Below are 144,179 nucleotides of genomic sequence, written 5' to 3'. Positions count from 1 at the left end.
GCTCCAAATGGGATGGCTTGGCAGCAGGTTTTTATTGGCGAAGCATTACAAAGACGCTTTTCCTTGTGATGTCTTTGAAGCAGCTTTATTCCTTCACCACAGAGAGAAAGACTTTTTGCTTTGGAGTGATCCAGGGTCTAAACAAAAGAGCTTGGGAGACAAAAGGCAGTTACGGTGCTGGAGGAGGCTGGTGGAGTGCACTAATGACGAGAAGGTCTGTTTCCTGTCAGGGGAGTCGCCATTAGGTCAATACAGTTACACATGTATATGGTAACTCTACCATTATGGCATCATGTGGGCCGACAGTTTGCATACCAGTTGTTTACCCTGCTAGTTGTAATGAACAGTGCAGAATGCTGCTGCCCTTGGTTGCCTTGCACGCAAATAGAGGAAACCTAGAGGAGAGCAGGGCACCTTAAGCTATATCAGAATTTGCAGACTTTGTTTTTGTGGGTTCCCTCCTGCAGCTTTCACATGCAAAAGAGCCCTGAGAGCATGCCATGATGTGAGCGACCATTGGCTCCGTAGCACCGTGGAGGAGCTTATTCTCACGCTATGGGGAAAAAAACCTTCATAAAGTTATGCTTTTGTTTATCTCACTTGTTTAACTCGTTGTAATATGGCCCAGCTCACAGGCTTGCAAAAATAACACAAAGCCGATTAGAGGGAGGACATGGAAGGATTCTAACAGCATATTTTGTTACCTTCCTCAGTGGATCGTGTTTTTCTATCCTCTGCTTTGTGTGCTAGGAGTCATGACATGATGGATGTTCAATGCAGCAAGAGGTCCACTCACTGAGACAAGGGTACAAATATCAGTATACAAGACTGCTAAACCCACCGGCAAAGTCATGGAGGGAATCACAATGTGGCCGATGGGTGGGTGACTGTGTGTGTGTGTGTGTGTGTGTGTGTGAGTGTGTGTGTGTGTGTGTGTGTGTGTCTGTGTGTGTGTGTGTGTGTGTGTGTGTGGCCATGCATGTTTGGCTGTGAGGTTGTCTCTCCTCAGAACTTTCTTCTGTGAGGAGGATTGGATGCTTTATCACCTCCACAACCCTTGTTGGTTCCTCTCCATTCTTCTGCCAAGTGTCTTGGGGATCCTCTATCGTGACTCCTGTGGCCCAAATTGTATCCATTGAAATGCGTTCTGTCAACCGAAACGGGTCACACTCCAAGATATATCGACCAGGAGGGCCAGTTTTCCCCTGTAGACATCATCTTTTTTATTACATTTGTCCCAAATGGGAGTCTGGCTTAAAGCTGTTGTGTACAGTCCCTGTCTCACAATCCAATATGGCCATGTGGTTGTATGAGGTAATTGCTCTGGAGGCCTCTGGGAGACTGCATGGAGACAGGCTTGGAGAACTGGAATCATTTTTCTTCATCTTTTTTTCACAAAACCCTTTCCCTTGACATGGGGGCAGGTTTCTCTTCTCTATTTCTTCATTCTTTTGTGTGAGGGGTGGGGAATTGGAGGGGGTAAGCGTATTAACAGTGTACAAGTGTTTCCGTTGGGTTTTTTTCTCCTGAGGTACCATCACATATTCCAAAACCGTAATGGCATGGATTCACAATTTCACACAAGCGCAACCTGGGTCCATCAACAGTTATGGGCATTGGGCAGAGGAAAAGAGTTTTTGCCCTCTGATGATTCCCTTAATGTTTGACGTTTGATATCCACAAGGGCTCTCTGTGATATTCAGTGACCTTATCTTTTTGTATTTTTTTTTTAATGAATAGGCCTAACCTTCTGTAAAAGGAGAAGGAGAGGAGGCAGAACACTTTTGATGAATACATTTAATATCTATGTCATCTAAGCCAAATATATGGTACAGCAAAAAGGAATATTCAATATGCATATTCAAACAAACATGTTATGCCACGTGCAATGCCAATACCATGTTAGCACCTAAATTGAGGTAGCTACAAGTTGCGGTAACATACTGGGTACAGCCATGTACAGATTGGGTACAACCTTGTACGTTACAGTCTTTGCCTAAAACGATGTCTTGACAGCGTCTGAGTAGAATAAAAATAGTTTGCCATGCGCAAGGAACACAGGTTACAAAGGAACAAAGGCAAGCAATGGTTAGCCCCCAAACCCCTGCAAGGTCACTCCGCTCGTCCACCTCGGCTGCCCGCCTGGCACCGCCGCCTCTATGTGGATGCAGTGGCCGTGCTACTCGGTCACGGCTTTTCACTGTCCTGGCGCCCTGCTGGTGGAATGAGCTTCCCACTACTGTCAGGACTGTAGAGTCACTTCCGATCTTCCGTCGTAGATTGAAAACCCATCTCTTCAGGCTACATCTTAACAGTCCCTCCTAGAGACCGCTTCACCCTCACTACCCCCCCTATACTAACCCTAACCCCAACCCTAGAGACCTCTTCACCCCCGCTACACCCCCTGTACAAGTTCTCTCCTGCTAATAAAAAAAAAATAGCCTACTGGCATTACGACTGCCTATGGCCCCTGGTGTGAGCATTGATTACTTTGTCTTATGATGACTGTTGGATAGATGATTCACTTACTTAAACAAATGTATTGTTGTAAGTCGCTTTGGATAAAGGCGTCTGCTAAATGCCATAAATGTAAATGTAAATGTGTGAAATTATTTGCTTTTGTTGAACAAATTAACTCTAAAAGCAATAAAAAGAGCAGGATATTTTGTTTCATTTGAAAACAGCCTAACATTTTATAAAAGAAGAATATTCTGTGATCTGTGTGTGTTAGTTTTTCCCCCGAAATTAGTTCCTTTGGCAAAAACATGTTGCAGAGACTATACTCCATCTCTGTCAGCATGCTCATTAAGCCTTGATTTTATAGGTTTAATTTATTTCAGAAAATATCCTTTTGACAAGTCGTTCATGGTACGCAACTGAAGGTGGATGCAATTAATCCACTACCTGGGTAATAAAATAGTATTACACACATAGTGAACGTCCTGCCACTGCTAAACCTGTGCTTAGTGGAGCCATTGTTGCAGTTACATTTTAGAGCAATGCAATGGAGACTCGAGAGTTGAGGGCTGAGAGCACCCGGGGGGTAGGGGCGGGGGTGGGAATTTTGTATATGCGGTGGGGTCACTCAAAGTTCAGAGACAATTTTCAAGTGGAAATAATATGTCTGTGTGTGTGTGTGTCAACGTGAGCGACTGTCTGGCAATCAGTGGTGACCTCGATCCCTCCTCTTTTTCAACATGACTTTGGAGACACGTGGTAGTTTAAGGCAACAATTGCCCCAAAGGACTCCCTACATTATTAACAGTGGAGAAAGAGTTGGAAAATTAAAAAGTTACTTGCAGAACATTGTCAGCAGCTAAAAATAGCCTCTGCAAGATGAGAAGTTACCAAGAGATGATAATAATTATCATATCAAATGTGAAAATAGTGAATCAAATTGCTGTTGAGTCTTTAGACATTTGATTTACTTAAAAGGCACCATATAAAGTATTGTGCCCTCTTTTGACTGCAGTAGGAATTGCAATGACAATTCAGAATAGTGTCTCCGCTTCCCTTCCTCTCGTTGCTCAATTCAAACTACTAACTGAAACAATGAATCTATCAATAATGTTCATGTTTTTGTCCAGCGAATGTCTTAGTTACATGACCTTGAAACTAGCAAAGGAGTGAAAGTGGTTGAAATGCCGGCAGTAAATGTTTGACATGAACACAGAAATTAGCATTCCCCAAACAAAACTCAGACAAGGCTGTAACGTAAAACAGGATGTTTACTAGGAAAAACCATCAGAATACAAACTTATTTGAACATTCGGCTTCCGTTGCTTAGGTCGGCTTCCAGCACTGAGAAATGCTTGCGGCTTCTAGGGAGTAGGTAGCCTATGAGCCTATGAGTTGCAGGTTACACGCCCACAGCAAGTGGTAGACGCCCAGAAATGTCACAAACTGCCAATGAATCATAAGTAATGATTCAGCATGGTTATTTCATGACATTTTCTTGGGGAAAAAGCTACATATTGCACCTTTTGACTTACTTTGAGTGAGACCTAACATTAGCAAGCACTATGGATGTTGTAAGAATTCATCTTTTAAACATATTACTTCCTGGTCCGATACAAGGCCATTTTCTTGCTTATAAGCCCAAATTCAGTTTATTTTAGACAACAAAGACCACTAATAACTTGCTGTTGTTGTGGTGAAACCAGTGACATTTTCCTTTAACCGCTCAAAGTTAATGCCTGATATTGCCAAACCAACATGTAAATTGTTGCTAACGCATTGGTTTGTGGAAACTTGAAGATTTCACACAGAGGTCACACGTAAACATCTTTATGGATTTTGGGACATTTCTTTATATACAGTATGGTGCAAATGATAATGAGATCACATTAACAGGGTAATGACTGTTGTATTTAGGCAGAGGACTCAAATGCACGACTCTGAGACAAAAACTTAAATCCAATAGAATAGTCTTTACTTTCAAAAAGGTTCGGGACACAGGTAGGCAGTCAGTGCGTAGGCAGATAATCCAGGAAGGGAGTAGGCAAAACAGGGTTTGGTACACAGGTAGGCAGTACAAAAAGGCAGGCAGAAAATCTGATAAGAGGTAGGCAAAAAGGCAAAGTCAGAAACACGCTTGGAGATCAAAAACCAGGAATACGTATCACTAGGAAATGCTGGGACAAAGGTACAAAGACGAACAGGGAAACACACAGACTAAATACACAGGGAAGGATGATGAGGAACAGGTGAAGCCAATCAGGGCGGGGTAGACAATCACACAGGCGGGAAACACACAAGGGCAGGCAAGTGTCTGAAACGAGAGACAAGGTGAGGAACACAAAAATAAACCGGAACAATAAATGAATAACATGAAACAAAGACAAACATAAACTAAGAAACAGGATGAGACGTTGCAAACAGCTATTTTCTAAAAATGCTCATCACAAAGTGAAAGACAGCAGCTAGAGAGGCCTTAAACACACTGTGGCCTTCATCTGTAAGCCCTGTGCAAGGTCACATCCACAGTATCTTGCCTTTTGACTCTGTGTCTTGTCCTGCACACAGAGAGAACTGTACACTGTAGAGTGTACCTGCCCCACAGTGCCTGCCTGCCTGAGCATCGCCCCAGGCCTCCCCAGCCCAGCGATCCTGCATTATGCATAGTCTACATTGCATCAATAATTCAACAGGTACATCCAGATTTGCTCAGGCCCACGGAACCGCAGAGCCCTGTTCCTTTAGTTGAGTGAACATCCAGGGCAGAGCCTTGATCACACCTTTCTGGTGTGTGTGTGTGTGTCTGTGTGTGTGTGTGTGTGTGGGTCGAGGGAAGGGGGGGGGGGGGGGTGACGGGTGACTACACTTGTGTGTTTACAGTAACGGTATCGGGTGGGGGCTGGTGTTACTTTGTACAGTTGGAGGTGTGTGTGTGTGTGTGTGTGTGAGTGTGTTTGTTGGTGGTGGTTTCTGCAGTTGAAGATGTGTTATTGTGTGGTATTGTGTGCAAGGTATAATAATGAAACGGTTGTTATTAACAGTTTCATTCAGGATTCCAGGTCCGTCCTGTAAAGAAAACAAATATAATTCTAAATCAAAGTGAGTTTATGAGCGAGTGAACAGAATGTGTGTTCATACATACATGTGTGAGTGCTTGTGTTCTGTTTGCTTGAATTTGTGTTTATGTTTGTGTGTATGCTGGAGTGTGTGATCATGCATGCATGTCTGTCTGTACGTAAAAAATAGTGTGTGTGTGTTTGTGTGTGTGTGCGCGTGTGCGTGCGTGCGTATGTATGTATGTGTGTTTGGTGTGGCGGGGCCTTTTTGAAATGCATTACCACAGGTGAGAGGGGAGCCTGACATGAGTGCGCCCAGCCATGTAGGAAGGATTAGCGATGCAGGGAAAGACGCAGCAGGCCCTGTACTGTTTGACCGCTGGCCAGCCGATGAGACCTGATTACCAATGAGTGCAAAAGAAGCCCCCCCATCACCACCTCTCTCCTCCAATACCCCCATCCACCTCTCTCTCTCACTGCCCCCATTTGGTGCCCTCTCCGGAGAGCAACGCTCTGTGTCCATGCTTGTTAGAGCAGAGCGAAGGATGGAAAGACAGGAGAAAGGAAAAGAAGAGAAGGACGGTGTCCGGTGGGGAGGAGAGGGAGGGAGGAGATAGAGAGTACACAAGGAGGGGGTCTCAATCACTGTCAATGTTCCCCAGAGGAGCGAGGGCCAACATGGACCAGTCACTCCACATGATGCCCCCAAACGACAGCCCCCCCTCCCAGGTGAACTCTAATTGACAGGTTAATGGGGAGGAAAGAGAGGTGCACATGGGGGCAAGCGCATCATTAGGACTTCTGCCTTGTAATTGTGCACTGCGGCGATGCTTGACAGTTGACACCTCTGTGTTATTCTTTCAATACACAGTGCCACAGGCAAGATTTATGGATTATCAGAGCTTGTTGTATACTCGGGTAGAGAAGTCAAGCCAACACACACTACACTACACACACCAGACACAACTCTGCAAAGTAATGCAAGTAAAGAAGTGTACTGAAGTACCCGCAGTTGTATAGAAAGTTTGTACTCAAAGTCTTTGTTTTAACATAACAGCCATGCAGAAAATAATTAAAAACCATTAAACTAATTTGTTAAGGGTTTGCACAGTTAAAAGAAGGATCAAGAGGCTGAGAGGTAGAGAGAGCGAGAGAGGGACATCTCCACAGACCCTCTCTCTTCTTTCCCCATCAGCCCTACCTCTCCGTCTTCAGAGAGGGTGATGCAGCGGAAAAAGATAGTCGATTGAACGTGCACCGGGTGTGAAGACATGAAAAGAAGGGAGAAAAGGAGAGATCCAGTGCCTTCCCATAATGACACAGCCCACTGCCTCCTCTCTATAGGATCAATGTCTGTCCGGGGGAAGCTTCCTATCCCTGTGCACTTGGACGAGACCTCCGCATTATGGAGACTAAGGACTAAGGCTGAGGAGTAGGACAGAAATGTGTGTGTGTGTGTGTGTGTGTGTGTGGGGGGGGGGGGGGTCAACAACAGTCACTAAGGTGTTTCCATACCTCATCTAGCTGTTGGTGGAGATTAATGAAGCCTTAGCCTCAGTGTATTTTCATACAGCACAATGTCACCTAACTGTATGAGTTTGTTATCTTGATGCCAACACGAGATCCAACAAGTGGTTAAAATTTGGTGAGATGGATTGACTTGTTTAGTTGCCATTGTTAGTGTATCATTAGGGAGATGGGACACCGATGACTTAGCTTGAAGAACAATCTTTACTAAGACAGTACCGGATATCTTACACAGAGCATTATGGGTAATGTAGTCAGTGGTGTTTTTAACCCCAACATGTTGGTGGGGCCACTGTCAAAAAATGCTCAGACGCATGCCAGTGGAATTGGCATCATTGTCTTTCTCTGGCTGCAGCAGCTTTTTGAACCACTAGGGACCGTGGGGCCCGGTGGAGCTCGGCCCCTTGAGCTTGCCTTTGACTTGACGGAGAGGCATACTTTGAGCATGCGCACAACCATTTTCCCCACTCATAGCGTTTTATTGACAGAGAGGGGCCGAACAGGACTGGCCCGACTACTCCTAGAAAACTACTACACTACAACTACTACACTACTAGAAAACAGTAGCACTGAGCCAGCTAGCCAGTGCTACTGTGACGCCATCTGCTGGTGGGGCCAGGCCCTGAATGATGAAACGCCACTGAATGTAGTATATAACGCATCACGTGAGGAATTCTTTACTTGTTTTTTGTCTTGTAGTTCCATCCCCCATCACCAAGAGGATGACATAGCACCCTCTCAAACCATGTGTTGATACACAAGTTACAGACCCATTAAACTCACAATACTTTAACCAGAATGCATATCAACCTCTCTTTTAACAATGTCCATAGGAGAATTCCAATCATATAAGCAAATTTAAATAATAAAGTGTGAGACTGTTGCTTACTGTCTAGAGTGGAAAGGCATGTGCAGTGCCGCCTTGTGGATCAAACTTGAATTACATGTTGATAATGTGACCGGTCAGGTGGTCAAGAGTCAAGCCCTTAGCCATTGTTGATAGGTTGCATGTGCTGGGAGATCATTAAAAACACTGAGACCTGGGACCCGTCTCAAACACACAGTGCCCACGGGAGTCCATAGCACTCAACAGGTAGTTACCGCTGCACTGTGGGGTCTCCGGTTCTCCAGAACGCCTATGGATAGGATGAATATTTATATTGTGCTTGGTGCTAGGCTTCTCCTGGGCATGCTAAGTAAGCATCCAAGCCAATAGGGAAAGGCAGTACACTTTCAAATCATTCACAGCTCCATAAGCACGCATCATCTGATCCCTTCTCTCTCCCGCTGTGTGCCTCCCATATACTGTAGGTCCCATCACAACACAATCTCTCCTTTCGGTTCTGTTTGTTAGGGCTCAGATTTCACTGTTGAATCTCTCACTCAAGACAGATACTTTTTCTTTACCCCTGCTACTCCCACAGGTGAAAAAAGCTAAGAATTTAGCAATCATTTCTTCGAAGATTTCAGAGTTAATTGATCACTTCAATCAATGAAAGGCTAAGATTAACAAAAAGGTTGCTTGTGAGTACTTAAAAGGTTTAAAGCAGGTGAGAGCACAGCAAAATAATTAGTAAATAAAGTCATTGTCTTATCATGCTCTTCAAATCAACATTAGGACTGTTAGTTGATAAAAAAAAAGTCTATCAATTTGTTCCTATTAGTTGATTAATCTATCGATAAATCGAATGTGGAAATGTGATATTTTGGGTGCTAATAGCTTGAACCGAGCATCCTTGGTACAACACTCTTGTTTACTTGGCTACATATCACTAATTTTAGCTTTAACTTCTTGTGCTTGGTCTGATATATAGAAATCCGATTAATTTTGTTCATAAATGTGTTTTCAGCTAAATCATTAGTTGATTAATTGGTCTGATTAATTTAACATACTTTCCAGCCAAAAGAGCTAAAAGTCAAAAGAGGCCCTTATCTTTAAAAATAGTTTGTGCTTTTATCAAACAACATCCGAAAGTAAAGGGAATCCAATCAGAGCAGATATAAAAGTGTAAACTCCCTCCCTCAGGCATGATCCCAAATCTCTCATCTACGGACCTTTTAAATTGTGGATAAAACTCTGTTAAGGAAAACCACCTGGGTTGAGCAAAACAACCCCCAATTGTTTGGTCTCACTTCCGCAAACTCTCAAGGAAAGGTCTGACTCAAAGAAAATACATACAAGCCTAATAGAGGCTTCCTTGTTTTTTAGCTGTGAATGTGTACAGGAGATCTGGGAGACAGAGCTTGTGACCTGAGCTTAGATGGATGCTTGATTGACAGCAGGAAGCAACTCTGAGCAAGAGGGCCAGGCAGCTGCCCGTCAGAGACTAAACAAATTCAAGAAGAGGAGGAGGAGGAGGCCCAAGCAGAGGAGAACTCACACATTCCTCTGTCTTTTTTAATAGGATTTCACCCCTGTGCCTCAGGATCTCATATTCACCCCAGTGTGAGTCAATCCGTTATTCACTTGCACATACGGCTACAGTCATATTTGGAGGGAACCATAAAATATGGGTTCCCATAAAATAGAGAAAACATCAGGATAAACACTTTTCACATTGTAAGTATGTACAGTGCCCTGTGTAAGTATTGGGACAGTGAAGCATTTTTTCTTCTTTTGGCTCTACACTCCAAAAGTTTGGTTTCGAAATCAAACAATTACTATGACGTTAAAGTAGAGATTCTCAGCTTTTATTTGATGGTTCACATATTGGTTTCACCATTCAGAAATTATAACACTTTTTATGCATAGTCCCCCTATTTCAGGGTACCCAAAAGTAATGGGACAATTGGTCGGTGGGGTGTGTGCGCTTCTTTGTAAATTTGCTAATGGGATTTCTGGCCAAGTGCATTGCTGATAATAGCACACCTCAGAAACATTTCTGATGGATGGAGTTTTGGGAGATGAATTGAAATGAGCTGAAGAATACGGACTGTAAGTGCAGATTTTTTGTGTGACAGTTATCGTTGGAGTGAACATGGCTAACCCCCAAGTGCTCTCCGACAGTACCTACCTTACCACTAATGTCCCCTGTATAATTCCAAGGAGGTTATTATGTTGGGGTCAAACACAGGGTTTACTGCACAACATCAGTAAAATTCATCACCGTTACAGCAAATAAAGTTGTTCATGCAGAGGTGGGATGAGTTTACAATCAAGGTGACATGGACACTGCAAGAAAGTAGCAACCAGTGTCATTATACCTTACTGAACAACTGCACATTAGACAAAAACGTTGCCACATGGTAACCTCCACCCACAGAATTTTACAGTAGGTCAGATAGCACACTAAATTACCAAAGAAAAATGATTAGAAGGTGAGTTTTACTGATTAGGACACATAAATTGACTGCTGACCAATCATTGTGCAAGTATTTATTCATAATTATTCAATGTACAGTTTCAATTGTTGTACACAATTGTAAGCATCAAACTATAACAATGTTATAAAATGTTCACATGAATCACATGTGTTAATTTCATGTGACAAAACAATAATCTCAGTCAATTTAATGTTAAACAGGTCCGTTAATTTAATTGACTTATCTGAGTATTGAATATTTTCAATAGGTTCTAGAGTTCCATTAGTATGAAATATACATTATTTTACTCAGTCAGGGTTTTGTACAATGGAGAAGCAAGACTTATATCTCATTTCATTTCTTAAATGTGTTAAAACCCAAAATAGTCATTTCAGGGAGAATGGGGTTGATAAGAGCCCAACATAGAGGGAGGAGTTACTCATTATATACGCCCAGAGGAAAACTTAACACCTCTCTCCCTCAATATGATCACATATCTCTACCTTCATCTCATTTCTTGACATTTTATTTCTCCTTGGCCATTTAATCCCCCTCTCCCTCCTTTGTAATTCAGAGCTATTACAACACCCGCGGGATAGGGCTCCATAGGCTGTAATATAAACACTTTTGCAGCTGGAGGAGAAAAAAAAAGAAAAGCAGGATCAAAGATAACATCTACAGACTACCCCCCCCCCCCCCCCCCCCGCAAAAAAAGGAACCAGTAACCAAAGCCAAGATGGAACAGTAAAATAAACGGAACGGCCTTGTCCCCCGTGGTGAAGGCTGAAAACAGACTGAGGGGTCTCTCTGCCTCCATGGACACTGCTATGCTAATGGAGCCAGCAGGCTGGCCTGGCGAGTATGTGGCGGTGGTCTCGCAACAATCTCATGGGCATCTCCTGGTGAGGCGCCTCAATCACGACTAGTGCAGGCATTCATTTCATCGTCTCCCTCCCCTCCCTCCATTTTCCTGTGCCTCGCGGAGTAACTCAATAATTTAACACAAATGACCTCTCCTGAGATATTATAAAAGTGCAGAGTTCATTTCTAAATTACAAATGGGCTTTAAGATGATTGCATGTGACATGTTCTCTGTGAATTACACTGTTCTTTTTGCCCCCCAAACTGATGAGCTTTCCCAATGAGGTTGGAAAGGAGAATTAATTGATTAATTAAAGTGCTCTCTGGCACTTATTAAGACAATTGGGTCAAACAGGTTCAGAGTGTTTTTTCACAAGATAGTTAGCCTGCTGTATGTTGTATGGAGCCCATACAGTAGGCTTGACTTTTGAGACTCCTCACACACACACACTGGCTTGGATGGGAGGCGATAGCATGGAAGAATCTTGACCTTAATCCTGAGAGAAAACAACACATTCCTACAGCAAGGCCTGTGAAATTGCGTGCGGAAATGAAGTCAAGAAATCTTGTCAGCTTCCATTCCAAAATGTGTGAGTACGTGATCTAATAACTGTCACAGCATTGCAGGAGACAGGACACCCACAAATGTTTGTGAAAACCTTGTGGACAAAATAGGATGGTAAAAAGTATGTTAGAACTCTTCACAGAACTGGTATGGGACCATGAACACATCACATGATACACTATATGGATGTGTGCAAAAGCCAAAGGAAGGTTGATAAAAGAAGCAACAGCTGTTGAATCCAGACCAAAATCATAACCTTTTACGAATACATCTGAAGCCCATTGCCTAGCTCATTACTTTTTTTTTCTTCTGAGATGTACCCCAATAACCCAAACCTGACAATGTGCACTGTGACTCAATCCATCACAGACTGGAAGTCTCTTTTGTCAAGAAGTCTCCCTGACTGTGGTCTAACTACTCTGTACACCATTTCAGCCAAATGTTCCAATACCACATCAATCTTTCCAGCTTTTGGCGTGTGCTTTAGGCCCCAGTGCGCCACGGTGGGTTTGTGTCCAGCCTCAACAAAAGCAGACTGTGTGGTGGTGGTGTGTGGTGGGGCCTCCTGCATTAAGGCCCGGAGGAAATGGCTTCACTCAGCACCTGGCCGCTGCAGGAACGCTTTACACCGTGTGCGGCGATCAAAGTGCGGCCTGAGTCAGGGACCTAATAAAAATAAAGAAATACTACCTTAAAATGCAGGTCCATCTGGCGGAGCGGGATAGATGGAGAGAGAAAGAAAGGGAAAGGTAGAGAGGGGTAGAGAGACTAAGCAAGAGAAAAGGAGAAAGAAAAAGAGGAATATCTAGAAGGGGGAAAAAAGGGAATAAGGGAGAGGGGGTTGAGTGTGTGTGTGAGAGAGAGAGAGAGAGAGAGAGAGAGAGAGAGAGAGAGAGAGAGAGAGAAGGGGAAAGAGAGAAAGAAAAAGGAGGAGTTCGGGGTGGGGGGTTAGTTAGAGTGGTGGTGACCAAACCAGATCCGGGATCCTCTAGAGGTTGCTGTGGTGACAGGAGGTGAGCGTTCAGGGAGCAGCAGGAATGCAATGTGTGGCCTTGTGGTTGGAGCAGAGGGACACAGAGAAAGCAACGTGTACCCCGAGGGAGACAGTAGCTCAAACATCCTGACTAGAGGTCAAGGCCATGTGTCTGTAGTGGTAGACTAATGTGACGTGGGCAAGGGAGTAAAACATCTCTTCTAAGATGTAGTTTCCATTATGAAATATAGGATTAGGCATGAGGAATGAGCATTTGGCTTGCTCTAACTGTTTTGGAACTTTGTGGAGAATTTGTTATAAATATGGATCCCTTCTTAAATATTCATTTTGCAGTGACATTTTCTTCCTTCTTTGATCATATTTATTTGACACTCCTTTTTTGTTTCGGAGCTTCTTGCGTCGTGTCACTAAAGCCACTGAAAGATTTATGTCGGGTCTCTTCGGAGTCTCCAAAGCCGTAGCACACGTAGGCTCAACGCCTCGCCCTTAACCACTAAGCTGTAGGATGACATGGATGACACACAGCCACAAAAGCAGCTCTGGTTTCTGCTGATGTGGGTGCTCACATCTACACTCCCACTGCTGGACCAGCTCTCACACGCCCTCAGCCTGTGTGTGCGTGCGTGCGTGCGTGACTTTATGTTTGTCTCTGTGTTTCAGGTCAAACAACTAGGCCATTGTCCATATTGTCAGGAGGCTACACCAAGCCTGTAATTTCTTACCTGTCTACTGGCAGTATACAAGCCAAAATCACCTCAGAGTCCGTCAGAGTGAACAAGGGTGAGAACACAAGACTCACTCACTCCCTCCCTCGGATACTAACCACAAGCCCACTATATGCCAACTTTGCTAAAGTCTAACCATTCAAGTTGGCACTGAACCAGCATGTCTGTCTGTCATATTTTTTTCCTCTTCAAGGCTGCATATTTCTACTCAATAAAGACCATCAGTTCTCTACCCCGAAACCACACTTTCCCCTCTCAAACTCTGTCTAACTAGGGGTTGAGGCTGCCTCCCTCCCTCTCTGTGGGTCATACAGTTACATTGCATTGCCCCAAACCCTTCAATGCATTACATAAGATGGGTTCACAGTCCTGTAAACAACATCATTCTCCTGCTTGCTCTTCTCAAGTCCCAGCCCTCATTCTAAACTGGAATAACGTCTGTTTCTTAGCACCAGCATTATCAAACATGTTCTGGATCTGCTTTTTGGTTACATAATGATTGTTGATGCAACACTGAGTTTTCCCATTAATGCCCATTAATAACAACAATATGAGAGTAAATGCAACCCCTAAGGACAATATAATAATAATATTATTATTATGCAATATAATTCTAAACATTTGCTCTATTCAGCATATTTGCAAACAATTCAGCTCTATATCTACTGTCAGTTGGGCCATGAGGTGTGCAACATTTTGAAAATGGAAAATTGGTTAGGTGAAATGCACTCAAGCAAGCAGAGTGTCATGCCAAATTTGTGGGGTAAGGCTTTTCCTATTCTCATTCTATAATTTCTACAGGGGTGGCAGCAGTGCCTTCACACTGGTAATCTGACATGTTCCCTGGGAGCGGGCATGTCAGGGGCAGCTAATGGGGTCCTAAAACACAAAGTCAGGTGTCAGAACAGTGCACATGCCCCTCTTCATCTGTGGCATGAGCTCCCATCACCCTTAAGTATCCCAGCTCCATGTGCCCCAATGCAAAAGCCTCTCCCAGGCCCCAGCTTGAATAAGAATCCTGCTCACCCAAACTCCCTTTCCGAAGGATATGATTAAGGGTTGACTGACACCTGTATGTTTTTTTTAAGGATGCCCCATAACGTCTTGTTGACTTTAATTGTGGCAGGGTTGCTTGAAAAGGATTGGCTGAGGTGTATCTCCAAAAGAAAAAGACATTTGAATTTAATTTCAATCCTCCACCCCCTGAACCCTCGGCGAAGTGCCACCCCTGCACTCCATTTATCTCCTGGCTAGACAGGATTATGACACCCTGCTGATGTGCTCCCCAGCGGACACAAATTGGATATTTAGTGTTAAGCATCAAGGTTAAACTACCTTGTCTTCAGAGGGCCCGATGCCTCAGAAGTGGGTTAGACAGAAATCACAGTTTTTGATCTGTCTATCTATCTATCTATTGATCGGTGGTGTTTTCTCCCATTTCAGGGCGGAATTGCACTGCTGCAATCGGTATTTGCCTATGTGACTTCTCCGCTGCTCCGGAACACATTGAATTAACTAACCTTTTTGGTGGTTAGTTATATTAAGTTAAGTTTTGTCCTTGAAGTGCAGAATTTGGGTTGGGTGTATTGGTGGGGATCTTGTTTTACTATAGAGAATATATAAAATACACACAGAAAGCACACTTCTTGGTGAAGGGTAGACAATTTGAATGCACCCTGGTTTAACAAGTGATCATCCTGCATTAAAGTTGGCAGCAACAGGTCGGCGTATCAGCCCAGACTATCAGCCCATACTATCAGCCCAGACTATCAGCCCAGACTATCAGCCCAGACTATCAGCCCATACTATCAGCCCAGACTATCAGCCCAGACTATCAGCCCAGACTATCAGCCCATACTATCAGCCCAGACTATCAGCCCAGACTATCAGCCCAGACTATCAGCCCATACTATCAGCCCAGACTATCAGCCCAGACTATCAGCCCAGACTATCAGCCCAGACTATCAGCCCATACTATCAGCCCAGACTATCAGCCCAGACTATCAGCCCAGACTATCAGCCCATACTATCAGCCCAGACTATCAGCCCAGACTATCAGCCCAGACTATCAGCCCATACTATCAGCCCAGACTATCAGCCCAGACTATCAGCCCAGACTATCAGCCCAGACTATCAGCCCAGACTATCAGCCCATACTATCAGCCCAGACTATCAGCCCAGACTATCAGCCCAGACTATCAGCCCAGACTAGTTTGAGTGGTAAGTCATATGAAGGCCATTGCGGAGCTATATGACATAGCAGCAATTTCATTGCCTGAATATGGAACAACGTAACTTGAAATACACAAATTACCATCATTAAAAAACAATCTTGAACATGTTTAGGAAACGCAGGTGAATAGGCTAAACTGGGTTAAAGACATAAGAGGCTGACCTCTTAGAATGCATGCAGATGCCTCACAGCACTGATTAAAAAATTACGACTATTTACTTTTTGCTGGAAGAGAAGAAATAAAGAATGGGAAAAAAGGCCCTAAATGAAAGAACAAAAAAGCACTCCCCCCACCAAACTCCCCCGTCAGTGTTTAATCACAACTTCAAAGTGTAATTGGCCTTTTCATCCTTCCCTGTAGAAATGGAATGGTAATGAGGGAAGACAGGTCTTAAGATGAATAGGGTTGCCTTTAGAGTCGTTGCTTGCCCTTGTTGGAAATCGGCCTGCACATCTGTGAGTCATTACACGGCGTGGGGTCTCCACCTGACATCCGAAGGGGCTGTGAACAGAGAATTGTTCCTAGGCACCTTTATTCCTTCCATTCTGATGCCCCAATGCACTCCCTATTCCTGCCATTCCACATTAGTGGAGGGGGGATGTCAGCCCTGTCTCAGCAAATTGCTTGTGTCCAGGATATGATCTAGGACCTGTCTACGAGAAGAAACCCCCGTTAAAATTGATACAAAGTTCAGACATTCAGGCAGGAAACCACTTATAGTTATTGCAGGATATACATAAAAAATAAAAACACTTGACACTTGAAACTTGATGATAACTTCAATATGGCTAAACACAGAACCAATGACAGCATAAAAACATGATTTGCTGATTAGATGTATTTCTAAGTTGAATCAGTACTATATTGCACAGGTTATAAACTCCTCCAAGTAAAATTATTAAACAGTATGGTGTAAGAGTTGACTATCATCACAGAGAACATCAATATCATGGCAATCCCTGGTCATCTCCTCTTATACCTTAATCCACTCTGCCTGCATTGACACGACATGGAGACTCCCCCCCCCCCCCCGCCCCCCCCCTTGCTTTATCAACCTGGGCTGCTGAAGGTAGGAGGCGGGGAGGCGATCTCAATTGCTTTCTCAAGAGCTTTCATTAGTTAGCGAACATGATGGACCAAAATGACTCCAATGGATTTTATCACTTGTTGTTGTGGTCTACTGCTAAGTAGGCGTTGGGAGTCCAGTCACAGTGGTATACACATGATAAGGATAGATGCATGTCAGGGGAGCAGGAGATTTCCCTCTGGTTGGGACCAGAATGCTAATAGGGGCGATTGCACATTGGCGATTGAATTGGGAGAAGGAGAAGAAGAAAAAAAATCATCATCATCCCTTTCCCTTCATTTCTCCATCACTTCAGCACTCCATCACTGAGTACTTTGGATTACAGGAGACAAATGTCATAACACTAGATTCAAAAAGCCAGTCCCTCGCCAATCGTCGCTTATGAATTATTAATTACATTTCCTCCTTGTGAAGTTTGTTTCAGGAGGAATTGTTTGTGGTGTGTGTGTGTGTGTGTGTGTGTGTGTGTGTGGGGGGGGGGGGTTGCTGGCTAAGGTACTGAATTAATTCCTTAAAAAACTCCCTCTCCCTTCAGTTTATTCAACACTGCTAATTCTGGTTTGCGAGATGATCACCATCTCTTCTTCAACTTCTCTCACCAAACAATCACATAACAACATAGGGAAAAAAACCAAAGTGACTATAATTATTGTAAGTGGATTCTAATGGAAAAATCATATGGAGCTCACTAATGGTCCATTGCTGCCAGCTGTTGGGGATGCGTGCGCTCTATTCCCTACAAACATGGAAGGGAGTTCTTAGATCCATTGTGCCTTTTAGCTGGCAAAGGAATTCAGATGTTAGCGACTGCTGAGAGGTAATCAATATATAATTGTTATACATAATACATTTTTGCGATAGTTTACACCATCTGAACATACACACGAATATACCCAGCCCCATTTGTGACTTGACTTAGTACTTAGTACCTTTACATTTGGATGTTGTAGAAGTCTGGTCACAAATTGGTGACTTACAGTAGCTTCAACAACTCACATCACATTTCTATGAGTAAAATTACCTTGCATTAGTGTCTGCTCATTTTGGTTTGAGATAGGTGTACAGTAAACTGGAAAGAATTACCTTGTCTCAGGCATTTCATGATTTCAGTCAGCATTCCGAAAGTTGGCCACCAGAAAAAAAACACCTGCATTCATGTGACCCCACATTCAACCAGCTTTGCTGTCATTAACATTATTTTCTCAAACTCATCTTATCCCTTGTCCCTTAAAAAATACAATTTAATAAATAAAGGTCAGAAATGTCACAACCACAGCACAAGTAGATACAGTTGTGGTCAGAAGTTTACATACACTTGTAAAGAACATGTATGTCATGGCAGTCTTGAGTTTCATGTCTAAATGTTTTTTGTGACAAAGAAGTATGTGCTCCAATCAATCCATCACAGAAAAATAAAAGTTGTAGAAATGATTGGAAACTCAAGACTGCCATGACATACATGTTCTTTATAAGTGTACGTAAACTTCTGACCACAACTGTACATTATGCACAGGTCATGTAAATGCAAGTCTTTTTTTCTGGTGGCCATCTTTCGGAATGTGTGCCTGATGCTGATGAATGTTGATCAATCTGTGACTTCTACAACACCTAAATGTAAAAAGTAATAATAATTCTAGTCGCAAATGGGGCTAGAAAATACCCAAACATTGCCTTACAAAGATGCCACAGACTGTACACGTATCTCTGTATGTCTGTGACAAAGTGTGTTACTGTGCACTGGGCAACAAGGCTTCTGGGTTCAAGAGGTCATTCCATTTTTCACTCTGTTGCAAAGTCCTGATGACTTCATTTCAAGGGCAAACTGATTTAACAAGGGGGAAAGAAACAACAAGCCCCCCAGGGAAACTTCATGTCCACAGAGGAGGAGGCTAAATTTGAGTATCCTCCTCATGACCATTCAGTGACCCTCAAGCCTCTGGTGCTCTTCAATCCCCAAAACCCCACAACACTAATAATGTGAGATACTGCCATAATAGTCCAAGAGGATGGTGGAATTTAGAGCCAGTACAAAGCAATATTGATCTGAACCCTTTTCTTATCAAACTCAATGACCTGAATCATAATTTTCCTCGATAGAGAAAACAAAGAGATTAAGAGCTGGCAACATGTGCTTTATGTTAACATACTGTAATGTCAGTTTTGATGCATGTTGCTGGTGATCAAGAAATTTGTTTAGCTTCAATGTTGTACTCAGATAAAAACTTTAAAGGTCCACTATGTAGACTACTAAATGGCCATGATAGTGATCAAGGAATGAGATCACATGATAAATAAGGTTCAATGAAAAGCACTGTTTTGGTCCAAACAAAGCACTTTCTCAAATCTGATTTCGAGGTTGAGCACTCTCCTTTACCTAGGCCTACCTATTTTACATTTTGTTTGTTTACAAACCTTGTTGCCAAAGAGGGCAACAAAGCACAAAACTACATGCTTCACCTTTTAAAGGTCCATTTTGCAATTTCTGTGCCTCCTGTGACCAAATAGCAGGTGTATTCAAACAGCCTGCCTGTCAGAGAGTAGCAAACAACATACACCTTCTAGACATCTCCAGGCTAATAACAGGCTAACCTAAAATACATTCACAACCTGTTTGTTCCATTCAAAAGTTATGTATCTTCATCCCAGTAACAACGGAAAAAGCCATACAATTTTCCATTCACCAGATCAATACATGACAACTATACTAAATATAACATGTCATTGTCCATGACCTTGGGCAATTATCATAATTAGAATGTCACACAGTCATCGTCCCTGTTATGATGGCGAAGTTGGCTTTGTGGCAGGATATCATTGTTCGTCCTGTGACTTTGGCCGTCTGATAACATGGACAGCTTGCCCTTTTCAGCATCATGAAAGCACAGTAGTAATGTGAAATCTAATGGAAAAGCTAATTGGATTATTAACTGGAGGACAACATTTATAATATTTTGAAGGACTTTTCTTACTGCAACCAATGGCAACTTTGGCAAATGGAGTCACTTGCTGTGTGCCAGACAGGAATGAGTAATAAAAATGGGGGGTGGGGGGGGGGGTTGTTTGGTTTGTTTGGTTTGTAATATAAAGGGATTGTTCCAAAAGCCATTAATATACAACCTTAGTTTGGGTTGATTTTGGCATGGTACAGAATACACTCCCAATTTCAAACACTCAAATATGCTAATGCTAAACTGTAGCTAAGCAAACAAACCCCATATCTTGTGTTGCCAAGATACCACCTGGGTTAAGCGATGCTTAAAGGCACCATATACTTTTCACTGTAATGGGAATTGCAATGACAATTCAGAAAAGTGTCTCTCCCTCCCCTTGCTTAATGCACACTACTTCTAACTGAAACAATTAATGTTCCAATCATTTTTACGATTTTATCCAGTGAATTTCTTAGTTACATGACCTTGAAACAAGCAAAGGACCTGTGTGGACTTGAAATGCAGTCGTTATTTAGTTTGCGGAAACATGAACACGGAAATGAGCCAGCCAGTAGACCCTCACATTCGCTAACCCCCGAAATTTCAAACAAATTCCCCAAACAAAACTCAGACAAGGCTGTAATGTCAAATAGGACATAACAAAAGAAAAGAAAAGGTCAGCACTGAGAAATGCCTGCGGCTCCCAGGCAGTACAGTAGGTAGCCAATAAGTCACACACACGCAGTCGCAGGTTACACACCCGCAGCAAGTGGTAGACACCCAAAACGTCCCGAGCACTTTGGAAAAGCTAATTCAGGCAGAAGGGCAGGTGCATGCACTGTCACAGACTGCCAATGCATCATAAGTCATGATTCAGCATAGTTATTTAGTGACATTTTCAAGGGGGAAAAGCTACATATTGCACCTTTAACTTAGACATTTTACAATGAAAAATGTACATTCATTTATGAGTAATTGTCTGAAATGGTGCGTTTATATCTAACGACTGAACATGCCTTCAAAAGACAAGATGGTATAATTAAAATCCACAGAGTAAATTTGGCTTCCAAGTCATGTTTTGATGCTGTTGTTGGAATACAAAAAAAATACATTAAATGTGGACCCTCTTTTGCCTCACAGAGGTATTTTAATCAAATCGACAACAAATGCAAATATTTATTTTACTCTTCCTGCGTCTTAACTGTATGCATCTATTTAAATGTAAATGAGCCACCTTCCCTGTCTTTCATCATCTTCAATGAGGTCTCCACTCCTTTTCAGTTTGATGGTGACTGATCCTGACTCTTGTTTGTCCATGCCTGTTATTCATTTCACAGTTAGCTCTTGTTAAATCTAATCCATATACCGTATAAAAGTGAACCACTGCTGTTTTTAACACAAACTGTTGCTCTCCCATTTCCCACAGATTCAAGTGTGCAGAGATTCATGTCTTCTAATTGAACGATAGCGCAAACATAAAGAGAGAAAGGTTATCTTTATATGGATACATGTTATACACATATCGGTCAAGGTAAAATAAAATGTCATTATCATACTTCTGCAACAGGTTGTACAGACTGGGATGGGATAGAGTGTAAATATGAAAGCACTGGATGCGTTTTAGTTAACACATCTCACTGATGGGCTTAAGATGGAGGGCAGTGCATGAACAAATGGATAAATAAATTAAGTCTAACCTTAATTCATTGTATATTAACCCTTGTGCCCAGAGTCATTCATTATAATTTCTCTAACCTGAGGCCCAGCATGACATTGATTTACCTCCCATAGACTAATGAGCCGCTCTTGTTTCATTAACAATGATATAATGACTCTTGAACATTGACTCAGCATGTGAACAATGCATATGATTAATTTGCCATGAGGACTGCCTGTTTATGAAACGGGGGTTTGTACAGCGGCAGGAAAAGAAAAAACCTGCATGCTTGAGGTAAAATGAGAAACGTTGTTTTGTATTGCAGTCACGTGTGAGTACAGTATAAATTGGACGCCGGTCTGTGTGGCCTCTCCTGTTGCTTTTGCATATATTTAGGATTCAAGTGAAAAAGAAAGAGAAAACCTGTTTTGCACGGCTAGCATTCAATGCCAAGCATCAAGTTTCCATGCCTAAAGCACCCTCATTTATCCAACGCAGAGAGGACATCTGCTTGCACTTATGGACTGGTTGCATTTGCGTAAGAGATACTGAAATAAATGGGGAATCCATGAAAAAGAGACAGGCCATGAGAATGTTCAGAGTTTCTCCAAGCGTAGGGGAAGTTGTAACTTACCACTGGCAATAGCACCAGGATACACCGCCCATAGCAGTATGCTGTTCTGAAACTTGACATTCTATGATGGTTCTCAATCTTTGTTTTTGCTCCAGACCTTTGCTTCTCTTTGGCCATATACCTCGACGATCCTATCTCCTCTTTTCTCTCCACTTTCACCTTCCCTCTCTCAGCCTCAGCACAGATGGTGCTCATTAATAAAGAAAGCCAGCCCTTCACCCTCTTATGTTGGAGAGAGAGAAAAAGAGTGAGTGGAAAAGGCTCCAGTGAAGAGAATCAGCTGCCCGGACGCAGAATCAATTAGCCGCAGATTGTCTCGCTCCTCTTAATTATGCTAAAATATGTGTTAAACGAAGGAAATTAACATTGCAAACAGAATGTATTGTAACTGCTTACCACTGGGATACGTGTCCTGAAGTTCAATAAAGGTGGGGTGTACTGGCCTGTAAGGCGAGGGTTGTGTGTTTAGGGCTTGTTTCAAGCAAAGTTAGAGAAAAAAACAAAACAAGCGTGTCAACAATCTTTTACTCTACTGGTATTCAGCATGTCTTCTTTAGAATCGACCAAGACACCATGTAATGGTCTTGCATTTTATTTATGCGTTTTCAGGATTGTTCCAATGTTATGTTTTATTGAGTAAAATACATCTAAGCATTAGGTCAAATAAAATATTATATATATATATATATATATAATGACATCAAATCATTACTTTAAGACAGTATAGACAAGTGACACAAAATTATATAAAACAAATGATCAAATAAGGAAACAAGGGAAACTGTTGACACTGTCGGGCTGTGGTGAATTCTATTTCAGTCAATCAATGGCACTTTTCATCGTTTAATTGAAATTTCAGTTCAACTGAATGGACTGAATTGATTAGAATGTACCTTGACTCTGCATACTGTAGGTGTAGCAGAGGCAGTTTGACAACCTAGCCTTGTGAACCTGAAATAATGCCTAGGCTGTAGCTCAGTGAACTAATATGTTTCATTCTTCATCTAGTTACACCGTTGCCATGACTTAGATCTGTTACTGCTGAGGTTCCTGCAACTGGTGAAAGTGAATGTACAGTAGCAGAGAGTGCTACAATATGTTAGCATTTACACTGCAATTGAGCAGCTGTTTATAACATGAGGCCATACTCAGCTACCTTTCTTTTCAGCTAGTCTTTGGCTTTTGCTAAATCATTTCATTAAATCGAAGCAAAAAATATAATAAAGCTGACTGTTATAAGAACACTGTACAAACCCTTAACCACGCCCTGTTCTCTCTCCTTCCATCCGGGAAGTGGTACTGGTGCATCCATACTCGCACCAACAGGTTCTGGAGCAGCCATTTACACTTCACACACACATGCACTCACACACTTACTCATTGTGAGTGTTGTTGCTGCTATCTGGGACACTTTACACATAATGCTATTGCCATTGTTTTGCTATTATTATTGTTTCCTCACTTTGTTATTATTATGACATTGCACTGCAAATTGATATTGATATTATTTGACTGTTGCATTGTTGAGGAGTTGATAACCCTAAAGCATTTCATTACATTGTATCCTGTATATTGTGTGTGATCATAAAATTTGACTCAGTCACAATTGGCAACTCAGTTGGATGGGCTCCCTATTGTCTCAAACTGGCTAAGCAGGTCAGACTTTCTGGAACCTGTGAGGTTTTTTAACATGTGACCAGAGCCCACTGACCTCCCATTGGCCAATTTCACCTGTCCAACAATACTTTTATCCATGAAGGACCATGAAAAAGTGGTGTTTGGTGGGCACTCTTAAAAAAAGAAAACAAAAAGGTTTGTTATCATGTTTGATGCATCAACACTTATATAGAACCTTCGATTTATTTTAATACAGAGGTATCAAACCAACAACATAAAAGCAGGAATCAAAACTACTTATCCACCTGCTCCTTGTGTGGTACGGGGCCACCATTACTAAATATGACCCCCTTCAGGGGAACCCTGATGTTCAGTGTTTGTGGCTTAAGATTGCGAGTCACGATTTGCTCTGAGTGAGCTATGATAGCAGTCATGCTTTATCTTGTTAGGCAACGCCTGGGGTGCAATCTCTTGGAAAACCAGCACTGTCAAAGTGTTTCACACTGGGGGCCTGATAGGGACTCAGCTGTTGGGCTTTTGATTGTGAAAAGGTCAAGCAGAGCTTTTTGGTATCTCACACGGGCCCTTGTTTGTAGCATGGGACAGGAGAGACACTTGAACCACACTAGTAAAAGGAAAACAGAGATGAGGACTGATAAGGAAGAGCACAGAGCCCAGGATTACTAATCAGTCAAATGTTTTTCTATTATGAGTTCCTGAAGAAACGTTAAGAGTTCTGCTGTTATAGAGTGGCAATAGTACAAGAAGCAATCTTTGTTTGTTTACCATGTTTCTCCATATGGTTACTAATTTACATTCTTCTCATGATTATTGCAGTCATGAGAAAAATGAATTCTAACCCATCTAATCTACAGGACACAGTTACAGGTACCAGCCATTTCAGTTACTGCATTATCAGACTGTAGGCAGTAGAGATGTCTGTTTGACCCTGATGAGTTAATATCCTGTGATTACTATGGTGATTGCAATTGTCACATATGCTACGTCTTTGGACCGAGCACAGACTTGAGAATTGTATTCGTAATGTGGGTGTCGAAGAGTCTTTGTTGTTTCTGTCTAAACTATAGAACAATCAAGTCTCACATGGTGTGCAATATCGAGGTGAGGGACAATTGTTTAAAAAGTCTTGGCATTGCACATGCACCATCAGGGTGCAGTAAGTAGCCCTCATACATTATTTTCTCATGCATCTTTAGATTCCTGTTCAACCAATTTTCAACCAAAACAGAAAACAATGCACAACTGGTGGTGTTTGATTAGTGTACTGGGCGATGAACCGGGTAAGATTCTAAAATGCACAAAAAAATCTGCTTTGAAAAAGGCTGTCCAGTTGACACACATTAAAGTGTAAAATCCCCACACTTCACATCAACCTTCAACCTCAACAGGTGATCACATATGGATCACGCATAAGAGGTAAAGCTGTGTTCCACTGGAGATGAATGCCATGCTTTTGCACACTTTTTGGCAACACCATTACCTGGCTGGAGTCTTCAGCAAATAATTTGCGGTGACAGTAAGCTTCATCTTAAGTGGACAAGGAAAGAAAAGAACTGAAATTGCAGAAAAAACATCTCAACACACCCTCAATTATCCCATCTTCCCTTTATCAGTCCCCCGGGTAACCAGTTTCTGTCTCGGCATGAGGTAGCTACAGCATTCACTGCTATCAAACCTCATTTCCTGAACACCCCTTCACCATCTTTCCTAACAACCACCATTGCCCAGTCCAACCAATCTCCTACTCTGAGAGAACAGAAATGGGTCAGATAGACCCATTATATACCTACATACAGTAGAGTGCTGAAGAGCCTTTGCGCTCATTTCATTTTCTATTTACAGTACTTGTAAAATTATATTATGCTTGTTATTTGCCAGCATTAAAATTCCCCCGGAGGCTTTTGCAGACTCCTCTGTGACAGATGATTTCATGAGATATCTAAAGATCCTCTCTACATCCTTTGATAACAATGAGCCAAGCTTACACCACTCAAAACAGCTGTTTTGTAGTGATGGAGTGACATGGACTGAATTAAGCACCAAGCTAGGGTTTTTGAAGCCAAAATCAAAGAGGCTACTTTTAGTGGAAGCTTTATTTGTTGTGAAATTATCAAACACTGATTGATACATATCTTGAAATATCTCCCCTCTGAAAACTCACTGGAAGTAAATCGGCACAGGTCTGATAGTCCATTCTTTGATTTAAATATGTTTTATGTGAGGCAGAATCTTTTATTATCATGCATCACAGGGAATAGCATTGTCAGAAGTGGCAACTCCATCTTATTGATGACCTTTAGAAAATCTTGAGGGAACGTTCCTTAGATTTAGCCAAGTTAAAACACCCCAGTGCTCTATCAAGTTTGAGTTCTTAAATCCATTAACAGATTATTTTTTTTCTTTTTTCTTTTTTTACAAGAGTCCATTAAGAAAATGTACAAAAAACAGGATTTTTTTCTCAAAGAATATATGCAGACAATCTTTTAACGACAAAATGGCTCATCAACATTAGACTGTAACTTACTTTAGGGTAAAGACACAATGGCTGGGAGCTCATGGGAGATTGAGATAGTATGAATATTTTCTAAGATGTATTCACTCTGTATTTTAGCCTAGAGTATAGACATGTCACACTGTAAGCCAAGGCTATTACTGCTATAGACAAAAAGCTTTATTTGTGTTTTTTTCCTTTTTCCCCATAGCTTTCCTTTGCCAAAACAAGAACATTTCATATGAAATCAAAACATGTTTCATCCACATTAAAACCAACTAAAAAGGAATTGATCTGATAACCACACCATGTTCTTCACCTTTTAAAAAAAATCATTACAGGACTACAAGTACCAGAATGTATTGTGATACAAGCAGGAAAACAACAACAACAATAGCAAACGGCTGACTTCTCTAGACTTGTTTGACTGCAGAGACTGGTACCATCATCGCTCTAGAAATTCAAGGGACTACATAATAATTTCATATCACATATGAATAATTTCTTCTGCTTTTTTGAAAAGTAAAGTAAAAAATAACATGGAATAAAGTAAAATATAAAAGTTGTATTTAGCTAACTTTTTTGAAATTATGTTTATTTCTGTGTTCTTTCGGATGTTTTTTAGGCCAGCTCTCTGTGAAACCTAGGTCATGACTTTGACCCTTGAGAGGAGCGTTCATGTAACAAAGCCACAATAATATTCTCATACAGTCCAGTCCCCAGTCTTCTTCACAACACGGAAAAGTCCATATGTTAAGCGGAAGTGCTACACAGATTCCAAACTCGCACAGGAGTTTTTCAAGTGATCCGTTGTCCCCTTGCTGTCCAGTCTTAATGGGGGAGGCCTGAGTCCCTTTGTCAGGCACAGTACATGATGGGAGCACACATGGTCCATTCCCCTCAAATATGCTAGGCCCTCCTTTTCTGGGCTGACCCAATGGACCACAGTCGTAGTACCAGCACTCAGACAAGAGGCCCGATGTAGCAATGGGCCACAACACACGGTGAAAACCTCACATTCACAGCATGAGAGAGAGAGAGCGAGAGTATGCAAGACAATAAAAAGAGGAGAATGAGAGGAGGGGGAAAATTAAACAAGACCTGATATACACAAAAACACTTCACCACCACAGAATGTCCCTCTTCTACTCAGCATCGCAGCTTCAAACATAAACTCATTTGAATTCAGCACCAGTGGAAACAAGGCAATTTTTGAACTGTTCATTTGTTTTGTTCATAACATTCTTTTTTTGTATGACAAAAAGATAATCTTTAAAAAAATCGGCACTGCCCTCTCCGTTATGGGACCACCATGGCATGATTCTTAAGAGTACATAGAGACTTATGGCTGCTTACAACCTCTTTCAAGAGCCAAGACTCTGTCCCACCCCCTGCTTCCCCCAGTATAAAAGTTAAACAAGTGTCTTTGGCAGATTTACAGAAAAAGGTCCTCATCTACTCTGGATTGCTACTGCTAAAAATTGTCAGGATGTCAGGGACTAGGCAGACACACAGGTAGAGAGAAAAAGAGAGAGAGACACAGAGAGAAAGAGAGACACAGAAAGAAAGAGAGCGACAGAGAGAGAGAAGTGACACCTATGATCTATCACTGAAGGAGTAAACATGACATTCAACAACATGACACGAAATAAAGATACTAATGTGTTGTACACTGCAACAGAATGAACATGTACAGATGGACACTATTTAGTGTAATGAAAGCACAAAGACTTAAGAGAAATGGAAACAGTCATGAATATGCATAATATGAAGGTTTTTTTAGTGGAGATGATTCAAGAGGCATTGTCAACAGCATTGGTTAGATCAATGTAATTGTGAAGTGGGTTTGAGGACGTTCAATTGGGTTAAAATCCCACTTTCTGCACATCCCAGCTCTCCTGGCAGCTGGGAGGCTGTTTTCATAAGGTCTTTACGGGGCCCTCTCCTGGTCCCTGATGACTACTCCCCTTAATCGCTCCATGGACATGAGCTGTGTGTGGAGGGGTCGAAGGCCAGTGGTCTTGAAGAAGGGGTTCCGGTGAGAGGGGGCGGCGGGGTGGAGGGAGCAGTATAAGTTTACAGTGTCCAGATGGCGCCTGATGGGGTTAAGGGTGATCAGGGCAGAAGGACAGGGGTGGAAGAGGGGGGGAGAAGTGTGTAGAGGCTGCAGATTCGGTAGTGGGGTGTTGGGTAAATAAGGGGGGATTTTTTGGGGGGGGTCCATGGCCCACAATGCTATGAGGAGGCCAGGAGTATCGTGAGCAGCATGGCCAGCATTAGTGAGAGACAAGGGATGGCCATGAAGCAGCCACTAGTGCTGTCATCTGTTAGGAAGGGCTCCGGGGACTCATACACTGAGTCATCTGAGAGAGAGTAGGAGGGAGAAAGAGAGAGGGAGAGAGAGAGAAAGAGAGAAGAGAAAAACATTGTGGTTAAGCTTGAAAACGATTGCAATCTTGTACAGTGAGATCTTTATAGAGCTTCAAATTGATTTAATGTAGTGTCAAAATCCTGAAAATAAACACATTGGCAAAGCATACATTTAGAATATTTTCGTTCCCTGTGACCCAGATATGCTCTGTCAAGAGTATATGATGGCAACGTTGTTTACACCTCTCAGTTTGAATGTCATTTCCACTGTGACAAGAGAAGAGTGAGAGCAGCTACATGTACATGGTGAAACAGCTCTGTGAGACGTTCATCTGAACGTCACACCGATGGAGGCACACACAATTAGACTTTCAGCAGGGCCTAAACACTTCTCTAGTACGTCAATTATGACACCTCGTCCTCTCCTCTACAGCCCCCTTGAGTAACCTCCATTTACCATTACTTTAATTGGTCTCTGATTTTTGAATTCCTGCCTAAATATTTAAGAGTAAGCTGTTTCCATTTCCCCCCCAAAAGACATAAAATAACGGGTCTGGGAAATACCAAGGTTAACCCCCATCTTCCAAACAAGATTAGGATTTTACCCTCTTGGAGCAGATGAAAATAAACAGCCACATACCAGACTTAGGCAGAGGAATTATGGTAATGGTTTGGGCAGAGCTTGGCAGGAGGGTAGGCCAGGTTGTTTTGTATAATAAAGTTTTTTTTAACAGACAGGTCCATATTCTTTACCGTACTGCAATTGTAAATATGCACATATATATTTCACAATCACCAAGCCACACAGGATCGGGCTGGCCTATGGAAATTCAATTCAAACGTCTGAGTTAATCCACACCGAAATCCACCCATAAATCCTTACTAAACCACATAATCCAATAAATGCTTTCCCCCCCAGCTATTCAAATAAGAGAGAGTGGTGCATACTATTTGTGCAGACAAGCTTTTGTTTTAAGAAATAGCCTGAGATTGTGGGAGAAATCCTCAGTCACACATGCAAATGGCTTCAGGGATACTGTTAATGTTTTATCATGGACTGATGGTATTGATCACTGTCAGTAACATCTGTTTTTGTTAACACTGTAGGTCATAGTTGTGCTGTGATTACTTTTTATATGTTTATAACGTAATTAACATATCCAGAAGGGTCTCACTTTCAAAGCTGCTGGAGACTCTTAAGCATTCATTTAAAAGAATACTGAGACAAAAATCTGTAATGTATTTGACTGTTAAAGTGTAAACAACAATGCAGATTACATTAATACAAGCAACATATCTGTACCCTAATGTAATATTATAAATCAGTAAACACTGGTTATACATTTCTTATCTGCTATCCTAAATAATGTTTGTACTGCATTTGGAGTGTGCGTAGCACTCATCATTGTACTGCTTGGTAAGAATCAAACATACATTTATATTGTATACAATGTTGTATACAATGTATACATTTATATTGTATACAATATAAATGTTCAACCAATATACATTACATTATTTGGAGGAAATTACACTGTACTGCTGAAGGAGAAAACTGTCAGGCTAATTCAACTTAGCACCTGAGGAAACTGATAATTGAAATGCTCAGTAATAGACATACTGTATGACTTTCAATTTACATGTAATTGTTTTAACTGCTCTGTGAAATTGATAATCTTAAACATGTTTATACACAATTATACTGAGATAATGGAATGACACGACCAGTCGGGTTAAGGCTGAAATGAAAACCACCAAGCTAAAAGCTCTGGGATATTACTCTGCAAATGACACTGTTCCAAATATTGACACAGTAGTTTGAACTGTGAAGGGAGTTTAATGCCTTCCTTTTCTCCAAAGGCTTTGTACAAATAGCTTGAAACGAATGAATGCCTTCCCTGAGTCAGAACAGAAAGTACATCTGCAGGCTGATAACTCTTTCTTGTGACTCTCACTTTCCATGGCTTGGAACAACTGAACTCAAACTACTTAATTTCAAGTTTTACACAGTGACCTGTAGTCTTATAATCTGAACACATTCTGTCCGTCAAAAGATAAAACTCATGTTGTGGAGAGCGTCACTGCTCACCAAAATTAGACTGAGATTAAGTCAACCTAGTCTGTTGCCTGCTGCTTTTTAACTTGTTAAAAGGGCTTGAAACATATCCATGTGGAACACCATATTGGAATTGGTGGATGATGATTAGTTTGGAGGTCAGAGTTTGGATTCTTATCTGGCCCTTGTCAGATGAATTGTATCTACCTCAGAGTGTAGTGTGTGTCATTCTCTGGGTCCTAGCAGTTTAACAAAACCGTGGAGTCTGACCAGGGGTCTGGTGGGAGATAGTGTGCTGAGTATAGACAGAGATGGAATGGAGGCTTACTTTCATAAATCATAAGGGTAGAGGGCTTTGTGGGTTAAACTCTGACCTACAGGTGTTTCTGCTGTTTGTCTACCTTTCCTGGGTTAAGATGGTTTCAGAATTTGAGATTTGTGCAGCTTATGACTGCCTTATAATGAGCAATGTGTGTGATAGAAGGCACTACAATTCAGTTACAGACAGACCTTTAATCTTAAATGAAACAGTCATTTGCTGACAGTCATTTGATTGTACTTTTTGTACAATTTTCTTTATTGATTTTTAACACATTTTCACCAACTTCCAATTTTTCAATGTGGCAGTAGTATTGGTTGGGAGAGAAAGATAAAGCATTTCCCATTATACACAAAGATGAGTGTAACTGAAGTGGAGTGTAGGCAATTTCACTGAAGACTGGGTAAAAAGTAAATACTCACTTGTGGGCTTGACGTAGACTTTCAACTTCAAGCAGGGTTTCCCAACAAGGTTAGGGTGTGGAGACGCTGGAAAGAGAGAAAGAGAGAGAGAGAGAGAGAGAGAGAGAAAGAAGTATGTGTTTGTTAATGAATAACACATTCAGCAGCAGTTTTCTTGTCAAATCTCAGAAAATAGCTCAAATTATCCTGCCTGGGAAAACCCATAAGTAGGTTCCATTAAAACTAAAATGTCCTCCACCCTCATTGGACCCAGATTTCAGAGAGGTGATCCATCAGGCCTTTATTCCCCTTTCAGTCTTCTTCTGCCAGACTGAGGGGCAGGGCATAACTCTGGTGTGATACCCCAGGCAAATCAACAGCCATTTTAGAGGCCACCACCCAAGCCTATATGTCAACCCCTAAGGGTATGATGTGCCTTCATGCAAACTTGTCCCTATGCCACTACCACCAGAGATGGAATGTTGCATTGGCCAGGTGCTCCATCTAAATGGTAGTGTTGCTAGTCACGCAGGCTGTGTACTGTGGCTGGGAGTGCAAAGAACAAAACTCCACTACTCCACGGCCAAGTGGCTAAACATACTCACACACCATATGGCCCAGTAAGGAAAAACAACAAGCAACTCCATGCCGCTCTGATGAGGTAATAACATCACTGGAAAGAACATACTGAAGGGAGATAGAGAACGGGCACAGTGCAACAGGTACCAGAACAGGTACAAGAAAAAAACAGATACCAGAATAGCCTCTCGCTCTCAACAGAATCTTTGGTAATTGGTATTTAAAATCATTTTGGTGGGGGAACATTTTCAGAGTGAGGTACACAGCGGCATATGTCTAGACAAAATGACATAAAGCCAAGAGTAAGCACACAAAACTAACACACCAACAGTGCACAAAAACCCCCACTTACACAGTGCATAACACTGCATATAATATAGCACAGTGCATTTAAGCATTATGTTCACTCAAATCTTTCTCAAATTCTTTCCTCTACAATTAAAATATCATTCAAACTCCAACTTGAGACTTATTTTTGAATGTGTAGATGAGGGGAGGGGTAGCGAGTGTGGAGGGAGTGTGAGTGTTCATTTGGATTTGCATATCAGTGTGTATATTTGAGGTTTGCGCTTGAGTGCACATGGATTAGGAGTGTGGGGGTGTGACGAGGGGGTTACTACAGGCAGTAGCAGAGCAGTCAGTGTGTATGTGTATACCTTGTGTATGTGTGTGTTTGGGATACAGGGTGGAGCCAGAGTTACTGGTGGCAGTGGCTGAGCAGTTGGGACCAATGATCAGGATCCTTTGCACATGCATGAGTGTGTGTGCGTGTGTGTCTGTGTATGTGCACTTGTATGGGTATGGGATATACTGTATGGAGATGTGATGGTGCACGGGTCTCTGGTGACACTGTCTGAGCAGATAGGACACTGGCAATCCCACCACTACCCATCCTTCAACCAGGACTGGTAGCTGGGGGCAGGGGGGTCACACTGGGGTTGATTGACATGCTTCTTTGTTCACAGATAACCAAGTTAAGCCCCCTTTCCCCCCAGTAACTCCCCACACCCCGACTTCTCAAGCATCCCCCTTTACCCTTACACCCCGGGGGCCATGACAGCTACAATATTGGTAGTAGCCAAACAATTTTCTTAGGGAGGGGAGAGAAAAGGAGGGCTGAATGGCAGGGAAAACTGCTTCCCAGCCTCGGCTGCTGTCTGGGACAAAGGCCACACAATGCGGGGCCTGGCTAGGAGCTAAAGGGCGGAGTGCATTAAAAACCGCTCAGGACAAGAATTGCCGCGACACTGAATACTAACTTTGAACTCTCTTTTCTTTTTGTTGCCAGTCCTCTGTCTCCCCCCACTCCTCCTTTCCAAGAGTGACAACATCCCGTGGAGTATAATAAGTCCAGGGACGCCCCATTGGTTAGGCATTTTGTCGTACCCCCCCCCCCCCCCCCCCCCATCACTCTTTTCCCTTAGCCTAAATACCTCTCCATCACCCAGAGGATAATAAGCATTGAAATATATACCATATGTTGGAGGGGAGGCGTCCATACACAGTGGAGTGAGTGATTGATTGGGTAGGGGTGCTTTGTAGGGGTACAGAACAGCCCTATATGAGGTCGCCAGCCCTGAACTCTTCACCGAGGGGTGCTGTCTAAATACTGTCACAACTAGGCCCTGCTCCGATGGAATGAATCTGACCAGGTTGCAGTGCACACTTCACAGACTCTTCCTTAGAAAAGATAACAAATCTCTATTTGTACAAACATAAAAAATGGGGGAAAATAAAATATGTTTTTAAAATGATATTGGGGGGAGGGGGAATTGGTCACCAAAAATATTGATACAAAACATGTGTATACACATTGCACAAATAAAAATAAAGTTAATACATTTACTTTGAAAAATGTGATTTCTCATGTTAATAAACTGGGCATAAGAAACAGCAGTGAACCTCCACTTAAAGCCTATGCATAAAATGATCAGCCGATCTCCCTTTCCATCCCAAATGAAGAAATTTGGCATGAATCGCATAGAATGGAATGCTCTACTGTCATTCTAAGGTTGGGGTGCCACAGAATTTCTTTATTGGTGCCGTCACCTTTTTTCCTGTATGCTAAAAAGTGGCTTCCTAGCAACAAATCACACACAGGATCGCATCAACCCAATTAATGAGCATTATTAATTCTAAGATGAAAAGCCTTGTTCGCTTTTTTTGCCCCTGAAAATTCACTCTCACTTCACAAAATCTCCAAAGGTTTTTCCTCTTTTAAAACCTGGGAGAAAGAAGAAATAGAAACAGACAGAGAGGGGGGGGACAAAAGGAAGAAGGAAAAAAAAACAGAAAAAGAGAGCTGAAATTGCCTCATTAATGCATCCGGCATGCTGCCCTGAGCCTTTTCCCTGCCTGGACCCAGCGGGGGCCCTTTTTATCAGGCCAAAGTGTCATGCGCATGGACACACCAGGGATGGAGCTGAGGAAGAGAAAAAAAACAACAACCTCCAATGTAGGAAACGCTGTGCGCTGCGACCTTGAAGGCGAAGTGGGCATGGGGGAGTCCAGAAGGAAAGGTGTCAGGCCTGTCTGGAGAGCAACCACCCTGGCCGTGCTGAACTCTCCGTGGCTAATGGCTTTTAGCGCCTCGTGTCCAAAAAATGGTAATGACCACGGCCAGAGCCAGAATGACACAATTACCCCCATCAGGTTCCCTCTGCTAAATATGATTTGACCAATCAGCATAATTTGAAGCGTTCCGCATGAGGGCACCGGTAACTGGTTTTGTACCGATCTCACCCTGTGAAGCCGAGCATCCGACTAATAGCTTGGTTGCCATTTGACAAATTGACATTTTTATCAAGGTGGAAAGTGATGGGATGCACTGGGCTCCAAACAAAAGGATGGCAGGTCAGACAAAAACCCACAGATAACCCAACCGGAAGCCAGAAATAAAAGATTTGATCCACTGCTGATAGTTGTGATTGGTAACAGTATATCTGTTTGGTTATGCTTTATTGCCTGATTTCACAATCTGCTGTTTTATCTAATGCTCACTAAAGTGTAACATTGTAACAGTTTAATTACAATGTTATTAACTTGCAGCAACTTTTCAATTTCATCAGGATCAATTGAAGCAATAAGAGTACTATAAGATTTACAATTGTTGTCATTATTTTCTTGTTCTAAAGAGGCTGGCATGTGAATCGCTACTGTCTACACAAAGTTACCTGTCATGGAGCAAAAGTCGTAAAATGTTACATTATATTGCCAGATACCTGTCCGCAACTGATATAGTTTATCAGTTTATCAAAACTAGTTTATTTGGGTCCCAAAATGTACATATGATGTGAATATATAGATCCCTATTGCGTCTTGGCCTTCATGAAGAACCAGCATTGTTAACACGTCAGTTGATCAAGAAAAAATAACATATCAAGGGGTCTCCTTGAACCAAAACATTGAGTCCATGTACAATATAATGGATGGATGTTCAAAGAAAAGACTACAGGTTGAAGCTGTGGACAGACTGACACTATAACAGCTTTGTGTTTGGTGCAAAACTCCTACTGAATTGCTGTTGCCGTAGCAGAATATGGGAATTACAATGCGGAATAATGAACACTTGTCTTCTGCACAGGCCAGCTTCCTGGTTGGCAGCCCTGGTAGGAGGACGGAGTCAGGCACGCCAAATGAAACCACAACAAAGCCAAATACTATTAATTAAACCTCCACTGCTATTGTGGCTTTACTTCCCCAGCTACAGAACAGCAGAGACAATACACTGAAATGTCATGATATTAATCAACCTAAGAACGTTGGTTGACAGCACTGAGTGTTTTCTTGATGAGTCGCAGTGGCATCTTTTTGGTGTGGTCAGTGGGGGCTCCAAATTAATTTCTGCTCCCATTTCTTCTCTACCTCACTGGGGACATAACCAGTGTGGGGGGAGAATCAAAGGGATGTCACAATATGGGGTCTGACTATGATTTATTTTATTGGCAAAAGGTTATTTCCACATGACCAAGGTGAAATTGGTGGTTCTAACAGGAATGCAGCCACAGCCAATTATATCTCTGTTCCTAAGACATGTGACCCATCAACAACCCAATCATATAAACTATGAGGAGACGGGTATGGTGCATTGTGCACATGGTGGGGCATATCTTCATATACAGTGCATTCAGAAAATATTCACGCTTTTCCACATTTTGTTATGTTACAGCCTTATTCTAAAATGAAAGAAAAGACTGTTTATTAGCTATGCAATCAATTCTCATCAATTGTTGGAATTGATTGCAACACGAGACAACACACATGCACTGCACACACCTCTGAGACAACACGTGCACACCCCCAAGGGAGAACAGAGCTCTGGGTCAGCCATATTCGGCGCCCCTGGAGCAGTTAGGGGTTAAGTACCTTGCTCAAGGGCACAACAGCAGTGGTAGGCACCTTAGGTGCCAGCAACCTTCCAGTCACCAGCTCACATCCGGCTCCCTCCTGGGGTGGGGACCGAACCAGTGACCTACCGATCGCTGGCCGGCCTCTCTAACCTATAGGCTACCTGCTGCCCCCAATAGATTAAATTATTTTTTTTCCTCATCAATCTACACACATTACCCCATAACGAAAACAGGTTTTTAGAAATGTTTGCTAATTTATTAAAAATAAAAAACTGAAATATTACATTTACATAAGTATTCAGACCCTTTGCGCTCAGGTGCATCCTGTTTCCATTGATCATCCTTGAGATGTTTCTACGACTTGATTGGAGTCCACCTGTGGTAAATTCAATTGATTGGACATGATTTGGAACGGCACACTATATATAAGGTCCCACAGTTGACATTGCAGGTCAGAGCAAAAACCAGGCCATGAGGTAAAAGGAATTGTCCGTAGACCTCTGAGACAAGATTGTGTCGAGGCACAGTTCTGGGGAAGGGTACAAGAAACATTTCTGCAGTATTGAAGGTCCCCAAGAACACAGTAGCCTCCATCATTCTTAAATGGAAGAAGTTTGGAACCACCAAGACTCTTCCTAGGGCTGGTCGCCCGGCTAAACTGAGCAATAGGGGGAGAAGGGCCATCGTCAGGGAGGTGACCAAGAACCCAATGGTCACTCTGACAGAGCTCCAGAGTTACTCTGTGGAGATGGGAGAACCTTCCAGAAGGACAACCATCTCTGCAGCTCTCCACCAATCAGGCCTTTATGGTAGAGTGGCCAGACGGAAGCCCATGACAGCCCGCTTGGAGTTTGCCAAAAGGCACCTAAAGGACTCTCAGACCATGAGAACCAAGATTCTCTGGTCTGATGAAACCAAGACTGAACTCTTTGGCCTGAATGCCTTGCATCATGTCTGGAGGAAACCAAGCACCGCTCATCACATGGCCAATACCATCCCTACGGTGAAGCATGATGGTGGCAGCATCATGCTGTGGGGATGTTTTTCAGCGACAGGGACTGGGAGACTAGTCAGGAAAGATGAATGGACCAAAGTACAGAGAGATCCCTGATGAAAACCTGCTCCAGAGCGCTCAGGACCTCAGACTGGGCGAAGGTTCACCTTCCAACAGGACAACGATGCACACAGCACACAGTACACAGCCAGTACACAGCCAAGACAATGCAGGAGTGGCTTTGGGACAAGTCTCTGAATGTCCTTGAGTGGCCCAGCCAGAGCCCGGACTTGAACCCGATCAAACATCTCTGGAGAGACCTGAAAATAGCTGTGCAGCGACGCTCACCATCCAACCTGAGAGAAACTCCCCAAATACAGGTGTGCCAAGCTTGTAGCATCATACCCAAGACTTGAGGCTGTAATCGCTGCCAAAGGTACTTCAACAAAGTACTGAGTAAAGGGTCTGAATACTTATGTAAATATGATATTTCAGTTTTTTAATTTTAATAAATTAGCAAACATTTCTAAAAACCTGTTTTGGCTTTGTCATTATGGGGTATTGTGTGTAGTAGGGAAAAAAATAATTTAATAATTTTAGAATAAGGCTGTAACATAACAAAATGTGGAAAAAAGTGAAGGGGTCTGAATACTTTCCGAATGCACTGTACATATACAAGTATATGTATGAATCTCAGATCTCTTTCTCTTAAAATCTTCCATTTATATACAGTGCCTTCAGTAAGTAATGAACATTTTCACAGATTTCAGCATGTTTTCTTCTTTTGGTTCTATACTCCCAAAGTTTGGATTTGAAATCAAACAATTACTTTTAAGGTTAAAGTATAGATTGTCAGCTTTTATTTAAAGGTATTTATTTTGGTGTATTCTATATGTTGGTTTCACCATTCAGAAATACATTTTATATGTAGTCTCCCTACCTAAATGGTGAAACCATGTACACAAATACCATCAAATAAAAGCTGATTTAAAAAACTTTAACCTCAGAGTAATTGTTTGTTGTTTGGATTTTGAGTATAGAGCCAAAAGACTTCACTGTCTCATTACATACGGAGGGCACTGTACATTGCACAAAATTGAGTCAAGCAAGCATGTTGTCTTAAGTTAGGATTCAACCTGTGATGTTAAGTGAATGGTCACTAGAAGTGTGTGTGTGTGTGTGTGTGTGTGTGTATGTGTGTGTATGTGTGTGTGTGTGTGTGTGTGTGTGTGTGTGTATGTGTGTGTGTGGTGGGTAAGCCTACTCACAGATGTAGTAGTACTCATGCCCCGGCCGGAACTCAAACCCCAGTGAGAAGGGGGTGAAGAGCTGAAACTTCTCAGAGAACTTGAGGGGGCCATTGGGGCTCTGGGGCCGGTTACACTCCCAGCGCTTGAAGCCCTTCATTCGGTGATCGCAGGTGGTGTAGCCGTCGTAGTTGACCATGAAGAGGATGTAGCGCTCCATGCGCTCCTGGGGGAGGGGATCCTCATAATGGGGGCAGTAGATGTCAAGGTAGTCGTTGATGGCCACCTCCACCGTATACTCCCCATGAAGAAACCTGCAGGGCAAGACAGAAACACAAATGTAAACATACTAGACCAGAGTGGTGAGACATTATAGGGTTTTTCACACTTAAGTGCAAATCTGGACCATGCTCTTTTACGGCACCAAATTACGGCATTTTTGAGATTGCCTCAAATCACCCTCCCTTCAAAAGCCCCCTAAGAAATGGAATGCACAAAGTATTATTCTTTTTTTCTTTTATTCTTTTTTTAAATATGTTTTTAGGGCATTTCTACTTTATTGGGATAGAGACAGTAGAGATTGACAGGAAGGATGGGAGAGAGAGAGGAGGGATGACATGCAAGATAGGTCGAGGGTCGGAATCGAACCAGGAACCTTGCGATTACGTGGTAAGCGCATTAGTGTGCTACGCCACTAAGCGCCCCCGCACAAAGTATTCTTCTTATAAAACAGGACAAATACAGCCTTATAGCACCATCCATTGTCATGACTTGCACCACTCAAACAGAAACTGCCCTCTGAAAGATGAACAATTCTACTGTGTTCCACTGTGGGTTTGCACCTGGGACCTGCCACACTGCCACAAGACTGTGTTAGCCCACTGAGCTTGTTACACCATGAGATGGCAAATGAGAACAGGACAGACGGGAGAAGATAGGAGTTCAGGAGTTCACAGAGTGAGAGCGGCTTCATTAAAGCGCCTTCACAGGGCCTTGGCTCTCACCCAGCTCTGGTGAAATGAGTTTGCCGGTTGGGGCAATTTCGATACAAATTGAGCACCTGCACGGTAGCACAGATCTGGCCCCTACTATGAAATCCCAGAGAGTTTTTCCCACTGTGAATTTACTAGAGCCACCGCCATGGTTATTAACTCCTCACATGAGGCTAGGCTGAACGCAGAGTTCAAATCATGAGCCCAGTGATGATTGGGCTTCATCTACGGCTAGTCAGAATCCTATTCTGAATAATAGGACACATTGCATGGGGGTAGTGCAGTTTTTTTCAAGCCGTTTTTGCAGCCTCGGCCATAGCATAAGTGACAAGTCGTGTTCACCTCCCCAGTGCAACCAGTTTTATCTCTCCCACCCCCTCTTGCATGTAATGAAATTGAGATACCATGGGCAACGAGAGATCTTAAATGGTTTGTTACTGCCCCTGTTGACACCTTCCTCCTATACCTAGCAGATAAACCAAGGGTCTAATTAGCCCCTAACCCCTTGATGATTTTCACATGCTAAGGTTTTGGACACACTCGACAATGGAGACTGAGTGTGTCAACTTGCAAATAATAGGACGAGGTGCTTGGGGATAGGCAAAGCTGAACGGACACAGATTTTAGCTCAGTTGATGAGACCACTGATTGGAACCTCCTGGTTTTGAGATTTTTTAAACAATTTTTTTGCTGTTTTCTCCACTAAGTGGAACAGATGTTATGTTGTAAGACACTGTTGCTGTGGAAAGAGACTATTGTCACAGACTTTGAAGTCCATATAAACAGGTTTGACACACTGACCCCAAAATCAAAAAGAGACCCCAAATACCAAAATTAATTCCTTTCCCACTGTGTGTCACTTCTCCCTCGGCAGTCCATATCCCTTAACTGTCCTTATCAGGCACGCCATGAGCGAGATCCTCAAAGAGGCCAATAATCCCTCACAAGGCCCTGGTGGGGAGGCCATTTTGCGTGTTGTTGAGATAAACCATCACACAAACATGAGCAGTGTTTATGGAAGCCGCCAGTTACTGGGGGGTAGTGTGAAAAGCAAAGGGGAGAGGGGCCAGGGGGTAGGGTGGGGGTACAGAGTGGGGGGTGGGGTGGGGTTTTGCAGGCAGGCCTGGCATCAGATGACAGCTGATCTGGCGGGGTGGAATTAGTGTCAGAGGGGCCGAGCGAGGAGCCAGCTGCCATGCAAGGATCTTCTCAAGAACCCCCAGCCCCCCATCCTCTGCTGCCCCCTCCACCCCAACACCTTATCGCAGCAGACCAGAGATCAATCCCCCTCCTCTTCTCTGTGTGTAGTCCCATGCTCCCTCCCGTCCCTGCCTGCTACTTTCTTTTCCGTCCATCACACCCTGGTAAGAAATTAAATAAAAAACTTCAACACGTGAACACACAGAAAGAGAGAGAGAGAGAAAGGGGGGGAGCGTTTCAGTTTGGACACAGACTATCCTCTATTATGGAATATGGGGTTGCACTTCTGTATTACTCCCCTCGGCCAATGGGGTGGAGGCAGTGATTTGATAACTACACTGAAAATATAATAATGTTCCTGTGGCCTGCTGTAGTAACCTGTGGTCTAGATGTAATTCTCTTTCCATAAAACATGTGTTAGGGGCCCTTAAATGGATACAGTCTGTCATCTCAGCATATTCTCTCAGAGTGCGGCCCCATCTCACTTTCGGATTCAAATTGTGCATTATGTCTCACTAAATCAATAACTAAGCTTTCTCTCTCTCTTGTCTCCCCTCCCTGGTGCTCGTCATTAAGGGTTGGTGGAGGCAGTGGAATGGTGAAGCAATGCAGTACTCCTTTGATTGAGTTCCGTGACACGTTGGGAAATGACCTTGTTCGGATGGGAGGGGGAGAGGTGAGGGGGAAAAGGATATGACAGATCCAAATATCAATAACGGTATCCAGGGGTGTGTGTGTGTGTGTGTGTGTGTGCGTGTGTGTGTGTGTCTGTGTGTGTGTGTGCACGTCTGTGTCTGTGTGCAGGTGAGCTAATGTATGCAAGCTATCCCAGGTCTTGTAATCAATCACTCATTGATCTTGGCCCACCCCTCTCCCTCAGTGTCTCAGTGCCTACATGTTCATGATTGGTGGGTCCAACCAAAACCACCACCCCTCCCCCATTCCGACATGACAAGCAGCAAATGAAATATTATCCCGTCCACTGTAAATACTTGTCAGGTGGGTGAGACAGGTTCCTCCCTGATGGTTTGGTTATGATAACTCTGAGACGTGCAGCGAGCCTGGCCAACCCCTTCCCTTCCAGACACCATGAATAAACCCCAGCCCCTCTCTAAACGGCCTATTTCTCCCAGACCAGAAACACATGGTGGTTGTGGTGGTGATTGATCGATTTAGCTTTCAAACTAAAAATGGGACGGGAGAGGGATTCCTGGTCTTTGAAAACTCCCAGGGCGTTTCACAGTCCATCTGACCACCAACAAATTCCCACAGAACCTTAATTAATCAGGTCAAAATGTTTAGAAGTGCATTATAAAGTGTTTATAATTGGGTGATTTAGTGGGCGAACAAACTCTGAAACAAGACCTGGGCTTCCTGCTTGTTTTTTTGTTTTTTTTCCAAAACCACTCTTCTGATTTAGTGTCTTGTCAGGCTGGCCTAGGTCCGGCAATGTGGTTTAACTCTCCCCTCTTTATGACTTCATGGGGTAAATGTTTGTCTGTAGCACTATCTACTTTTGAAGCCCTGAGTAGAACCCTTCTTTAAAGCAACAATGTCAAAACGAAAAACGTACACACAAAAGGTTGTAGCTTTTGTATCAACTTCAGAAGTATGAAAACATTGCGGCAATCTTCAAATCTGTGAACTCCACAGAGGGGAGGGGTTAATGGTGAAGTGGGATGGGGGACAACATTGTGTGAATTATCCCTTAAATCATGCAGCATCAATTACACAACGCATCACGTTTGATAGATAACATATGACCAATAATATAGTGTAAGAACTCCGTTGACACTTGGACCAATGAGGTGGGTGGGAGTGGAGAATGGGAGGGTACAGAACAGCCCTTTTCCTCCAACAGGATTCTCCTTCTCCTTCTCTCCCTGGGGGCCAGTTCACCCTCTTACCCAGTGGAGAAAAAAACAACATGAACTCTCTTTGCCACCTGCTTTTACCCTCCAACAGAGGCCTCCAGCTGCTTGTTTGTCTGTGAAACACACGTTACAAGATAAACCACCAGCCAGGCGGAATAAATCAGGGAGTCAGGTCCAGGGAACAGGGGGTGTCCGGGGGCACAGAGGAGAGAACATTACTCTTCTGTTTCTGGCCTAGAGCGCCTTCCGTATAGCAACACATCATACCCCCTCCATGCCCGTGCCAATCTGTATCCAGAGCCTGATGCTAACTAATGAACTGAGGGGCTATCGTTTGTAACGTTCATTCAGGAATTCCATTGTCAACACAAAGCCAGGCCGGGTTTGTTTACATCTTGTGGATTTTGGCAAACATCAGGATACAACGTCTGTCAATTGCCAGTATCCTGGCCGTGGAAATGTGACTTTTTTAACCTCCGCCGCCCCTCTGTTGTTGACACACAGCCAAGGCAAATAGGGGAATTTACTCTGCAATTAACTGATGACCTGGGCAAGTTGACTTTATACAAACAAATGGATTTAATAACTTGACACAACCCTTTCAAACACGTCAAACCCCATTTTTCGTCCGCACGTCATATGATTACTCAGCACCCAATCTTGGACTTCTAGCTTTTGTTTTAAAAGTACTCTCAAACAAGTTTTTTTTGCACAATACAAATCAATCATTTGAGTGGTTAAGTTGGAGGGGGCGGGGGGGTAGACAGGACAGGAGTGGGTGGATGAGTGGTGGAGGGTGAGAATGGCTCTTTGTGTGCTGGCCGGGTGTTGTCTGGAAGCCATTTCCACGTGTTAGTCCTCTGGCCTCATCTGGAGCGCCCACCTCTCGCCATGTGGAACGTGTTTATTGTGCTTTATGTCAGGCAGACGCACAGGCAGCCCTCCGGTTTCCGTCCGCGCCACCCCCCCCCCCTCTCTCCCTACATCTCTGTAATTTCTCTTGTTATTTCAATTCTGTGTGAGCAATTTTCCTATCGAGGCGTTTACACAAACTTAACCTCCAGTTGATGTTCGGCCAACACCGAGAAACAGCGCCACAGCAAAACCAAACAAACAAACAGGAGAACATTTTAGAAAGGACGCCTCCAGGGGACAGTGTGTGCACAACGGAGAGATGAAAGAGATTGAAGTCCTCATTTAAGTACCTCTACCTCAACCTCTCTCTTTCTCATTCTCTTTATTGTTAGCAAGGTAATAGACAGGCAGGGTATAGTATGTATACAAGAGTGAGTGTGTGTGTGTGTGTGTGTGTGTGTGTGTGTGTGTGTGTGTGTGTGTGTGTGTTTGTCTGTGGTGGAGGGGACCACAATGTGTGTGTGGGTTATAATTATCTGCTGTACCTTCAGTGGCCTTGAATTAACCATGAGACAGTGTTTTAATCTCCCAGCCCCCACCACCACCCCCACCCCCCGTCAACACTGTGTTCTTGTTTACCCACACTGCGTAAGGGGGTGGGAGAGGAGAGAGCACTATTCTCAGGGCTTCTCTGCTTCTACTTGTAATTGCATTTCCATGTCTCTGTCTGTTTTAAAAAAGCGCCAACTCACTCTGTGGCACCTTGTGACACCACAAAAAAGAAGTAGTGCAGAGTGGATATGTAAAAGATATGAGAATAACAATAACAATCAAATAAAGAATCAACTATGATGGACCTGGAAAACTCGAAGGTAGGGAGGCATTGGTTCAAATGAACATAGGGTTGAGTGGCATGGCAAGGCTATTCTGATTTAAAGTTTAGTGTATGATCATGAAATTATTGCATCGCTAACGTCCAAAAATGAGAGACAAAAAGCTGACTCAGTAATGCTCACTGAAAAAGAAGCAGCATACCTTACAATGACAAGCTTGTACAATCTGGAGCCCACTGTATGTACAATCTTCACTGTATTTACTACATATCCATCTAGCATTCCTCTTTAGCATAATTGTCATAACATGCAGTGGCATTTCATGACAACATACAGTGGTTAACCTAGAGGAATACAGTAGTAATAAACTCACGACCATATAACAACAGTTGCTAGGAGAGGATGACAATGATGGTTATAAGTAGGGCCACTGGACCCAGCTGTGAGCTATAACTAGGGCCCACAGTTTTTCCTAGTTTAGAGGTCCGAAGAAAATCGTGGGCCTTGTTATAAGTTGTTATGGCATGTTACAACGCACATGATGTCATTCTTCAACCTACATTATGGGCATTAATTCCTAGTAAAGGATATTGTTATGAAGCAGTCACATTTCCTTTTCTTGATCAACATTGAGAGACATTGCCACTGGGGGGTTTTGAAAGTGCTCATCCTCACTCACAATATTTCCTATCCCCTGTGTCTGACAGAGAGTTGCCGCATAAACCACAGTGATAATTGTGAACATGGTATCTCTTAGCTGCTAAATTAGATAGTGAGGACACTCCCTCTGCATACCTGCTGGCATCTGGTGTGAAACCAGACTCCTTTTTTATTTCACACTCCTCAAGACAAGGGAGGAATAATTACACTTCATCTGATGGGGAACTATTTCCAACCCCCCCTTCTGTAACAGCAGAGGCAGCAGTTGCAACAACAACAAACACAACAAACTGGAGCACATCTGTGACATTTTGTGCAATCGAAAACCCCGGAGTGGTCTGCAAGAGGGAGCTGGGTGGGGAGGGGGGTTTGAAGACTAATTGAGAATGCTTGAGCACACTCACACCTTGGGAGGGAGGCAGCCGGCGCGCGCGCGCACACACACACACACACACACACACACACACACACACACACACACACACACACACGCACACACGCACACACACACACACACACACACACACGCACACACACACACACGTCTTCCGGCATCACCTTAGGCCAAACACAGGTGATTTAGGTCTAAGTACCATTTAAATGGCAAATGCAATCCATGCCTTTCAGGACCATTGGGGCCCCAATACTCTTCTTGCCTATACTTTCTTTAGTTTCATCAATACCCTCTCCGCTTGGGAATAATTGGAAGAGAAAGTAAGCGCTCTCCCAAACACTGTGCACATCGCCCGCAGATGGGGAGCAGATCAGAGCCGATGGATATTGGCAGAGCTGTGATAAATTACACTCCCTCTAATTCACCATAGCCACTCTGTCCTGTCCACTGGTTTTGTTTTGTATGGCCGAGTAGGGAAAACTCACCATCACTGCATTCAATGTCCAATGAGTCTCACTCTGCTTAGCAGGGACATCTACTGCACCACGCAGCTTGTGAAGACGCTGTACATTTATAACCATATCAGTAAGACCAGGCAGAAACTTAAGGGTTAGACTTTCCCTTAGATTTTTTTTTACTACCTGCTCTGTTAAGAAGAGTACCAGCTCATATGTTTGTGGTTCTGGTTTTATGGATCCCAAGGAATCTGTTATCTATTTGAGATGACAATAGGGATAAAGCACCAGGACCTTTTACAAGCATGTTGAGTCACATGATATGTCTGTGTTAGGGATCATGATTTCAACTCCACTGACCTTAGAATTTATGGAGCTCAAGAGTATCTACAGTACTGTACTCCTGCAGCCAATGAACTAACAAGTGTAGAGCAGCCGGCCAAGAATATTGAATAATACAAATAATAATTTCATAATTATGAATACTTATGAATAAGATAAGAACAATGTTAACAAGAATACAAAAAAATGGGGTATGAAGGCTAGTATGATGCAGGTATTTGACATGAAAGATTACTACACAATTGATATCAGAGCACTTATACAGTATAATGTGAGCAAATACAACACTCCTTTTAAAGCGAGCAAAACAAGCAAAGAAAAACTCATTTTTTTTTTTTTTTTTACTGGTAAAATAAGCCATAGGATAATGCCAAGTAACATTTAGTCATCGGTTTAGGACAGACATCAGGTACCTGTCAAAAGCTTTAGGAAAGATTAAGTATTGCAGCTGTTGGTTTGACTCCCACAGAAAGACTAGGCTGCATTGAGTGTTGTTATGATTTATGAGGATTTAAGCTTGTGAAAAAAAGTGGGCAAGATTTTTTTCACTCGGTATTGGCTAGGCCAAGTTAGGGTACAACTGAATACTCATCAAAGATGTTTTGATCTCAAAACCATGCGCTAATATAATTAATATGAATGAATATTCCTGAAAAGGATTTACAAATCAAATTTAGCTCTGAGGGGCCACAGCAATGCAATCAATAGAATTAGTTATGACTGCAATTTTGACCCACTGATTTGGTTCTTCCTTTGAGCCCATCACAATTTGGACTGACAGGCGAATCTTGACTAATCACACACTCTTGGTGATTATGTTCCATTTTAATTTGTCAAAACATGCCTCATATTCTGAAAACATTCTCCAAAAAAATAAACAAGACACAATTAACCTCCACAAAATCTACCATGTACACGCGCTGCACTTTCATGTTTGACAAAGTGGGGGATTTCATGGAAGTTTACCAGATTAAGTCGATTATTACAGAGGGAGAGGAGAATGTAAATACGCCCTCCATGCGAGGTGTCCTCTAGGGGGCTTGTGAGATCTGCAGGATCTAACCGTCAGACAGAGGCACCACGTAGTCTTACGCATCATGGGGCGGAGTGCACCTGGCTTATGAGAAAACATCAAACCAAGAAGAAAAAACTTGAGGGGATAGAGGTTCACAATCAGCGCATGTGTGAATGAAACACACACGCACACCTCATTTAAAAATCTCAGAAAATGAGAGAATGAGAAACAAACTGCCTCTGTTTTTCTATCGGTCCCTATCAGGTTTCTGCGGCCTCTTTGCATCACATAGGCAAGAGGGAAATATGGGTGGGTGGGTGGGGTGGGAGGCTTGAAGGAGCACAAAGCTAAATGAAAATGATCATGATGCCATGCACTCCGGAGTTAAGTGTATCATGCCCCCACCCTCTCCTTAGCCTGCCCTCTTTGTCTTTTTTAACACCATTAGCAAAGTGCAGGGTAATGGAGTTAGCGAGCTAGCGCAGTTCAGTGGTGAAGGATTGGGTGACGCTAACAGCCCCAAAGCTTAGCCGCTAGTCCCTGGCTCAACATGCAGGCTGTCTCTTCGGGTTTAATGTTGTAGTGCTGCCACATCATTATTCAAAAGTTCTATAACTTCTCGTCAGGGCAGAAGGACTATTCTCAAGCTCAAAACTTCAAGTACAAAATAGTTCATAATATACCCCTATTATTTTCTACTTTGTGAAGAAAACTTTATATAGTCCTCTCATTTACATGTGGGTCAACATGAAGTGTATCTTACTTTTATATTTCTCTTACACATACACATACACATACACATACACATACACATACACACACATACACACACACACACACACACATCTTTCAAGAAAAAAGGAGAACACCTTTCAGAACAGAGGAAGGTATTCACCACAAGGACTCTGAACCTCACAATGTTGTGTTCGAGGCTCACAAACACTTTTTTACTCACTATAGCTAAATATCCCCAGCTCCTTGCATGCTTTACAATGATTTACGGTTCAATCTAAGTCTACTCCTCTAGGGTATTGATTAAATATATATTTCCTCTAAGTAGGAATGTGTGTCATTTGTCAATTTGCCATGCAGGCTAAGATTCCACCCTCCTCCCCTCAACCAGGACTATTAGCCTTATGATAAATTGCCATTGATATCTATGCCATATGTGATAAATGTTAATAAGATGGATTTGTAGGTGTTTTGCTCTGTTAGTATTTGCTATAATAATATAAACAGTGTCATAGACATTTAGTGTGAAGAAGACTGCCTATTTTGACAGCCCGATGAAGCAGAGATGCATGATTTCAAATACTGTACTTGGCATCGCACTTGATCGCAATTTGAACACTGCAGATAGAGACTATATTGGGTCATGCACCATTAACTTTAAATCCACATAAACTGTTCCCAGAATGTAGAACTATCATGAATTTCTCAATGTATTTAAAATTTGACACAATTATTCTTAATTTCTACAACAGGACCAACATTTTTTTTTAAAGAACAGTATCTTCCATCGAATTCCCCCTTTTTAGCATCCAGGTTTGTACCTTCCATGTGGGAATGGAGGCACCCTTGGGAGGCATACATGCAAAGCTCAGTTGCCGAGTACAGAGATTACACTGGTACACGGTGCAGAGTACCAAAGGTTCACACAGTGGACAACACTTCCTGTCACCAGGCCTTGTGCTGGTCTCCACCCTAACCTGACACCTATGCCCATTTGCCAGTGCTGCACTACCCATGAGGACCGGTACACTGCCTTGCCCCCTCCTGTCCCGTTCCTTTCTGCAATCATGTCATGTCGCCGTTGCCCCCGGCGATGATTCTCATCTCGGTGGGGGCTCTCGGTGTTCCGTGGACCGCCCGCTCCGCCCGAAACTGGAGCCTTGTCATGACAAGGGCAGAGACAATGGAGGCAGTGTTGTCAGTGCACTGCTCCCAGGCAAGGCTCCCAGATGTGAGATAAAAGATACAAGCAGGGAGACAAAGTTATCTGTGGCCTGTATCAGCCGGTGGGGGCCTGGGAAACTGGATCCTATTGTGGTGGAGTGGAGCGGTGTGTGTAAAAGCGCCCACAGGGGCAGCAGACAGTGCTGGGACCGGCCCGGCCCCCTGGGTTGACAGCTAGGGCTAACGGGTAACTCAAGCTGCTCCCACCGTCCGTTTCCCAGGCTCTCACACACACACACACACACACACACACACACGGTCAGGTACAGTATGTGGCTGGAACTCTCCCCACTCAATGAGAGGATGACAGGGCTCTCAGAAAAGAGCATCCACCATTACGTTGGTTTTTCACAATATTGCGGTAGCCGTATTAGACGTGAGAGTGTGCCTTTATTTAATTTCCCATTCAGATTTCCCATGTTGACCTGTCTCAGTAATTGGATGCATTTTTAATTGAGACAGGGCCCTCCACACAATGTTTGTGTTGTGCCCCCGACATGGGGTTAGGCAGCCTGCAAATGTGAGAGGTGTGCTTGCTTGCCTGACAGAAAAAAAATAAGGGGAAATACAAGGGGAACCGTAGCCGGTTTCTGTGCTGTGTTAAAAGTATACATATTGGGCTGTCAGAACTATTTCAGATTTCTATGGAGACACAGTGTTTCAGTCGTTGAATCAGTGAAATATGTACCCCCCCTCGCTTCACAGAAAGCGGCCAAACACCACTTGGCACCTGTATTATTTTATTTTTTTATCACTGTTGGCAATTAGCAATGATGTACATTTTGACCTCTCTAAAAAGATTCAAAGCTGGGAAAAGGGTGACAGATGGACGAAAACTGACAACCCCCGGGGAGAAGGGAACCAGTACCTTGCTGTCAAAGCAGTGGTCCTGTTGAGCTCCTCAACAGATAGGAAGGGGTCTTGTATTTGCCTTCCCAACACGACTACTAGAGGCCGGAGAATCTAAGGTGAGCCAGGATCAAAGGAGCAACTCACGGCTCACTGAGCAATATTGGCAACACAGCACTACCAGATCTAGGGGAGGGGGGGAGGAAAAAAATAGTGGGAGAAAATATAAACGAGAAAGGGAGGGAAGGAGGAAGGAAGACACTGCTATGGCTATCTGTGCTATCTGTGCTATCTGTGCTGTAGTCGTTGTCATTCCACCCGACCTACACAGCAACTGGGGTGTCATGGCAAGGACCAGGAGTTCTTCTTGACCAAGTGACCTGCCCAGCAAAAAATAACTAGTGCGTTTTCCTGGCCAGGTTAAGAAAAACTCCTGGCCCTCTCCACATCATCTGCGGTTCTTTACATTTCCACTGCTCGTAGCCTTTCCCTCATTCACAGAGGAAGAGGTGAAAAGAACTCATATCCTGTCACTCATCATATTGCTTTCACCTATATTGCATGCTTATTGCAGATGAAGGGAAGGATACAAATGGTAGGAGGTCACTAGTAGATATTGAGATGCCCCCCTAGGCCTCTCTGGGGCTTTCTGAATGCAGAGTTAGAAGAAGCACGCCATTGTCAAAAAGACAGCAATACCGGGTTCTTCTCAACTTTAGTTGGAACTTAAGTTCCATGAATCCACCATGCTCAAAAGAGGGTTGAAGACCACTGTCTGTCAAAATGGGGTTTGTTGTGGGACACTACTAGTTGCTCATACATTGTCCCCCCCCTGTGTCTCATATATGGCTAATGTGCATATGGTAATCAGCTATTTGACTTCAGTAAGGTAGTGGTAAAAGTGGTAAAAATTATAGAGATATTAGGAGAGTAGACCCCACCCCCCCAGCTCTGTACCACATGCTGGGTGAAATGTGATCGCTGACTCTGTCTCTGATTACTATGGTGACCTCTTGTGAACTTTGCACGAACTTGTCTGGGAGGGGTGCCCGAAGGAAGCAACAAGACACTGAAACACAAGACATGAAAAAATTAAATATATATCGCAGTGACACAAAGTGACACAAACTTTTCTCTCTTTTATGGGGCAGTCCTGGGTCAAATACATACATATGTAAAATACTGTGGGGCGCTTAGTGGCGTAGCACACTAATGCGCTTACCACGTAATCACAAGGTTCCTGGTTCGATTCCGACCCTCTCTCTCCCATCCTTCCTGTCAATCTCTACTGTCTCTATCCCAATAAAGCAGAAATGCCCTAAAAACATATAAAAAAAAACAACTAAAAAATACTTGGGCTGTGCTTCATATAGTATGTCTGGTACAATGGAAACAGTTCCAAAAGTGTAAATGCCAAGCTAAATCAAGCATACCTCGAATACTTCCAAGTATTTAATATATGTACTTGACCCAGGTCTGGATAGAGATGGTGTCTTACTTATGCTGCTCTGAGCTACCTGCTACTGAATCACTTCATCAACGTTGCTTTTAGCTTGCATCACAAGCCAATACTGTTATGGACAAAATGAAATAGAACTGATGCAAAAGCGGAGAGAGGAAAAGGAGAGAAAGAAAAAAAGAGAAATAAGCACTCACGTTCTCAAGCCAGCTCTCTGGCAATGTTAGATATTAAACCCCGGTTTGGGGGGTGTTGTACCCTTAGAGTAAGGGGGCTGGAGACAGAATTCATCACTGGACCAGACGGGACCTGGAGAGTGGATCAATGTTGGGTCACGACCCTAAAAACACTCACAGTCTGTGCTACTGAGAAACAGCTGCGATTGGCCAATCGATTGGGGTCCAGACTAAGCGGCTGGAGGGATGAAGGAAGCTGCATGTGTGTATGTGTGTGCTTATGTTCTGTGTCTGTGTGTGCATGTGTGTACGTATGGCATCATTTAGCCACTGCGTTAATCAAGCAGACAAGGGCACAGCGAGGCAACACTCTGGGGTCAGGGACACTGGGGCGCTCCCATCTCCCTGCTGTGCTCTTATTAACCGCTGCTGAAAACCCTGGAGCCCACGCCAACCCCAGCCGCCTCGCCCAACAAATTAATGTCAAGGGCTAAAGCTCCTCACGCCGGCCCATAACAAGCCTCTCAATGAGGCCATTCATACTCCGCTTGGGGACCGGCTACGGCTCCAGCTCTGACCTCCCTTCTGCAGCCAAGTACAGGCAACCGGCAAGAAGAGGATGGTACGGATTCTCCTGATTGCCACTCTGTCACTCCTCAGTGCCGGCCAGGCTTTGTGATAATTATGGACCCCTCTCCAATCCCACTCAGCTCCAAAGCACAAAGGGACAGTGTGTGAATGTGTCTGTGTTAGCAGCGTTGCCAGACATCCGAGCCCAGCAATTTCATCAACACCCATGGCTACGCTTGCCTCTCAATACCCGGCGGCCATAAAGGTTATGACTGCCCGTGGTCAATATCGACAGCGAGATGAAATGTGCTCTAATTGTCCTGACAGCATCCAAGCTCTCCATCTGTCGGATTTCTCATGGCTGGGGTTCTGTCATTCTGAGCTCAGCGCAAGCTGCTCTCGGGTATCTCAGAATTGTCACATTTGGAAGTGGTGATACTGATTACAGAAAAAAAGATTCATGGACACTGTGACATGGAGACACATTTTGTCTTTTATCATCAAAAAGATATTGTTTCCTTATTTGCTTCACTTGAATTGTTCCAACGGACCGGATAATATGAACGTTGTACAATATTGATTACACAATGGGACGTTGCAAATCCAAGACCAAAACTCTGTTTAGATTAATGATATATGCAGTTAGATCTCAGTCCACTGTACTTCTTTTCACCTCCCCCCCCCCCCCCCCCCCTCTCTCATTGCCTCAGCCCTCCTGATTGGATTTAATGAAGTGTCTCTTCTTGCTGAATCAAGACAGCTGCTGCAACATGCCCGCTCTCCGTGTGGCACAGGGCTAGTTTGCCTGCTGCGGACAGCTCAATCTATCACAGAGCAACAACGCCACATGGGACAGGTGGGCCTAGGAAAGAACCGAGACGAGAGGGGCTCTCCAAGCAAAGAGTGCCGTGCCCCGTGCCACACGCACACCAAGGTACAAATGGAGAATGTCATCTCATACATGAGAAGCCAAATGCAAGTCAGTATGATCAAAGGACAGCTACCATTTGGGTCTGCCTTTTTTCGTGGAGATCCTTCCTTTTTTTTTTTTACTCCCTAAAAACAATCTTCTGAGGAACGAAGGCGAGTGACTACTCTCAGATAGACTCCAAAGGCAGCATTCTTTGGCAGCAGCAGCTCAACAGAGTGGGGAGGAATGGGCAGCCACAGGAGACAGACTCTCACATGGTGCAGAGTGTGCCAGGGCTAGCTTTCATTATACAGGCTCCCTACCCGAGCTGTGCCACACAGCTCATTAAAACGCCACCACTGCCACATTCTCTAAACACTCTCTGGCAAATCGGTCACTCTACAATGTGTAAGTGGCAGGGAGAAAAAGTTATTCGAATCGCACCAAAAATTTAATTCAGTTCACAAAGACTTTGATGCATTGGACATTACACGCACGCGCGCGCGCACGCACGCACACACACACACACACACACACACACACACACACACACACACACACACACACACACACACACACACACACACACACACACACACACACACACACACACACACACATCTACTGGAGGGATATTATAGATGTTGCCTTAAGTGGCTCCAGTTCGACCCAACACATCTCAGGAGCAGACACAAATAGAGATGAATGTTGTTATGATCGTCAGGTGTAGCGAGGAACTGGACTGGTAGTGAGTGGGTGTATGCAGTCTCTTTCTAATGAGAGAGCAAGACTCTGAACATCAGGGCAGAGTGTGTGTTCTAAATCTAAACCTACACTGTCCTCACTCTTCTCTACAGATCACGGAGGAAGCCTCAGAGAAGCAGCCTTTTCTCCCCCGAATCCCCAGTATCCCATTAAGGCCAACTGGCAGGTTAATTGGGCATGGCATGGAGTGCCATCTTCACGCGCCCGGCCGGGAGCCTTCTGGCCATAGCACCCTTCCAAGAAAATATCTTTCTCAATCTGCCCCACAGAGAGGGACTGTTTTAGAGCATCCACAAATAATAATGCAAGAAGACACAGGGAGAGGAGCAGACGAAGGACAATACTGCACATAAAGAGAAAGGTGTATTCGACTTAGGGTTGACTCCTAATAAGCGCATACCAGATAAGTGCTTACTGTTGAAGTTCACCCCAATTCACTAGTTCAAATTCAAAATGTATGATTTTGTTGCTCCAATTTAGTGTACAGATTTTATTCACAATACTCCCAAGCCAAGCATTTATCAAGAGTTGACTGCTATTACTGTACAGTGATGCTATGATATGTAAATGATCGCTTCTGTCTGTCAACAGGCTCCTCCCTCCTCTCGCTGCTATTCCTGGTGTGAGGAAACAACGAGCAGTTACAGAAAATGTGCTTGGTGACAAAATGGCTCGTTCCTCTGGTGCAGTAAACCAGTCAGCAGCAGTTAGAACATGTGTACAATGAAAGGGGCACCCAATCACAGAGCTGTTTCTGGCTGCTCATGCTACATTTCCACCCCTGCGTTATTCCCTCCTTTAGCTGGGCATGAGGGGAGGGGCCAGAACAACAGCACTCCATGCACAGGAAGCCACGCTTGATTCTGAAACAAGGCCGCTTTTTCTCTCTCCCCCCCTCTCCGACTGAACCCTGACCCCCAGATAGATCTGGAAATAGCCCCTCCTCATGGGAAATAGGGCAGCTCAGCGCTACCCTAATTTTATCCTCTCTTCACAAAAAGGAGGAGAAAAAAAGATAAAACATCGCCTCCAGTCTGGGATTCTAGACACGTGGCCTCCCTCTTCTCCCCCAATCATCTGTCAGATAGAATCAGCTCAGAGATGCAGGGGAACCTGGACACACCTGCTCCCTGGACTCTCGGTGAAACCTTGTCCTCCAGGTCACACTACCCACTGTGAACTGCCACACACACTGAATGCTGAGCTCACACACCCAGACATAGGCATGTATATACACACACACACACACACACACACACACACGAAGATGCACATGCATGCACACGCACACACCGGGCACACACACACATACACACACACACACATACACACAGAGAGAAGAAAGCTGGGTAGAGAATTTGGAGAGAAGGTTGGGGGGGTTCACATACTACTGTGTGGCAGTTGATCCACTTTAGTGGTTTCATACGTCAGCCGCGTCATATGACATGCATAAAGACTTTGATAATGCATGCCTTCTGTTACAGTCTTGAGTAGCATTATAATAATAGTAGCACTCATAACACATAATGCATCAAAAACAGGTGGTATAGTGTAATGATACTAACTATAGGCAATCAGCTCCTTGTGTAAGCCTTTTGTAAATATAATATACAAAACATTACACACAGGTGGTTCATGCTGTGTTATAAAACTTTCCTTGCCACGCTCATCTTTCTGATGATGAGATGCCATGAATTCATGAATGGCCCTCTGTATAGAATGATGATCCAGGGCTGTGTGAGTAAAAGAGGGATGGAGTGTGTGTGTGTGGCCACGCAAATCTGTGTGTGTGTGTGTGTGTGTGAGTGTGTGTGAGCGTGAGCCGTCTGGCAGGAAAGGTAGATCCAGCCTGCTTCTAATGAGGCATGGATCAAAGGACCACAGGAGGGAGATTAGAGATGAGCATTGTATTGATTTTTAATTGACTGGAGTGGAGTTGGAGAACGAGGGGAGGGTGCCAGGTCAGATTATGAAATGAGCTGGAGCTGTCACTCACTAAAGGGAGGGAAGGAGGGAGGGAGGGAAGAGGGAGAGAGAAAGAAAGAGAGAGAGAGAAAGAGAGAGAGAAAAGGAAAGGAGGGAGAGCTACTCCAAAGAGAGAGAAAGATAGAGAAGGATTTTAGGGGAGAAAGCCAGGGCTCAAGAAAGCACTGTTCTGCAGCATTGGGGCAGCTGGTCTGGGAGAAGCATCCCTGGGCTGGTGCTGGGAATGGACAACCAGCTGTGTGTCCCAGTGCATGCAGAGCGGGCTGACAAATGATGGACATAGGGAGAGCAAGGGGGATACACACGCCAGCCACATGTGCTCGCTCATCACACTGTTCCTTCACTTGCTTCAGAAATGTGCCACACACTTCCCAGAATGCCTTGCCATCTCCTTATGGGTTACATCCTCTCCTTTCATCTTGGTTCCCCTCCTCTCCTTCTCCTGTCTCTCTCACTCTGTTAGCATGGCACGTTTCCCACCACCTTCGTCTCACTCGCTGCCATCCTCCCCAAGAAATGTCATCCTCACCCCATCTCTCTATTCTGCCCTCCCTCCGCCAGTGCCTCTCTTCTCTAAGTCTCTCTCTCTCTCTGCTCTCCATCTCTCTCCCCCTCCCTCTCCCATATAAGTCTCTTGGGAGAGAGTGCAGGAGCCTTTGATCTGGTCGTGCTTCCCCCCCCCCCAGGAATCCTGAAATGGGAAGTGCTCTACAATTAGTTTAGGTTAAATATTTCAGAGGCTATGGCAGCCTTTTCCCCTCTTCCTCCTTCCCCTTATAGAACAGCTTCTATCAGTTTCCTAGTTGACACAACAGAGAACTGCGAAAACCAGCATTCAACCTTGTAATGCACACTTTACTGGAACGGCAGGCTAGGTTTGCACTACAAGCCCCACTGAAAATGCCTTTGAAATGTCAGATGGCGAGTTGGAAGTATCAACAGGTTGGGATCAAAGAATCAGAGAACGCATAGGATGAATCATCATGATCAAGCATGGGACGAAAACACTGAACTATTTATTTTAAAGTTTGAACTACACATCTGCATTGTTATCACTACTATCATTATTACTATGGTTGAGGATGATCTACAGTGTTCTACTGTACGTGTCTAAGTGTTAGTAGTAGCAGCCATGACAGCAGTGGTAGCAGTTGGTAGCGCTGTGGTAATATAATCATCATAATTTCTAAGGGTGCAGCGTGTAGATATCAATTACTGAAATTTGTCCTTGCTTGCGCTCCCAATGACAGCTCTTCAGTCTCCCATTGCAGCCTGAACAATAAGCACATGCACATCTGGCATGGATATCTGGTGGATATTTTTCCTTTGGGGCATGTGTTTGGAAAAATTGTTTTCTCTTTCAGTCCGTTTCGTGAAAGGAGAAGGGGAATGTGTACTGTCGCCCACGGGCTTTGCTCAGAATTTTACACCCCTCCCATTTTTGTGTCACTGTGACAGGGGAACACAAAAATAGTTGGAGGAGGGGTGAGAAGGAGAGTCAGACTGCTGTGTCTTGTACATTGTACTCTGTCAAAAGTCCATCAATCTGCCCCCCTGCACCCATCCACAAACACCCTTCTGCCCTTGCCTCATTTGTTCCAAGTAAGGCAATAGCTCCACTGTGTGCTTGTTTTGCTATGGTGGGTAAGGGTGAGTCTGGCTCAAGCCAAAAAACACAACATGACCACACTCCTCCCCCCCCTGGCCTCTGCACCTCAATTAACATCAATCATACAGGGCTCAAGTCCATTGGTGCCTTATTGGCCCAGCACTTCCACTATAAGACATATCACCATTTGAATATAGATTATGCATCAATAACAAAGTGTACTTACTGGCCTCTTCTTTATAGTCTGAGTTGATCACTGTCCTGAGAGGACTGCTTAGAAGAATATATGGTGGAAGTACCACCTAGGGATCATCACCCAAAAGCTCTCAACTCAATCATATCGCTCTCACCAATCAGATCAGTCACAAATTAAGGGAAGGAGAGAAGCAAGCATTTTAAGGGCAGAGGACGGGGTACTATCTAGTACAAGTGATGATACACATGTTTGACTGCAGCTCACATGTTTGACGAGGCTCCGCTGATGTGCAGGAAGCACAAATGCAAACATTCTCAGGCTAAAGAAGACAATGTGTACACTACAATGTGTACGAGGAGGGGGAATCATTTTCTCTAACTCAGCTACAGTGTATGGCTGTTAATAGAATCTTGGGGAATAGCACAGCAACTAAATTATTCAATTTACGCAAACTGTTGCTGCCTTATTAATTTTTTATATTTCCTTTTGAAGTGTGTTAATGAGGTTTGCAAGTGTGCGCTTTTGGAAAAATAGCCTCTTTTCTCCCATTTCTAATTAGAATAAAAGAAAGGGGAAAACCTGGCAAATCAAAGACATGCAGGTAAATGCTCAACGCCAACCATGACAAGGTAGGTTGAAGAGAGCTGGGAGGCCCACATACTCTTATTGTCAAGACCTGCAAGTCCCCCATGAGCAATGGACGCCCATTTTCTCTAATGCTATAATACTCAATCTGGAGAAGGTATGGACAGGTATAAAAGGGCGAAAATGTGCCAATATCTTCTTCAAACAAAAGTGCAAGACCGAGAAAGAGAGGAGAGAGAGAGAGACAAAGAGCAAGGTGAGTTTCCAAGCGAAGCAATGCTGACCAATCACATATGGTTAAATCCATTCATTTGCTGCACTTGGTTAATGGCTGTATTGATTGGTTTCGGTGGCTGCTCTAACGAGCCGCTAGCTCTGATGAGGGTGGAAGGTTGGGCTGAATTAAGAGGCTTTCCCTGACCCTCTTACTGGGGGCCTTTGCGTGGCCCAGGCGGCTAATGACACACCACTCCAGCCAGCTGGAGGCTCAATTACAGTACCTGCGCCCTCTAAACATGATCACATCTCCAGACTACGACTCCCAGAAGACATCACTCCAGACTCCCCACTGAGCCATCAATAAGCCTAGGGTGTCAGCCCTCTCCTGGCTTGAGGCCCCTTAAACCCCCTGAGACCCACAGTTCCAGTAGTACAGGATGCCCCTCGTCACCACTGTGATTCAACTCGCATGTAATCCGCCTGACGTCAGTGGTGCCACAGTGAACTGCAATATCTGACATTAACAAGGACTATCCCTTATCTCTGATCAGTGATGCCAGGAACAGCATCTGTGACTCATTTGGGATCATGCTGATATAAGACATCCTGGTGCTGCACAATGTTATTGCAGAATGGTTAATTTAGGTTAAAGTATGGGCATTTTGAGCAATGCATTCTATTTCCTTAGCTCCTCCTAAAATGATTTCCCACGTGCCGTGAAGTAGAACATTTCACACAGCTATAGAGCTCTGAAGTGTGATGTGGCTAGCCTGCAGTTTTGCGATGTGGAATAAGATACACAAACCACTAAATTCCATTACTATGCAAATACAAAGCACTACTCTAGAGTTGTAGGGGCAAATTCACTTAAAGTGTGACTCTATAAAGGGACTGGTCATTTTATTACTACCAACAAGTACATAGCCAAGTACATAGCAAGACGACCTTAACCTAATAATCGCATGAGAAAAAACATGACAAACTACATGCTTTGAGTGTAACAGGTACGGTGCTCTGCCATATGTAGCATTGACCCAAATTAAATCCCAAGTTCATGGAACAACAGGAAGGCAGCACTCCAAAATATTTGAAAAAAGGACAGACAGATGTCACCTCATTTCACATTTTTATTTTCGGCCAGGCAGGCTAATGCGAAGGCTGTTATGCCTTCGTCAGATCATCAAGATATGTGCCAAAGCCATCTTCTTTTATGTGTGGGTGTAGTGATAATTACAATTGCCCACACCTGTGTGCATAGTGAATAAAACAATTTATACAATATACTGTTTACAAATAACATACACAGGTCAGAGGATAAGGACATTATACAATATCAATCACCCAAGTATCAGCGAGACATGTAGAAAAAGAAATAAATATATATATTTTGGGCGCAACTTAATAATATCATGTACAGTAAAGCCTACAAAAATAGATTTTTGGGGGAATAAAAATAAACATCTGGGTTAGAAAGGCTATTTACATGTAGGAAACAGTCAGTTTATGTGCATACAGATTACTACAGCTTATATGATATACAAGAATCATCATTCAGGCCTTGGCCATGGTACATTTAATAGTGAAAGCATTTTAGGGAGGTTGCCACCCCTAATAGATGTAACATGTATCTGTATCTGCTCTCGGTGAATTGGAGAGCCCCATTCTATGCAGCAATGGCAGTAAAGATGGTGGATTTACTTTTCTTTTTTTTATAGAGATACTGGTCTTCACACAGAAGAGTGGCAAAGCCATGCCTAAGTGGGCAGGCCTGGCCTGGAAGACTCCTGGCACCAAAATGGAGCTGCCTTTTCACTACAGCAGAAACATGAGGAAAGGCGACAGCCCGAAACCTCAGGGCAGAGACAGAAACTAGAAACAGCCCCCTTTAGGAACAAAATTAAAACAGGAGAAGGCTGTGGCACCCAGAACAAATAATCAGCTCCGGCTGAGGCCGAGCAGCAAGCCACCCCCCCCCCCACATCTGAATTCTTCACAATTTCATAATGCGTCCCAGATCTTGTGTGTTTACTGCCGGCGTAAATTACGATAATTTAACTGTGTGCCACATCAGTGATCAAGAGCAAACAAGTCGCTTTTCTGGATGACTTCTCTGGCAGTGTGTGCTCGGCATCACTAAACATTGGGAGGATGTTTGACAGGGACTCATCCATCTAGGGCGGCACTGCAACTGCCTACCTCCATTTGGACCAAGTCATTGAGTCTCTTTCTAGCTCTCTCACTCTAACACCAATGTAGTGTAGATCAGAGCTCACTAGTCTCAAACCTCTGGCCTCACGCACAATACAACTTGGTTGGTGTCTTTTTTTAATGCTTTATTTATACAGGGAAGATCTTACTGAGACCTGAGTCTCTTTTACAGAAGAGCCCTGTAAGGTCACTCATTACACAAATGACAAAGTAAACTCACAAAGAAACAATAAATATAGTAGACGGGTGAAACACCGTTTGGGGGGATAGTTGTTAGAGGAATCATCAATTTGGGAGAACTCAAAGCCTCACCGTTCTGCAGTTACAGTATGAACCAGCAGTTGAGCAGCGAGACTAGATAACACAGATGGAGATGAAAAATGGAATGTGCAGCATGGAGCAGGCGGTTTGTTTGGGTCAAACTGCTCAGAGGTCCCTAGGAAGGCGAGATGTCAGAGCTCATTTGTCGACAGGCGAAAGAAATCGAGGGCCTGACGAGAGACTTGCTCCAGTGTGGGGGGATGAGGATGAAGTCGTATTAGAGTGCCCTTTCCCCCAGCACTGTTAGCGCTGTCCAGATAGCCTGGCACTCTCTAACAATATCTCAGCCGGAATTAGCGTGGATCAATGCGGCTAGTGAACAGAGTTTCACTGGGGAGAAGCTCTCCCATGGCAGATGGCAGGCAGTTTATCACTTCAATTAACTCCCAGAACGACGCTGGCATGGCCGATTGGGCCGCGTCCAGTCACTTCTCACTTCCCTCAGAAGCCTGGAATTACAACATCCTCTCAAATCACATTACTACAACCTGACAGACAGTTTTCCAATCATTTCATGGCCTTGCCCCCATTATTTTTCCAGAGGAGGGAAAACATTTAATGTCATGCTTATTTCATCCTGCAAAATGCATCATAGAGACTCAGAACATCAACATTTAAAAAAATGCTAATTAACAGTTGGCTTTGTTGGTTTGTGGTTTAGTGTGGTTGTTTGCAGTTATATGGGGATTTAATTTAATTTCAATTGGATTTATTGTGTGTATTGAGCTTTATTTACTGGTTAGTATTGTGACTCGGTTGTCCTGTCTTCTGTACCCATTGGTTAGAGCTGTCAGAGCAGCACTGGCAGGAGATTTGGGCTGGGGGGAGATGACTGAGATTTCCTTCACCTCTCATTTCAGTAATGTGACACACAAGCCTGTCAGGCCCGTAGCACTCTCCCTCCCTCCCTCCCTCCCTCCCCACCCCCTCTCTTCCTCTCCATCTTCTTTCATTCCATCCACTGGAGCACAGCCAAGGATTTCTTCGACGGATTTGCAATTCAAGACTGTCATGATAATCAAATTCATCAAATTTTTTATGTCTTGGGGAGGAGGTGGGAGTATTCAGTGGCATTATCACTTTGTGTGGGGTTTTGTGATTTCATTTAGACCTCCCGCGCTAACATGCAGTATGAATGTGCACAGAGATCGCCATGATGCCAAATTTTCTTGCCTGTCCTCAGAAGCCTTTGCAACTCATCTCTATGATATCAGATTTTGCACCTGAAAGCAAGACTCTATATATTCAATCAATACAAGCGCCTTGGAGATTTAAAGTCTTAGCACTACATAAGAGACCCAAAGGCAATCTAACCTTGTTACGTGAGAGGGTTAGAAAATGATGACACCAATATCTCAGTGCTTGTTCAAAGGCAGAATTAGTCTGAGAGGGGGCCTTGAGTATGTTCAGCTGCATATTAGCTCAACAGCAAAAGCAATCAGGTTTTACTGTGACACAGAAAAAAAGCAGACTTATATGCATGTGAGGTTTAACGTGATTACGCACTACGTTTACAGTGCATGCGTCATCGACCCGTTTCTCAGGGAGGTGGGCAAATGCTTGGTCTGTGGGAATCCCTCCCCTCCCTCCTTCTGTCTATCCCCCCCTCCCCCACCCCCATTGCACCCCACCCCCTTTCTTCCCCTATCTTCCTTTCTCTCTCCTCCCCTTACCCTTACACTCTCTCTTTCTGGCTCTTTGAAAGAGGTCTGCAATGGATAATGTATTCCTGGGCTGGTTGCGGCTCCATCCACTCTCCACAGTGCCTGTGGCGAAGCGAGGATCAGACGGGGGAGATCTATCGGCCCTCTCCTGGCAGCACTGGCATGCTGTCTCTCACGGGCCTCTGCCGCTCTGTGTTATGTAAACACCCGACTCACGCTGTCAAAGAATAAAACCCCCCACTCATTTACATATCAAAGGGTGCCCAGTCGTTGCACCGCTCTAGGGAAAGTGGCATGTTAGTGTAGGTTAAACTTGCCGATAAGAGAGTTATCCAAAGGTTTCCTCTCATTGCCTACATTTTTGCCCTTCCTTGAAACAAGAAATAAGGCTTCACTATAGTTAGCCTGGATGACCTTCAGAAAGATATCCATAACCTTCTGGATTATTCTAATTCCTGCTCTTAATAGCAGTGTGCAAGTAAAGCTAGACCAAATGGTTGGCTTTAGAGTCGGTTCTTGCTCAGTGTAGATGTGCTGAAACCAGTGGCCCCCAAGTTGGCTTGTACACATTTGGAGTGTTTGACCTCGACCCCTTAGTAAACTCACCCAAGGGTGAGAGCAGGCAAAAAGCTCTCTGAAGTATCCACAAGGCCAGCGGAGAGTTTGTTTTTCGCATTAGCTTGGCACCACAGGTTTACTATATCTGTTCACGCGATCTAATTTCTGTGTCCGTCTGCCCCCGATCTAAACATAAACAACGCTCCCCGTGTTTTTCCCTTACAAGAAGGGGTACTCCAGGCCAGCCTTTCCCCTATGGCCTGTTATGCCCCCTCCCCAGAGGAGTAGCTTTGCATCAATCAGCGAGAAATCCACTAACACGCCGGACCACCCCTACTGCCCAGAGTTGTGGCCCTGACCCAGCCAGAGAAATCAATAGCCTGGGAGACGGAAAGAGAGAGAGAGAAGTGGGGGTGGGAGTGCAGGGTAGTGGAGGGATTAGTGAAAAGCCAACTGTTAAAATATACACATCTGTCAATCAGAAACGACTGTGAACATACCATGGGGCTGGAACTTAAGACGGGGGGCTTTTCATAAGTTTGCACCAAGCAGTAAACAATGGACAGAAAGAGGTGAGTGAGGACAGAGAGAGTCAACACCTCGCTCTACTCTGCTCTGTTCTACTGTGCTGGGACAAGCTGGGGCACTAAGCAGTGCATGCTGGTCCCATGTGGGGGATGTGCAGGGGACAGTGGGCACTCATGTCAAGAGGAGGGCGGAGGTTGTGCTGTCTGAGGTGATAGTGAGTCAGGGGAGGGGAGACAAACTTGACAGGTCTTGGGTGGGAGGTGTGGGAGGGAGACGGTTGGTCGGCTGTCCCGGGAGGAGGGCACACACCCCGGCAAGTGAGCGGCAGACAGGTCCTGCCAGTCGAGACAGATTGACAGGGCCGAGTGATCGAGTCGGGGGGAGTCGACAGAGCGTCAGTGGCTGCCTGCGGTCGTGGGTAGCCAAGAGTGGCACACCTATCAGAAGGGAGGAAGAGGGTGAGGGAGGGGGGGTGATAGGCCTGAAGTGGCCCTCACTATCAGAGCGAGCAGGTGTAGCTGTCAGTGTCAACGGGGCTCCGAGAGAGCTAGGTGATGGAGAGCTGCCGTGCTCCCTGACAGCCGCGCAATGCTCACTGACTGAGAAGCCTGAGCGACCAAGGGTCCGTGTTTGGCTATGGGGGGTTTGTTTGATAGCCCGGGACGAGAGGGTGGGGGCTGGGTTTGAGGGAGGGGATCGAGGGAGCGGTGTAGCGAGATGGAGCGCTGTCACGACTGACTTTTGGAGCATGGCCACCCTTCCCATCATGCCCCTCTCCACCTGTCAGAGCCCATCTGTGTCCGTCATACCTGTTTACACTGTTGACACCTCATTACGGCAGTTAAAGGGGAGCAATCAGACACTCACACTCGTGTTTCAGCTCCAGCCCTTTCTCTCTTTACTTCCTCTGTTTGCCAAATGGATTTGAGTTCTTTTTTTTCTTCTCAGGGAATTGAATTATTGACTGAATCCTGTGCTTGATACATTCATCTTTCTCTTTCGGAGAGTAAGGCCTGAAATGTAAAAATATCCAATAAGAAACATTTCCTCCTCCCCATTCTATGTTCTGAGACTCATCTATTATTAAAGTGCCCCTTCGTCAAAGAAAAAGTTGAAAGCAGTTATTTTTACTTAATGCAACAGAGCGGATCATACTTTCTCTGCAGCCATTCCTAAGATCTTGAACATCTTAGTGTTCAAGTTAGTTTTCTGTAATACGTTTAATTTCTAACCAAGATGGTGTATAACCTCCAAATATCATGCTGCCAATGGACGGTGTCAAAACTGTATATAAACCACTACAAAACCTTTCTCTAACACAACAACATGGCCCGTAAAGACAGCCAACCGACTATGAGGAAAAACACACTTCTTAACTATTGAGACGGCCAGTGGCGTGAAGCTAGTTCTGCCCCACCATCAAGTGGGTGCAATTGTAAGGGGGCATCATTGTTTGAGATTAACATCAGTGGGGCGGAGACTTGAGGAGAATGGGTGACAGGTAGCACCTTGCGGGAGAGTTTGATTCATGACACGGCACACTTGATGTCTGGATCGATCACAGGGGAGGAGGAAGATGGGAGAGGAGGGGCTTATAGGGGCTGTGTAACTGGATGGGGGGGAAGTGTATGTTTGTGTGTGTGTGTGTGTGTGTGGGGGGGGGGGGGGGGGGGTCCAACCTGAGGACAGGATACCTTGTCTTTGCTGTACCCACTGTTCCTGTGCCCAGGAACTCCACAGGCACTGGTCACCAGCCATTAAGGCAGTCAGAGTAGATTAGTGCCATCTCCCCTTGGGCTACAGCCTGGCACACTGCCACACCAGCCAATAAAAGCACAGCAACAACACTTCCACATTTCAGATCTGATAGCAAGGGCATTCATAGACATTTCCCAATGTCAAAGTGTTTGTTGATGTACGGTATGAAAATATGTTTTCATAACGAAAATATGTAAAGCTAAAGATTGTTTCTAACCACAGCACACTTTAATCAGTGCTACACCGCTCGTCTTTGCCTGCAAAATAAACAGACAGATTGGATTGGATGGATTTGACACAATATTAAAAAGAAAGGGAAGGCTGAACTTTCCTTTACTCCATAACTTTTCAAATGGATTGGCTCTCTGGCCAAAGTGGCATGCATACCTTAGTACAAAATTGAGCCACATTGTTATTACTGTAGGTACTATACTGTATCTCAAAGTATAATCTAGGATACCAGAATCTCATTTCTCCAGTAAGTAAAGTAAAAAGTGCTGTTGGAAGTTGTAGTCCACAACCCTTGAAATGTTTGCTGTAGGCTCTTCCTGAATTGCACGTGAGGACCCTCCTCATCCGCCCATTCTATTGTTTCCAAACTGATGGACATGCATTGCAGGAAATCATAGAGTTAGCTGAAGAAGTTTTCGATGGAAGGACTTTGCAAGAGAGCTGTGTGCATTCAATTATCTGTTTTTAAAAAATCTGGTTGAAATCCCTGCCTCCATTTGAAGCACTCTCTCTTTCTCTCTATTCGTCGGTAGAATCTGCATGTCGTTGGTGAAATTCACCGGATGCACCACCTCCCATCAGCACGTTTTGATGGGTGCACCGTCAGACGATCCATTTAAATGTGAGTGAGAATACTCAAAGTGTAAGAGTCACTGATGGCCTCGCTTTACTTTTAGCTGCAATGTGAGGCCCCACGGCCTCCATGGTAACATTGGGCAGAGGGAGGCTTGTACAGTGCCAGATAGGAAGTATAGAGAGAGGGAATGGAGGGGGTGGGGTAATTTTCAATTCAATATCCTAATAGCAACCATGCTGCTTTTAATGCATATTTCATACAATATTCCCCACAGAATTTTTTTTCCATGAAAAGGGGGCTTACAAAAGGGGAGAGGAATAGTCTTAATATTCCTGGAGGTGGTGCTATTCTTAAGCGGCATTCACATGATAAGCGCAAGAGCGGCATTGTGCCGGACGAACCATTGTTTTTCTATGAAGGACATGGCTGCGCTTCCTAATCTGCTGTTTCCTAATGGGTGTGGCGGGCTGCAGAGGTTTGAAGTGGTACAAGCTGCAGCCAGAGTTAAAATATATTGAACTTGGGGCCCTTAGTGGCGTTGCACACTAATGCGCATACCACATAATCGCAAGGATCCTGGTTTGATTCTGACTCTCGACACGTCTTGCATGTCATCCCTCCTCTCTCTCCCATCCTTCCTGTCAATCTCTACTGTCTCTATCCCAATAAAGCAGAAATGCCCTAAAAGCATATTAAATTTGTTTTAACTCTGGACGCAAGCTGTGCTGTACCCATTGAGCCCGGCGCTTGTCACTTGTCACTAACCCTTAAAGAGCATAAGTGTTAAAAAGCCAAATGCGACACTGTATGTAGCAGTGTATTAACCAAAAAGAGAGTCACAATTAAAAAAGACACAAGGCCCCTAGACTTTTCTGCTGGAGACAGGCCAAGGCCAATGGGAAGAAGGCAGAGAAGTGATAAAAACAACCCCCTTCAACAACAAACTGAGACTCAAATCTAGCAGCCATGCCCCTACCCTGCAAACATAGGTTATATCCAGTGCTCTCTCCAATATTACATTTGTATCTAATTAAACAGAATTCCCCGACTCGGGGTTCCTGCCATAAAATGTCAATAACAATTGGGTTTGACGAGTTATAGAATAGTCTTGTGGTGCCGGAACACATGGTCATGTTAGGTGGAAAAGCAGGTGGGTGAAAAATAGAGGGTCACATGAAATCTCCTCTTTGTATTTCAGACGGCCCATAATTTTTGTGTGTCACATAGAATGTGTTCCACTTTAATTTCTCCCCACTCCAGCCCCCAAACCCCTCCTGCTGTGACACAACTAGTCACCCGTGGCCAATTATTGTTGTCTCTGGTACCTGTCTCTGTCCCCTCAATTCCCCTTTCGACACCACATGAGACAAGCCTCAACCCAGGGGTGGGCCCTGCAAGCACAGCACAGCCCCAGCCCCAGCTCACCTCTGCTGAATTCATCTGTCTCTCCTCCCCACATAAACCAACTACTGCAAAAGCCCACTGCTCTATCCAGTAAGTCACAACATGAGCGCCACCCAGCCTCAGCTCTCAGGGGCTCATGAGGAGAAACATGTTTCAGAAATGCTGCAATCTCTCCATCCCCAGCCCCCGCAATCTCTGGACATTATTATTCAATTATATAATTTGCAATACTTGCACTGTATGAAAGTGTCAGGCCTACTTGACACACATTTCTGCACACAATGCCAGGAGCAACACAACCAATGCCAATCTTACATCCACACTGGCTGAAATAAATGGCTTAAATAAATAATTTCTGGGTGCTTATCTTTATCAAAAGCTGTATATCTGAAATGAGCACATTTACGCAACAGACTGCAATGTAGTCTGTGCATTGTTGCCGTGCAACCTGGACCAGCACACTTCCAGGTCCAGATTGATAAAGTCATCTGCATATTTCACACATAAACAGGAAGAGAGTGTTCTGTGGGAATTGCGGGGCGTCGTAACTACACCCAAGAGAAGACAAAAACAACAAGGGCCTATTTTCTTTCGGAGAGGCAAGCTGATATGATTGCAAGGCGCTGAAAACACATACATATCATAACACTTTGGCCACAGGATTTAGTGCATGAACAGTGCTCAGTACATGGACTAGCACTGAGGGTCAAACAAGGTCAGGTCTTTTTGTCTAACTGTGGCTCAGCAAACTTGGAAAAGTTCCTGGTTCAAGGGGATTAAGACTCTGTGAATATGAAGGCGGATTGACAGTGCTCCTGCGGCCATAATTGGCAAGTACAAATGAGGCGAAAACATTTGCAGCCCACTCAATTAATCATTATGCATATATTTGGACAACGTAAATGGTGCCTAAACTGCCTTCTGTAGCCCTTAAGCTCTTATGATGATCAGTTGGGGTTGTCCAGCCCTGGCATTATGCTCTGAACGAGTCAGAGTGCACAGCAGCCGCTAGGAGTTCTGACATGCTCTTAAATCACCTAAAAGCAAGTGCTAAAAAGACAGGCGGACATGCACACATGCACGCACGCGCGCGCACACACACACACACACACACACACACACACACACACACGAGATGACAGGCTCCTCTGTTGAATTCTGTTTGTGCAGTTCTCTCCGTCTCTCTGGGCGAGAAGAAGATGAAAGTACAGGCAGGAACGTGAGATCCAGATACTCCCCAATGCAACGCCTTCCCCCGGGCCCCCTAAAAACACGTCAATACAACCTCCTTCAGCACATCACACAGATGCAGAGATATGCTATCTTTCTCCATCTCACACTCACACACACACACACACACACACACACACACACACACACACACACACACACACTCACGCACCGACATCATACGGTACATACAATAAACGTGTATGCACACAAACATATACAATCATATGCAAACACACAAACATGCTGTAAAACCATTTGCATACTGTATATAGGCATATGTGTGCACACGCACACACATGAAGAATGCAATACTGTACCAATCATCACTCCCTCTATGTCCAGAAGCAGCTTGAGAAAGTGAGTAGCAACAGGGAAAATCTAATAATGCTGATTTGTTTTATATAAGCTAGTCTTGTCGGTTAATTAACTTTGGCCCTTTACAGAAGCCACTGTAAGATGTATCAGAAGGATCAAAGCAGCCATCTGCTAATGCTGGAGGAGTGTGATTGTACTGATTCAAACAGCTCTCTCCAGGGGCAAAGAATCGAGATGGGGATTGTTTTAAAACATTGAAGTGCAAATGTAGTCCTCATATGTGCAAATGTAGTCCTTCCATCCTATATTACTTAGTGATGCAGTTGTGAATATGTGTGTCTGTAATTATGAGTGTGTGCATGTGTCTGTAGTTTAGGGAGAGTGTGTTTGTTTGTCCGTTCACAGGTGTCTGTTTATGCATGTGGGCTTTAGGTGGGGTAATGAGGCAGGTTGATAAGCCTGTGGGTGGGATAGTGGTGGTGTCTGCCTTCCCTTCTGTCATGGACTCTCCCAGAGTTGGCCTGGCAAAGAGGGGCCTTTCCTCCCATACAGTAACCCCCTCGTCCCTCTCCCTATGAACACACACACACACACGCACACACGCACACACGCACCAAGCACCAAGCACCAAGCACCAAGCACCATCTGCCCGTGGAGAGCTACCCACTCCCTGGGCTCCTGTCTGTCAATGGAGGTTCATTGAGTGCCTGCTGCCATCTGCCCTGCCCAGCACTGTTTAACCCACTGAGTGTGTGTGTGTTTGTTTGGGGGGGGGGGGGGGGTCAGAGTGTTAGGGAAAAGCTCAGAAGGAGAGAACTTAAATTATATTATGTTATAATTTCTTATTTTACAAGCTGTACATATCCTTTTTGATAGCAAAGATGACCAAAGTTGTGGGGGAGGAGAGGGAGAGAGATTCTTGAAATGCTACTGTAAAATGAGACCTGCTAATAATACATTTGGTGTTGTGACACACCTGGACCACACTGGGTACAGTGGCCTTTTAACAGACCCATTATTGTGTGGAGATGCAGGGTACAGAATATTAGAAAGCAGGCTAATTTGACCCATGTGATCCTCTCTGACACTATCCATTACATTCTCTCCACCAATGTCATAGGCCTTGTGACACATGGGGGGGCCTTTCATGTCCAATACAATCACATTTTATCAGATCATGGGGGAGTCACACTAACATCGGCTCCCGAAAGGGGGGTCGAGGGGGAACCTGCCCAGTCAGAGAATTTATTACATGTATTAAGGCCTGCTGAAAGATCCCTTTTGGTAGCATGAATCACGCTTTGGTTCGGAGCTAACAGAAAAAATGTGCTACTGATCTGACCTTGACAGTCCTCGTGATTTACAAGGTTCTACGGGATGAGGGGGTCCTAAAGAGGTCCTGAGACGGGGCCAGGGCTTGCCTTTTGTTGTGCCTGACAATTAATTATACCCCTGCTAATGATGAACTCTCACCTGCTGGGAGGGGGGCCTCCATGACTGAAGAGAGGGGTGTGTGTGTGTGTGTGTGTGTGTGTGTGTGTGTGTGTGTAATACCGGAGGTCACCATGGACGCCAAACAGGTGGCCATGGTAACTGCCCTGGGGCCTCCAGAAATCCAGAAATGAATGTGCTGTCATCACCCCCTTACAGCAACTGGGCCAGGGTTAGCTACAGCTTGGGTTGCTTTGGTCCTCCTTTAGTCTGACTCATGTATGTCCAATGCTCCTCCCACCACCACCGCACCAGGGGTTAAATTCATAAGCATTCATTTTATGGAGCCATACAGGCTTCAAGGTTAGACCAATGCTTCTGAGGTGGTGCTAGCTGTGGGGGCTAACACTGGCCAGTTACACACAAGTTGTGTGTATGCGTGCCTGTTTCTGGAGGAGAAGGGTGTGTGTAATTTACACCCTAACCACCTCTCAGCTGTACCTCTTGTCAAGACACTATTTCACCCTGGCTTCAAGTTTCATAAGCCCCGTTCCTGTGAAACTGGACGCTAAATTGGTGTGTGTGGGGTGGGGGTGAGATTATGAACCGGAGGAGAGTTAGGGGTGTAGGGAAGGGGTGGGTAGACAGACAGCAGGGGGTGTTGGGGGATTCAACATTGTAACCGCAGCCAGGTTTTCCCAATTACTGGTTTCAGTCAAAGCCACCGTTGTATGGCAACAAAGTGTGAGCAGACCCACTGATTTCCACTTTCCCCTGTCAGTTTGAATCAGTTCACAATTAACCTGGGCTATGAAAGGTGCCTATGTCTGGGAGCACTGTGGAATTATATACATGTAATTTTTTTCACATTAATCTTTTTTTAAGGTTTGCTTGTGGGAACAGCTGCAAAACTGGCCGAAGACCTGACAGCTTGATTTCCATTGTCAAAATCCGATGAACATATAGAAAGCAAAACAAATCAGAGTGCTAAGTTCTTTCTTTCAATTGAGAACAGAACATGAAATCTGTGTACAACTTGAGACACAAAATGTGTACAAAATGAGCAAGCAATGTTCTCAAATGTAAAAGATTGACTTGGTCACCATCCATGCCCTCTGTGTCCCTGATAACTTCACCTCTGCTTCTGCTCTACAGACTAAGCCAGGTTGTGTGTTACTGTACCACCCACACCTTGTTTCTTAACTCACACCAGGCACTTAAAGCTGGTTCAGTCGAAGTAAAGGATGCACCAAGGCACAGAAAAAGTGTGAAATAAAAAAAGGTATGTGAAAAGTAATTCACGAACAAAATGATAATGCAAAAAAAATTAATTTTGCATGACTCATTTTTGACACCTACTCCAAACTGTCAAACATCAATGTTTTTTAGATTAATATATACAAAAAAAGTTCTCAATCCAAAACATGCATTATTTTGTGATACTGTGAGATCTTCTGTCTATACTGGATAAGGTCATTAGGGGACTCCTTCAGCCAGGCAGTGGGACACCTAGACAACATATCCATCTCTCAGGTCCCAAAGTGACAGTCGGACTGAGTCCACCTCCTCCACCTTCATCACTCTCTCCCTTAATCAACTTTTTCACCTTCTGCCCTTCCGCTAACTTTTGTAGCAATGCCCATCGTGGTCAAAAGTGCCCTTAGATGAATTGCCTGTGACTACTCCCTTTGCCCCATTTCTGCCCTAGTGCCTAATTCCCAGACATCTGCCATGGCGGGGAGGGCATGGAGAGAGCACAGTGTTTAAATGCCGCCCGCCCGTGACCAATCGATTGGCAGGCCGACAGCCCGAGTGCGACTGGTTACGGCCCACTCTCCCACAGAGGGAGGGTCACAGAGGAGAGGAGGGCTGGGGGGGTTTATCTAAGGGACAAATGCCTTTCAGACTCTCAGTGTGGAGCAGGGTGGTTGATGGGGAGGGGGTTGGGAGGGTACAACCCAGATTCCCCACCCCCTACCATCACCACCATAATCTCAGTACGTTTGCATAAATAAATGACTGGCTAACAAGTGGAACTATTCACTTCAGACTCTTCCATTTTTTATCTTTGGTTGTGAATAGCAGGGCAGGTTTGAAAAGAGAGGACCAACCATAAACCCTTTAAGATCCCTTCACTCAACCCTTATAAAGACTCCCGACTATAAACTGATGGTGTAAGAGGTTGTAAGAGGCCTTTGCACCAAGCTTCTGTTACCCCAACATTTCACACACAAACAGCATATGCATGGGCATATATGTCATTTCAAAAGGGACAAAGAATCAATCCTCGTATAAAAAGAGTACATTAACATTAACTGAATTCAGAGGGGATTGTGGGGCATTCCTCACTGCTACACTGTTACAGATGTGTCGACAAGAGTGTTTCAGTGTTTCAGAAAAGTGAGGGAGTCAGTTGAAAAAAGGGGCAGCTGAACCCAGCTTCCATTATTGGTCATGACATTTAATTACTTAAAAAGCTTCCACATGGCGCCTCTTTGCTTTCTCACTCTCTGGTCTGGATATATGAAGTCCCAGCCACACAAACAGTGGGCTAGAGACTTTCACAAGCCATCATACTTATAACATACCATATAACCAATTAATTTAAGAAGGTCCATATAACCAATTAATTAAAGAGAGTCTTTCAAGTAAAAAGGTTCAACAGAGAGCTTGAAGATGCATATTTTAATCTAATATCCCATAAGGATGTTTTGTTTTTGTTAATGAAAGTAAAACATGGGGTAACTAGCACCTGACTTAAATTCAGTTTCCTAATCATGTATACAAAAAGTAATAAGAGTCCCACTGTAGACAATGAACAGCGCAAAGTGTAAGGTTTCTCACCAACTCTCAGGTGCATGCTCAAAAGTGGCACTTGCTCAAATCCTGTCTATGCTTTCAGCCCAGTGGGTAGTAAAAGTCATGGGTCAATGGCATTGATTTGTAGCACTTCAGAGACTGAAATTCGATGCTTGTAACACCTCCACAGCGTATGACATACAGTACAAGGTACGCAAGCTGCAAAAGGGTGTTTCTTATTTTGGCAAATCTTCTTGTAGAAGAAAGGGTCTATGACCTACCAGGCTCACTAAAAGCTTTTTCAACTTTTTTTTTTAAAGCTTTTATTTTTTGCCAATGAGAGGCCAGAGTACAAAGGTAGAAGCCAAAGATAATCCAACATTTAAGAGATATTATTTTGTTGAAAGCAGTTTTTCAGTTAATCTGTTAATAATCCTGTATCAATTTTCTGATGGGCCCATCCAAACCTCCATTTCAAAGCATAGGATTAGCTTTCTCACTTGGTCAGTTAATGGGTTGAAATGCATGGGCATACTAACATGCACAGTGCTCACCCATGGTAGATCATGTTCTTTGATTCCCACTCTCACTCAAGCAGGTAGATTAGCTATTTACTGCCGAAAACATTCGTGAGAATGTTACTGAGAAAACATTTCATGTGAACAATATAATAGGTCCATGCGTCTATGAGAAGCATGTGTTTTCTTTTATGAAGAGTGTTTTCCCACACTTTCTTCTCGAGCTCCCCGCTAAATCAAATGTTATCTTTATTTATTCAAAAGCAGTTCTATTGCCTGACTTTCCTGTGTGGAGAGATCTTATCAGACTAAAGTACAGGTTGTACAAATCCAAGTGGCACTTCTCAGTACCAATCGTTGGGTCTTTCAACCTTGGTTCTTTGTGTCTTCCATAGTCTTATCACAGGATGCCTGGGGTTCTCTGATCAAACGACAGTAACACTAGTGTGACGTTAGCTAGCCAGTCGGGCGTCACCGGTTCCTGTACTTGTCCCACACCAAAATGTTTATAGGTTAACTTCAGACAGACAGAGTAATTATATGAAATAGTGGGATTTATTTGAAGCCTGGTTTTGTAGATGCTAACTCAAGTCTGAGGGTGAAATGCACAGTTACATACACATGAAGACATGCAGAGAAGTTTATTACATTTCAAGCCTGCTGTATGGAAGCAATTAACAGCATTGATGGATCCCACTCATGTTGCAATGTTTTCTTTTGTGTGTTACGTTTCTGTGTTGGTCTGCCTTGTTCTAATAACCTTGGATGAAACCATCTATTAGCCAAAGTGCCATCAAACACTTGAAGACACCAAAGAATAATCAAATTAGGCCACATAAATAAAACGTTTTCTGATTTAATAATATTTTGGCTAGGATAATATATTACAACTACAACTATGTTTTTGGATTTCTGCCATATTTAGCTCTTAGGCATAACAGTAGAGAGGATTGAATTCAGTGCATTTAAAATGTTCAGTCCCCAAAAGGGAGCAGTTTTCTTTGGTATTACTATTTCTTTTGATACTTTGTAGATATATGTACAATGATTTTAGAGAAGAAAAAAAACTATGAAAAAATCCTGGAGCAGCAGGCGTTGGGGATTTCTTCCGCTTGGTCACACCCCTGCTTTGTTCACTTAACCCCTGAAGTGGCGGGCTGTCATTGTTGGATATGGAAGGCAAATCAAAGAGGCTGGACAACAATAAAACTTCCCTGTGAGTGAGCCAAGGATTTTCCCAAGGTGTATTTGCTTACTGTAGGAGAATGATGGTGCCAGGCACTGGAGAGTGAGACATATTTTTTCACTGCCTACTACCCCTTTTCTATGCACCAACCATGTGCAAATGAAGACAAAAAACACAGTAGCATACATATGCAAGGTAAATAAGAGAAATACAAATACAGCCATTAATGTACATTTAACAGGATTATGTAGACTCCTCATCAATTGATCATTTCAAGTACATTCCTTTTTTAGGGTGAAATACAACCTCTTTACCATCATCTCTGTAATACGATACAGCAAGCCAGTTCACATCAAATGGTAACAACACAGTCTTGGTAGCATCCAAATCCTTCAATCCACTGTTGTTGCAGAAAGGATGCAGACAAGACACCCAGTAAGCAAAATGGACTTTATCAGTCTTCCCAACTTGCACTCGACATGTCGAACGCTCCCCTGGTTTCGGTGGCAGCGGTGGGCCAGGGCCAGCCCTTATCAACGCCCTGACATGGCCTGGATTACATGCACACTGGCTGCTGGGAGTCATGCTAATCCAATCGCTCATTAATATTTTATGCAAATACTGCCAAGAGAGAGTCAGGAGTAAAGAGATTGGACGATTAACCCTCTCTCTCTCTCTCAGTGGAAGATGCTCCTCCTTTGGACCTCAGCCACTGTTACTGCATTCTATGGCCTGTTGTCGAGGCAGTGAAGCAGCTCACTGCTCCCTTACAATCCCTCCCTGTTCGGGAAGCTTAGCTCAAGAGTGTCTTGTTAACAACCTGCTTTTTGGCCTCTGACATGTCTTTTGCCTTGGCCTTTATGGACCAAATGATCCATTCTTCTCTAATGCACTGTACTGTGCAGCGTATCTGTCACTTACTAGAGTGTGACAGAAAAATGTCAAAGGAGATACACAAAACAGACAGAGCAGATTGTTCTATGTGTCAAAAAACTCTGTGTAATAATGTGGATTGGGCTGATGATCAAAATGAGGTTGTCAAGTTCTTCAGATTTGCAACTTCCTAGAGAATGGAAATACTGAAAGGTAGAATATAACATTTAATTTGAACATATATATTTTTACATGTTATGTTTTGTCTTTATGACCCTGCCACTTTTTTTTGGTAAACAGCTGAAGGATGGGGGCTGAAGAGAAATGTAACCATTCTCAAATTCATAGACGGAGCTATGGATGCAAGGACTGACCATCCATGACATCAAAATGACAGTTTTAACCATGTTTTACAAACAATGGAATAAAACAATATTTTTGGGTTCTGATAGGGTAAGACAGTTGGACTAAGCTCTTGAGCCATTTATATTCTTCAACAATCAATGGCTATATGTCATTAATTTAAAAGTCTCAAAATGGATGTACTGTACCAATCCCAGATTGCCCCTTTAAGAAAGCTCACCATCTGAATTTCAATGTCAGTGTTTGGGTTAACACAAAATAATAGTGAGTACATGCACTCTGGGACTGCAAACATGGCTCTACTTCTGTATGGGGTTCATTCACTGTTTACCAATCAATCAATAAGAAAGCTCTTAGCATAATGACCTGAAGCACAAAAAAACAATAGCGAAGCTCTCAAGGCTATAATGATGTTTCCTAAGCCATCCATCCATCCACACATGGGGCCTCGACACTGAAGTAGTCTCAGGTATCCCCTTGCCTCTGTTTAGTGGTTGCCAAGATGCCTTCTCAGAAGCGCATTTGCAACAAACCTAACTTAATGGGTCCCATGTGGGCACCAGTAGCTTGATGAGCATGAAAGCTGGATTTGCTTGGAGAACAGAGAAGGGACAGAGAGAAAAGGGGGGAATATCACCAAACATCTAGGCAATCTTAATGAAAAGGTTAACAATGCCTTGTAATAGGCAGGACCAGGGGCAGCTCTTCTCTTAGCTGCAGAGACATGGGAATTTGGAGAAGCTATTGGAGGCTCTTGCCTGTTCCAGATGAGTACCCAGGCTCCTTGGCAACTGAAGCTCGGTCTCTTCCGAGATGACCCCCCCAGCTCCGATTTCCTGTCCATGCCAGACAATTGGGCACAGTTGCCTGCTGATCCTTGACGTGACACTGACCCAGAGTCCTGGTTGAGGGTGAAACTTGTTGGGAAACGCGATTCTGACGACGTTGATTGTTTGCTCCTCCCTGCTCTACCCAAGTCCTCAGAATTACCTTGGATGGTGGAAACGCACAACGCACCAAAAAAAACACTGGTGCTTGGGCCCAAAAGGTGATTAGAGTGGAACCCTGTCTCCAGTGGAAAAGCGGCATATGTGTCACAATGACAAGTGAGCGAAGGGGGGTCAGTAATGGAAGACAACGCCCTAAGTGAAATCAGAGTCACCCGACATGGGTAATTACCTGTTGAGAGAGCAGTGGAGCTTGGTTAAGGTGGGGCCCTAGGTAAAGCAGACTCCAGAACTCTCCAATGAACTCTCTATTGACTCCAGAACTCTCCATTCTTACCATTCTTCTCCTGAAAACACAGGATCCCCATCCCCTATTCAATAGGCCAGTGAAAGATGAAGAGCTCCACTAGATCTCTGAGTTAGACTCATCCCCCCCAATCTCTTGATAGATGGACTAGGCCCCCCTATTCATTACCCAAATGACTTGGTGAGTGACGCGCAAACCTGAGCCCTGCCACCCCCTGCGGCATTTGCGTCATCTAACAAAAATGGGAGACATCGTCTTCTCGGCTACATACTCCCCGGGTCAGATTTATAAAAAATAAAATAGCAAAATAGACTAGCAAGGTCTTCATTGAACTATTCAAGGTCCAAATGCAAGAAATCATAGTAATTTTTGCATGTGTTCTTTATCGTCAGAGGTGATTTATGTGCACTTACTGTAAGAGAAGAGAGCCGCTAAGACTCTCCCAGAAAATACGATTTATGAAGTACCGAGCACCAATTCCCAGCCATACTGTTTGACTAAATCAACATTAATTGAATCATTGGGTATTACTTTGGAGAGTGCCTTTTACTACGGTTGCATTAATATAAGGACCTGTTCTCATGCCATTGGGGGATGGCAATTATCTAACACAAATGACACATTAAATAAAGCATGAGGGCTACTGCCAGCTTAAAGCTATTCTACACCTGACCCTCATTCGATTATGTTATCACAGAAGTTTTATATTCATGCTTTCCTGATAGGGGACTATATATTGAAGTCAAATTAATTCTAACACTAGTTGCCCCCAATAGAGATTAATTGCGTATTGCCCCCAGACTGTACTGTGGAAAGCGTCTTTGGATAGAAATTTATTTAGTGCAACAATATTTATGAATCAAAACCTTGTGATTTTTTTGGGGGGGTGGTGGGGGGAATTAAAAGGTATCAGCAACAGCTGGAAACTGAGATACCTCAAGTCAAAGAAAGAGAAAACACTGGATGAGTCACTTATCTTCATTTTAGTGTTGGACAAAAAATATTCAGCAATAGGATAAACTGGGTTTGTTGTTGTTGTGGGTATATATATCTTATAGGAACATCAAACCCAATGTTTGAAACAGCTATTTAGCTAAATGATATACAGTATATGAAAGTATAATTTATCTCCCTAACTCTCCCTCTTGCAGAAACACAAACACATACACACACAAACACACACACACACACACACACACACACACACACACGTCAAAGGAAATGGGTTTTCAAGTACTGACAAAGGGTCCCCATATAAGGCCTTCTATGCAAACTGTATGATGATAGGCAACAATGAACATACAAAACACACTCATTAACATTCACACAAATGCATTAACACCTATACTAAAACATCAGAATTCCAATCACATTGGTTAGAAGGGAGATATGTACCAGCGGCATTCCATAGCTGTTCCTCAAATAAACAAGTGGGCCAGTAATGGGCCTGAATGCACAGCAGAGTCTGTTTAAGTAAACAATACTGTTTGCATTTGGGGTAGATTGTTGGGGGGAGGGGGCGGCTGTCTTCTCATCTCCATTGTATCAAAGTCTCCCTAAACCACTTCAAGTCTACTCCTCTCTTTACTGTCACACTAGAGTTGCTGCAGACCGATCCGTTACCCTCAATCTGCCCACCACACACTGTTCACATGCAGTAGAGGCTACAGGCGTAGAGGGTTGGCATGAAATGGGGACATGGAAATGGAACCCACTCAAGCTTTTCCAAACATCTGCATCTGCCTCAAACTAGGACAGAGTTTGGACCTTGATTTGAACAAAAACACAATCCTATGTGAAACTGTCTAAAGGCAAGAAAAAGATAGGCATTCACATACATTATCACCACTTCCCTATGTTTTTCAAGGCCTGGTTCAATTTCAAAGATCAACTTCTTATTTTTCTGATAGTATACAGCTAAAAGAGAGGATAGAGACTGAGAAGCATAAATATCCTATTTTACAATAAAAAATAAATAAATAAAAAAAAAGACATGATCCAAATACTGCATCTGTAAATATCATAACAAAACTACCGAGGGGTTCAATAAACTTTTTACATTTCACAGAGAAAAAGGAATTGGCAGAAAAATCACTCACCTTTTCACACAAGGTACGGGAGGAGATGGACCGGAAAGAGAAAGAGAAAAATTATTAAAACCATACATAACACACATCGACATTTCAAGGCAATTACCCAGGAGATGTTACTTTGGACACATTTTGGGTTTTGAAAAGTTTTAGGTCTATTACAGCCCAATCATAACTTGATAAAGACCTATATGGTTCTGCAAATAGGTGTTATTTTCAAATTTAGAAACACCAAAATTCCCTCTCTTCTGTTTTCCGCCTTCCCTATTCACAGCAGGTGATCTGACCCATGAAGTCTTGCCAGTCCTTTTGTCTTCCTCCTCCATCGCTCCCTCTATGTTTACTTTGAACAGATCAATAAATGGACAAGTGTAAGTGTTTCTGTGATGGCCTGACAGTGCTCTCCAAACATAAGGACATGTCAATCATCGAGATTGGGACAATAGTGAGTGGTTACACAGGGAATACCTCAAAGTGGTGCAATGGATCAAATAGCATCCCTCCAATTAGCCGAGCAAAGAGGGACAAAGTGAGTTTAAGAGTGACAGGGATATGAGGAGAACCTTTACATATTTTTCTTAAAGCTTGTGTCTATGTTTCTGTTAACAAACATGAAATGGTTAGAAATCAGAAGAAAAGACTATGACAAAGCAGCATTTACAAACTTTATTTAGTAAATTTATTTAAATTGTCTATTGGGGACTACCAAGAAAAGTAGCTACTTCGTCCAGCCACCTAGCCATAACTTTCTAATGAGTATTCAAGAGAAAGTCCAAGTTTAACATAGAAAGTGAAGAGAATGCTTTGAGGTAAAGGGTAGAGTAGAATGCTATGTAGTGAAAATCCTTAAAAGGCCACGTACGACAGAGAGTCTTACTCAGGCTTTCTTCTGGCCAATAAAACACTAATTGGTCACAGAGCTCGTCTCCAGTGAAACAAAGGGGCAGGATCTCCCCAGACAGAACCTCTCCAGTTTTTCAGAGGGTCCTTATTGTTCTCCAGGAGAAGGCTGAGCGACTGAAGTACGCCTCTCAGAGTGGGAGGCTGCACACCAAAAGAAAAAAAAAAAGACAGGAGTTTGTTTTTGCACTCCATTGAAAAAAAGAGAAGAGAAGAGGAGCAAAAAGACAGGAATGTAGGTTTGCGAGTTAACAACAATGACAAAGCTTGGGAGTTGTGGGATAATGTTTACCACCTCCTTTTGAAAATGGCAAGACAGATCAGCAGCCTGAGACAGAGAGTGGTTTTTCAGTTCCCTAGACATCGGCCTCGAACTCAGGACCATCTATCTATCTAAAAAAAAAAAAAAAGCTTTACTTCATAAACGATCCTACATCTGCTGGTTACACTTCCAAGCAGATCTGATTTTTGACAGTTCAGAGATGATTTGCAAATGTGCCTGATGTGAGCGCTGTATCACAGATTTGTGTGCAGAGCAGGGGCTATTGAATGCAGCTGATTCCTCAATGCTTCCTCCCAGTTTGGGAATGAGTGACGGGCCGGAGCTATAAACACGTCTGGTTCAGCCCAAATTGAGCCCATTTTCCATGTGGATTAGCGTGGAATCTATAAAACAGCACACTTGCTGGCGTCGTTTCCAGAGTATTCCAGGAAGTATTGCACGAACAGCATTCTCAATAAATCAGTGTGATTAAATTAGCGTAACATCTAGCCAAGATGTACTGGTTAATAACAATAAATAAATCCATAAAACATGACGTTTGATGAGAAGGGTAAATCAAGCACATATCAAACACAGATGTGAAAGCAGGAGGGATACAGGAAGTGACCACGCCTGCACAACAAGCATAACTCAAGGTTTTCTTCATGGCTTTGCTGGACATTCAGTGCTGATTTCATCCAGAGAAAAGACCTCTTTGCTATGTGCATTTCAGATCTGATATTATTACAAGAAATTTGCAGAGAACTGTACCAGTTTCGAGTGTCATCTCATGTAACCAAACTATGTGAAATCACTTACGGGCCTTGCCTTTAATGGATCCTCCTGTAAAATATCAATCCGCAATGGGCTTGAGTCACAGCTGTCAAGCATCTTTTATCCATCATGCGTGCAAAATTTTGCATGTCTTTTATGTTGGCTCTCCCTTGCTCCCCTAGTTTTTTTTTCTTCCTACATGGGCATCAGCAGTATCGAGTGCCATGTGACTGAAACACATTCCCCCCAGGCTGTGAGGGGAACGGGAGAGGAGAGGAACAAAGGACCCTCCTAGACCCAATTTTCCACAGTCAGTGAGATTGGAGTCCAAAATGCCTGCATCATGAATTTACTGTAGGCCAGGGCTGGGTGCCCGGTTTACCCACAGTGGAAATGGAGAGGCAGTGTGTTCTTTTCACTGCAGCTGAGGTAAGTGTAGAACTACTACTAAGCTGCTGCTACCCAGACCTTGATTGTGAGTGTAAGTTGGCTGGGAAAGAAAGAGAGAGACTCAGACAAAACGAGGAAGGTTCTGTGCCCAGACTCTCAGTTTTTCTCTTTGCCCCTTTCTGTCTTTGCCCTTTCCTTTTCTCATCTCTCTCTCTCTCTCTCGGTCTCTCTTGCTCTCTCTGGACTGAGATTGGGAGAGTGGGTCAATATAGGTAAACAGAAACATGGACATTCTTATCCCTGCACCCCTCTCTGCCTTGAAGAAATTAGGAAAAGCCTAATTTGCCGTGATATATTGAGGTCTACTCATCTGGGTACAAAAGCAGTGGATGAGGGCATACCCCCCCCCCCCACCCCCTCATCATCCTTTCTTTCCATATGCAGCTCAAAGGCTAATCAGATTGGGGTGGGGGTGTGTGTGTGTGGGGGGGGGGGGGAAGGGGGGTTCCAAAGGACGAGCTCCCCATAATCCCCCCCCGCTTTCCTCTTTCAACCTTTCATATAAATCGGCAAGGGAAAAATGCCGCTGAGACCTTGCTGCTCTCTCCCCAACCTCCTATGACCTCATCGCTGCCGGCTTTGTCCCGTCACTCGGGGCAACCTTGGCCCACTCCTGAGTGGCAGTTGGCTGTGTAAGGGGTTGACCCCCCTTTGACAGGAACATGCCCCACAGTCCCCTCCATGGGACCCTGAGGATGCCATCACAACAGCGCGGGGCCACTGCAATGCATTCTGGGTCCTCCCCTGGCTCCATTGCACGTGCCCATTTGAGAAGCACATTGAGCGGGCTATTTATGACTGGTATTAAAAAAGGTGGAAATAGACCTGTATTTCTTGCAGTTGCTCAAGAATGTTCATAATTTTCCCTTCCAAGTTTTTTCCAACCGCCTTGTTGTAACAGGTGACTCATTAAAGTTGAGTTATTCAGTATTTATCGGGCAGTGAATTGTACTAGCTCTTTCAGAGCTAGGTATCTCTCCGTTGTTCAATTTCCATATGTCTGCACGTAGTTTATTGCACTTTAAAAGAAATGTGCTTATCTTGGTGCTCATCCATTGCCGTACTCAAGGCTTATGAAACATAATGTTGCATTGCCTGCCCCCAGAGTGTACTCACTCAGTGACAGAATGTCAGAAATTCATTCAAACACTCCCTCATCCTACTCTCTGTTCCAAGACATTCAGTCTTTTCTTGGAAAACCAGAAAAGTATTTTCTTTCCTTTTGAAATAGAATATATTGTATCAAGGCCTAAAATGTCTGTCAAGACAGTATACAAAGGATTGTGCCATTTTCTTATTGCTGGAGAAAGTTGCAGTGTTGCCTAGTCATGCCAGCAAAAAACATTATCAATCAGTTGTAGCTCTCAAACAATTAATCACATCAGGCACCGTAATCAATGGAGATGGGTGTGTTTTATTAAATATGATATGAACTACTAACAAAAAAAACAGCACTTTTCTGTGAGCACCGGACTCTATTAGCTGGCACTTTATTTGCTTTATTAGGTTTCCAATTTAGAGATTCTCATTCTGTCTTTGCCGAGGACAATCTACCCTTCACAGTCAAACACAAAAGCCGGAAAATCATTTGCATTTAAGAAAAACATCAAGGTTTATCAGCTAGCAGACAAAATAAATACAATACACATAAAAAATCTGCTCCTCACTTGAGTAAGACTCTGAGCAAAGTGAAACAAGTCTTTGCTACTTTCCATCTCACCCCAATAACGATAGACATCCCAATCCCAACTTCATCAACTCGCTTGTCAATAATTACAAATAAACTCTTTGGCGGTGCCTATTGATTCTAATGTGTGAGCTCTCCGCCCCCTGCGAGAAGAGTGTGTAGTTAGTGCAGGTGAGTGAGAGACAGGAAGAAGGAAATGTTGAAGGAGCCGCCACCATTCAGGCTCATCACAGGGTTCTCATCACCGTTAGGGGGGGCTTTATTGATTGGAGAACCTCATTAGTGTGCTTTTCTCTGACAGATCCCCGGCAAACCAGCAGCCGCATACAGGGCCTGGGTAATTTGTTCCCCACACAGGCCTCTAGCTAGCTTGCTTGCTTCCACTTTGCCTACTAAAGCAATGAGATCTATCAAGCCGGGTATTAAAAAGTGGCGGACGGAGGGCCTTTTTTTCTTGAAGTCATTATAATCAGCAGTCAAAACAGCTTACACACTGATGAAACGCTACCCAGCTAAGACTTCACAAATGAAAATCAAAATGAACATCTCCTACCTCATCCCCTACAGTGACACATGAAAAGCATCTAAAACATGCTTTCTTTGGGGGAACTGGATGGCTTCAGTCAACTTGTTTTTTGGTTTGTAAAATCCACTGGTACTGCAACACATCGCAACAGGGATTCAAAAGTAAGGTCTGATGTCATAGCTGGTAATACCATGCCATAGGAGGAGGGGCTGAAAAGAAAACATCCCAAAAGAAGAGGGAGTGTGTCAGGCACTATCAGATAACTGGATTTTTCCTTGTGCAAATGATATATTAGGATACTATCAGCCCCAGACGACAAAGCGAGTTGCTGGGGAGAAAATAATAAGACCACTGTAATGGAGGCCGTGTGTGTGGGAGGGAAGTCCACAAGAAATGGGAGCAGGATTTAGTCTTTGATGAGATCGAGCGGAGAGGGAAACATGAGAGAGCCTGAACAAGCACCCAGGGACAGATCTGAGTCTCTCATTTGTACACTTTTTCATGTGCGTCAGCATGCTATTAAATGTACCCTTACACCCGCAAACACACACTCCCTTCTCCATGCATGCTCTCACCATGCAATACGGGAATGGATACATCTAAATATTTTGCGTACTGTGTGTATGACAACAGAAGAAAAACAAACTATAAGAGTGTACCACAAGTTTATTGCTGTTTAGGATGGTGAGAAAAGCTGGTAAAGACCTTTTTAGGACAGTGAAATAGAGCTGGGAAGTGCAGTAAGAACAAGGCCACTTGCAGTTTGTCATCCATATCTGCTTGGAACCATAAAGAGTGAGGAGAGCTGTGCACAAGACAGAGGTGGCCCCTTTTATTAGAGCACTTTAGCAGGCCTGAAAACTCTGCCTGCGGGTTAAAGAAGGGCATTTTTCTTGCCATTTGCTTCCTCTGAGTTAATGTAAAGGGACATCTACAGCACCCTTACAGAGTCCAAGAACAACTCCTCAAGTCCAACATTAGCATACCAACCTTGCTGGGCCTCAGCCACTGAAAAGGGAATACAGCCTCGATGACAGACAGTTAGCCTACCACCACAGCACCCTGCATTGGACAATCTGGATTGTTGGGTAAAATTTGGCCCCAAAGTCCCTGTTAAGAATTAAGGGAAATTATGTTTATAAGGCCAACCATGGCATGTTAAATGCCAAGCGCCGCTAACTGCACAGTTTACAGAGTACAGAAAGTACAGACGGAAGTGGTCAACGCAAGTCGCACTTTGAAACTCACAAACTTGACACTGACGTCTTGATGAAGACAGTTTGAGGTCTCTAATCGCCCCAAGTTCATTATCGCCCAGACCGAGTCCCCCACCGCCATGGCTGGTGGAGCCGAAGGGAAGTCTGTTTGCCGGAGACTCTGCCGTATAAATCATGCAACTTAGCGCAGCGGGCCTAGGGAGGGAAAGCAATAAGCAGGGAGAGAGGGGGGTGGGGGTTGGGGGTCCTGTTCCAATGCTGGAGACACGTGCTTGAGAATTAATAAGAACCCCCCCCCCCCCACACACAAACACGTGTTCCGTTGGTAATGAAGAGCCCTTAGGATGATGTGCTATCAAGGGCACCAAGAAAGAGCAGAAGAACTGCACAGCTCTTTAATTGAGATTCTGAAATCAATATAGTCCTATTTCCATTCCCTTCCCAACCTTCCCTCCTTAAACAGCATCCACTTCAAAATCTCCATATATTCTGCTTTGACACACGCCACAACACACCTACCTCTTATTCTGTCAAGGCTGTGTTCTGACCAATGGCTTCCTCCTCCCTTTCATTCTTCCCGTCATGAGGAGAAGGGTCCTAATGTCATTAGTGAATTCACTTTAAGGGATTATAGGAGAATTAAAACCTTGTAATCCCTGCAGACCTTACACACATAGTCATATTTGGGCTTTTCTATAGGATTAACACTCCCCCCACACTTTTCTCCTCTCTGGTGGCAAGGATGGCAGCTTGATATGACAGTCCTATTTTTCATAAAAATACAGTAAATCTGCCTAGATGGATGAGTGGGAAGAGGTAGCGCAAAAAGGCTGTGTTTCTATACTCCACGTAAAGCACAGAAGCGAGCCGCCTATGATGTATGGTGCATATACGCCGATATACCTGACGTGCCAATGGGAGATTTCTAATGTCTGCCTGATGCAGGACATTCATCAAGTGTGTTTTTCCTCAGATAGTTTGTGCCTGAATGGAACCCCAAACCCTCAGTGTCTCGCTTACCAAGTCATGCACAAACTCAAGGCCACAATTTGGTACTTTTCAGAGTGCTGACTTGAACTCTTTCCTCTGCTCGGAGTATAGCTGTCAATACCTCTTTTCAGAGGTGATGGGTGTGACAATGGTGGACGATTGATTTTCTTTAGTTTGAGCCACAAAAATCTTTTAGAAAAAAACACGTGGGGGTGAAAAAACATGGCCCTGGCACTGATAGATTGGGTTTTGTCTGTTGACATCTTGTTAGCAAGGCCTTCAAAGCATACAGTGTCTCTACAGCCAAGCACTCTCTACCGCAGAAACTTCTCCAAGACAGCCCAATGCTAAAGGGGTGGTAGTCTCTGTAAATGAGACAGATCGACATTGCATATACTCACTCTGAGTCCAAATACTCAAACTGGCACTTTTGATGAGTGACACTATCCAAATGTGTGATTGTTGGGAGCCAGTGGTGAGGGAAATCTATGCTAAATAATATAATAGACCACTACTGACTCGTGGAGGTATCACACAACACAGATTGTATGAGAGAAAAACAGGCAATTGCAAAACATTCAACAACTGTATTGCCTTCCTTTAAAAGCTACTGTGAGGCGGCAAAAGCATGCAGATAAAAGGTAAAATATACCTATATTGCCCTTATATGTTGGTGGGGATGCTATTGTAACAGCTTGTTTTGTTATATTCTCCACCAGTACAGGGCCAGTTGGTTAAAGACGGCACCGCAGGAAAACACAAATTAGACACATGTACGGGTGAGCATGTTGACCCAGTGGTAATCAAGCGGTCATCAAAACCATTACTTAAACACTCTGTTCTCACACTGTTTAATCAAGGGAATAGGAAGGGGGAGGGGGCACGCTGATTAATATGGAGCTAATTAACTAAGCACAACCTCGTGAGGGAAGACTCCCTCAAGAGGGGGGTTGGAAATTAGGGAGGGTAGCTAATGAGTACAGTTTGTGTGGCTAGCCTGCTCGAGTCCTAGTTCATATTTTTTAGTGTCCTTCATAAAGGGGATACTGTACAGTTGCAGAGGGACACAGGGTGAGAGTGTGTCTGTGTCTGTCTGTACCTTTATGACAGCAATTACTGCTACCACACTGGCTCAGTTGGGGCACCACCTGACCACCAAGCACCCGGGCACTGAGGGGGCACACACACACACCTCCACCTCCACACACCCCTACACCCACAGCCCTGGCCATGGTGCTTGCTAACCCGCCCAGCTGTGGTTAGGCCAGGAAATGAGACAGAGAGGGGGGGAGCAGAATAAAGCCACCCGGGAACTCTATTTGCAGTGCCCTTGAAGTCATTGCAATGAGTCATTTAAAAGAAAAAAAAGAAAAAAAGAAAAAAACGAAAGCACACAGTGCTTTTTTTACTTCCTTCCTTTTCTTGGCACTGTGGGCCAGACCCTGTAATTGTAATTGTAGGAATTTTGGTCTGTGTTCCAAAACAGCGTTTCTTTCTTTTACGGGAGGACATAGGCACAATTAGAGCTCCGGTACTGAATGCACCTCTAGGGAGGGGGCTAATGCACTGCTAATGACTGAAGGTGGACTGGCGTTGTGTGGTAGGATAAGTGGGGGTGGTAGTAGGACCATTTTGTATCTGACCTGTCAGAGGGCCCTCTAACCATCACCAAAGCTGTCCCAGACATCAAGTCCCCAGCATAGGCGCGAGAACAATAACAATCTTGAAAGGGGCTTAAAGATCTGGCTCAGTGGCCATGCCTATACATACTGTACAATTTTTTTCAATTTGTTCAACAAAAATTATGATATCCTCTGCAAAGAAACATTTAAAGTGTATTTCTGAGGCTGCTTGTAATGCACTGTATGTTTATATTGGTGTACTGTATCATAAAACCTAAAATAATCTATGAAAGAATTGATCAAATATTGAAAACATTGGTGGCACTGTTGTGCTGGTTCTTGTTGCAAAAAAGAGGGCCTTATGACACAAACATGTTCTAGCACTACAATAGCACCCAGTGGTAACAGTGTCAACTCAATGCATTAGTACTATGAATTGACACCGTGCTTATACTATTTATGTGCTCAAACTATTGCAAAAGTAACCACCAGGCACACTACCAACACACACACACAGAAAAGCTTACAAAGGCACTGAACTGAATACAGTACATGCAACAGAGTCACTCACCCTATTCCTCCACCACAAACATAATTACATGCTGTAGGTGTTGATTTATCAGGGTAAAGATAGACTAAACAAAAAGTAGGCAGCCATCATCACCCATTTTCTATATTGAAGATATTAAGACTTTCTTTAAATAAAACAATGTGACTTTTATTCTTTTGGGAGTACATTTTCTATCCTGTAGGATAGACTCCCCTACTTTTCCATGTCTACAGGGGTTTGCAGTTCAGCTCTCATGCGAGGTGAACTCAACAATCCCTCAATCTATTTTTAGATGCCAAATCACAGCCTCCCCACTCAAACTATCACATTGTATTTCAAGGAAAATGCCATACTCTAATTCAGATAAGTAATTTAATCTAATAGGTGCCGTATACCAAATATCAACTTTCCATCTTCTACGGTGTTAAAAGGTCTTTGAAATTGAGAAGACCCAATAGGTGCATTCACACTGGGTTTGCTTGGGATCATTGATCATATGATATTATCCTAGTACAATGTTTGCACTTCTCTTTATATGATTCTAAATTATTCTTTAAACTGAACACTATTAGGGTGGAGTGAAACATTTATCAGACATCTAAATCAATGTTCTGTTAAATAAACACCTTTGAGTACCCCCACATACTGTCAATGCCATTCAGATATTAACAACAACTGGAAATCTATTACCATTGAAAAGCCTCCTGAATTTCATAGTTGTATTATAGTACAGTAGGTCTGAGTTTTTAATGCAATGAATTCAAAAGTGGAGAAACAGAGTTTGGAAAACAAAGTACAGAGACCTGTTAGCATCCTAGTAGCCAATTTCACAAATAATCATCTTTATCCTTGCTACAATTTGCTTATTTGTCTGCCATCTAAAACAATTGTGGGTAGAATTTTTTTTTCATACACAGCTGACTTAAATAAACAAAAATAAACAAATTCCTCCATTCAGCCTCCTGCTTCTGAGTATAACTAACACACATTATCCATTCCTACTCCTCTTCAGATCTCTAGAGAATAAGCGAATGCATAATTTTTTACACCTGAATGGCAAAATATATTATTCTATTCTATTTGTATTATGCACAATTGATCAGTAATACCTGAACACCACGAGTTGCACAGAATGGATATTGGGGTTCTTCTGGTGAAACGATGACAGGTAAACAGGTTCCATATCAGGGAGAATCTGTATTTCAAGTGGTTGGGTATGCTAACTTGAATGAGAGTGTATCAGCATTCTGAGGTGTATTAGTTGTGAATAACAACTCATATTTAGGTCAGGCCGACTCGGAAATAGACCACACAGGTACAATATAAAACAGCAAAGGGCCATCTGAGGCTAGTTGGTCTCCATACTCTATCCAGAGTCATCTTGTCTTGGTTGCCCTGAATTTCCTTTCGTCTCCACTTAACTCTTTTTCCTTTCATTGAGAATAAAATGATAATGACAGTTAAAAATAAAGTGAAGGGAGCACTGTTTCACTTTTTTTTTTACCATTCAATCAAAACGTATAACTGTTTTTCCTGAATAAAATTCAAATGGCTTTATTCTAACGATACAAGACTACATTCTACCAATTTCACTGATCAAACATGATGATAAAAAAATATTCCAACACGCTTCACAAAGTACAATCAATATTTGTTTGCTTTATCCTAAAAAACTATGTAATGCTTTTTATTGAATAGGGCCGATATTATATATAGTCAGAATGGCAGAGAGGGATAGAAAGAGAGAGAGAGGGAGAGAAATAAATAAATAAAGAGACAGAGATGGAGACGAAAGAGTGAGAGAGAGAAAAGGCAACCCTCCAGAGGTGTTTACTGTATCCACAATGCTAAACAGCCAGGCTTGCTCAACCCCAGCTTTTCGTTAGATTTCTCCTTTGTAGCCTGCAAAACTCCCCCCCCCACCCCCCCAACCGCCCCTCCTCTCTCTGGACCGTCACTAACCCTCCTAGCGTATGCAGAAAGAAGGCCGGCCAAGGAGCCATGAATGATTCATGGGGGCCTGTCTCTCAGAATTAAAGCGTGCAAGCTGAAAGCCTCACACTGTCCCACGTTTACACAGGCAGGGCAGGAGACGGCCCAGAGGTGGAGCCATAGAGAGACGGAGGGGCTAAATAAGGGGGGTGGGAGGGCTTATGAGAGATGACAAAGGTGATGGTAGTGGTGGTGTGGAGGGGAATTAGGAGCATTTAACTAAAGTAGTGGTGTAGTTTTGGGTAACAATCCCTATGAGCTATCAGTGTATAATGCATTTCCTGTGCTTTCCATAACACATATAATGCATTGAGTGACCTGCTGATAGCTCATACTGTAGCTTCATAGCAGGTTACATATCCATAAGAGCTCATTCAAGCTCTGTATTACAGCCTGGCCTGGGCGGCTAAACATTGTGTTGGACGTACATGTTGATGGAAGGGGTTGGGTGAGTTTACAGGTCCATATGGGACGGAAAAAGGAGAGATCTGAGACACCTATTTTTTATTGTTATTTCACTTTCAGATTGACCACGTCCTTGTCTTGTGCTGGGTCTCTCTCGTAAGATAGCATGCACATTTCTAAGCACCTCTCAGTGGCGTCATTTCAGTTAAAACTGGGGCGTGGTGGACATGAGTACACAGACATTTGAATTGGGCTTAAGATGTTTTATATAGATTTGGGGAATGAACGGGATCCAATGGTCAAACTGATATGGACTATGAAAATCATAAGGAAGTGGAATATGGACCGAAGAACTATCTAGGTTGATTGACAACAGCTACGGTGAGTGTAAAACAAGGAAAACCTTAAAAAAAAAGTGGAACATCCCTTTAAGGATTCTTCCTATGATCATGTCCATAGGGACATATTGTCCATAGGGACATATTTTTCTCCCAGGAGATGGGACTAACTCCATTCTAAATTTGTGAACTGAATTGGACATGGAATTTGTACGTACACAGTATGATCCACGTCTGGAATGACACATTAAAATTCAATTAAACTCAAAGCTGTAATTACTATTACCATACATATTAGTTTAAGACATGAAACTACTTACATTCCCACTGTAAATCTCATCTCCTGTGCACAGTGTACAGTAAGTACAAGTCTAAAACATGCATTCAGAGATTTTAAATCATTATTATTATGTACCTGGGTATTTCAGCAACACTTTCACATTTTCTAACAAACTGAACAAGTTTGGATGTAGATGATAGCCAGCCTATAGAAATGAATTAAACATATGGGGAGCCCATACTTTTCAATTAGCCTATTGCTGACCCTGCCTCTTATTCAAAATAAAGTAATTTAAACAGTATATAAAAGATGGAAAAACACACAATTGGGGAAAATTGTATCAAGCCCAAATGAAATCAACAACAAGAATAAAGAACTATAAATCCTTCAAAACAAATAGACTTTCTCATCAAAGTCCAAAACACGACAGAAAGACCAAACATGAAACAAGGAGATGAGAATTTGGGGGAGAGGGAGGGGTGTGGGTGTGCTGGGGGGGTAAGAAGACAGTTTCTCCATTTGAAGCAAAGGAGGACGACAAATGAATAAAAAATGAATGCTATGATTCGATGATGCAGTGGGAGGTAGATTGAAATTCCCCGGTTTTGGTCTGAAAATAGGCACCATGGGTGCTGACTCAATTGAACATCGGCTTTTCAGAGGGAACATGGGAGAATGGGGGGAGCCAGAATACAGAATGAATAAACCCAAAGTATCCTGGGACTCAAAGACAAAGAGGCTGACCACAGGCACAGGACACTCTGTGTTTGTGTCCGGTGAAGGGGGGGGGGGGGGGGGGGGGGGGGAGAGAGAGAGAGAGACACAATGGACATAGACAAAGCCAGGTAAGTGTTGCTTTCTGTTTTGTTTTGTTACATGCCTGATTGATGTAGCATATGATTCAGAGTGTGTGTAAATTATAGGATGCAACTGCGTGTGGTGTGTCACATCTAGTGTGAGTGTGTCTCCATTGAGCTGTGTGCAGGGTGTGGAAGGGTAATGGTGACAAGGTGCATGGTACGCTAGCAATGAGTGTGTGGTAGAGAGAGCTAGGTGAGAAGGACAGACAGGGGGCCTGCTTATCTATGCATTGAATAAAAAGCGATTTCCCTTGGCCAGCGGGTCTACGACAACGCGGCTCCACTATTTCCCTCCCGTACTGAAGCGAGGGATGACAGAGGGATGGCAGAGGGCTGGGAGAGGGGTTCGCAAGCTAAACACACAGGACCATTGAATCCTCATCAGGTGGGGGGTTGCAAGAGTGGGACACAAGAGGGGACAAAACCCATGACCCCTTTTAGGGCCTACCCACTTTGCAAGCAGTGTGAGATTCAGTCCTCCCCTCCACGACTTGAGTAATGGTACAGGCCATCCAGTGCCAAGAGGCAAGGCGTGTGGAGAATAGAATAACCAAAAATCAACAAATCAAAAAAAACTGTTCTTACACAAGAGGTTTTGTCTCAGTTTGCTTTTAGTGAAACTTGCAATTAATATTTGTCAACTTTATTGCAATTTGTGGAAAAATCACAAAGTACACAACATATGCATATCTTCATCTATAATGACAGAACAAACAAAGCTATGTTGTTACATATTTCTTATGTTGTGCATATTCTGTCTCTCAGTAACCTGTTGTGTAGGGTAAGTCAAAAGCAATTTTTTCCCTGTTTCAAATAATGTTATAAGTTTATGTACACGACCTTCAATAGACAATAATAACAGTGTGGAAACGAACAGATCTGAGAGAAAATGGATAGGTGTGAGCAGTAAGCTCCCCAGTCGAGCCACCGCCATATTGCTTTCTGCTGTCCAGTCCTTTCCAATCTGGGCACACCAAATTGGGACAGCAGGTGAGATTAAATAGATTATGATTGACTCCATGCAGTGGGTGAGTTCATTGTTCAGGAGTGCATACCATCTACATAATGTTCACTGATGGGGCTAAGATCAATACCAGCAGGTTAGTTCTTCTATCAATATAATCATAACAGTAACTTGATGAATTATTTTAACTCTGCATCAATCTGAGAAAGTTCTATACACTGCCAGAGTCAAATTGGTCTTCCTTTCCTTACCCCTTTTCCATCTTAAAGGGCATAATGGGTAGAAGCAACACTGTGGAAACCCTAGGTATAAACCTTTTTCTAGTGTATGGAGTGTCTCTTCAACCTTACTGCATCTAGTATTAGTGGTCATTATGGTCACCTTTTATGCTAAATCGTGTTTACCATGCTACACAACTTTTGTTAGCATTAGCGATAACACAATGCCCTTCCAACTCCACTGGCCTCCAGAGATGACCCAACATTTTTATCATTGCTTTGCTGGGCAACTTGTGAATCAGACACAAGGGAAGGGAGCCACAAAGAATCGATCTATAGCTTGTAGGGATCTAGCTCTCTTCTAGGACTCATCTCCCAATACTGTAGATATTCACACTCATATTGAGACTTCATATGAATAGTGTTAATTAGTGAAGATAGAGAATATACTCTCTGTATAGCCCCCTCTTTTCCCTCTGTCCCTCACTCTGCCCTCCTCAAATGATTCTTTCTTCCTTCCTCTGCCTCAATACTTCATCTCTCTCCTTCTTTCTCTCCCTCTCCCTCTCTCTCTCTCTCTAGGCAGAGCCCTTGGCTCAGAACAGTAAGATAGAAAGAGAGAGAGCGGGGAGACATACAGAGAGAGCACAGGAAGACCCATTTTCACAGTAGTGAAATGTAGCTGATTATCTAACCAAAGGTAATTGGTGGGAAGGGGGATGCACACACTTGGGTGCAGAAACGTGTGCAGAGTTGTTGTTGAAGCTGTTTTTGTGGGTGAACGGAAGGTACCCCTACATTTTGACAGTGTAGTGTATCAAATTCAAGAAAATGGCTTCAGTGCATGCTAATGTTGTTCATCACTTATATAGCAACAGATTTAGACTGAAAAATGTTTTCCAGTCATTTTCTACAATGGTGTTACTCTGAGTGTAAAACACAAACAAACAAACAAACAAACAAACAGGGCTTATATTTGTCATTACAATAAAACTCTGTGCTGGTGGTAAGCTGGGAATAAAATTCACTCACCCAATGTAACTACAGGTCCCAAAATGCCACAAGAGGGTAGGTAGGTAAATTACATATGAAGACCCATTTATCAGCAAGTCACAGACTCAAGTCAAGCAACTTGGATACAAAACAATGTGCCCTATCGCTGTAAGCAAGGGAACCAGGCCTAGCTTGTGAAAACACTAGGATGGGTGTGAGAGAGAGAGAAAGAGAGAGGGAGGAAACCGGAGGGCAAGGAAGGGGCTTCAGCTGTCTTCAGCAAACCTGCTCCCGTTCCGCCCCAAGCTCATTTCCACGGCAGCCAGGGGGAAATTGCCATGGCAACACCCACCTGGGAGCACTTGTTAACACGAAGACAGAGAGGGGGAGAGGAGAGGAGGGGGGAGGGGTGATTTCTAAATGGGAATGCTTCTCAGCCTGTGTCTCAACAGGTTGGGGAGAGAGGAAGGGGAGGGATGAGAGAGGCCAGAAAAGGGAAGAAGCCACCATCAATCTGAGAGAGAAGTTCATCTCCTTTTGTCATCAGTTGGCCTGCTTTCCTCATGAAGCCTGTCTCTCCATGAAAACCCAGGTCACAGAGCTCTGACACACTAGGACTAAGGGGTGCAAGGAGAGATTGCCATTTTGGAGAACTGTCTAGGATCAGTTGAACAGAACTGTCTCCACAGTACCTCCTCCAACACAGGAACTATGACCAACCTGATTCTTTAGTCTGGAAAGCTGGCTGGAGAGTTGGGTTGTTTTTTGGTAGTATTTCAAGATAAACTTTTGGAGAAAACATGGAACAGAGAACATTATTCAATGTCTTCAGTGAAGTATATATTGTACATTGTCTATCCAAGTCTACTCCTTCAGCCACCGGCCATACCTAAGGCACGATCTGGGATTCGTACCACTTTTCAATGGTGATTTGAATTAATTATATGTACCCATTGATTCTTAAAGAATATGATTTATAAATGCCAAATGAGCTTAGAAGAACTGTCTTACCTTATCATAACCCAAAATAGAAGGTTGTTTTAATTCTTTGTTGTAAACAATGTCTTTGTTTCCCCGAGCCCTATCTCTCAATTTTATATCAAAACAAGTGGCGAGTCATTTGGCTGCATCTTTAATGATTTATGAAAATGAATGCCCCCAAAATATCCTAAAATCGCATTGGTAGCAATTGCTCTCTGATGTTTTCCCTAACCTATTGTGGGCAAACTCTAACTAGATCATTCCCATACAAGCTACTTTACATATTCTTTGTTAAGCAATCTGTTCTGTTTTTATCCCGACCAGTTGTGTACTGTACTCTACATTTCTCAATGAAATGCAATACAAGCAAGGTCTATATGAAAGCCTAGAACCATGGCACACAAGGCTAGGGCATCCCTACATGATATACTGTAGGGCCTTGACATGTGATTGCTCCCCTCTTCTTCTTTCCTCCTATCCACCAAGGAGCTGGGAAGAGGAGTCTCCTGCCTCTAGAGAAATGATTCAGTGAAGCTAGAGCACTGACAGCCAGGTTGACTGATCCTAGTTGATGGGCCAGAGGGAGAGCTTTGGTGTGTGTGTGTGTGTGTGTGTGTGTGTGTGTGCGTGTGTGTGTTTATTCTCTGACTTTTATTTATTCAAATATCACCCTTACCATTTGTCAGTCACAGATTGACGGGAGAGATGGTTATCAATGACGGATGTTTCGTTATTCAGAGACTTTTTTGCCACAGAGCCGTCAATCTCAAGAACTAGGTGGTGTGAAAACATATAGGTACAAGTGTAGCAGCTCTGTCTTTCAGGTCCCTGCCTGAATCGAAGACTTGAGGCAAGAAAGTGGATTTATTTGGAGAGCTGCTGTTGGAAACTTCACCGAGTCAATTCTATTCACCTCTCCCCGGTGTGTGTGTGTGTGTGTGTGTATGTCTACACAGGCAGTGACTTTGAAGTGAGGCTGACAGAACAAGGTGTCGAAGGCTGTTTTAAATTTTGAACACAGCCTTCCTCAGCCTTTAGCAGCCACATTCCTTTGCCCGACCAGTTGTTACTCTCCTCAAACAGATTAGTGCTCATTTATCAAGCAGAAGGGTTGGAGTGGAACTGAGTGGATAAAGGTAAAAGAGAAGCAGCAAGACACATGAATATTTGCGCACTGTGCACACTTCAATGCGCATACACACATGCGCACGCACATGCACATGCACACGCACACATACTTTAAATCCAAAGCATGGTGGGTCCTACTGGTGCTGCTGCTCCCTCTTCATTAATTATTACTGGCTGTTCAGAAAAGCTCACAGCCAATCATTCGGCTAGAATTTGTTGGGTTGCTACCTGAGCCAACCCAAAGCTGTTCTTGATTCAAACTTAGCTCTTCTTATAAAAGTGAGCAACTTTAGCACCAAGACACCCCAAGTCATTATTGATTGATATCTCAGTCCTACTTTAAAATGAATGCCCCTGGTCAGCTTCCCTTCGCCCAATGGTAGTGAGATACTATTCAGATTACAGAGCAACTACCACTCATTTTGTCTCATTAACAATCTGTTGATAACAATATGAAGCATGTTTTTACATTACCGCAATGCTAGCTATACTCCCCCTTCTTTCAAATGATTTGTGTAACCCATTTCCATTCCTCCTTCCTTACTTCCTTGACAAAATCACTGATCCGACATTACTTGATGGAGAAAGCAATGCAGTGGAAAGCTTGCTTTGACCAATACAATCATGTTAAATCAGTGATTACTTCAAGGAAAGGAGGAAGGGAAAGATGCATTTTTAACACGGCCAGTCTCCAGTGAAAAGGGGGGAATATATAGCGTATATTTGTGTTAAGAGTGCATTTCTCAAACCACACGGTCAATTCACATATTTAAAGCAACTGAAAACACAAAGGTAGTACCTTTACCTTAGTGCCCCGGCTTTATTTGTCACTTCTGGATGTGTAGAAATTGCCCATTGACTGCATAATGACACACACTTCATCATAGCAGCACAACACCAGCATGCATTTTAATAATGCATCAGCTTAAATTATTCATCAGCTTCAACCAACATTATAATAAACACAGATAATAGTTTATAATGAGTTCTCGCTTGCATTATAACAGTGTTACAGATCCGTGCAGTTTAATATCGAGTTTAATGTTACCTCCGGATAGAACAGTTCCATCTTAATTTAAAATTAGTTTGTGCTTGCTCTCCAGCTATCGCGTATACCACAGGTGGAAGTGGAAGACCGTCCGCAATTATCGTTTAAGTTTCTGCCAAAGACGAACCAGGTACTTAAGTCTAAATGGACTGCACACAAAAATGACACACTTAGGATACATCTTAGACTAGGACTGCAATGATTAGTTGACATAATCGATGACATTGATTATATAAATTTGTCAATTTGCATCTTTTGTTTTGAAAATGAAGGAGGGTTCCGCCAAAAGACTCAGAGCATCCCGGAGCCATACGGGAACTTGACGCACAGGACGGCACAGCACTGTAAGCGAAGTGTTGCTGGCTAGCTATGTAGCTAGGCAGCTATTGCTAAGTTTTAATAACAGCAAAATTACACTGTCACTGAATGCAGCCCTTTCAATGTATCAGTGTGTGCTTGCAGTGTATGCTTGCAATAAACAATAGCCGTGTGCTCACTGCGCAGTGCACAGTTTATCAAAATTCATCCTACAAGTATCTTAGATGCATTCACTTCAAGAGGGTATTGGGAAAGTGAGATCTCAAAAGGGGGAAATTATAGATATCTCAGAATGTGCTGTTAAATCTTCACAGTCAATCACAGTCAATGTACAAACTGTGAAAAACATAATAGTAGTAGTAAATTTAAATGAACATTTTAAAATGTTGGATTGTTTAAAGACATTTTCCCTTGCAACTTGGTCTTATAAATAGAAAACCTATAATTTGCCAAATGCCAGCTTAAAGTCTGTTTAAGAGTTTGATTCCCAGTGAAGCAAGGTTTTTAAGCACCCCCCCTCCCCATAAATGACCCCTGTATTAGCAGGGTAACACACATCCTGAGCTTTCACATTTCATCAAGATGTAGAATTATACTACAAACAGATCCCTAGTTCCCTTGCATTGAACCCTCCAAAGGATCAATTGAAAGATCAGGCTCTGGGAAAGAATGAAGTAAAAAAAATAAAATAATAACAGTATAAATGATAATCTATTTGCCTCTCACATTTGTCCAACATTCTACTCTTTCTACCTCTGCCAGGTCTTCCTGCCTGCTGTAAAACTGTTGCGGCCCTGCTTAGTCTCTGTAATTAAATGAGGGAGAGAGCTTTTTTAAACTGTGCAGCATGTTAAATGGTTTGTGCTCGCTCAGTCCAATAGGCAATCAAGCAGCCTATAAAGGTGAGGCTAGCCTCCCATCCATAATGACCTATCCGTCTGGGCCTGAACCCAGGGCGCACCGTGTTTGTGGCACAAACTATGAAGGGAACAGCTGTGGAACTGCAAAGTCAACTTTTCCAAATGTAAACCTCATTAAGGGGCGTGCTTACTTTGGAAATGTAGTGTGGGCAATCAGTGAGTTTAAACCAATCGGATGTTATTTCTACTCTGAGTTGTGTGTGGATTTCTTTTCCACCACCTCACACATTGGAGAGAAATATTATCAAATCGGTCAAATTTTTTCATAATTAATCCATATGTATTCAAAATAAGCTGATGGGCCGAGCATGGTAGCTTTTGAAAACATACATTTGTTTTATGTTTCAGCAGCTCCACCGTTTCCTCAATGCAATAGGTAAATATTTGCAAAAATTGCTGAAATTTCAATCTGTAACACATTGCATTTTAAGTAGGGCCCGAATTATTGTGTGATTAAATAGATATAGATCACCCACAACATTATTCAGGTTGTCCTTATTACTCGCTTGTGTTTGTTTTCAACAGCGGCAAAAGACATACTTAAAATAAACTCCAAAATGTTTCTGGTACAGTCACCGCATCGCATTTGTAATCCCAAACTCTGGGCATATCATTACACAGCAATCCAACAGCATGCACAGATAGACTTGGCCTACATGACCCTCAGACAATACTGGCAACAAAGAGCTGAGCACAATACAAACGCTAATCGCTAAAGCTAAAGGAGCTTGAGCGAGTAGCTCAGAGGCTAAGATGGACACTGAGCACAAAAACACAACAAACTCCCTCCAATACCCCACTTTCAGTAAACTCCCACCCCTCTGGAGTAATCTCCTCCACCTGACAGTATCATTGGCCTCACCCCTATCCCATCATATCAATTTTTCTATTTACTTATTTATTTATTTTCTCCTCGCTCACACTCTCCCATTGCCTTTCATTTCCAGTGCAAGCGTCTTAGCCAGTGGACCATTTCCATAATCTCCATTAACCACTTCAAATGGGCCCTTTAAGAGCGGCGCTATTTGCATAATCCCATTAACTTTCCAGTTATTGCGCTGCCTTTACTACAATCCTCTGCTCCACACACTAAAAAACAGGGAGAGGGGAACTAGTATGGACGGAGCCACAGTGAAATAAATTGTTACAGTGCGGGAGAAGAATTTGTTTTGTGTGAAATAATTTCATAAATAGGAGGGATGCAAACTGGGCATTTACCACAACTTTGAGCATTTAGTCCTTGAAAAAAATTCAGAAATTCATATGGAGTCATTGTTCAAAGATATGCAATTGTTTTTTTTCTGTGAAATACTTTGTCATTGTGCAAATCTGTTTAGTGTATTTAGTGATTTTCTGGCCAAAGAAAAGTCCCTTTACTGTGTGAATTACCTGTCCAACCATGACTGAGAATTATGAATCCATCTTGATGACAAAAAAAGTAGGTCAAATCTGAACTCCATAAAGATCCAAACATTTCCACTGTGCAGGTGCAGTAAATAACGAATGCATTGGTCAATAAAAAAAAAAAACATACAATTCCTTAAATAAATCTAAATGTAAATCAGAAAAACATTTTTTTTGCAGAAAGTCAATAGGCCATAATGTGTTTTCATGGTGACTTTTCAAATTAATTAACTTCTATATCTGACAGGAAGACTGGTTTCTGGAATTCTTTGTACTGTTCCGCATACACAATTCCATGCAAAATAATCCTCCAGTTTTAGTCAAATGCAAATGCATCAATTGAATGAGCACTAGGGCGGCTACCTTATCAATAACATAGAGAGGAAATGAAACAATCCATCACATATCAAACCATCAATACACAATGGATTTCTCTAGGCGGTAAATAAATCTAAGATCCCTAAGGAAGAGCATAATGAATTAACTGTTCCACTCGAGGAATCTTATTAACAAGAGAATCAAGAGACAGAGAGAGAGACAGAGGGAGAGAGGTAGGGAGGGAGAGAGAGTCCTACAAAAAAACAAAGCATTGTATAAACAGTGCAACAGAAGCAACCATACTGTACCACTCCTGTATGAGTTATTATATGCTGTCAAGTCAAATAAATAGAATATTGCCTCAGGATGAAACTTAAGTAAATTATGATGTTATCAAAGTAATTAATCTACAATCTCAATGCCAAGTCCAGAATCATGTCAGAGGTTACATGTAGCTCTACAAAAGATCTGAATAATAAAAAAAAAATGCTGGATAAATATAGTGAGAAACTGGGGATAAAATATAACAGATGCTATCAATGGAAAAAGTTGTTTGGTTGGAGAACAGAGAGATATTGGATAAGCATGGTTGAGAATACTGTATGAACATTTATGGGACCCAATGCGTATTTAATGAGGGCAACTGGACACCAGCGGCTACATCACTGCCAAAATGTACTAGTTATTTTTCTTTTGATCAAGTCTTTCCCAGCCATGGTCAAACTTTTCCAGAATAAACTTGTTACCATACGCCAAGCTCTACAAATACTCGTTATCAACAATATGGACTGCCATTTCCAATTTTGCTATAAATGTTTGTTAAATGGGAAGCGCAAATGATTGACTGAGCATCTGGTAACAGTTTAAGCCGAAAGTAGTTGCACCAAATAGTTCTCAACAAGACTGGAAAGAATATTTGAAGATTGTTATAGTCTGCTGCATTAGAAATGCCCAATCAAACATTTGATGTTTGTTAAGGCGTTGAAGCATTATATGATTGAGAATATATGATTGAGAATTCTGCTTCAGGACCACCAAAGCTCAGCAAACGTGTAAATCTAGACAATATGGCTGATATATCTGAAGCCAATGGGGAACAAGTAAAAAAGAAGATCTTGAACAAATCAACACACGCACACACACACACACAGACAAATCAACACACACAAGCGCACACACACACACGCAGCAGTGATTCTGTGCAGAAATCCCCCAGTTGGGGCGTTGATATATGAGAGTGCCACTCTGTGGCTGCACGCGGGCGCGATGGGATGAAGGGGGTATCAGCCTCTGGATATTGCAGGGCTGTGGGAGATGGAATGTGGCATGAGGCGGGCCTGGCCTGGCTACAGAGAGGAGGGAGAGAGGCTTTACACTTTCCCTTTTTTTACCGCTTGGCTCCAGTAGCGATCAATAAGCAATCTGTTAAGGTTTTATTCTGTGAAAATGTTCCTAATAAAGACTCCCCCTGGGCGCCAGCCATCGTTGCACAGAAACACAAGGAACAACAGGAGCGGACCACAAACTCAACTCCTACTTGGCTACCTGGGTAATGCATGTTGAGGAATTTGGTCCCTGCTTCAGGTTACCCAGACGGGAATTCACACAGAGCGCCTGACTCCCGACTGATTTCTGGCTAGGGCTGCGAGCAACTGCAGAGGTTGGTTGGTGTGCTTAGGATGTTAATATCATGTTACACCGTTTTCTCCTCTTTCCCCCCAGTGTGTGATGATGAATGTGTTGGAGGTGGGGATGATATACTGTGCGATGCACACGTGTGTTTACTGCGATCGATACTCATCAATCACTCAAATACGGTCCAAGCACTCGAGGTAATTGACTTAATGTGTGGAGGTCGGCGATGGGGGGCGGCCGAAAAGAAAGATTACACTTTAAATTCGCTCTGATGACCTAACGAGTCTTTAAGGATCTTTTCGGAAAACGTATGGCTTTTTATGCACTCATTTGTTCAAATGACGTATAGAGAACAGTGATTCTTGTAGCTCATATCGACACGTAGGCCTGACTCCCCGGAGGATAAGTCAAGATATGAACAACTGTTATTCTTAACTTTTCAATGATTTATGAAAAGGCTACACACTGTAATTTCAAGTCATCAATTATGAATGGGCCAAGACATTAAAAAAAGGTTTTTTTTTTTTACATACACTCCACAGAGCTCAATAGAATGGCAATAAGAAAAATAAATATTGTTTGTTTTTCCATTACAAGGAAAATCTCTTCCTTTAGCCGAGTATAAGAAAGCGGTCCGGGCTACAGTAAGAGGTCACCCGGTTCCCAGATACTAGACTGCATGTTAATAACAATCCTCAAAACATGTCTCTTTGTTTGCTGAGTGCACACAACGGTCAAAAGCCAGACACAGGCTTAAAACATACATCCCCACACAAACAGTTCCATTCACCAATGACAGTTACTGAGAATGACAGCCCTCTATGGCTCGGGGAAGCTGTGGAAAAGGCAGTGGCCTCCTCACTCCTAACCTAAAGAGACTGCTGTAGGAGCTGTGCTCGGCCAAGCGAGAGAACGACTGAACAAGAGACCTCTGAGTTGGCCAGCTGTGTTGTGGTCCCAAACGGGGTCCCTGACCTTGGCTAGGACGCAGACCCTGTTGGGGGAGGATTAATTCCAGACCCCTGCCCTCTGACTCTCGGGGTGCAATTCAGTGCCCACCCCCTCAGAAGGCTGGAGTGGGGTGGGGTGGTGGGCGGCTGTACCCTACTAGCGGGCATAGCAGAGAGCAGTGGGGGGTGAACCAATACTCCAGAGAAGAGGAGATTAAGGGCAGCACTGCAGTGCCCTCTGCTCTGTGCCACTGCGCTCCACCCTATTTAACATGTCTTCCATTTTCACTGAAGAGGGAGGGGAGGGCAATGGAATGACTCTTCAAGGACCTACAAAACTATCCAAACTCAAGCAGAGCCCACAGACTGTAAAAAAAATGTTAACGCGTCTATCACGAAAAACAGTGAAAGTGTTTTATTTGAGATTATAATGAGATAGTGTTGCAATATCTATTTCTGTAGCCCGTAAACTGATTGTCAAAAGTGCCTTAAAGGTGCAATATGTAACATTGAAGCTTTCTAAAAGCTTTTGAATGGTTGTAATGACTGTCTAAATCTGTGAATAAATCAGGGAATTACATAATTTCCATATTTAATTTAACGGAAAGCACTCTCTAAAATGGAGTGTCTAGAGGTGACACTGGGTTTGTATACAAACATGTTGTTACTGGCCAGGGGTGTTCTAGGGGAGTGGACTCACCAATTTTCGGCTTTCTGTCTCTGGTGGCTGTCTCATCGAATCATGCACGAATACAGACACAACAGCTAATATCCAACACTACAAGTCCATTTCGGGGGATTATATTATTATTAGAGATGGTGTTAACTTTAACAGAATTTTGCTGCGGTGGCAGATTTCCAACAGACTTATGCACTGCTCCTGACATACTTATGTGTGTTATTCCAATTGCACAGGTAAAAAGTGAAAGTCTCTGCAAGGCCATTTCAACATCTGAAACTTGACCCCTCTCTATGGCTGAAAAGTGCATGAGAGCACTTGCTCATGCAATTCAATACCAGCAGCATCTTACACACACACACACACACACACACACACACACACACACACACACACACACGCACGCACGCACACAGAACCCCTCCAGACAGGCCACTACCTACATTACAGTATCGGTCTGTTCAAGCTGACTAGCCAAGCGACCTGGTTCAATTGACAAGCCTTAGTTTCCTCAACAAAAATACACCCGCACTTGAACAATGCCTATATAGCCCAACCCCGGTCAGTCAGTCCCCATCCCTCTAATTACCTGACCCCGTCTATTTACTTTCGATGGGAAACTACAGTTAATTGCAACCATACAAACAAAGTACGGGGGAAGATGAGGGGGCTGGGGGTGGGGGGGTGAGTTTCCTAGACCACAGTAATCCTTTTTGTTAAAGCTAATGTGGCAGAAAAGATCCTTCCAGCAGAGTCTCTCGGCCAGTTTAATCCCGGTGTGTGTCGAGCAGGGCTCTGCAATAAAGGGTTCACTGGCCTGCTGCTTCCAAGGATTCCCTAATTGCCCCGTTCCACCGACAGATTAAAACAGCCCTCGGAATATCTTGGAATTCTCTTTCTTTCTCCCTCTCTCTCCCTCTCCGACCGGCCATCAGAGGGAGAGCTGGAATAGGATCCAAGCTCCCTGGAGGACTTCACACACTCAGTTGCTCCAACAGGTCCTATAGTTCCTGTGAGTCTGGTAGTCAGGAACTTCAAACTCAACCCTAAGCAATGAAGAATGGACAGAGAGACACAGGAGCTTTAGTCGAGTCCTCTCCGCCCTGATCCTCTCCTCATGCTTATTTACAGTACCTTGGATCTCCAAAGTCTCCAAGTGGCACACTTAGACACACACACACACACACACACACACACACACACACTAACCTCCCCAACCTTGTCATGTACTCGGGCATTGAGGTTCAGCCATAAGCTTCATATATTCCTCCATGAAGGCATTTTTGTTTTTGAGACACAGCTTTACCCCCTGGGGGAGGTGTCGAACTGGCTCTAGCTTCAGACAGAGTGTCACAGGGTCCTGTGAAGGCCACATCTTGCAAAGTCCTTTTCAATAGGTGTGGTTATGAGCAGCGGTAATGACCCGTGAAATTCCCTCTCTCCCAGGCCCTACTAATGTACCCAGGCAACACAAAGTGGCAATTCAAAAACACAAGTTATTTGGACTACGCTTGAGCGAGCAGTTATTCAAACCGCAAGACTATCTTTTGGAAAAAGAGTCATGAGACTATTAAAAGGTGCACGTTTGTGAAATGGAGGGGTGTTTTTTTCTATAACGATGTAACCAGTTGTAAGCAGGGAGGAGGCTGTTCTAGTAGCAGTGGGACAGCAATGAATGGAAAATGGGTGAAGCAGCAAAACTAGGTACATGTATAGAAGCTCTCTCATAGTCTTGTTTATTTTGTATTTAAGATTAAAAGCAGTTGCTCTGAAAAGCTATGAAGCATTCTGCATTTGCAAATTTCACTTTATACAGTTTGTTTTCTTTTAACCATTATTTATCTAGGAGATAAATAAGTAAAACATCTATTTCACAAGAAAGACCTGGTCAATGTACTTTATACAGTGCACATCTGGCCAAAAAACTGCCAACACATTTCAGTTGCTAGCTGTATGAGTTTGTCATTCTAATGCATTCAAGAGTGCACAAATTGGTCCTCCTGATGGAGATTAGCATGATTTTTTAAATTTCATACACAAATAAACAACAAATACATATTACATACATAAGTATGTGTGTTTGTGAGTGTATGAGTATACATTTTTTGTGCACAATATTATATATATATTATATAAAAAGTTATATATAACTTATATAAAATAAAATCAATATCAATATCATACGACAGGATTCCCCAACTGGAAAAATGTCCAAGTATAAATAACCGTTAAATAACCGTTTTCGCTTCTCAAGACTTGAACATACATCTAAATAACAGTCTTAATAAGCAACTGTGGGAAGGAATGGTGATGTAGGATTCTTTCAGCATTCAATCAGCTATAAATACCACAAAGGCTGACTCCATATGCAAAGCTGAATTTCTAGATTTGAATCTCAAGTGATATAGTGCTATAGTGTATTTAATCAACAGATATTTCTGAGAAACAGGTTAAGTGGTTGGTAACAACATATGCTTTAAGATCCTACTTCATCAGATTATATACTGAATTACTTGAATACAGTTTACAATGGCGATTACAAAGCATATAATTTACAGCATAACAGTTTAGCATTAAAACAAAAAAAGATTACTGTCCACCTTTACATAATGACTATTTGATGGTCATTTCCTATTTTTATTTTGTAAATATTTTAAGATTTGTCAGGTGAATAGGTCTGATTATGTATGAATAAGTTTGATGCCAACAGGTGGTAAGAAATAAATCTTAAAACTACAATTGTGCATGTAGACATTGATGAGAACCAGCCAAGTTCAATTTATTACTCTATGCATGGCTGCATCCTAGTATTGACTTCAATTAATTGACATCCCTGAAAGAAAATGTGGATAATAAACAGATTAGTTTAGAGAGAGACTTCTACTAATGGCATGAAAAGAAAAGAAAAGAAAAAGGTTATTACAGCATCCACCTAGCAAAACCCACAACTGACCATTTTTTCACCTTCTGTGGGTGAATAAAATACTATCTGGATAATGACGGACATAGGGGTTGGATTTTGGCACTGCTCCTTGCGCTTCTAGCTGCATCCCTCGTTTTGGAGGGGTTAATGAGAATGGTGGCGGAGGTAATGAGGAAATGCCCTCTTGGTCCCTGGCATCCTTGGTGAACCTTGAGCATCTGGAAGACATGAGGAAGAAAAGATGCCACGTCTGACCCCCATAAGATGCCTTGAATATTTTCTGAGGGATCTCTGCCATAATTAAGTATCTGGGGAAAGTGGGTCACAGAGCAGATGAAGCAGGGCTCAGTTCAAAAGACAGCTCAAAGGGTGACCTGCAAATTGGGAGGGCAAGAAAGTCACACAGATGTTTAGCACCAAGCTTGTGTGCACTACACATATTTCTTTTTATGTCGGTTCCTCACTTCTGGGTTCTCAATAAAGAATCTAGAACCAGGGGCAAACACTCTCAATGTCCATGTCTCTCTAACCTAATCTTTGTGCTGTGGTCACAGCAACACAATTCAATATTTTGAACAAATTGAAACTGTCTTGAATACTTTGCAGATTAAATTGTTTAGGAAAACTAAATAAATAAAAAGTCAGCCTGTACATGCACCTCACATGAAGGCCTAAACAGGCACAATATCTGAGGTCAGACTTTTGTAACTACTGCAGCTGTATCCTCGACAACTGAGAATAGTACTTAATTGTGTCAAATGACAGGGGCTGAGGAATTCCGCTTCACAGACTATTCAAGGCAGCGTTGTAATGTTACCATCCCACATGCCATTGAATGTTTTGCTGAATGGGCCTTTCTAGGCCTGTATTGACAGCTGTGGTTTGTGAAATGAGCAATGGCCCGGCCATGGCCTTGATTTTATAATAATCAATACCTTATCCATTTTTCAGCTGTATGATTGTCCAATGATACAAATTATACCAAATGGAAGTTGTCTTGACTGCTGACTGCTGATTAATGTTCTTTTTAATCAGTTAATAACATGAAAAGGGGAGGGAATTCATTTCTGCACCCAGCCAGATTGCTTTCAGATGGGTTGCTGCTCTGTTGACTGTTGGACTGACAGAGGATCTTAACCCCTAACGCTAAGAGGCAGGGACTGATAAAGCTAATCCAGGACACCACAAAGCTAAAACATATGGACCATCACTCTTGAGAGGTGGTACTGAGATAGTATTTCAGGGTCATTAGGCTTGTTGTGATGGCGATCCCTGGGAACTAAGCCAAGACACTGCTACTTGAAGGGTAGACATTGTGAATACAGTCAAGAGATAAAGGTCTAGTTACATGGTTGCATATCGTGGTCATGTTCAATTGGTCTGAGGGGAAATCAACCTCTTAGTGTAACAATCTTCATTGGAAAATCATATTATATGCTCCTTATTCAGTAAGGAAAGGCGGTTATGGGGAATTCAGCCCTCTTAGTTTGGTCATATCAATTCCTAAAGGAAAATCTAACTGCGAAAATCTAACTGACTGACAGTGTTGAAGAGCAGACATAATGGTTCCTCTTTGAGTATCGTTGGCAAGTGCTTTAAAGGGGCTTGGCATTCTTTTGAACACATGCTTGTCTGAATCCATAGGATTCAGAGGGAGCAGGCCAGCTTTTGGGGACACGTAGACCTTACCTTGGTAACATGTACACTACCCCCCACCACAACCCGCCGGCTATCAGGGAGACCCTAAAAGCCCTGTCTAACTGGTGAACAGCATCCTCCAGAACTTTACAGAACCGCTTCACACACTACTTCCTCCTGGGGCCTCCCCACTTCAGCAAACTTTAACCCCCACCTATTAGAGAGGGCTGCAGAGCAGAGCCTTGTGTGAAGAACCTCAAAGCCTTCCAGAGGAGAGTGGCTTTTGAAGGATAAACCCTGGGATTAGAAGGAGATCCCTTTAGGTTTCTCTTGTGGGCCCACACCAACCTGGCACAAAGGAGAGATCAACCCCTCTTTTCACAGCTCATCACAGAAACAGCCCCCTAGCAAGATTATATCTAAAGTGATGGGGATCATTCTGATGGAATCAGGGAAAATGAAAATGCAGGATCATTCCGATAGAATTGGAGAGATAACGCAATCATGATAAGAAAAACTATTCTCATCTAAATGGATAGAGCCTACTACAACCACTACTATGGCGTGGTGGCAACTCAAACCTGAAGTTCAAATTCATATTTATGTATTTCCTGAACACACTGCTTAATGCAATCATGCTTAGCCAAGTATGCAGAAGAGTAAACATTCAAAGACAATATCAAAGTTAGAATTGTCTGAACAGAAGAAATCACAGAACAAATACACAAGTTATAACTTAAATAAGAGGATAATAAACTAAAATACAAAATAAGTATCAAGTAAAAAAGTATAAATTGAAAACTGCAATCATCCCTAAATAAGCACACTAATTAAGTACTAATTCAAACTAAGAGGACCCCGAAAGTCTTTGGTGACATTTGATATGGGGTCACTCTCAACATAGCATGTGTGGGGGCTCCATTAAAAATTATGCCCTCCTCCCCACCTAAGAGCGCCATCTATCACCTTGTGTCCTTGCACCGTCCAAAAACACACCTTTGTTTTGGGGGCCCATAATTCGGCTTAACGGTGGGATGAACAAGAAAAGGGAGTCCCTAATCCTATTAGTGGAGTACCTGAGCTGGAATGGCTAATCCTGTTTAAAGTGACTACACAGGCTCTGTAATCTCTCCCCATATCCTGATGTTCAGCTGGCTTCACTGCTGCCCTGAGGTGAGGCTGCACTTTATCATCACACGGGAGCCAGGGCAGCGCAACAAAATCGCAGCGCAACAAAATCGCACCGCTACCTGGATTACCGCCGGCCACGTTTCACACACCACCTCTCTCACACACCCCGATATTGTCAGGTATTCATGTTTCAATAGAGTAGGTAGGCATACAGTATAGGGAATATAGCAGCAAAGTTGATGAAGGGAGGAGTTCCAGTAACTTGAGTGATTTTATGTGTGATGTCTTTTTCAAACAAAAGATGTCATCTGGTACTAGGAAGTTGTGATACAAGCATGTTTTTGTACAGTAGTCTATAGGTGAATAGGACAGATTGCTGATTGTGAAGGGTTTAAAATTAGAGATGTACCAAAAGTTGTAAATAATACCTTTTTTATAAACTGGTTCAAATTTACATACCCTAAAACTGTTTCAAATGCTACGCTAAATTCAACAGCAATCACAGGCAGCAGCTCACAGTGCTCCAAATAAGTGTTCCAAATATTGTCCATATTACGACTGTGTTCACGGCCTATATATTTGGGCACATTTCTATACAATCATTTTATTTTCAAGCTTGACTAGTCCTAAATTGAGAAAATGAATCCCAAACAAGCCTATCCAAAGCTTAAATTGCAATTATTCCCTTGCCACTCTTTGTAACCCACTTTCAGAGCTCCTTGCCCCTAGTCATGAGAGATTTTGGCGCATGCGCCATCAGTGCTTGCTCATTTTCCATTGTCACACCAGTCATGTTACCTCTCCTGTTACTGCCACTGTCCCAGTCTTCAAGCAGTCTTCACTCTCCCCCAACTCCCCTCCCCCTCATCCCTTCTTTTTCTAGCTCCCTCTCAGAAGCGACCTGCCTTCCTGCCTGCTAACACACTACTGTTAGGAGGTCACCTCCATTAATTTCTCTGTGATTCAGGACTGCAGTGTCACAAGAAACTATAAAATGTCAAGTTTTGGAAAACCGGTACGTGATTGCCTTTGTGTGAGAGACATTAAAAGGTCCTTGGCAGCCCATTCTTCTGCTGTAACCAGAAAGGTAAAAAGCACAAAAAGCGAGCTTCAACACAACAGCATCAGTACATGTGCTGCCATTGAAATAAAATAACCTTGATGATATCAAAACCCCGTGGGGCAGCTGACGTCAGTTCACACATGGAGCTCATCACTGTCCCAATAGCATTGTGAATGTCCAAAGACTACCAGAGGCTGGGACATCACAAAGCATCATAGAGGCGTACACAGCTGACCTGCAGAAAATACTCATTTCATATTTGAAATATTGCAGGTGTGCTTGAATAAGCTTGTGAGGCACAATGGAACCAATTCAATGGTCCAAACAGTGCATGCAAGGCAAGTTAAATCAAGCACACCGCATGTTTTGAAAATATGTTTTTTGCCCAGGTCTAGTACACAGCACCTTCTTTGACTATCCCATACTTTACAGTAAATGTCAGAAGGAGCATCTTGGAAAATGTATTTTGTGCTGACTCATACATATTTCATACATTACGTAATGCAAAAAACCTATACATGTACTCTTTCATTCGTACAGTACAATCCTCTGGGTATCTAAAAGTGATGGATCTTTTTACATTTCATATTTCAAGTCGTTAATTAAGAACAGTATCAAGATAATTACGTTTCACCAGAGAACATTATAGCCGTAAAACCTTTCCTTATTTTTATTTCGACCAGGCCAATGCCAAAGTTTTCTACTGAAAGAGTATCAAGTGAAATCCTTAGATCTGCGCCTGTACTTGGAGTATCTCAAGTATGGTTTTGACCCACAGCGACCGATGCAATCCAGTTCCTCTCTGTTAGTTATCCAAGAATTCAATCGGCTCTGTATGAAATAGAAAACTTAGACAACAGCTTAAAACAAGGTGAACCATAATATTGTGAAAGAGGCTCATATATGGCCTTTTCTGTATGGACCGCCCCATCCGACATTAAGGATATTATGTATTGTAGGTTCACTAATTGGAATAATTGTAGGCCATTTCTGTTCCACTGTATGTTCCTAAACCCCTCCACCACTCCCCACCCCCCCCCCACCCAACCACAAGACCACAGACAAAAGCCTTCTTTTGGTTCATGTGAATGACAGGCTTGACATGCCTGCTATTCAGGAAAGAAGACTCCCAGATGACTTGGGAGAAACGCTACACTTTTTCCTCAAGCTTTTCTTTTCCCCTCTATCCTTTCTCTTCCCAAATCTCCAGTTGTTTGAAGGTCAACGCTTACTGTGCACTGTGGTATAGCAAATCCCCTCCCTCTCACTTGAAGACAGAACCATGTGTGCCAGAGCCATCGCTCGCTTACCCCGTCACGCGGCCAAGCCACACTAAGAAGAAACAGGTGAGGGCACAAGAGACACAATGGACAGCCTGCTTGAATCGACGAGGTGTCCCAACTCACACTGCATGTGAGAACTGTCAATTTTAAGCTAAAACTACCAAACTACCAAAACCAAAACTAAGCATGGCTTTGCTTTAACCAACTGTACTTTCTAGAGATTGCTTTCCCTAAAAACCCAGATATTATTGCTATAGCATTATAATTATAATTATTTACAGTATCATTTCAACATCATTTGAGAGAGAATGTGAAATCCCAGACTGGATGATAAACTGTAACTGGGAATTTCAATCTAATACACATTCTAAAGCAAAAGTTAGGGAATATATGCTATAGAAAACCTACTAATAGCAAGCAAATAAAGTGTATTATCTTTTACTAGCCTTACAACAGAGCATGCTTGCACTTTGCCAGAAAGTGGTTTTGCTAACGTAATGCACTGCGATTCCAAAATTGCTGTAGCTTATTTGGAAGCGATCAATTTAACCTTTACGGATTTATAGTGTACACAGATATACACCGTATGTACACTGTATATATATACATTGTAGGAATATTGCACTGCAACACACTAAGTAATAGTGTGGCAAATTACAGATATGAATTAGAGTAGATTAGAGAATTAGAGTCAACAGTGTCCAGATGTGCTTGGGAGAAGATCTGATGACAAAAACTCGAAATTCCTTGCAGTGATAACTTTAATAAAAAGTGTGTAAAAGTCCCTAAGGTGCATAATACTACCATTAAACATGTTTAAGAAACCTGATTTAAATGACATTCACTATCGATGGAAAAAGACCAGACCCTTGTATTTGATCTCACTGGGTGTGGGGTTGACTTTCCCTATTGCACATGGCAGGCAGGTACTCTATCCTGCGGCAAATAGTTTTAGGAACTCCTGGTATGCGTTTTCTCAATAATTTCTTGTCAACTTTGAAAAAAATAATCAAACTTAGAAATACCAAGATCAGGATGAAATACAAGTACTGTACAGTATACTCTAGGCTGCAAAATGTCCAGAAATATGATGTACGCGGTTTAGTTTGGGATTGTAGCTTTGTATTTCTCTATTAAAATGTTGTACTCAACAACGGGTAAATGCATTGATTTGATACAAAAACGGACAATTTGAGTTCAATGGAGGTATTTAGGTTGACGTCGCAAACTTATTCAGGCTATTTTGAAAAAAATCATCTCTATTGTGACATTACAGTATCTCTATCTCTAAGTTTCTGTGAAAAATTTTAAAGTATTTTCTGTTTATATTGATATAATACCAATCTGTATGGCCTGAACTGATATCATATATTTGTTCTTGACCCGCACCTGAGAGAATAGGATGTGGATATATATTTGTTTGTAATATATGGATATTTGCCATATTTTATTGCCAGTCAGAAAAAATCTTAATAAAATCCTGAATCATTGTTGAGTGCTTATAGCCCTTTTATGATTTTATACCATCTGTGAAATACAGACATTCTAATAGACTAATAATTCACTCGTTTACTACTTTGATTCCTTGTAAGATCGCTACCATTGCTAACAGCAAAATATCGTATTGGAGAGGACTCTTTCGTGGGCCATGCATAAGATAGGAAAGGAGGTATACAAAGTATTTTCAGATGCTGAAAATTTTGAAATGCTACATGTATGTCAATACATACACAGCTAAACTACACAATAATACATCACATACACTTCTTATTGTCATTTCAGTTTTCTGAATTTCACATACCATATATCAATTAATACATTCTTATTTTAAATAGATCCTGGATAGTACAGTCAAAATCTAAGAATGCACCATATCAACATTTTTAGACAAAATGTACATATTACAATATGAAAAGCAATGAAATATTTATTCAGATATGGTGATAATGCGAACAAAACAACAAACTCTATTTAACAGCGTATTTATATTTTCTTAGAGTACTCCGTAAACAAATGTAGTAAATACAAAAGAATTGCAGCATACTTTGTCGTTAGCTACATAATTATCTTTATATCGCTTGGCAATCTACAATTTGTGAAAGATTCATGGAGAAAGGCAATCATGAGAATTGTGATAATTCAAAGCAGTAACTTTTGTTTATGTACCACAAAGATAAAGTGTACATTTATTATTGTAATAATATAATTGAAAACAACTGCTAGTTCAAAATCATCCAAAATTAAATATCCTGGCAAATGTTTAACCAAGCAAATATGTGTGTTACACATTTATTGTTCAAATGTGATCATCTAAATGGTCAAGCAATTAATTAAATGTACTTTCCCAGGAACTGCTACACAACCTACAATACATCTTCAGCCGGATTGCGTGGGCCTCACTTGGCTGAATAACACTAAGGATGTTTCATAAACCATTGTTTACAGTATTGCATATACATGGTAAAACAGACCTAAGGAAAGTGTTATCATCATATAACGATAACTACCACTTCAATTCAAATTGCTCAAACCTGTTTTAATGCATTGTGTCTTACTTTTTTACAGTAATACAATTAAAATACCAGACCATCAATGAATCATATCTCTAAGACACGTTAGGCCCTTAATTCTACACTAATAAACGCTGCACTCCTATTTTCCCTGGGAAAGGAATGTTGCTTTGTTTCCATTCTGTCATTGTCTTTTACTCAAAACAGCTTCAAACACAATGAAAATAGAAGGGCTAAAAGCTCAAGAATTCCACCTAATGAATCCCTGTTGGAGTGAAAGACGGCCTAATGTCCTACTATAGGTACAGTATACAGTAGAGGTAATCCCCATCACTTCCCTCATTCAGTTCAGTGTTTGACTATTTTCTCCTATAGTATGGCCCTAAGAACTGGGGAAGCTCCTATCCAAGCCCATTACAAAGATATTCTCCTCGTCCGGTTGAAGAAATAGATTTGAAAGGAAAAGCACTTTCAGGGAAGTCGTAAAACTCTTACAAGCAATATGCAGGCACTGCTGGAGTCACTATGTCTCCTTGACCGCCTGCATTTTAATGTGCTACCCTGCATGCTGTTATTACTGTATGCTGTTACCTTTTCCTACACATTCAACCATGAAAGTCATTAATATAACATGTGTCTTCATGATTGAATATGGTGCACTGGCACCAAGCAGACAAGTGGCTTCCCATCTTCACTGGGTACTACATCCAAGTAACCCACCACTTCCAAAACACTATATAAATGAGGTAGAAAAGTACATTTACCGAAAATGGTCTAAAATGCTTTTTACTGTCTGAAGGAGCAACTCCACTCTCCATTATAGTAATTCAATTATTGCTCTGCTGAAGAGAAAAGCCACATCAGAGTATGATGAAGAGGTAATGAAGACAGAGGCAGAGCTTTTATATGCTGTGTGCATGTGCATCAATAAAAGAAAACTATTACCGAAGATCAATTAGGGAAACACCATCGTTACTTTTACGAGTGGCCATCCCAATCTCAAACATGCATTACATTTGTCAAATGTCGGGCAATGTTTTTACAAGTAACAAGCTATTAGGATGTTGAAGCAATTAACTGCTGTCCTGTTTGGTGGAAAAGTAATATAGAAATACTATTAAAATTATACACATCACACATAAATCACATTAATGTTATTCATATGAGTGAAGAGCAAAAATGTGATCACAATAAAGCATCAACATCCGAAATAATTCAGAACTACTTTTATGAGGCCCAGTGCACCAGCAAGGAGAAGAGGAAGGTAGGAGGAGCATAACACGGTGCTACATCTTTATCTTTATCTACACCTCACATTTTCCAGCTATGGAAGGTTTTCATACAGTGACAAATCCAACACAACCTAAATCTGCTAAATGAAAGATAACAACAACAGATGTATGCAGAGCAAGAGCCCTGATTCTGGGTGGACAGAGGGATCACTAGTTTCTGGTCACCAGATGGCCTGCACAGTTCAACTGTAAGAAATATGTAGTCAATGGATTAACAAGACAACAACCTTTGTCAACCATTGCCCTTCTTGTCATAGGAGCTACAGAGTACCAAGTCAAGCTCAAAGTTTCTGAGTTCTCTTGATATGCAACTCTGCCTACAGAATGTTCACAGCAAATGTGGGTCAGGCATTAAAATGCATGAGTAATGCATAAGGCATGATGAGGTGCTGATAGGAGCTGTTGGGAAGTACAAACAACGGTATAAAATAAGCAACTGTAAAAGGTCTTACAAATGACTGTTTCCCTTCTGAATCCAAATAAAAGAGCTAAATCAAGCATCAGCCATTACTCATCGTTCATTAATATTTAAGATCGTGACAACGGTGAGGACTGCTGTGCGCCATGAAGAACAAGGCCGACAAACATGCCACATAGTTCACTAGCTACCGCCAATGTGACCATTACAGTTGTATGCAGTGTCTGTACACAGGTGAGGACAATGGAGGGGAGGTTCACAAGAAGCTGGTGACAGAGATATTGAACAAACAAGGACACCCGAGTCTCTTCATTTGTTCACTACCCATGTCTCAGAGAGAATATAACAAGAACAACAAGAACAACAACCAGTACTAGTTAAGTCCGTACGCAAAATGTCACCAACAAAATGCCTATTCTAACAAAATATTCAAGATATTTTCAATACATTTACTGATATGTTAGAAGACAGTTTTTTTTTTTTTACTTCTATAAACAATAATTATGTTAGACAAACCAGAAACAAATAGCAACTGAAGAACACTCATGTTTTTGTCCAGCATTGATCATTTTGGACAAGAACTGTGTAAACTACCCAACTCATCATGTCCCACATTAGCATAACCTTGATTAACATTGAAAATGAAGTGCTGTGTCCTACCAAATGAAGCAGGCTTTGGGTTTCTACACTCTCCGGGTCATTTATTTAATGAAGCTTTGAACCTAGATTACTGATTAGCAAATTCCTTTTTCATACCAATTGCTTTTGTAGATATTATGCACCAACTTTAATCTTTAATGAGATGTTAGAGCCCTTTAATGTTACATTGTGTCACACAGTTAATGGCTAATTCTGTATTAAAACGGTTTATTCCATTGTAGGTACAATGTGCACATTTGGAACTGAAACTTTTTTGCATTTTCATTAAGAAGTGCATAAAGTCTCAGATTTTTTTATAAGACCGATAAGACCAATGATAATTCAAACTAACTAACCAACAACCATTCATATTGTTGCAAGATAGGTATGGTCTTCCATCTTATATAAATTAGACGCGAGTCTCCATGGCTCCACATTACGGCTGGCTAAAAGGAGGCCGTTTTTTTTTTAACACAAGTGAACATAGCAGACAATCTTTCAATTGAATCGAATTTTCCTAACCAACAAATATGCTGAGCCTTGTACTCTGTCATGTTAAATGGCCTATTTCCTATTACAGAGAAGAAGAGGAACTTTTTATTAAGGCACAAAGCAACTCTGTATATATACTTTTACGAAGATAAAAAAGAGATTTAACATTTAGTCCATAATGGTCTATCAATTGAACTCTAGTCTTGCCACAGCCACAGTAATGGGGGGGGGGGGGCGGGGGGGGGTCATGGGACCGGGAGTGGTTGAGAAAATAGACAATGACAACTTAACCCTGTTCATATGAGAACGCATTTACTCGTCCTTGCTCATCGCAGACAGAGGTTTTCAGACAGAGGTTTTAACCTTCAGGAAACAGGTCTCACATTAAAGAGAGATTGGTAAACAGGACCGTAATTAGTGTGGTGTGTTATCACAAGAAAGGTAGATTTCATACACAGTGAAAGGAAGATTGCTCAGCAGGTACTCCTCACTCATGAACCCTCAAATTCATTACGGCCGCACCTGGGGCACACGGGTGTGTACACACACAGGCCAAGTGATCCCTAAAGTCCGAGCCAATTGAAACTGGAAAATGTATTAATGCTGTACGTCTGGATAGATAAACTGGCAACAGATTTACACCAGTTTGCTGCTCCTGTGCACAGAAAGACAGTCCAGTTTCAAGAGAGAAACACATAAGAGAAACAATACAGTGCACTTCATTCATTGTTGCATTCTTTGTTACAACGGCATATTTTTACAGTACATTTGAAGTCATATGAACAGTAAAGAGGAATTTAATAACCAGCAAACGCAACATTTAATTCAAATGTACTACTGTAGATCTTCTGAGAAATCGACTAAACATTATTTAAGTAAAGCGATAGTGTTTGTGAACGTACAAACAGGGGTTAAAGGGGGGTTCTCATTCAAACAAAATAACAGTTAAGGGGACAGCCACTGTTGAGAGTATCTTAACATAACCCCTGTGTACAAACTATGAGAAACGTCTTTTTGCAGAAGCTTCACCTAGGCCTATCTGTGCAGCAGTTTCAAAATTATCTATTCTTTTGCCTTATATGTAATAAATAAAATGTTTTAATTAATTGACATATCTGTATAGTTTGCTTTATAATTTACTTCTTTATTCAAATGTTGTGGTTCTCATCCTGTATTAAGAAGACATACATTTTCAAATAAAACTACTTGTGAATGTAGGACGACCATTTTGGAACATATCGAAATGACAACGCGATTTTGTGTGTGTTCTCCCCAACTGACCATTAGTCTTGGCATGGAGCCAAGAGATGCATCTAATTTTTAAACCCATAATGTTAAAGCATACATTGTAAAGCATATTACTGTAAAACAAATTAATCTCGACTAAACCCATCATCTGTTAACACCTAGGTATCGATCTTTGACTGTGGTTCAACCAAGATTCGACAGATCTTAATGATGATTCCGCACATCTTAAAGATGATTACGCAGGTTTAAACAGTTTTTGGGAACTAGCTTTGATCGTCCTTCATCTCATTCCTTTGTTTCGGCTGTCGACATACCGAAAATGTAGGGCTCCCTCCAATGAGTGAGAAAATGGCGGACCATGTTGTTCACCAGAGAGAGAATTATATAACGCCACCTAGAGGAAGCCAAGGCAAACACTGCACAGCCATTTTGCACAAACCACAAACTCCAAGGTCAAACCCCCTCAAGCTTATTTTCATGATTTGAAAAGAGTTCCCTTGGTCATTGACTTCAAAGCTTCCCAAAAAGTACAATCATAGGGTACAATATAATCTGGACTGCCCTCACAGAGCTGCTCCCCTCAATATTCCCCAAGAACCTCAGCAAATCTAGATCAGCAGGGACGCTATGAAGAAAGCAGATATCATGAAATGGCAACATATAGCGTTAAATTAGTAGGTAGAAAGCAGGATCACAGTATCCAAAAAGCTCATAAAGTGACATAGCTACTTGCCGTTTTGCTCATAAGTTACATACTAACTGCAACATACCGAAACAGAACTACGAGAAAATAATCTATACAAATACGGGGAACTTTCATGAGCAGAATATTGGCTCTTCAATTTATGACAATTCAATTTCCATAATTCTAACTGCTAACATGTAATCGACTCTTAGCGCAATTGTTTTACCCAATGCATCAAAATAAGCCTTTCACATATTGTATGAAACACTGGCAATAGGAAATAAGGTTACAAATTACAATTGTTGTTCCATTTGACCTCTGAAGAGATGTTATAGCACAAATTACAAGAAAGGCCTTATAACACAATATAAACTCCATTCAGTTAATCGATTTTTTGTTCATTATTGAATAATGGGGGTATATTATCAAGTGAAAAAATTAACACTTTTCAAAATTACAGTTTCAAGAGTTGTGTTTGCAGATGTAACCTATAGTGGCCCACTGTTTCTGTTCCCTTTCTAAGGCCTCTCATTGTAAACTCCAATGCCACACTAGCTTTCTGTCATTAACCTCATTACTATTCATATAGATTTCTGATTCACACCTTTTATGACAACAATTAATAGATAATCTACTATACATCAACAGTTTTATACTACCAAACAATTGGGAAATGTTTATGGAATACACTCCAAGTAGGTCAAATCTGCATTTTCCAACATACTTGGTTTTAAATCTACAGTAGGCCTACAGGAAGTTAGTTCAAGTCATAATAAAGACACCCATGTAAAAAGAGAATACATTCTGTTGTGAAAGTATTTTACAAAGGATAGGCAAACCTTTGTCACCTCAATGCAGTCTCATATACTGTATCTACCGCTAACATCAACCGGGTCATCACTCATTTGGATTTCAATGTTTTATATGGAAGTACTCTTCCAAACTTTTCAGTATCATAATATCATATCATATTCAGTATCAACAATATCATATCATTCATATTGCAAAAAAGACAGATTCCTATCTCAATACAGATCACTTTGCTGGCTTTCAAAACAAAGGTGCAGCATATGATCTCCTCAAGATCCTTAGTGTCATCAAAACTACCAGAATATCAATAGATAGGCTAACCTGTATCAGTCTAGAGTAATAGGAATCTCCTAGTCCTCAGACTGCAAGGAGCACTGTCATGTGACAGGGTAGGCAAGCCTATTGAATTCACTATTGTCAAAAAGCTCCACTGTGGTTTCAAACATTGATAATAAGGCATTTTTGCACGGTAAAGACCAGTTTCCCTGTTTTAGGTCCAATTAAACAGTTATTAAAGTGAACATGGTTTGTACTGCTCAGTAAGCTATCTGGGTATTACAGTAAATGTTCCTCATCACTCCAGAGAGAAGATCATGAATGGATGTGCCTAAATTGAAGACACATTTTAACATTCTTAAAACATTGAATACAACTTCTTAGTTTCTGTTATTTAGAAAATGATCTCTCATAACGATACAGGAAACTCATGCAACAAAAGACAACAAAAGACAACAGCCAGCTCTTTAAAAAGGCTATTAAGTCAGCTAATATGATTCCAATGCAAACAATATTGAGGGAAAAAAAAGTCCAGCACAAATTGTTATAAAGAGCTTACTTATGTAATGTGATGAATGTCTTCATACATTATTGATATCTTTGGATTTTTTGTAGTTCACTAACTTTTGTTTATGATCAAAGTGACTAAACAAGTGATGACATGTCTTAGGTGATTTATCATGCCTAACAAATCACAAAAAAACTACAGACAGAATGCATTTCGAAAGTAAAGTCCAAGGTGTCCAATCTGTCATTCAAACAACAACAAAGCGGGCTCCCAACCACTTTTTTGGTAAACAGCTGAGGGATGGGGCTGGAGAAATGTAACTATGGATGCAAGGTCTGACCATCCATGAGATCAAAATTACAGTTTTAACCATGTTTTTAAGCTATAGTGTTTGTTACAGTTGCATTGTTTCCAAACAATGGAGTAAAACAAGGTTATATTTCGGTTCTGATGGGGTAAGACTGTTGAACTAGGCATTTATAAGTTATTTTCTTCAAGAATCAATGGCTATATATCATTAATTTAAAAGTTTAAAAAAAATGTATGTACCAATTACAGATTGCCCCTTTATTGTGAAAGAAGACAGACATAATACACCCGAAATCCATAAAAGAGGATGTCATAAATTAAGTTAAACTCTGCCTTGAGGACTTATGCTTTTGACACTCAGCGGGGACACCTGATAATTGGGGTAAAAATAAAATAAAACTTAAGATGATATTCAATTAGTAACAAATGGACTTGGGATATAACTCTTGGGATATAACTCCCAGCATGGGAACATGTTGGTGTATCTCCACAAGCAATTCTGATTAGGTATTTCAGGGAACTAGCTTTGAGACGGTTAACTTCTACACTCAAGAAGAGAAGCTAGAGAAAATATTGGAGTCTGGTGGGCATAGATGCTTCGTAGCATATATGTTACCTGCCTATACCAAGCAATTCGAATGAACCATGTAGCTACAGTGCCTTTGGAAAGTATTCAGACCCCTTCACTTTTTCCACATTTTGTTGTGTTATAGACTCAAATTTATAGACTTAAATTTAAAGAATTTGCCATCAATCAACAAACAATACCCCAGAATGACAAAGCGAAAACAGGTTTTTAGAAATTTCAGTAAATCTATTAAAATTGAAATACAGAAATACCTCATGTACATAAGTATTCAGAGCTTTTGCTATGACACTCTTAAAATGAGCTAAAATGCAAAAATGAACAAATCACAAATCAACAAATCACTCAATAAGTTGAATTGAGTCCATCTTAATGCAAGGAAAATAGTTCACGTAATTTTGGAATTAATATCTTTGTTTTTATAGGGTATCTGATTTGCATAGGAATCAATTACACACTGTGTAGATTAGGATGTCTCTACCAACTCAGCAAATTTCATAATTTTCTCTTGATCCTGACAAATGCTCCAGTCCCTGCCAGTGACAAACATACCCATAACCTGATGCAGTTACCACTATTCTTCACACAAGAGATGGTGCGGAAACTGCATTGCATGTGGTGGATTTGCACCAAACTTAATACTTTGTAGTAAAACCAAATAAACACATTTCCAGCCACTTTCTTTGCTGTATCACTTGAATTCACTGTTGCAAACACAATTATGGATATGAGAGATTATTTTCCATTAAGGGATTCTTTTTGGCCACTTGGTTATAGACCAATTTTGTAGAGTGACTGAGATGATGTTGTCCCATCGACTGTGCTTTTTCCTTTCCACCATTCAACTTTGTAGATTTTTTGTAAGTCTCCCCAGGCCTCAGGGTTGCATTCCTGAGCAGTTTTGTTCCTCTCCATTTGCTCAGTTTGTAATGACAACCTGATACACACAGTGTGTAATTGATTCCTATGCAAATCAGAGACCCTATAAAAACAAAGACAATAATTCCAAAATTACATTAACTATTATCCTTGCATAAATATGGACTCAATTCAACTTAGAGTGATTTGTTGATGACATTTTTGCATCTTAGCTAATTTTAAGAGTGTCATAGAAAAGGGTCTGAATACTTATGTACATGAGGTATTTCTGAATTTCAATTTTAATAAATTTACTGACATTTCTAAAAACCTGTTTTCGCTTTGTCATTCTGGGGTATTGTGTGTGTATTAATGGCAAATTAGTTTCATTTAATCCATTTTACATTGAGTCTATAACAACAACAAAACATTTTTTGGAAAAGGTGAAGGGTCTGACTACTTTCCGAAGGCACTGTATATATAGGCCCACAGTATGCTACAGCGCGAACGAGGTACCATCACTGGAAATTACTTAGCCTACTTCTACAATACCTTACCTGGGATTCGTGCTGTTCCAGTAGACTCCATATCTGTCTGATATCAACTTGCTATCGTCCGCCCATACCGCGACCCATGATAAGAGGGCAACAAGCAAAAGTGTCAACTCCATTTGATAAGCTAAATAGTTCTTGTCCATAATTGGCAAAGGCAGTGGTTGCCTGGTTGTTCTCTATTAAATGATAGGCAGCGATAGGCCTACTGATACACTTAAAATATTATTTTTTGTGAGTTGCTGTTCAAATGGCAAGATGTTCTTCAACTCGTATTAGTTTATTCCAGTCCCCAGTCAAAATTCCAGATGCTCTCAGCTATGATCTGTCTCCAGTTGAGGATTTACAATGCAGCCTATAGATTCCCATTCGTGAGAGTCTCATTGGAAAAGTCAAAGCAGATGCAGCAGTGCCTATAACGTTAAATTGGGCTGTGATCCCATGAAGGTTATCATCTCCAATTTGAGTTAATTCATACTGTGACTCAGCTCGTTGCCCTCCTTTTGCACGGTAAACTCTTCCAATAACTATTAAAATCCATTTTCTTCAGCTGTAATTGACAAATGCATACTTCACACACATTGCGGGACATTCATCATTATCAAGGTGAGTATTCAGTGAAACCAAATATGTTTGTCCTTTAAATCCATTCCTCACCAGCATGGCATACTTTCGAAAACTTTCGTCGTCGTAAATAACTGTATACCATCCATTCAGCTATGCGTCCTTCAACTTATGGTGTAGGTTTTGCACGCAAATCATGTTTTATTCCAAGCAGTTTCAAGCATAACAATGTCCATTCAACGTAACGTTGCGAAGTCCGTTAGGAGCGTTTAAGTGAGCATCTAATTTTACCGATTGCATACGGTTTGCTTCAGTCAAGCGACCGCTGTTCGTGTTCCCTCGAAAGAAACTCAAATTTACACAATGTGGCTGCACGATACAATCCAAATCCGTGAAAACCATACACGCACAAGAAATGTATAGCTCTCCTCGTCGGTCAGTCACAAACCAATACTAAACATTTGTTTTACGGCCGTGCGTGGTTAATTCTCGTCAGTTTTATTCTCTAGTAGAAGTTGGCATAACAAGTTCCTTTCTTGGTTACGTTCTTGCTGTGTCCTCCTTGAAGCGCCGCTACCAATGCATAAAGTGGAGGAGACACCGCATCAGTGGTAAAGTTGCTGCTATTCCTGCGTTGTTTGGGGCTACTGTTGAGAAAAGGCTTCGCTTCATGTCTGGCGTTGCTCTTCTTCATTCTTCCCTGTGTGTGATGTATAACCCAGTGGAGCTGACATGATTTTTCCCCCTATATTTTCTTAGTCACGGTGGTTTTCTCTTGCGCGCTCTCTCCCTCCTTCAGCACATGGCTCACTCCCTCTGGCTACGCGCAGCAGTCTCTCCATTCACTGCTCCACAAACAGCGGGGCGGGGCTGCACGAGGGGGCTAGGGCCCCATAGAACTTCTTGGACCTAGTTATTATTTTGCCATTTTAAAAAGTTTCATAACAACTGTGGATAATGTGTTATTTAGGTTATAGTTTAATATCATATGAGAAGAACACAACTAAGAAGAGGAGGAAGAAGAAGATTACTTTATTGTCCATTATGTCCAAATGGAAATTGTTTTACCATTTCTTGTGTGCAAAAAGCAGGGCCTGATGTTCTTTCACCCTGCATACGTGTCTTCCCTTTTTACAAGAGGTAGTCATCCACTTGCTGACACTGTTGGTTGCTGCCCTTGTCATTTGCTTTACTTCCTTGAGATCTGTTACTACTACTGTATGAGCTATTCCATTTATTTGTTTACTTCATCATTCATCATCAGATGTATAAGTGTGTGTGTGTGTGTGTGTGTGTGTGTGTGTGTGTGTGTGTGTGTGTGTGTGTCACTATCTCTCTCCCCCCTTTTTTGCTCGCTCTCTCTCTGTTCCTCCTGTGGAGTCAGTGAGCGGCACTCCGATGCGCTGACGGCAATAGGGAGACCGAGCCATCCTCCCAACGTGTGATTCAGCACTGATAAATATTTCACAGAGCGGGTAGGCGGTTGGTGGACAGGGGCTAACCAAGGAGAAAGACACAGGGTAGAGGGAAGAAAAATAGAAATGAAACTTTAATTCCTGCTTTTAAAAATGGCACACAGATTAATGGTGCGCAGTTATTAAAGTTTCAGAGGTTTCCATGCATAAATGCATAGGCCATTGGGTCCTCTACAACTTGTGGCTTAGGCCAACAGAATGATTCTTGTCAGGCAAGTCATTTTGCCACCACCGAGAGGAAGGAAAAAGCTTTGCAGCATGTTGGGTTTATTACACAGCATCAAAAGCACATTAGCGTGTTTGCAGATGGCTCATGCTATTCTAAAGAGCTCCACCTGAATAAAGGAAATACCCTGCTAGTCTAACTGTGGCAGCGCAGCCCTTGACTGACACCTCAAGACCAAAAGATGGCTTCTTGATTTAGAAGTATAATACAGTGTGAGCATGCAGGCATTATTTTCCTTCATTGACTACTTGTTTGGTATGAATCAATAATAGAATCAATATACTGTATACTGAGGAATATAGTGACTAGAGCTGTATGGTTTGAAGGGCGCACATATATTATTACAGAGCGAGTGGCTGCGACTCTCGCTACAGACAACAGAAGCAAGAGGGCAGGCGTCTGTACCAGAGGTCATATTTCTCCCTAGCCCTGCCTCCGCCCTGAAGGCTTTACAACACTAATTATGTCACTTCTGGGGTTACACGAGAAGCAAAGGCCAGCGGCTGGGTAAATTATTGTAGGAGACCTTCCCCCTTCTCTGGCCTAGGGCCTGTTTTGAAAAATATGGTCTCCACAAACATAGAGCGGACAAAAGAACTACAATTCCAGGCTGTAATGCCACCTGTCGAGAGAGACAGGCCAGAGCTAACATAGCGTAGCGCATCCAGAGATCTACTTCCTGCTAAGGTATATATAGTATAGGTATATATACTATAGCAGAGACCACATTATGTGCTGTGTTACACACTAATATCCTGGAGAAAAACTGGTTTGCTGACCACATTAATGGGTTTTGAGGAAGTGTCCCCTACCCCGCCATCTTGACTCCAAACCAGTAGAGGTCTCTGTGACCCAATGTGGGAAATCAGTCCCAGATGTACAGTATTTCTGCCTGTCTACATCATGGCTGCCCTTGTTGTGTTTGTCTATCTTAGCTCACTGGGCATGTCAATTCATACACTGAAAGTGTCATCGCCCTGATGATGCTCTCACTCCATATCGTGGCTGTGTTCATTTAAATATATTGTCCCATTCCATGTGTTTGAGTATCCATTTGGCATATAAAGACAAGGAAACAAAAAACCTGTGAGCTTAATAGCCCGCCTTCACAAAGGCAGTCACTTTGAAATGTATATTGCCCTAAAGAGAGATGTGGGTAGAGAGAAAGAGACAAAAGATCACATCGTTTTTTTCTTTCCTAAACGATCTGCAGCACACGCCAGCAACCGCTGGGTGTGTAAAACAATACTGGAGAGAGAGCACATACCTTTTTAATAAAAACTTAAACAAAGTCGTTGAATTTGTTGAATTGGGCAGCAGTGGATGTTATGGTAGAACACTTAGTTTTAACAGAGGAATGGTGAAACACACACACACACACACACACACACACACACACACACAATGTACAAAGGGGTCGCTCCTTATACTGGCATAAACTGAAGCAAGTTGCAAAGGGATCCGTGAAGACATGCATGGCGTGTCAAAGTTAGCAAGTTCAAGATAGGGCTGGGAAGCATAGTTTCCAGAGGCTTGCAGGATATTGTATCTGTAGTATCTACATTATTTCTGAGCAATTCTCTGATGTATGACCAAGCTGTGATATCATCAAGACACCTGGGTTTCTTTGCCCAGCAAAGGCTCAGTTTTTTACAAATCTAACTTGCTTCAAGTAAAAAGTCTGTACGCTGCCTGGTCTGCTTGTTGGTTCCTCCATAGTGTTATTCAAAGCTAGTTGTGTAACCAAAGAAACTGTTGGGCCCTGCCCCTTGCTAACAGTGAGTGTCAGTGACACAGACCATGCCTGCTTTTGAACATTCCAACACAATGCAGGCCAACCTCTCCCCTGTTGCTGTGTGTTAAGGTCATCAAGTCACAGCTAAAGCCCTGTTGTAAATCTTACATGCATGTTGGCACCGTGACATTGGGAAACACATCAGCATGAAGGCCAGGGGGAGTGAGCTTATGCATGATAATGACCTCTTTATATCAATTATATTTTCCAACGTTCATCTCCTTAACCTCATTTTATAGGGAAAACTATGTGTGAAACTATGAAATGCTTTCGCTCACTGAAAGTCATGAAGTTCAATTAGAGACACATGGCACAGAGAACTAAAGCCAAACCAAGAAATATTAATAACACATTGCACTGGCCAAAGCCCGTCAATTTCGATATAATATGTCCATAATATGTCACTCGGTTTGAAATGGAGTCCACAGCAGCCCACTGGATTAACTTCAAATCACAGTTGAGGCAACAATTAGAGTTATTTTGCTAAACAGCATGCTCAACTGTGGACTGGAGAACACTATCTCAGTGTACTTATGTCTTTTATTCCTTACATGGGCCACAAACTAAAAGTCATACTAATCAATTCCATCTGTTTAACGTTCATTTTACATAATTAAAGCATTTAAGGCAGTTAGAAGATGTAATGCGGGGGTTGTAATTATTTCATCAATTCATAAAACATCTTCAGTCCTTGTGGCAATTGCTTTCACTGATGTCTACAGCTTACAGATGTGAGGAATCACTCCATTCTCCCGCACGTGAAGTCAATTTACATGGCCTCCTCATCCATTCGTCAGTGAACGTCTTTTTGATATTGTACGCCCCCTGCTGATAATCATGGGTGTTGCAGGGACACAATATAACTAAATCCAGAGGCTCTGTTAGCAGGTTCTACTGCTTGAAACAGATTTGGAAATTCAAAAAGAGTCATTCAATAATTTTCATTTTCCTATGTCAGAAAAGTACTATTCTTCTCTTTTGATGGATTCCAGATTGTATAGAATTCCACATGCAGGATGTATCATGCCTTTTTTTCAACCCATAGTTTGGAATAAACAAATTCAAACAAATTCATCCAAACATAACATTATATAATCATGTTTCAAATTCAGAATGATGTGTTCCTCTTCCGAGGGTCTCAAAACATACCTATTTACATCAGCAAGACACAACTAGGCTAAGTCACAACACCCACATTTCAAAACAAATCTGCCCATGCCCACTTCTTTCACTTCCATGCTTTCCCCTGACATGGCTTCTATAGTATATATCACTGTATATGTGAGAAGTGTACTCAGGCATGGCATGTGGACAGTAAAGGGTTAACAACACAGTCCATTCCAACATAGTTGAGTTCAGGGAGTGAGTCAGAGTAGGGTGTGCATCGTGAACAGGCCAATCTAATTACCGTCTGATTCCAAGGGCTCTCCCATATTGCATTATCCTCCTTGTATGAGCGGGGGCTCAGGCACAATAGTGACACCATTAGATTTGGTCGCTCTCAGTCGTGGGCCTGTGTGCTCTCAAATCATACCAGTTAGAGGCTTTTGCTGAGGAATAACGAACATTTTCTAGCCAATCACATTGTGCAGCTTCTCTTGTGTTTTTTGTTTATCACATGTTGGCCTGATTTGTTTTGTTTGTCTCCTCTTTAAAAATGCTGTTGCGAATAATCACCAGGAAAATAGAAAATAACAAATAAGAAACTTTTGTTGTGTCTTCTGTTGATCTTTCAAGGGATGTCAGCTGATGAAATCCAACTCTTTTTGGAGTTTCTTGTAATCCAGCTGTGCCCGCCCACCATTTTTCTGAGCCGGCCCTGTGAAACAACCAGGGAAATTATAAGTTGTTTGAGAAAAGAGTGTAACTTTTAGAGGTAAAAATGAGGGGGTTCATTGGGAGTTTAACAGAAAATTGCCCCTGCCTATTATGCCTCAATTTGTCTGTGTTTTTTTTTTCCTTCTAAATTGACATCGACTGCCCAAAATAATGACGGCTGTGAGGCTTGATTGTCTTTCCACCCTCATCTTCTTCTCTGGTCTTGATTTTTCTCCACCTGAAGTTAAAGCCAAGGAGAAAGGTGCTTCAGACAGCCACTGCCAAAACACAAACCCTTTGCCCCCTCTTTGTTTGTAACAGTTTGTCGGCAAAACCACCCTGTACACTGCTACATTGGCCAGAAGACTGCGAACTGAAGAGTCTTTCACAGGGGATCTGCAGGATAGTTTGATTGGGTGACCGTACAGTTCATTTGCCGGCATAAAACAGACAAACAAACAAAAGCTGCACCCCATAACAGGAAAAAACAACAACAAAAACAACAGAACCCAAATGGATATCAGCTCTCTGGTTTCCAGCATGGTGAATAATGGGCAGGCTGATAGATGAAATGGACAGAGAATGCTCTTACAGCGGAAAAGCAGGGCCATTAGTGTAAACCAATGGCTTTCCATTTCTGTAATGTGAACCCCCGAACAAGATTCAGTGTTTCCACGGCCTCCTGTGAGAAAACAGTAATGGTGATAAACACATTCGTACAGTAATATATGAAGCCATTCGGTTCCCCCCTCCATGCTGTAAAACAGAGATCTATAAAGTGGTAGAGAGACACAACAGTGTAGGCCTAGATGCTGAGAAAAAAGATGTGCATCTGTGCCTCAGGCCTGCTCCCACTTGCTTACTTTGGGCACTCAAAGATTCAGTGAAAGCACATATCATTTTTCTTTTCAAGCACTATCTATTTGTCCATGACAGACAGTTATTCACTTTTGGAAAGGAAACATCTTTTCATTAGATCACTACCTTGCAAAAGAGAGAGTGAGAGAGAGAGAAAGAGAAAAAGAGACTTTCTACTCTCACCAGTGCCTAATCATGCTTCAATAATGATTAGCATAATCCATCTCAACTCCATGTTACTGGTAATAAAGTCGGATCCAAACATAATATGGCAATCACTCTTTGGACAAAGTATATTTCTAAAGGGTTAAAGAAGCCATCATAAGCCTTTCATAAGGCCTGCATAGATGCCTCACAAATCATATATAAGCAAATACCATCCGTTTGGAATAAGGGATATTTCATAGGCAAAGCACAAGATTTAAATACCCTTTAAATCATAATTTATATAGTATGAATTTGCTTATTAATTGTTTGTGAGGCTTCATAAAGCCTTTATAAGATAAAGTGTGACCAATATGGCTTTTATCTTGCCCAGGGATTACTTTTATTGTAATCAATGATTAATGAGAGTTGGATCATTGCAGGGGATGTCACTGTGAAATAGGGGATGAGACACACACACACACACACACACACACACACACACACACACACACACACAAAGAGACAAATGTTAAAATAGCCAATATTTCATTTTTTCCCATTATATATTGTGTATGCCCACTCTCTCCCTTTGACACCCATACAGAATGTTTTCTGATTCCTTGGAAAGTTCGATACTCTTAATTCCTACATTTTTCAGTGTTAGATGCAAAGGCAGCGCCAAAAAGCAGTTATCATCTTGGAAAATGCCCTCCTGAATTCCTCTGAGGTGCCAATCTGAGTTTGGCCAGTGTGTTGGATTGTATTGTTGTCTCTCCATGAAGGAGACAACAGCAACAGAAAAAGAGAGGGGGGAGGGTACTGATACATACTGATAGAAAAAATGAGGTACAGTATATGGTTTGAGGTACAGTATATGGTTTCTTTATGGTGGCACCAGTGCATATCTGGGGTCCAGGTGTGCCTCTGCTGCCTCTTCATGGATGCCGCCATCAGTGCCAAAGTGTTTCCATTCTGGAAACTGCTAACATTCCAGTTCATTGGGAGTTTCCCAGTCTGTGTTCTTCAGATCCTTCTTTCACTGGCTGTAATAAATGTCTTTACACTTGGAAGTTGTAAACTTAAACTTGAGTGCTTTTGGCAGAGACATTGGGACAGGTCAACTTTCAAAGATTGAATTACCTCGAAAATAGAACATAAACCCTCTTCGTAGCATTTATTATCACAAGAACATTACTTTTTAAGGGCAGAATTCATCGTTCACTTTAGGCCGACACCCTAACACTGTAAACTGTGCATGTGAATTCATTCAGTGCGGTCTGGAATGGTTCTGTTTGCAGAAGTTGCATGTAGTTTTAGGACATGGCCAGGTTAATATTACTTAAAGGGGCACTTTACCGCTTTTTTAAATTCATTATCTCCAGCACCATTTTCTATGTTTTATAGTCAAAAAGATAAGAAGAAAAGGTCCTACGAAAACGACTCCTATGATGTCATTGGGTATCGTAAAAAAATATTCTGTGTTTTTTTTTTTTTTTACCTCAAATGCTATCCCCCTATCTGGAAACTTAGTTCTTGAAAATCACTGATTTGTTTTGAAGACCCCTGATGACATCATTACATTTGACATGTTTTGTGTGATTACTACCAGATGTAGCTGACTGGTTTCAAACCATAGTCACCAGTGCTCTGCATTCAAATTCAACCATTAAAAGAGTTGCTAGACCAAAACCAAACGTAGCTTCCAGCCTGTGGAAGATGGAAGAATGTGTACATTTCTTGTTACACAAGGCTACAGTATGACTCAGCACATTATCTCTGTTACCCAGGCAAGGTAATCAAACTCAAACTGCCTAGTCACAATTATGGTCATCAGGCAAGATAAATTAGTAGTTATTAGGTTACTGTCATTTAATCTGTAAATCAGAGGATTGATCAGGCACCGAAGGAATAATGATAAGACAAATCATTATATGGGCTACATATTACGTGTATGTGTGTGTGTGCGTGTGTGTGTGTGTGTGTGTGTGTGTGTGTACATTTGTGCATGTGAACTTGCATTTGTGTGTCATATTCACATATCAAAATTATTATTATTATTATAAAACATTTTTTACCTTTATTTTACCAGGAAGTCTCATATGTGGATATCTTAATGTCTTCTACAACTAACACCTCTATTTCACATCATTTCACTCTTCCAAGTCTCTTTAATACTGGATTAAGATTGTAATTGCTGGTTGTCAGAATGTCCCGGTCAAGAAGTGATAATCTGCCTTGTGGGTATCAGTGCTGCTAGATTCAACTTTAAGCTGGAATAGGCAGGGGAGTGAGGTCTGCACAGGGCTGCAGAAATCATTTGCTTTCACAGATACTTCAAGGTCTCAATGATCTTAAATAGCCTCCTTTTCTCATCAGCTCTCTCTCGCGTAATGATAATGAGAGAGTAAAGGAAGCTATTTGAGTCTATTAGGATGTAGCTCTGAAACTGGAAGTTTCTGGATTTGAGAACGTCCAGTCCATATGTCAATCAGTCAACACAAGTCTCCTAGCAAAATGTGCATGCAGGAACGATAGTCCAAGGCCACCATAACATGCTCATCTGCACTTTACTTTAGCGTGAAATCTGGACGATTCTACGAAGCATTACTAAAGGGTAAAACAAATCAAATAAACTATGTTAGCAACACAACTACATAGTACTTCAATTTACATGGTGATTAGGCATTAAGTTAGAGTGGTTAGGGTTAGGGTTTGGAATTCACCTTGACTGGTTAGGGTAAGGGCAAGTGTTCAGTGTTCAAACAAAAACACTAAAAGCACTTTTTTCAAAATTGCCCCAAAGCCGACTTGAACCAACGTTCAGGTTGCAACCTCCAACCTACTACCTAGCAAAGCAATCTTCCTTTTTTAGCCCTCTGCCGGTTGCTATTGCCTGATAGGTGCATACATTATACACACTTAGCCGGTAACTACTACCGTGTGCAGGCTCATGTATCTTATAAGTGACTGGCCTGCTATCAGTGATGAGGACAGGAAGGAGAAGAGAAAAGAGGCCAGTGCCAAAGTTCAGGTTTTGTCCCTCACAGGCCTGCTGGCACAGGGCTGTGTCTGATCACTGTTTGAATCCTGCATTAAGGTTATTAAACACCATGGTTGAGGTTCAAGGGTTAATGGCGATGAAAAAAACACACGCTCATAATGTAATTGACAGGAAGTCTAATAGGGGGGGTCTCTGAATTATGATTCAAAGAGCTGTCTGGGTTTTGACCCCACGCTGCGTCTGTTGGGTTTGCTAATGTCAAGTTCCTTTGTGCACTGTGTCTCCCTTTCCCTGTCTCTCGTAATGACAGCAATCACAAACACGAACACACATCCACATCCAAAACAAAATAAATTAATTGTGCTCATTTGAAAAAGAAAAAAGTACAAAGGGAGAAAAATTTGGCCCGTTTTGATCAGGGTGGGAGTGAGGAGAAAAAGTAAGAGGGAGAGGGAATTGAAAAAAAAGGGGAAAAAAAGCTCTCTCTCTCTCTGAACCGATACATATTTCATGCATTCAGAAAGAGAGATTTTATGTTGTGGAAGAGACAAACTAATGGACTGCCTCTACTTTCAGGCTCTAAAGAAAAAGTACAGAGGGAAAAAAGCTTTCAAGCCATGACATCACCCAGCCTGGCAGTGGGGTGTCTGGGTGGCAGGGTTTTTTTGGGGCGAGGTGGGGGGAATTGAAACGAGGCACAATTACTACCAGAAGGCAAGTTGACCAAAGACAGCCTGATTGGAACCAGCGATGTGGTGGCGTGTACCAAAGAGGTAAATCTGCAAGTCTTGTCAGAGAGGGAGTGGACACAGATACTGTAGTTCAGCTTGAAAGAGGAGAGCAGAACTACGTCAAATAAATTGTGTCAAATACTTTTAAATACTGCAATTTATTTAGTTTTCCTGATACGACGGAACAAATGGAATAGTCACAAAAGTCCAATCTGAATCAAACACACCTCTTTTTTAAACATTTGACATATGTACTGTATTTGACCCAGGTCTGGTGGAGAAGCCATTAGCTTTAAATTAAGCTTAATTTGTTAACATTATTTTTCTTGAAGGAAATTTGTTTGTGGTGTCAGACAATATTAAGCACATAAGAATCACATAACAGTACATTTTCTAAAATACATAGTTAAAAGCAACACATTTACAGCAACCCACTACAATAAAGTACATTTACTATGTTCATAAATGGGGTGGAGGGGACATCATTCTATGCAACTTTACTGTTACACGAAGCAACACATATACCATCAAAACTGCATGCAGTATCCAATCAAATTCAAGCTACTTTTTGTTTTATCATTCCATGTGGTTTCAATTCTATTTGTCTGAAGACCTAGAACATCATCCATCCTAAATCAAAGGATGCTAGTACAATTTAGCTGGCTATCTACAGTAATAAAAGGTAGACTCTGGGATATGACGTCACATATGAAAACAGAGCAACTTTCATCAAAGATATTGTAGTGAACAAGAGAGAGCGTCCACTTGTTTCACTGCCCTCCTGCCAATCGTATTCAAATCTACAGCTCGGTAGGCAAACGCGGTATTGAATTGCGCAAACCACCAAGATTCAATACCCAGTTAGTGATTCTAGCATCCAGCTAGCTTGGGTACACATTAGAAACAATTAATTAAAGTATTACGTTGAAGTGTTCCCATACAACCTGAACGCCTCCCATGACCACATTTAAACACACTATGGCAACAGTTGCCATGAAACAGATAATAAAATACATACATACATATTCTATGTCACAGGGGTCACCTAAGAGCATGTGACCAATCTGGCATGCTGGTTAAGTTAGCAACAGGATGCTACGGATGCACCTCTGCATTTAGCCTCATCCGAAAACAGATGAATACAGCTGGTTCTAGGAGGAGCTGAGGTCCAAACAGTCCCAGTGGTCTGTGTTTAAGAGCTAGCTAATGGTGTGGACGGCGGTCGAGAAGTGAGGCCAGTTACGTGAGCCGGGAAGAAAACCAGAAGCCTGGTCTGTCAGAGCCCCTAAGCTTGGTGTTAGAGTGAGGCCTTGCTGTTAGAAGCATGCAGGGCTCCAACACATATGAAATCATTCAGCCAGTATCTGAGCTGATACATTTTCTTCCCTTACATGGGCAAACCTGTTGACCCTCCAAATCAATACCATCTATCAAGCCTTCCGATTAAGCCCTTATGCTATGAGAACGAGAAATTGTAGGATTTTCTTTTTGGGTATTCTGTATCGTCAACTACTGCTGTTGTTGACTGTGAAGCTGTTACCTGGAGGGACATTGATGGAGAGATACTGTCAGCTGGGCTGCTCTGGATGTTGGAATGTCACTGAACCACTCATCAGGGATCTGGAGTCAGACACTAGCAGACGTCCCCATGCGTCCTCCTCTAGCGCTAACTCCTCCCTATCTGCCATGCCAAGAATGTATCCTGCATGTCAAGCATGAGAAACACAGGTTTTCTGCCTTGAGACTCACAAAGGGTTCAAAATTAGTTAATTAATTACAGGTAGCCAGCCCTTTGAGGCAATGGCCCTTTAATCCTTTGTTTTATACTTAAGAGAGCTGGAGATGGAGACAAGAGGACGGGGGGGACGAAGAAGAGAAGGGCTGTTTTTGAATGTCGTCCACATTTTGATTCCTGAGGGAATCAAACAGAACACCATATTGGATTTAATGGTTACTTAAGGATCCATCAGCCTTTAATTGGCCTGTTTGCCATTGTGCCATGAGGGGGGAGTAAGCCCTGGCATCCATTTTAAGCAGTTCAAAAAGCCCTTCAAATTTGAGTGGAGAGGACTATGTGATAGAAATTCTAGTGGCATCCCATCTCGGCTACTTCCAGTCAGGACATGGAAATGCACCTCTCTCTCCTCACTGTAAAACGTACAAGTGCAACCAATTAGGGTAATTGAAAATAGAAGATGTGTCCAATTAATAGTTGGAAGGAGAATGCAGGCAGTAGTGAGAAGCGGTTAGTGGTGGGCAAGAGCGGAGGAAAATTGACAATTATTCACGTCTCACATGCCAACGCAATTACCTATCAGCGCAACACAGGAGGGGTTCTCGTAAAATAAACAACGGGCCGGGTGCGAGCTGGCAGGTGAGGTGGGAAAGGCGGGGGATTTGACCATCAGGAAAAGGCACTCGTGACGGGAAGCATTGAACCATACCTTTGCATAATACCCCTTTTAGGCCAAAAGCACCAAGCTGTCAGTAGAATGCAAAACAACTGACCTAACTAAATACATGATGCACCTGTCAGAAAAGCCCACACCATTAACTGTGTGTTGTTTTTTTTGTACCTTTTTTTTTCCACACATCAAAACACGCGTGACTGCTCATCTTCTCCTTGTTGCCTACAAGACAAACACATCCAAACCATTTCCCATCACTTTCCTTTCCTTTTAACGACAGAGGACGGCAATTTAGATTAGCTGTTTTGACAGCCATCTTGTGTCTGTGGTCACTCAACAGGGGAGCAGAGTGATGCGAGCACTGTTTGTGTTTGTGGAAATATGGGGGAAGAGATTGGTTCATAAGTAGTTAGCACGGTTGGGGGAAAGTGGGGGTGATATTTGGGTGGGGGATAGGAAGGGGTACAGAACGATAAATTAGCATTTAAAGTACTTGCCCACCAGGCATTACCTCACCTTGTGCGCTCAGCCAATATGTTCCCTGCTGGCCTTTTAAAACTTCTACCTAAGCTCCCCAAAAATCACTTCCACTTCTCAAAGTTTTCACTAAACCCTTTTGGTCGTGTTTTGGATTGAACATTTTCCAGGGTCCTGAGGTATAAACGATGTCCTGGTTCGTATATGTTAATCTACTTGTATTTCATTTCCTTAAACTGAGAAGTAACTATGATTGATTTGCTATAAACAGGGGATTTTCTGAATTGGGCCCTTGAGGACTGCAGGCGAGCAGTCTTTACCGTTCTCTTGAAGTCATCGCCAGCAGCAACCCTGGGAGAAAGGGTGATGAAAGAAAGAAAACTCAACAGGTCAGCTAGGTGATAAGTGACTGCACTTGAATAAAAAAAGAAGACATTTTGATACATTTTATACAATACAACTTACAATGTTACATCCGAATGTCTGTGTTAAGCTCCAGAACTTCGCTCTAGAGCAATCTGTGTGCTACTATTCAAGACATAATTTTCACGCAGCAAATACTATGTTTAGAATGTACATGTGTTGTTCATAGATTAGACAGCTGAATCAAAGCTACAGGCTGAGGCTGGGCAAACAGAGTACCGGTAAAGACTGAACCAGGCGTGCCCACTGGGCACAGAGGAGCACGGTTGGAGTGATGCCAACTCTACAGGTGGGTTTATTCTCTTTTTTTGTACAGTATATACATATGAGGAGCAAGCCATTGGCGTCCAAGCCATTGGCGTCCAAACCATTGGCCTTGTTTGTGCACACATAATTGATCCAAATCAATCCAAAATAAATAAACAACTCCTTGTATGCCAATACATGTTTTTCCCATCACCCCTCCCGTCTCATTATGCTGGAGCTGGTTTGCGTGCTTGCGGCTTTCCTCTCCATGTATACATATTTCCCCTTTTAGTTTAATCTAAAGGTTCAATACTGTAGTGCATAATTGATGTGAAGGTGCCTGTAGCTGTTTTTAGCCCAGCTGTACAGAATAAGAACACTGCCTCCCACAGACAGATAGGCGGTAGTTAGAGGCAGGGAGGTCCATGAGCAATGTCACTGGGATGTAAAAATGCTAGTTAGCTGGTTTATGAATTTGCTAAGTCTTCGTCAAGGCATAATAGACAGTACTATAAATAGGAAGGCTGACAGAATGTGGGAAGGATTAATTCTCACTACAGTAGCCCTGAGGTGCAATATACAAGCAGAATGAAAACACAAAAATCCAATTATGGAACACAGAATCAGGTCAACAAAATAAAAATCACAAAATAACAGAAGATATGATTGGAAAACACATTTTACACAATGTTATTGATGGGAAAATGTGTCTTAAAGATACAATTCTTTTTTTTCAGTCAAATGGCTGGCCTGCTTGTTTTGGTGTAAAGTTGAGAGATTAGATGAGAAAACACAAAACAAATGAATAGACATAGCTCTGGAGGCAAGGACTAAGAGTCTGTGACTTTGAACTGACAGATTTAAACATAGTATATCAAAGCTATACATTGTTTGTTTAAAAATAAACAATATATTATACCTTATATTTAGGGGTATGATAAGGAAAGACAGTTCTACTATGCTCATTAGACATAAGCCATATTATCAGAGGATCAATGGGTATATAATAATTAATTAATTAAATATAATTAATTAATATGACCATTGAAGAGTAGAACAAATCCCAAATGTTATTCCTTATTACTTATTAGACTTCTCAGATATATCCCAGATGTCCATGTCTTTGTTGTCATCCTTGTCATCATATTCTAAACTCATGAACAACCATTCCAACTGTAGCACAGTTCAAAGAATGCTCTGTCTGCCTCAACACAATAAAACTCGGCTTGGTGTCTCTCATTTGGCCCCAACACAGCATGCTGTGTTCATTCTTAATTGGCCATGCTGATTCTTTCATCAGAGCCACTCTGAAAGGTAGCAGAGCAGTAATTAAACAGGGGTTGTCTCCTTGTTAATTAAATTACACAACAAACAGCTAATGATAGCGGTGTGAGGAGGAGCTAAGTGCATGTTGTGCCAATCCAACAGTTCAATCGCAGGTCTGAGTCTGGCACCACTACATATGGGTTCCTTGATTTGACATAACTGTAACATGGTCTCAGGTGGTGTGCATGTAGTCCGGCTACACCTTTTCCAGTTTTGACAAGGGGGAACAGGTTGTGAGGTTGAGTGGGGTAGGACTCAGGAGCAGAGAGGAGACCAGACGAGGGAATGCAGTGAAAGGCAAAAGCCACTTTACTAAAGTCATCCACAAAGGAAAACACTAGAAATAACCAAAACCAGGAACAGAGACTGACGAAACAAAAAATATAAAACAAGGGAAGGCTCAAGAGATTAGAGCATAACGTAGGGTTTGTCAAGCTAAGACAAGCAACAAACAGAAAACACAGTTCTTAAAGGGAAGGGACCTTAATTGGTCAGTAGCAGCACCTGGGAGTCCATAGTCTCTGGGGGCAATCTCTGCCAGCCAAATGGAACCATGACAGTACCCCAGATGGAACCGTGTCAGTACCCCCCCTTTGCACATGTGCCAGTCTCATTCCTGTAGGCTCAGGTGTGTGTGGCTCAGCTACATGGGTTCCTCAGGGCTTACCTCGGGGAGATAGGGGTGCTCGGGAAACCAGGAGACCGGCTTGGTGGGTCTGGGAGGCTCGGAAAACTGGGAGACTGGCTCGATGGGCTCAGGAAACCAGGGGACTGGCTCGGTGGGCTCGGGATGTTTGGGAAACCGTGTGACTGGCTTAGCAGGCTCGGGTTGCTTGGGAATCCGGGAGACTGGCTGGGTGGGCTCGGGAAACCAGGAGGCTGGCTCGGTGTCGAGATGGTGTTGTCTCACTCACTCACGGATGCGGTTGTCAATACTGATTGCCATCGTAATTAGCGATTTGAGGTCCCCTCCTAGATCTCAAGCAGCTATCTCATCCTTAATAGCGGTGGATAGCCCATGGTGGAAGGCAATGATCAATGCCGCCGTATTTCCAGCCACTCTCTGCCGCAAGGGTCCAGAACTCAATAGCTAAATCTGCCACTGATCTGAGCCCCTGGCGCAAGCTGAAGAGATGACTCACGGCCTCTGGTCCACCAACAGGATGATCGAAACCCGCTGCAACTCAGAGGTGAAACCGAGGAGAGAACTGCCTGGTGACTGTTGTTCCCACACCGCTATCATATGGCGGCCATCATACCGTTCATGAGCTGGGATCCTGGGTTCACGGAGCTGATTCACTGGGGGGTCCCCACCGACGATTGACCTGCTGGGTGCTGAGGCTTGGGCAGTGGCCACTCTGGGACCGGGAGCGTGGTGTTGCTGGACAGAGTGGGCAAGTGCACCCGGAGTGCCTCAGCCATTTGGGAGATCTGCTCTTGCTGCCACTACAGCAGTACTGCTCGGCGGGACACAATGCTCCAGAGCTGGTCGATCCCCACTGGGTCCATGTTGGGGGTCTTAGCTTGCGGTTTGGCATCCAAACCATTGGCCTTGTTTGTGCCTGTGAGGTTGTGTGGGGTAGGACCCAGGAGCAGACAGGAGACCAGCCGAGGGAATGCAGTGAAAGGCATAAACCATTTTACTAAAGTCATCCAGAGGGATACAAAGGAAAACACTAGAGAAATAACCAAAACCAGAAACAATTGAACTGAGGAAACAAAAGGTATAAACAAGGGAAGGCTTCAGAGGCTAGAGAATAATGTAGGGTATGTCAGGCTAAGACAAGCAACAAACAGAAAACACAGTTCTTAAAGGGAAGGGACCTTAATTAGTCATTAGCAGCACCTGGGAGTCTATAGTCTCTGGGTGGGATCTCTGTCTCCCTCTGGCAGCCAGACGGAACCGTGACACAGGTTCTCTGATAGGACTCAGGGCAATGAGTGCAACCAATCACAACTATAGCTATTTCCAAGGAATAACAATATATTGTCTATGATTCACAAGTCAGCGGTAGAATTCATCATCGTCATATTAGGAGACACATATTCTGTCAGTTTGAAGCATCAAATGCAATCATTAACAAGTTTCACAATAGTTCGTAAGGGCTCTCATATATATATATATATATAAAACAACGACATTTAAAGCAACAAGACAAGCCATAATGGAAGGTCTATTGTCCTCTTGAGAGACAAACTTCACTTGGAGTCAAATCAGCTATGAGGCTTTGACATACATTACTTTCCTACTCTCTCACATAGTACAGAGTTGAGTGATGGTATCTTCAGCCCCCATCATCACCCATTACATTACGACCAATCTCTGTCTATTACAGTATATACAGTAAGTGAGGAGAGGAATAAATTATAGACATCCTGTCGAGAAGACAGTTTCCCCCCCCGCCCCCCAAAGCCAATCTTCCTTAAGAATGTCAGAGGGCCAAGACACCTTCTGGTTTCTCCTACTGACAGCTGCTAGGGGGGAAGCCGGGAGGGAAGATGGATAGATAGATAGATGGATTGCCGAGCCCCAGGACGTCAGCAGCTTTTGTGAGGCATCAGTCAAGGGACTCCACCTTGTTTCAGGAAGTTACACGGCGTGTCAGTTACTGACTGGATTAATACACTCAGCTCCCTCGACCACTGCTTCCAACAGGCCCATTTGTCTAAATAGTTTTCGGCCTGAGTCGTCTGATGTCAATGGCCAGGAAAGATAGGTCAGAAAAAGAAGCGGATGTATATGTTGGTTAGGGAGAGTACAATTAGGAGAAGCACCCTGGCTACAATGACTACAACCAACTTAGAATCAGACCTGATCAGTCTTACAATATCAAATAATGGATGGGAGCATGGCTCAAACTGTTACTTTCACTGACCTACTGGAATTCCATATTGTACACCCTTCCATATTGTACAGCCAACACCTACTACATTCAGTTTCACCCAGGAATACCCCATCCTTCAGGTCTTATAACGTTGTGAGTTATAGAACGAAAAGCATTCCCTGAGGCAGCCTGGGTAAAGTGTAACATTAGCCTCAGCGTCAGGGAAGAAAGACAGCAAATGCAAGGTATGTTCAGATACAGTTTGACAGTGGGAGAACGTTTCCCCTCTGACAATGTCTATGCTTCCAGAGTGTGTGCCCACAGCGAGCAGAGGTCTCTGATATTGACATGATGGAAAATCGTCTGATGGAAAACATGGACATATGGAGAGTCAGCAGGACTGGTTGCCTTCATAAACATCACACCTGTGTACAAGTCAATAAGAGGCAAAAGAGAGAGGAAATTAAAGGTTTACTATACACGCACGCATGCAGGCACGCACAAGCAAAAAATTAACATGCATATCCAGATACACACACACACACACACACATACACACACACACACACACACACACACACACACACACACACACACACACACACACACACACACACACACACACACTACATTACATTTACATTTAGGGTATTTAGCAGATGCCTTTATCCAAAGCGACTTACAACAAATACATTTGTTTAAGTAAGTGAATCATCTATCCATCAGTCATCATAAGATAAAGTAATCAATGCTCAGACCAGGGGCCATAGGCGGTCACAATGCTAGAAGAAGGATTATTATTTTATTTTTTTTCCATTAACAGGAGAGAAACTTGTACAGGGGGGTAGTGGGGGTGAAGAGGTCTTTAGGAGGGACCATTAAGATGTAGCCTGAAGAGATGGGTCTTCAATCTACAGCAGAAGATTGGTAGTGACTCTGCATCATGACAGCAGTGGGAAGCTCGTTCCACCAGCAGGACGCCAGGACAGTGAAAAGCTGTGACTGAGTAGTGCGGCTGCTGCATCCACGTAGAGGCGGAGGTGCCAGGTGGCCAGCCGAGGTGGAAGAGCGGAGTGATCGGGCAGGGGTTTGAGGGCTGACCATTGCTTGCAAGTAGCTGCTACCGGGAGCCAGTGAAGGGTGCGGAGGAGGGGAGTGACATGGGAGAATTTGGGGAGTTTGAACACCAGACGGGCGGAAGCATGCGCTGTTTGAAAGGCAACATTAGGGAAACATTGCCTGTCGCTTCCTGGGGGCATGGCAGAATTGGCTCAGTTTGGTGCCACAGCTAGACATAGAGCACCATGGAAATTACTTCTTAAGTAGCATGTTTATATCACTTCCCATCACTTTCTGTTTCATGTTCTCCTTTGTGTTGGTGTGTGTGTGGGGGGGATATGCGTGGGTTACGATGTATGTGTGTGTGAAGAATAAGGAGTACCAGATTAGAAGTGAGACACACAACTCCATGCTCCATGTTTTTTCCTTTTCATACCGGCACCAACATCGCTGAAAGGGATAATTATGTATTCAAACGAGCCACCTAGCTGTCAGCACTCAGGAGGCCATCATCCTCAATCAGGATCTGTGCAGAGAGGTGCCTTAGGTTGATTTCTAATTCTAACCAGATATCCTGGTGTCATTTTCCCGCCATTGCTGTCAGCCCGCACACACAGAACCTCTATAGCCTTATCAAGGAGGTCAGCTGTAATGCAGGTACTGTAATCTGGGGTTAATCTTTCCCTCAAACAAGACAAGAAGATGTACAATCAAATCAGCAGGTTATCTTTAATGGGACTACCCAGGCCTCTCTCGTAATGTGTAAAGCCATTGTGTAAAGCCAACATGAGCGATGGGAAATCAAAAATATAGTTAGTAAACTGAAAGTGTACCCTGTTGCTCCCATGCTACTCTCTATCTACCTCTTTCTGACTTTCATCTCTATCTATCTATCTATCTATCTATCTATCTATCTATCTATCTATCTATCTAATCTATTTACCTACCTACCGGTATCTATCTCCCATCCTTCCATCCAAGCAGGCTTTTAAAGGAAATGGCCCAGTCAGTGTTTCAAGAGAGGGTCTGCATGAGTAAGGTTGTGGGAGTCAATGGTGGTGGGGAGTGTATAGACACACACATGAAAGGATGCTCTTAGGGTGCCACTGCTAGGCGGGCTCAGCGGCTGTTAGAGAGGCTTAGTCTGCGTGTCCAGAATGAGAAATAAGAGCGCTGAGAGAGGGAGAGAGAGAGAGAGAGAGAGAGTATGTATGTGTATATGTGTGTGTGTGTGTGTGTGTGTGTGTGTGAGAGAGAGAGAGAGAGTGAGAGAGTGAGACAAAAACAGAGGCAGAGACACAAAGATGTATACAGTATACAGTGCCCTGCGTAAGTAATGGGAGAGTGAAGTATTTTTTCTTCTTTTGGGTCTATACTATAGTTTGGATTTTAAATCAAACCATTACTATGAGGTTAAAGTAGAGACTCTCAGATTTTATTTGATGGTATTTGTGTATATATTGGTTTCACAATTTAGAAAAGTAAT

At 42.6% G+C, this 144,179-nt stretch overlaps 1 protein-coding gene across 1 annotated transcript; it reads right to left on the bottom strand.

The window, feature by feature from the left end:
* Nucleotides 1–28,394: 28,394 nt before the first annotated feature.
* Nucleotides 28,395–123,460, bottom strand: efna2b (ephrin-A2b; the record flags this gene model as incomplete). The annotated part of the gene is made up of 4 exons (XM_083671352.1): nucleotides 28,395–28,522; nucleotides 31,327–31,392; nucleotides 38,496–38,788; nucleotides 123,321–123,460. 4 exons carry the CDS (start codon nucleotides 123,458–123,460, stop codon nucleotides 28,395–28,397), a joined length of 627 nt encoding a protein of 208 aa, XP_083527478.1.
* Between the last annotated feature and the right edge of the window lie 20,719 nt (nucleotides 123,461–144,179).

Source organism: Argentina silus (genome assembly GCF_951799395.1).
Source record: "Argentina silus genome assembly, chromosome: 6".
NCBI lineage: Eukaryota > Metazoa > Chordata > Actinopteri > Argentiniformes > Argentinidae > Argentina > Argentina silus.
The sequence above is the reverse complement of the archived record's forward strand: the minus strand, read 5'-3'. Positions and strand labels throughout refer to the sequence as shown.